This window comes from Mustela lutreola, chromosome 5 (assembly GCF_030435805.1).
Source record: "Mustela lutreola isolate mMusLut2 chromosome 5, mMusLut2.pri, whole genome shotgun sequence".
Classification (NCBI taxonomy): Eukaryota; Metazoa; Chordata; class Mammalia; order Carnivora; family Mustelidae; genus Mustela; species Mustela lutreola.
Window position 1 is genome coordinate 128,918,304 of NC_081294.1, and position 144,179 is coordinate 129,062,482.

Here is a 144,179-nt window from a genome sequence, read left to right on the forward strand (position 1 = left end):
ACTGAGCTTTAATGGGCTTCATTCTGGGTTCTAAAATTCCCCAAAATGACTTTGAGATCATTAGCTCTGTAAGCACTAATGCATGCTGCACTCATAAAAGAGTGTAATAAAGACAAACATGAGTAGCGAACCTTAAAACTGTCTTAATTCTAAGAAAAAAATGTGTACACATTTTTACCATCAAAGCAAGGAATAAAAAAAAAAAAAAAAAAAAAAACATGATTTTTTTTTTTTTTTTTTTTTTAATTTAGAAGTGTCATTTAGGGGTGCCTGGGTGGCTCAGTGGGTTAATCCTCTGCCTTTGGCTCAGGTCATGATCTTAGGGTCCTGGGATCCAGCCCCACATTGGGCTCTCTGCTCAGCAGAGAACCTGCTTTCCTTTCTCATTGCCTGCTGCTTTGCCGACTTGTGATCTCTCTGTCAAATAAATAAATAAAATCTTTAAATAAATAAAAATAAACAAATAAATAAATAAAATGTGATTTAAACAACAACAACAACAACATAATGGATGTGTAGTAAGCAGAATTTTGCCTGGGTAAGTTGAAGGGAATTCTCCTTGAGGCTTTTTGGGTAGAACTTCCTTATTTGGACCACAGCTTATATACCTATCCAGGATCATGGTGATCATATCTCTAGTGGCTGGACACTAACTCATCTTTTCTATAGCTACTTTTTACATTTTTTTATTCATAAAAATTAGTGTTGTGAAAAAGTTGCTCTTACTAGTTCATCAGTTACCAGTTTGATAATCTATCAAGTGCCCTCCTCTCTTTCCTAAGCAATATATTAGCCTTAGTGCATGGCATTATAGCAAAGGAAATAGATTATCTGCATAATGTATATAATGATTACATTCTGTAAAGCTTGCTAAAAGTGGAAAAGGAAGTGTTTTTAACATTAGATCCAGATCATATGCTAACTCTGCTTCCAGACATTACCATTCATAGCCTTGAAATGTTGCATAAAATGTAAGTAACTCAACAACTTACTAAGTATACAAGTCTCAATTAAGTGATGTTCTGTTTACAGAATAAAATGACCAAATTAAAACTACAGGTTATGTACTATTTTTATATTAGAATATGATTTTTACAGCTGAAATGGATAAATATGAAATTTCCAAATATGTCTGATAATGGAATATAAAATTATGATATTATGATCCTGATAATACAAAAGAAAATCGTAGCTTCACATTTAAATGCTGTGTACACCAAAACTCTAGAATTTTTATTTATAAGATATTAAATATTGTGAATTTGTTGGCAACTATATTCCATGTACACTTGTAGCATTATTAAAAGAAAAATAGGCATAAACTGTATTATAATCAAAGGTTAAATAATTGCATTAAAATATATCATCTGTTTAAAGTCTATCAGCATTTCATTAGTGTTTTTTCCATGCAGGTGAGTTCAAGTTTCTAAAATGTGTTCTTCCTCCTCTCCTCCACTGAAATAATCCCTCTCCTAATGACCAAAGGAGAACATACTTAGAATGTGCTTTGGTATTGAGAACCACTTGAAGAGTGTTACCAATATATACCAAGCCTTAGCATCTTTCTGCTAGATTGGTTAGATATTCAATAGTTTCAGTAGGACAGAAAGAACTAAATCATACATTATGTTCCTTAAAAAAATATTAGAATTAGGGTGCCTGGGTGGCTCAGTGGGTTAAAGTCTCTGCCTTCAGCTCAGGTCATGATCCTAGGGTCCTGGGATTGAGCCCTGCATCAGGCTCTCTGCTCAGCGGGGAGCCTGCTTCCTCTTCCCTCTCTCTCTGCCTGCCTCTCTGCCTACTTGTGATCTCTATCTGTCAAATAAAAATAAATTTAAAAAATATTAGAATTAAGTAAAAGAGGTATTAGTGGACTATTTCCATATACTCTAAATTAAAGATACCATGGTTGGAGATTCGGCTAGGTGATGAGAAAAATATAGTCTCCTATTACATTTTTTTCCCACAATTTAGAACAAGCTTCAATGAAAAGCCCAAGGACAAATAAATCTCACTCAAAACAGAAACCAATTAGGTTACATGGATTATTTCTCATGTATATTCTTCCTGAAGCAGTAGGTTAATTTTTTTTTTTGAAAGTGAGAAATAGAGGGTATGCCCAGGCACAAGCCACCAAGGGACCCCAGAAGTTTCTTTTTTATATTGTATGTAATCACTGTAAGAAGGTGGTGGAAAATGCCACAAGGGGAAACTAGAGTGATGACTCAACCATGTAAAGCAAAAGGAATCAAGATGTCCCTTTCTTTTAGTCCTCTCTAATCTTGAATATGTACAGCTAGAAGTAAAACAATTTTGTATAGAGAATATGACTGGTACTTTTGAGGCTTTGTTTTTGAGCCACACTAAAGGCAATATGCAATTCATCTTAACAGTCTTTAAAGTTCAACAAATTGTTCAGTCTAATTCATATAAAAGATGCATACTTCTGCATGCATGCTTCTGAAATTCAGTGCATAAAGGTCATTTTTAAAAGGGAAAACTAATGCTATACTTTTGAATATTGATCTATTTATTCTTCCTCTACTTTTAAATTCCATTTTGGTAATAGTTACAGAAAAATACTAAGAAAGGAAGTGTAATAGTTTTTTTCCCTTTCTTTTTCAGCTACTCAGACAAGCAAACTGGAACACTGATATTGTTATTTCATTAATATGAATGAAAACTCTCTTTTTAGAAGATAGTATGAAAAATGTGGTATAAATGCAGAGGTTAATGTTCATATCCTTCCCTACATAAAAATGTAACTCACTAGGCACCATTTTTGGAAAAGACTACCCTACCTCACTGCACTATTACATCACCTTGTTTGTAATTCAAGTAAGTTTGTATGTGCCTATGGGTTTGTTACTGGACTCTGTTCTGTTGCTATTTGTGTCTCAATCACCTTATCCTACCTTTTGAAGTGTAACAATTAAAATTTTTCATTGATGTTATGGTCAAAATGTCAAACTCAAGAAATTTTATTCCTGTGGAAACTGAAAATTAGTTATTTTATGTAAAAAATAAGATTACTTAAAATTTGGGGATGGTAGGGTTTTTTTCTTTATATTTTAACTAAGCATACAGAATGTACTTGGTTTTCATTAGGATTGCCTTGAATATTAGAAAATGGTTCTATTCATTTATATTATAAATTTTATACATATAGTATATACATTTAAATGTTATCAAAACTGTTATATACTTTGGAATATTTCACATATCATTTGTTAGCTTTATTCATAGTTTTTTAAATACCTTGATGTTACTGTAAATGACAAAATTTGTTAAATGTAATTTTCTAATTGTTTACTTCTGGTTCAAGGACTACAATTATTTTCTCTATATTTACCTTGTAACTAGTGACCCTAAATTTACTAATTGGAATGGGGAAATTTTGATTTTCAGATTTACCATATTATAGTATTAAAATATCCAGTGTTCAACAACCACAAAAAATGACAAGGAATTAAAACTATCAGGGCAGTGAAAAAGTATTATACAACATGACCAAGTGGGGCTTAGTTTATAAATATGATTAGTGAAATATGAAAAATCAGTGTAATGTGATGTGTTAACACTCAAAGACCTCCACTGTCAGCACTCTTATTCAACATTGTGCTGGAATTTCTCATCGGTCTAATAAGAGAAATAAAGGAGATACAAGACATATAGATTAGAAAAGATAAAATTGTCCCTATTTGCAGATGACATAATTGTGCAGAATATCTCAAAAATTTCATGTACATGCACAACAATTAGCAAGTTCATTCAGGTCACAAAAGACAAGATGGAAAATTTTAATTTTATATACTAGCAATGACCACAAGTACACCAAAATTACAAATATAATGCTATTTTCAGTTGCTTAAGAAATACATTGCTGTAAATCTAACAAAACATGTGCAGGACTTATGTGCTGAAAAATCACAACACTGATGAACAAGTCCAAAGATACAAATATGTCACTCTCTTTAGATAGGAAAACTCAATTAAAATGTCAATTCTCTACAAAAAGTTTTAACCTAATTGCTCTCAAAAATCACATTTTTATAGATCTAGACAAAATTATTTTAAAATTATACAGAGTAGAAAACAGAACTAGAATAGCTCATACAAGTGTATACAAATTCAAAACTTTCAGGACCACATAATCAATCCAGTATGATAATGGTGGAGGTATAGACACACAGATCAATGGATAAAAGCGCCCAGAAATACACTGAAAAAAATAGACCCAAATGAGTAAAAGTGAATCAATAGAGAAATAATCGCTTTTTTTTTTTTTTTTTTTTTAATGGTGAGCAACTGGACTCCCAGAGGTTAAATAGAAATAAACTTTGACTTAAGTTTCACATCTTACAAAAATTATTTAAAATTGATAAGAGAAAGATATTGAATATAGATTATACTTTTAGAAAAATATATAGGGGAAAACATTTTAAATCTTGAGATGGGCCAATTTTTTTAGACTTGGCACCAAAGTACAATAATACATAAAGGAGAAAATGAAATATTAGATTCCAAAAATTAAAAAGTATGGCTTACTACAAAACCCTATTAAGAAGATGAAGAAAAAAAAAAAAAAAAAAGACTCCCTAGTAAGAGAAAACATTTCAAACTGCATATTTGACAAAAACTAGTACCTAGATTAGGTCAATAATATTGTGACAAAACATAGTAATAAAAGAACAAAAAAACTTCAATTATAAAATGGGTAACATACATAAGAAACTTTTCAAAGATGGTATGCAGAGGACCAAGGCATGTAAAGATGTGCAACATCATAGTTATTAGGAAAATACAAATTGATACCACAATGAGAATATCAGTACACACCTATCTTAATGGCTGAAATTAAAAAAAAAAAAAAAAGTGGAGGAGAGAGGCAAGATGGTAGAGGAGGAGCAGACTGAAAGACATCAGATCAGATCAATATGCTGTCTACAAGACACTCCTTTTAAACCCGAAGACACCTCCAAACTTAAAGTGAGGGGTTGGAAAACAATTTACCATGCTAATGAACACCAAAAGAAACATGGGGTGCTATTCTTATATCAGATAATTAGATTTTAAGCCAAAGACTATCATAAGAGATGAGAAAGGACATTATATCATACTCAAAGGGCCTGTCCAACAAGAAGATCTAGCAATTTCAAATATCTATGCCCCTACCATGGGAGCAGCCAACTATATAAACCAATTAATAACAAAATCAAAGAAACACATTGACAATAATACAATAATATGAGGGGACTTTAACACCCTCCTCACTGAAATGGACACATCACCTAGCAAAAGATCAACCAGGAAATAAAGGCTTTAAATGACACACTAGACCAGATGGACATCACAGATATATTCAGAACATCCCATCCCAAAGCAACAGAATACACATTCTTCTCTAGTGCACATGGAATATTCTCCAGAATAGATCACATCCTGGATCACAAATCAGGTCTCAACTGGTACCAAAAGGTTGGGATCATTCCCTGCATACTGTCAGACCACAATGGTCTCAAGCTAGAACTCAATCACAAGAGGAAAGTTGGAAAGAACTCAAATACATGGAGGCTAAAGAGCATCTTACTAAAGAATGAATGGGACAACCAGGAAATTAAAGAAAAATTTTAAAAATTCATGGAAACAGATGAAAGTGAAGACAACTGTTCAAAATCTTTGGGACACAGCAAGGGCAGTCCTGAGAGAAAGTATATAGCAACACAAGACTTTCTCAAGAAACTAAAAAGGTCTCAAGCACAAAACTGAACCCTACACCTAAAGAAGCTGGAGAAAGAATAGCAAAGAAAGCCTAAACCCAACAGGAGAGGAGAAATAGTAAAGATCAGAACGGAAATCAAGGAAATAGAAACCAAAAGAACAGTAGAACAGATCAATGAAACTAGGAGCTGGTTCTTGGAAAGAACTAAGAAGAATGATAAATCCCTGGCCAGACTTATCAAAAAGAAAAGAGAAAGGACCCAAATTAATAACATCATGAATGAAAGAAGAGAGATCACCACCAATACCAAATAAATACAATTATAAGAACATATTATGAGCAATTATACACCAGCAAATTTGACAATCTGGAAGAAATGGATACATTCTTAGAGATGTATAAACTACCAAAACTGAACCAGGAAGAGACAGAAAACCTGAAAAGACCCATAACCACTAAGGAGATTGGAACAGTCATCAAATATCTCCCAACAAACAAGAGCCCAGGGCCAGACAGCTTCCCAGGGGAATTCTACCAAACTTTTTTTTTTTTTTTTTTTTTTATTTTTTATAAACATATATTTTTTATATACATATATTTTTATCCCCAGGTCTGTGAATCATTTAAGGAAGAATTAATACCTATTGTCCTGAAACTGTTCCAAAAAAAATAGAAATGGAAGGAAAACTTCCAAACTCATTTTATGAGGCCATTACCTTGATCCCCAAACCAGACAAAGACCCCCACCAAAAAGGAGAATTATAGACCAATATCCTTGATGAACACAGATGCAAAAATTCTCATCAAAATACTAGCCAAGGGATTCAACCGTACATTAAAAGGATTATTCATCACAACCAAGTGGGATGTATTCCTGGGCTGCAAGGTTGGTTTGACATCTACAAATCAATGTGATACAGTACATTAATAAAAGAAAGAACAAGAACCTTATGATACTCTTAATAGCTGCAGAAAAATTATTTGACAAAGTACAACATCCTTTCTTGATCAAAACTCTTCACAGTGTAGGGATACAGAGTACATACCTCAATATCAAAGCCATCTATGAAAAACCCACAGAGAATATTATTCTCAATGGGGAAAAACTGAGAGCTTTTCCCCTAAAGTTAGGAACATGGCAGGAATGTCCATTCTCACCACTGCTACTCAACATAGTACTGGAAGTCCTAGCCTCAGCAATCAGACAACAAAAAGAAATAAAAGGCACCCGAATCAGCAAAGAAGTTGTTAAACTCTCTCTTTGCAGATGGTATGGTACTTTATGTGGAAAACCCAAAAGACTGCACTCCAAAACTATAAGAACTCACACAGGAATTTGGTAAAATCCCAGGATATGAAAATCAATGCACAGAAATCAGTTGCATTTCTATACACCAACAGCAAGACAGATGAAAGAGAAATTAAGGAGTTGATTCCATTTACAATTGCATCCAAAACCATAAGATACCTAGGAATAAACCTAACCAAAGAGGAAAAGACTCTGTACTCAGAAAACTATAAAGAAATGAAATAAATGAGGAAGACACAAAGAAATGGAAAAATGTTCCATGCTAATGGATTGGAAGAACAAATACTGTGAAAATGTTTATGCTACCTTAAGCAATCTATACACATTTAATCCAATCCCTATCAAAATACCATCAACTTTTCTCAAAAAAGTGGAACAAATAATCCTAAAATTTATATGGAACCAGAAAAGACCCCAAATAGCCAGAGGAATATTGAGAAAAAGAAAACCAAAGTAGGCAGCATCACAACTCCAGACTTCAAGCTCTATTACAAAGCTGTCATCATCAAGACAGTATGGTATTGGCACAAAAGCAGACACAGTGATCAATGGAACAGAAGAGAGAGCCCAGAAATGGACCCTCAACACTATGGTCAACTAATCTTTAACAAAGCAGGAAAGAATATCGAATGGGAAGAAGACAGTCTCTTCAACAAATGGTGTTGGGAAAATTGGACAGCCACATGCAGTAGAATGAAAATGACCATTTCCTTATACCACACACAAAAAAATAGGCTTAAAATGGATGAAAGATCACAATGTGAGACAAGAACACAAAATCCATGAGGAGAACACAGGCAGCAACCTCTTCGACCTCAGCCACAGCAACTTCTTCCTAGAAACATCACCAAAGGCAAGGGAAGCAATGGCAAAAATGAACTATTAGGACTTCATCAAGATCAAAAGCTTTTTCACAGCAAAGGAAACAGTCGACAAAACCAAAAAGACAACTGACAGAATGGGAGAATACATATCAGCTAAAGGGTTAGTATCCAAATCTATAAAGATTTATAGGTCTATAAATCTATAAAGAACTTCTCAAACTCAACACCCAAAGAACAAGTAATCCAATCAAGAAATGGGCAGAAGACATGAACAGACATTTCTGCAATGAAGACATCCAGATGGCCAGCAGATACATGAAAAAGTTCTCCACATCACTCGGCATCAGGGAAACACAAAACAAAACCACAATGAGATACCACCTCACACCATTCAGAATGGCTAAAACTAATAAGTCAGGAAATGACAGGTGTTGGAGAGGATATTCAGAAAGGGAAACCCTCCTACACAATGTTGATGGGAATGCAAGCTGGTGTGGCCACTCTGGAAAACAGCATGGAGGTTCCTCAAAAAGTTGGAAATAGAACCCAAAAAATACGACCTAGCAATCACACTACTGATCTTACCCTAAAGATACAAATGTAGTGATCTGAAGGGGTACGTGCTCCCAAATGTTTGTAGCAGCAATGTCTATAATAGCCAAAGTATGGAAAAAACCTAGATGTCCATCAACAGATGAATGAATAAAGAAAATGTGGTGTGTGAGTGTGTGTATACACACACACACACACACACACACACACACACATACATACATATAACGGAATACTATGCAACCATCAAAAGAAATGAAATCTTCCCATTTGCAATGATGTGGATGGAACTAGAGGGTATTATGCTAAGCAAAATACGTCAATCAGAGAAAGACAATTATCATATGATCTCCTGGATAGTAGGAATTTGAGAGGCAGAATGGGGGGTTTAGGGGGTAGGGAAGGAAAAAATGAGACAAGATGGGATCAGAAGGGAGACAAACCATAAGAGACTCTTAATCTCATGAAACAAACTGAGGGTTGCTGGGGGGTGGGAGGGTATGGAGAAGGTGGCTGGGTTATGGACAATGGGGAGGGAATGTGATATAGTGAGTGCTGTCAAGTGTGTAAGCCTGATGATTCACAAACCTTACCCCTGGGGCAAATAATACATTATATGTTAATAAAAATTAAAAAAAAAATTTTTAAGTGACACCAAGTGCTGACAAGGGTGTAGAAAAGAACAGAACTCTCTACACTGCTATTGGAAAGGTAAAATGGTAGATTAGCTCTGGAAAAGGGTTTGACTGTTTCTTAAATATAAATATACAATGACTATACAAGTAGTGATTGCACTCTTGGGTATTTGTCCCAGAGAAATGAAGCATTATGTTAGCACTGAAACCTGGACCAAATGCTTTTTAACAGATTGATAATGTCCAAAAATGGGAAACACAGACACCTTTCAATAGATGAATGGGTAAGAACACTGGTACATCCATATCTTCAGAGAAAAAAAAAGGAATGGGTTGTTGGTATGTTTAACACATTGGGGATGAATCTCCAGAGAATTATAGAATTATGGAATATCTTGAAAGGTCATATAGCCTAAGATTTCACTTTTTAACCTTGTTAAAATGACTGAATTGTAGAGATGGAGAATCAATTAGTGGCAGCCTGATGTGTCTGTAAAAGAGCAACATGAGGAATCTTTGGAGGAGTGATGAAAATATATGAGATTCTAACTGATTAATGTCCATCTCCTGGTTGTGATATTATAGTTTTGTTAAATGTTGTCATTGGGATAAAGAATGCATGGGATGTCTATTATTTCTTAAAGTTTTATGTGAATCTATAATTATCTTAAATTTTTAAAAGAGAAAAACCAATTGTTTTTCAAGCATTGGTACAGATTAATCACACACAGAGTTCAAGCATTAACATCTGATTTAGTTTCCTGTCTCACGTGCAGTACCTCTACTTTCTTTTATTTGTAAGGAAGTAAACATTCAGCTGCCACTGCCTACTTTCACACCTAGAGTGTAACAAGTCTATGTTTTCACTATTGTTTATGCTTGAGTTTCTGTTCCTTTCCATACAAATATGGTTTTTAAAACTACCTATTTTATAGTTCTTAAAAATTAGTATCCTTTAGTATCTTTTTCTGTGTATGGGTAAGTGCTTCATAGTATTTGTTATACAATCTTGATGGGAAGTACCTCAGTGTGAAAATAAATGTTTAGAAAATTTGCTGGCCCTAAACCCTTGCTCAGTGTGGAATAAATAAACTTGTCATATCTAATAATATTCAGAATAGAAAATTTGTTTGGAATCTAGAGTTTGTAAGCTTAAAGTTTCATTGCTTAAAATAAATGGTGGCTGTTTGAGATAAGAAATTTTTCTTACCTGTTTTCAGTGTTTAATCAGTGTGGGGGAAGTATATTCAGAAAATATCCTCCCAGAAGGGCATAGACCAGGACAGGAGTTAGAGGAGTGTGATTTCAGCACAACACAGACGAGTAATATTCCAAAGATTGAGGAAGCAAGCCTTTGTCACCTATAGTCACACTGATAGTCGTGGCATAGATCATCTCTGTTGGCATTAGAAAAATGCCTAACATTTTACTTCTGATCAAATACAATTGACTCAAGGTGATAGAGTGGAATACCCCAGTCGAATGACTGGTCGGACTTGCTACATTCTTCCAGTTTTTATTCAATAATTAATATTGACTCAAAAATATTGATAGGATGACTACTTGATATTAGATATGGTTTTAGATAATGGAGATAGAAAAAAACATTCATTCCTCTACTATGGTGTTTATATATAATTTTATTTATCTTTTTATTAATATATAATGTATTATTTGTTTTAGGAGTACAGGTCTGTGATTCATCAGTCTTACAGGATTCACAGCGCTCACCAAAACATGTACCCTTCCCAATGTCCATCACCCAGCCATCCCATCTCTCTCACCCCCTCCACTCAAGCAACCCTCAGATTCCTGAGATTAAGAGTCTCTTATGATTGGTCTCTCTCTGGTTTCATCTGACTTCATTTATCCCTCCCTTCCCCTATGATCCTCTGTAATATTTCTGAAATTCTTCATATCAATGAGATATGATAATTGTATTTCTCTGATTGACTTATTTTCCTTAGCATAGTACCGTCTAGTTCCATCCACATCATCAAATAGCAAGATTTCGTGTTTTTGATGGCTGCATAATATTCCTCTGTGGGTGTGTGTTTACCACATCTTTTTTTATCCACTCATCTGTTGAGGGACATCTAGTTTCTTTCCATAATTGGTTATTGTGGACATTGCTGCTATAAACATTCAGGTGCACATGCCCTTTCAGATCACTATGTTTATATCTTGGGGTAAATACCCAGTAATCCAATTGCTGGGTCATAGAGAAACTCTATTTTCAACTTTTTGAGGAAGCTCCACACTGTTTTCCAAACCTATATGTCATTTTAAAGATAAACAACACTCAAGTAAACAAAGGTAATAGGAGACAACAGAACAGCTCTGACTTTAAGACAGGGATGTTTTACGTGGTATGTCAGGGGAAGAATTCTCTCTAGTGTTGATAATTTAGCTGAGATACATAAAAGAAGAATGGTCTATCAATGAAATCATATGTGGAAAGATATTTTTGTGGAGAAATAACAAGTAAAAAATTCTGAAAACAAAATGGTAATTATATTTATACTCAGAATGTGTTTTCATTAAACAAATAAAAAAATAGATTGTTGAATTTTAATGGTAATTATTAAGAAAGATGAAGTTATTTCTATATTAGTCCCTGAGATATATTTTTAAATGCAAGAATTCGTAAATTGTACCTGAGAAAGGTACAAAGTTGCACTCAGCTATCATCTCCTAACGCATAAATGTACAGTAAGCTATGTTTATTTCTGCTAATCTTGTGCCCTAAATGCTAAAAACATCTTATCTTAGTAAAGATGCAGATATTTTTAGGCCTATAAATGTCTATAAACATAATAAAAATATTTACATAAAAAATAAAACTTTTTATATTTTAAGGCAGATTAACACTACCATTTCCTCATTAAAATATGTATCTGTATGATAAATAAAGTTCTAAATTATTGGCAATTTTCTGGAAAAATAACAGCCAATCCACAAATGTAATAAGTAATCACATGAAAACTTTCCACAGGGCTTATGTATTGACCCCCTATTTACAGGTTAATATTTATAGGTTAATATTTACTGAATTATTTCCTACCATATTCTAAAGATAGAGCTCACATCTTGGAGTCAAATAACATCACTAATATGTCGAATGGGTAATAGTGGAAGACTTGTCTGAGACAAATTGAGTTATTCTTAAAAAACAAAAAACAGGAAGAGAGGTAAAGAAATTTAAGTTACCAAGTTGGTAAGTATTAAAAATTAAGTTCTGTCATTAAAAAAAAGAAAAAGAAAAAGAAATCTTGTCATTTACAACAATGTGGATGGAACTAGAGGGTATTATGCTAAGTGAAATACGTCAGAGAAAGACAAATATATGATCTCTCTGATATGAGAAATTTGAGAGTCAGGAAGGGGAGTCATGGGGGGTAGGGAGGGAAAAAAATGAAACAAGATGGGAACGTGAGGGAAATAAACCTTAAGAGACTCTTAATCTTGCAAAACAAACTGAGGGTTGCCGTGGGGTGGGGGGTAGGGATAGGGTGGCTGGGTTATGGACACTGGGAAGGGTACGTGCTATGGTGAGCACTGTGAATCGTGTAAGACTGATGAGTCACAGACTTGTACCCCTGAAACAAATAATACATTATATGGTAATAAAAAGATAAATAAAATTATATATAAACATCATAGTAGAAGAATGAACATCTTTTTCTATCTCCATTATCTAAAGCCATATCTAATATCAAGTAGTCATCCTATCAATATTTTTGAGTCAATATTAATTATTGAATAAAAACTGGAAAAATGTAGCAAGTCTGACCAGTCATTTGACTGGGGTATTCCACTTTATCACCTTGAGTCAATTGTATTTGATCAGAAGTAAAATGTTAGGCATTTTTCTAATGCCAAAAGAGATGATCTATGCCACGACTATCAGTGTGACTATAGGTGACAAAGGCTTGCTTCCTCAATCTTTGGAATATTACTTGTCTGTGTTGTGCTGAAATCACACTCATCTAACTCCTGTCCTAGTCTATGTCCTTCTGGGAGGATCTTTTCTGAATATATTTCCCCCACACTGATTAAACACTGAAAACAGGTAAGAAAAATTTCTTATCTCAAACAGCCACCATTTATTTAAGCAAAAATTAGGTGCTGTCAACATGAATACATTCTAAATATAAAGAAAATTAAACACAAAAGTAGCTCTAAGTATGCAATATGCCCTGATCACTATCCTTTTCATAGTTATCGTTTCTGTTAGTTTCTTAGACACTCATGTCATATTTTACATTTTTTAAACTCAGGAGGAATAGTTAAATATATTTTCAGTGTAAAAGTATTCAGAGAATAAAGATGAAAATAAAAAACCAGATACTATCGTTAAGTTAACCCTTGGTCTTAAATCCTTGAGTTAAGTAGGTTTTTTTTGTTTTTAAAGTATGGGAAGAACCCAGATGTCCACCAACAGAAGAACGGATCAAGAACATGTGGTGTACATATACATGGAGTATTTATTACTGAGTCATCCATTGGTAACCGTTTAGAAATGTTCTTTCCAAGCCTTTCCATTCAACCTGTTAGGGAATTTTGGATTCTCAGGATGGCTAATTCTATATCTTTGCTCTTTCCTCTAATACTTTGTTTCAGGAACCTCCTTTCCCCCTGGATTTATAATAATACTAATATAAATGTAAATTTTACTTTATCTGGTCTGTGAAAAAATTGGAAGTTGAGAGAATCTATTCAGCGTTCACTTCACTTTGCAATTCTTAGGAAGGAGAAAATAAGACCCACACTAATCTAGACATACACATACAGATAAATGAAATGTTAAACATTAACTTATTTAGGGAGCCATGAATGCCCAAGTCTTGCCTCTAGTAATACCTCCCATGCACTGACTTTAGGTTATTTATTTATTTATTTATTTATCAGAGAGAAAGACACGGCGAGAGAGGGAACATAAGTACTCACAGGATGAATGCATAAAACTGAATAAAACTTTTGGAACTATGCTGCGGCCTCACAGTCAACAGCTGACATCTCCACTGAAGCAGGATAGACATGTAAAAACCCATAAAGTCCCTAGCAAGACATCCATATTGCTTTCTCCCTTAAATTTAATACCCAACCTCGGATTCTTTTGTTTGTTTGTTTTGATTTGTTTAATACATCCTTCTAACTACCTGAGACCAACTGTTAAGAGGATAGCTGAGAGCTAAGAAAGTTGGTCTTTCCTAGGCCACTTTGAGCTTAATGGTTCAATCTATGAGTGATCCAAAAGAGGTCTTTTGTGAAAAAGAAGATGAGTTGCATAGTAGGAAAGATGTGCCTAAATTGCGGGCCAGCTATTTTCTAGGTATTTTTACTACAGTTTTAGAAACCTTCAGATAAAGACTTAGTCCCAATGTAGCTTCTAGAAACATATAAAATGGGTGCAAATAAGTCAAGTTGAACAGTTAAGTCTATAATTACTCTGATTTACTATCTGTCTCCAATTATAGATAATTACTGAATTAATAGAAGTTTATAAGGTAAATGTAACATTAGAAACTGAAAAAAAAATGACTGAAATTTTCAATAATAGCAAACTCATACCAGATATTAGAAGATGTAAACTAAAATACTCTTTTCATTCAGGTAATCAAAACTATAGATACTCTTTATCTAATTTCTTCTTTCTCTATTCAGTCATATTAGAACAATCTTCATCAAGGATATGGTTTTTCTCAATTGCACTGTGAATCACCTCCAAATGGAAATTATATGGTTCCTCCAATATCTTGTAGGGTTATCTTGATCTCACTATCTTGACATTGTTAGAAGTATAAAATAAAATATTTAATGGTATATTCTCTGAACAGTATCTAGATTTAGAGTATAGATATTTTAATAGTAATTTGACATCTAAGAATGAAATACACCTATGAAAGTATAAAAATCGAGCAAGTACTCACTTGTGCAAGGTTTAGAACTAATAAAGTATCCATGAGCAGGAGCATATTTATCAGAAAATTATATTGTGTTTCAAAATGCAGAAAAACACAAATATTTGTCAATGAGTATGGCTATATTTTTCTCAGAGAAAAATTTAGATTGACTAATGAATACATTTAAAAAAGAAAAAAAAATCACACCAACAAATATTAATGCATTCAAATAAACTATAACTTAAAGTTCTATAAACTACCAGTAAACTATCAAAGGCTCTATAATCACAAAGTACTTCTTTGCATAAGCAACTGAGTTGCTTGAGAGTTTTTAAAAAGTTTTTAACATTCAGCTTTCAAAGCTTTGAAAATAGATGGTTTAATGCCTTCCTGGTAATAATGAATGGCAGAACCAGTAGTCCATCAAGGATACTACTTTTTCATAACACTATGTAATTGGGCTCTTGGGTAGTGTATTTCTCTCCCTTCAAAGAAAATACAATGAATCTGTGATATAAAACTTGAAAACTTGAGTCAAGAACCATTTAAAGAAAAGTGTTTGGGTTAGCAAATCACTGGATTAACATTCTGAACATCATTGCTTAATCCAAAGGCCAGGACTTTTCATGGACTTGAACTGGCTATAATTTCCTAATATATATTTGCATCAACTTCTCTGGGACAAATGAGAGCCCAGTTTTCATGAAAGTAGGTTTTCAGTAGCTTAAGAGGAATAGAATAAGCTGGCTATTGATTCTTTCCAGTTGAAGCTCCAAACATTGTAAAAAGAAAAAAAAAAAAAAAGTGATGCTGTGTACCTTATGTAAATACAGAGCTTAAAAAATCCATGAGGGCAATAAAAAATTTTACAGCACCATAATTTTCTGTATAGCAACAGTATATGGAATAGAAATGATGTAAGCATGAAGGGGGAAAAAAGATAAATCCAGGGCTACAGTAAAAAACCAGGGAAAAACAGAAGGCAAGATTTATTTAACCGTCTCTATGTCTTCAAATTGATAAACTAAAAGGTGTATGATAATTGCGCATTTTTTTAATGTGTTACCTCCCAGACACTAAAGCCTTTGAATATTTTGAGCATCTTTCCTTCTTTAATGTAGAATTACCCAGATAATTAGAAATACATAGTTAAGGGTAAAACTTGGGAGTAGTATGCATTTCTGCCTCCTTTTATAGGTATTAAGGTTAGAATCAATTTCAATTTGACTTCTTTCATCTCCACACCAAGAAAGAAAAGCCTTAGTAAAGAGATGTTTTTAAAATGTTTTTCTGAAGGTTCACCAGGTCATTCAAACGAATTGTTCCACTGAGGACAATCAGAGAAGCTAGGGGACGTGCCTTTTAAGGAATCAGAAAGCTAACAATATAGTGAAGAACTACCATGCAAAGATACAGGGAGGAGATAGATATTTTGGTTACTGAGCTCATCATCTGGAGCCATTTGTGCCCCAGGGACTTTATCCTCTCCTGATTCTCATGAAGTTGGCAAACCACAAACTGTAGGATAAACTTCGTGTGCACAATCAGAAGAAATTAGAAAGGACCATACACTGAAGTAGGAGAAAATTCCTGAGAACTTTCAAGATCTGATGTAATATATAAATTAAGCTAGTATTTAACTACATAAAAATGTAATAATAGTATTCTAGGTTTGTTATGTCCTGAATTGTATCCCCCCCCCAAAGTCCTATGTTGAAGTTCAAATTCCCAATATGACCATATTAGGAGATGGGACTTTTATATACCTAATTAAGGTTAACTAAAGTCAGAAGAGTGGGTGCCTCCTAAGAGGAGAGATCAGAAGTAAATACAGAGAGAAAAAGCCATGCGAGAACAGAGTGAGGCACAGTCCTCACCAAAATTAAGACCACTGTCACCTTGATCTTAGACTTCCAGCCCAGAACTGGGAGAAAATAAATTTCTATTATTCATCTTCCCCCACCCTCTTTTTCCTGTGCATCATGATTTCATTATTCTGTCTTCTGGGTTGATAACTAGAGGAAGCAGAAGAAGAGATTAACTATTTGTTCCTGTTTGTGGATTTTAAATTTCAGTTATTTTCTTCTTCTCTGGTCTATTCTTTTTTGTATTTTCTCTTTTTCTTGAGAAAAGAGTAAATCATCTCAGTGAGACCCTCATGTCCAGTGATTATGAGCATTACTTTAAACACTTTCTCAGGGATATTACTTACCTGTTCTGTTTGGATCTCTTGCTGTGATTTTGTCTGATTCTTTCATTTGGGACTTCTCTCATTTTGTCTAACTCTTTGCGTCTGTTTTTATATGTTAGGGAAGTTAGAGACATCTGCTCTTACAAGTCGGGGCCTTATGAAAAAGAAATCCCTCCATGTCTCTGTTCACTTGGCACTTCAGGGGTATCTCCTACATGTGTTGTGTATGCCCTACTTTTGTGGCTGAGCTGTCTTTACTTTCACTCCAGTCATTCACAAGGATTCTCTTTGCCTTTTGTGAGCAGGGTTTGGCCCCTGTGTTGTTAATGGGTTAGCCTGGGGTTACCCTGGGCTAGAGTTGGGCTATTGCAACCAGTAGTCAGAGTTGAGATCACAAAGAACTCCAGGGCTCTCTCCCTGTGTTGATCCCTGAAGGCTTTTGTTAGTGGGCAGGGCCTGTAGTCAGCCAGGCTGTCTGCCCCTAGCCCACTACTGGGGCCACGGTAAAACTGATGTGTGTGGCTAAATGGTGCCACAGTTCTTTTGTTCTTAGAGAAGTCTCCCAAAGATCCCTGCCCTTTCAGCACACACTCTGAGATTAAGAAACAGATCTTCCTCCTGTATACTCCACATGTTTTTCAAACTGTTTCTTCTATGATTTATGTCAGTGAAGCAGTTGCTTGTTACAGCTCTCTTAGGGCAGGGACTCAGTGTCCTCTTGGCCTACTGCTCTCTGGTCCCCCATATCTGGTATGGGGTTTACTTCTCTCCCTTCTCTGTGCCTGCAATACCCCTCCCCCTCCCACAGACAGTTCTCACAGGTCAGCTGGTCACTAACTGCATCTCAACCCTCCTTACCATTTTCCATATGACCTCTTCTGTACATTTAGTTGTGGAGAGTCTGTTGTACTCATCTTCCAGTCATTTTCTGGTTTATTTACATGGATATGAGGATTATCTGTTATCTATAGTCATGGGAGGAGGGGAGTTAAGATCCTCCTACTCCACCATCTTCCCCAGCAATACCCACAATTTTTTCAAGCCAACTACTCTGTGGTATTTTGTTATGGCAGCCCAGGGAGACTGAAACAGTGCAGGAAATATATAGTGCAGTTTTCCCCAATGTAGGAGATTTACATTTCCAGCCATGAAGGAATGAAATGGGCCACTATTATCCTCCCACCGTAAACAAATAGAAATATGGACAAAATACAGGACTAACAAAATCATTATTTACTTCAATAAGAGGCAGCAAAAAGCAGATACTTGAGAAAAGGGAAACAAATTTGGTGAGGTCTAGCATTATATAGAATTTTTGGACGCAAAACTGTTCTCAGTAGAATCCTAAGAGGTTACAGACCTCTTTCTTGGAAGAAAATGGAGTCCACGGAAAACAAAACAGCTAGAACTCATAGGGCAAAGTAGCCAAGTTGCTAGAGCCACACAAAGGAAGAACTGTAGAAATCTGCATGGAGGTCCCACTGAGTCTTTGGCTGAATACCAGTCTGCAAGCATAGGGTGAAACAAACCAAGGGTAGATAAGACAAAGTTTAGAAAAAGAAGTCATCAGTACCTCATTAATTGTTAAGACTAACAACTACCTGTGTTAAAATAGGACTGGGGATTGTTAGTTTTTACCAGCCCAAGTGATGACTCAATCAACAATATAATGAGCAAAAAATGAAGTGTTCTGCCTTAGAATTAGAACTCACTTAATACTATAATAAAGGCAACCATAGAACCACACAAAAAGAGCATTAAAACAAGCTGAAATGATCAAGCTGCTTATTATACAACCTAACTACCTGCAAGAAAAAGTCAAACACTCCTTAAAGATATAAAACAAATTACAGCACTCATTATTTAAAATCTAGTAATTACTACACTTATAAATAATAAATAAAAATCAAAAGAAAAAAATATAGAGTAAGAAATGAAATAGATAATGAAATCAAAAGAAAGTGAAAGCAATTTTAGATGTGTTCCTTGTGTGTAAAAATCTAAGCCTTCATATAAATAAGAAAGTAACAAGATCCAAACTCAGATTATAAAGATTAAAAATACAATATAGCCCAAACCACCCCCATATCTCCAATAGATGGAATTATAGCTGACAGAAAAGAAGAGATGATTAGTGATCTTTAATCTAATAGTAATAGAAATCCCAAGAAGAAGTCAAATTATCACTCTTCGCAGATGATATGATACTATATGTGGAAAATCCAAAAGACTCCACTCCAAAACTGCTAGAACTTATACAGGAATTCAGTAAAGTGTCAGGATATAAAATCAATGCACAGAAATCAGTTGCATTTCTCTACACCAACAGCAAGACAGAAGAAAGGGAAATTAAGGAGTCAATCCCATTTACAATTGCACCCAAAACCATAAGATACCTAGGAATAAACCTAACCAAAGAGACACAGAATCTATACTCAGAAAACTATAAAGTACTCATGAAAGAAACTGAGGAAGACACAAAGAAATGGAAAAATGTTCCATGCTCCTGGATTGGAAGAATAAATATTGTGAAAATGTCTATGCTACCTAAAGCAATCTACACATTTAATGCAATTCCTATCAAAGTACCATCCATCTTTTTCAAAGAAATGGAACAAATAATTCTAAAATTTATATGGAACCAGAAAAGACCTCGAATAGCTAAAGGGATATTGAAAAAGAAAGCCAACGTTGGTGGCATCACAATCCCGGACCTCAAGCTCTATTACAAAGCTGTCATCATCAAAACAGCATGGTACTGGCACAAAAACAGACCCATAGATCAATGGAACAGAATAGAGAGCCCAGAAATAGACTCTCAACTCTATGGTCAACTAATCTTCGACAAAGCAGGAAAGAATGTCCAGTGGAAAAAAGACAGCCTCTTCAATAAATGGTGCTGGGAAAATTGGACAGCCACATGCAGAAAAATGAAATTGGACCATTTCCTTACACCACACACAAAAATAAACTCAAAATGGATGAAGGACCTCAATGTGAGAAAGGAATCCATCAAAATCCTTGAGGAGAACACAGGCAGCAACCTCTTTGACCTCAGCCGCAGCAACATCTTCCTAGGAACAACGCCAAAGGCAAGGGAAGCAAGGGCAAAAATGAACTATTGGGATTTCATCAAGATCAAAAGCTTTTGCACAGCAAAGGAAACAGTTAACAAAATCAAAAGACAACTGACAGAATGGGAGAAGATATTTGCAAATGACATATCAGATAAAGGACTAGTGTCCAGAATCTATAAAGAACTTAGCAAACTCAACACCCAAAGAACAAATAATCCAATCAAGAAATGGGCAGAGGACATGAGCAGACATTTCTGCAAAGAAGACATCCGGATGGCCAACAGACACATGAAAAAGTGCTCCATATCCCTCGGCATCAGGGAAATACAAGTCAAAACCACAATGCGATATCACCTCACACCAGTCAGAATGGCTAAAATCAACAAGTCAGGAAATGACAGATGCTGGCGAGGATGCGGAGAAAGGGGAACCCTCCTACACTGTTGGTGGGAATGCAAGCTGGTGCAACCTCTCTGGAAAACAGCATGGAGGTTCCTCAAAATGTTGAAAATAGAACTGCCCTATGACCCAGCAATTGCACTATTGGGCATTTACCCTAAAGATACAAACGTAGTGATCCAAAGGGGCACGTGTACTCGAATGTTTATAGCAGCAATGTCCACAATAGCCAAACTATGGAAAGAACCTAGATGTCCATCAACAGATGAATGGATCAAGAAGATGTGGTATATATACACAATGGAATACTATGCAGCCATCAAAAGAAATGAAATCTTGCCATTTGCGACAACATGGATGGAACTAGAGCGTATCATGCTTAGCGAAATAAGTCAGGCGGAGAAAGACAACTATCATATGATCTCCCTGATATGAGGAAGTGGTGATGCAACATGGGGGCTTAAGTGGGTACGAGAAGAATAAATGAAAGAAGATGGGATTGGGAGGGAGACAAACCATAAGTGACTCTTAATCTCACAAAACAAACTGAGGGTTGTTGGGGGGAGGGGGTTTGGGAGAAGGGGGTGGTATTATGGACATTGGGGAGGGTATGTGTTTTGGTGAGTGCTGTGAAGTGTGTAAACCTGGTGATTCACAGACCTGTACCCCTGGGGATAAAAATATATGTTTATAAAAAATAAAAAATTATATTAAAATTTAAAAAAAAAAAAAAAGAAATCCCAAATAAAGAAAACATTGAAAAATAAATGAACAGAGGATCAGTGGTATGAAGGAAAATTAAGAAATGAAGCTCTAAGCAGTATAATATATATTTAACTAAAGTCTCATGCACAGAGGATAAGGATGCTGGATTGAGGAGAAGGGGGCAATTTATAAGAACATAAATATAAGAATGTCATCTGAAGAAATAGGTTATAAAAACTATTAATACATACATCTTAGAAAAAATTTCTAGGCAGAATCAAATCCTAACCAGAATTATAAGAAAAATCCACTAATGCACATAATAAATGAATTGCTGAGAAACAGTATTAAAATTATCTTTTTAAGAGTAGGCAGAAAAAGTTGCATATAAAGGACTATGTATCATTACAACAGACTTCTCATCAAAAAGTATGTAATCCAGGAGACAATTAAAAAGCAGCTTTAAAGTGTTAAAATAAAAAAAAAAGTCAACCCAGAATTCTTGACAGAGGTGAAAATACAAAAATTAAAGAGAAATCAAGTCTTTTCCAAGCACAAAAAAAAGGCTGAGAGAATCACTGGCAACAAGATGAATTCCAGAAAATGATAAAGGCAGTTTTTCATAGAAAATAAATTATACTGTTAGTTGAATTAGGGTGAGAGACAGAGAGATGATACACAGATACAGGGAGTCAGACAAACAGGGATACGCACAGAGACAGAGACGTGCCCGGGCAGAGAGGCACGGACACAGGCAGAGAGGTGCCAACACTAGCACAGGAGACAGAGAGAGAGACATGTTCACAGAGACAGAAACACAGATACATGTACATGTGCAGAGATAGAAACACACATGGACGCACACACAGACGCATGCACACACAGACCAAGACAGGCACGTGTGCACAGATTCACGGGTCCACACAGAGACGCATGCACACAGAGACACAGAAACATGCAGAGACATATGCACAGACAGACACACACACAAGCATAGACACACACACACACACAGAGGCACATTCATACATGGACACACACAGATTCAATTATGTGATTCTTAAGTATTCGGAAGTGAAGGGAAAATATGGCAATTCTACAAAAATATGAATAAATGAATTAATGAATTATTTCATTGTAAGTTACTAACATATATATGATGTGGTATAGTATTTTGAGGTAGATTGTTATAGTTTTAAGATTTATCATGAAAACCCTAGAGCAACTGCATTTATGCACATACACATGAAGGTGCATTTCATAACTCAATAGTAGAGATAAAGAGATTTTTAAGAACACTAAATTAATAAAATGAATAAAAAATAAACAAAACCAGACACCAAATGGAACAAATAGAAAATAACCCACAATTGGGGCACCTGGGTGGCTCCGTGGGTTAAGCCTCTGCCTTCGGCTCAGGTCATGGTCTCAGGGTCCTGGGATCAAGCCCTGCATCAGGCTCTCTGCTAGCAGGGAGCCTGCTTCCCCTTCTCTCTCTGCCTGCCTCTCTTCATACTTGTGATCTCTGTCTGTCAAATAAGTGAAAAAAATCTTAAAAAAAAAAAGAAAGAAAAGAACCTGCAATATACTTAAACATACCTCTTTTATAAATTACGTGAGAACTAAATGGCATAAATATTTCATTTGAAGTCATGCTACTTAAATATAATTATAAAGTGATATCCAGTGTACACTGCGTATTATCAACCCTCATAAACAATAAAGTCATGGAAATGTACAAAGCATAAGAATGTGGGGGGGAAAGCACATTCCATGCCATTACTGATCAAAATATTGAGTGGAAAGAGAAATATTTTATGATAAAGTGGCAAAATTATCAATAATATGTAACAATCAGAATTATGTACAAAGCACCATGTTATATGTATGAAATCTAATAGGACTATAGGGGAAAGAGAATAATCCAATATAGTTCAAGATTTCAAAAATTTCTCTTGAATCTATCTAGCAGACCAAAAAAAAGAAAAAAAAAATCAAATACATAGAAACTTTGATCAATATTAACAGTCCTTAAGAGGATAGGGCACCATTATATAACAGGTTGACTTTTAATTGCTAAAGAAAGATATACTGATACAGTTAACAGTGTGGGTTTTATTAAAGTCTTCTTTAAAAAGTTTCAATAATTTTAAAGCAATTTGAATCACAAAGAGTAAATTTTCTGATCACAACTAAATTCTCAAACATCAGAAAGTTTAAGTTCATCAATTGATACCCACAGGTCAAAGAAGAAATCACAAGGAAATAATGTATTAAAATGAATCAAGAAGAAAATATAGTATATCTAAATGTGTTCAGTATAACTAAAGTGGTGCTTGGAGGGGATATTCATAGTATTAAACCTCATTATGAAAGTTTAAATGCCACCTTTTAAAAATCTGAACTTCCACCATAAGAAGATGGAGATCCAAATTAAGTAGAATAAAAAAAAAAAAAATAGATGAGCAGTAAAAAAAAAAAAAAAAAAAATCAATGAAACAAAAGTAGGTTCTTTAAAAAGATAATTAAGATTGATAAATGATTAAAAGTAAAGATTAAGAAAAATCAATGTAGGAGAAATTACCAATACTAATAAGGGACTAGAGCCAGTCTAAATATTGAAATACTAACTGTATTTTCCTGCCATTGGGAATTGGGAATGAAACAAAGGATTCAACTCCAATGAGTTCTATGTAGCATTGTCCGTAGAATCTAGAGAATGAAGTTTAAACAATAAATACAGAGGGAGGGAGGAAGGAAAAAAGAAAGATCAGAAAAGGTAAAAAAAATTATAAAGTCAGACCATTTTTATTTTCAGAGAACATGATTATTTATATAGAATCTTAATGAATTTTCAAAAGTTATCATGATTTAAGTATATTGACTTCAATATCAACCATAATATTACACATAATTGAAGAATACAGTTATAATTAAAAAGAAATTTGTATTCTTTAATCCTTGTCTTTTAAAAGAAGACAAAGGCTGAAAACAATGTCCTAATTTTCCCTCCCAGTATTTTAAATGCAGAATAACAGATTAAACCAAAGGTGATAAATGTAAATATAAGATTTTCAGTGCAGTTTTCTATATTTGAGACAAAAAGAGAAATTTGTTTCTTTGATTAAAAATTAATTAACTTTTGGCAAGTATTTCAGGAAATAAAATATTTCTTTCACTGCACTTCTCTTCAACACTTTATTGGAGGTCCTAACCAGTACAGGAAGATGAGAAATGAAAACAAAACATCAAAATTAGAAGTATTCATGATTTATATGCTTATGTGAATATAATCCATAAATAAATTATTCACATTAGTAAATTAGTATAGTCATATTTACAAGAAGGAGGTAGTTCAGCAAGTTTGCAGTCTATCCGTTGCATCTGCTTATGGCACAGAGATTGACCTCCCAGGAAATAGCGCAGCCTACTCAAATCTCCTTGTAAGAGTACTGACGGACCACTTAGCAAACAAGCAAATGTTATTTTCTAGTATGACAATGTTTGGGCAACATACATGTAGCATATTCATATTGCTTATGGAATCTGTAGATTATCACATAAGCCAGGACTCAAACTTCTTTCTTTAAAGGGGGTCAGATGATAAATATACTAGACTTTTTAGGCTACATGTGATCTCTTAAAAAAAAAAAAAAAAAGGATGAATTTTAAGAGTAATTTACAAATATAAATGGGATTTTTAGCTCATGGGCCATAGAAAAACATGCTGCAGGTGAAATTTGGGCAATGGGCCATAATTTGTAAACCCCTCATGTAAACCAGGGAATAGGTGCTTTATGTCCAAAACGACTCTACTATGAAAATTACGTAACTGTATACTTTATCCTGGACAAGGTTTAAGCTGTTCTCGCTGCAGCCCAAAATGAGCAATTTAGTTGTGTTGCTCTGCTGTCCCTCTTCTCCTGTATATTGCAATTACTTACGTCCTTGAAACAAACAGTAATGCCTGATTCAAGGTAAGATCCCTGGGTTGTTTGAATCTCACTGAAAATCTGAGTCTTCAAAATATCCCAAGGTCAGTATATAACAAATTATAATCTCCCTCATTTCCTGATGAAGTAACAGAAAACATACTTAGCCTACCTTAAGCAGCCAAAAGACCAGACAAATCAAGAAAACGTGCTTTTTAGGCATTGATCAATAGGAAGCATAGGATAACGATCCATGAACAAAGGAGAATAAATGAGTAGAACCCTAATTAAGGAAGCCCTTTGCCTAGAAAGAATTTCAGGCCAAGCAGAAGGGACTTCAGAGCTGGGCTAGCAACCTGATTTTAAGGTAAAATTGGGGGGCAGGGAGGGATCTAGGTTTTCAGAAATCCCAGAAAATAGAGTCTTCAAGAAAATCACTTTAAATATAACAAACTCAGGTTAAGTAACAGAAGATGGAAAAGTACATATATATACCATGCAAACACCAATAAAGATCAATGTGGACTAGTACATTAAGATAAAAAAATATATATTTGAGAGTATAAAATTTAACCAAATATGAAGAGGATAATTTCAAGTAATAAAGGGGTCAATTCACCAATAAAACCCAATAAAACTCAATGTGTAAATGTCTACACACCTAGATGAAGCAATAAAACAGTCACAATAAATTTAAAATAATTAAAATGCAAAACATTTCCATTGATAACATTAACAAATTAACTACAGAAAGTAACCCATGTCAAAATATTTGAAAATTAAACAATTTCTGAATCCTCTATGAGTCAAAGTATTACAAGGCAAATTACAAAATACTTTGAGCAAAATGAAAAGAAAATATGATAAGTTCAAAATAGTGGGATGCAGATACAGCATCTAAATACCCATATATTTTTTTAAAAGAACAATTTCAAATGTATGACCTACATTTACTACTAAGAGCAGTCCAAGCCCTATGCTAACAGAAAGACAATCATTTTTAAGACAAATAGAAAAAAGAATCACAACAGAACACCTAAAGCTCACTTTTGAAAAGATCAATACATTTGATAAGTCTTTTGTCAGAATTCTCAAAAAAGGAAAATTAGAGAAATAATAAGCAGATACTATCAAGAAGATAGAGTTATCACTACAAATCTTAAGGATATTTGAAGTATAACAAAGGATTATTATAAAGAATTTTGTAGAAATGCATTTCATAGTTAAATAAAATAGATAAATTACATAAAGACAAACCACCAAAATTCTTAAGAATAGGTAGCTTGAATAGTCATAAATATCTTACACAGATTCATAGTTTAAAACTTCCCATAAAGAATATCCCAGATCTAGATGGTTTCATGGGGAAATTCTACAAAACTTTTAGAGAAGGAAGTTCAAAACAAACTCTTTTCAGGAAATACAAGGAAGCCAACTTTCTCTAACACTTCTCTCCAACCAAAATTATCCTGATATGAAGACGAACAAAAACCGTTATACCTGAATTGTAGACCAATATCCATCAGCATACATAAAAATTCCTTAAAAATACTAAGTTGAATTTAAAAATATATAAATAGGTATATCATGACCATCTGGTTTTTATCCTGGATATATGAACTTGATGCAGCACATGTATTTTATATATCATGTCAACAAGTTTAAAAAAAAAAAGAAATCCACAGAATCATGTCAATAGGTACAGAAAAAGGTTTTAGCAAAATTTAACATCTTAACATATTATTTTTTTATAGAGGTTTATTGATTTATCTGAGAGAGAACAAGGGGAGAGGCAGAGAGAGAGCAGACTCCCCGCTGAGTGGCAGAGGCAGACACAGGGCTTGATCCCAGGGCCCTGAGATCATGACCTGACAACACTCGTACCCATAACGCCTGATTCATTAACAGTCTGTTAACATTATAGTATAATGTCCAAATAAACATATCCCCCTTAGTGATTATGGAAATCGTCATTCATTTAAAAATGAAACAGGTCCTGGGGATAAAAATATATGTATATAAAAAATATATGTTTATAAAAAATAAAAAAAAAAAAAAATTAAATAAAAAAAAAAAATAAAATAAAAATGAAACAGGTTCACATCTGTTAAGAACACTAAAATTCCAAAGTCTGATGATACTCAGTGCTGGCAAAGGAATAGAGCAACCGGCTAAACTATTGCTGTCCTAACATTTGTATTAACCATAACCTTGAAACAACCCAAATGGTCAACAGTATTATTGTGTATATTCTAAAAATGGAATGTCGTGCACTTAGGGAAGTTTTGAAGCCCCATGTTAAAGCAGCAGATTTCAAAAATGTAAATATAATAATTTTGAGTGAAAGAAGCTAGACACAAAGTAATACATGTCATGTGATTCCACTTATTCAAAGTTTACAAACACGTAAACTAGCTTATAGTCCTGAGGGATGTATACTTAGGACAGAAAAATAGAAATGATTAAAAAAAATAGAAGGGATTACCTTAAAAATAAAACAGACATTTTCTCCAAGTAGAAAGTAGTGGAGAAAGCAGATTGATGTACAAGATAACTAGTGTTATTAGATGTGGGCAATATTAAACATACTAAGTTGAGACTTAACAATCATCTATGTTAGGTACCTTGTTAGCACAGTAGGTAGCGCGTCAGTCTCATACAAGCATCTATGTTGTAATGAATGAGATACTGTGCATTTACACTGCAGTTGTTATATTTATATTGCAACATTTAGGCCTTTATCACACTGGTCTATTCTTTCTGGAAAAGCTGAGACTTTCTTCTGGATCATTTGAAAGGCTATGGCAATGCTTTGGATGGGCAGATAATACCTAGCAGACGACATTCTGAAATTCTGCCCTCAAACTCATGGACTTCCACCCTCCCATCAAGCAAAATGTTTAACATCAATTTTTTTTTTAAAGATTTTACTTATTTGACAGAGATCACAAGTAGGCAGAGAGGCAGGCAGAGAGAGAGAGAGAGGGAGGAGAAGCAGAATCCCTGCAGAGCAGAGAGCCGGATGCAGAGCTTGATCCCAGGACCCTGAGATCGTGACATAAGCTGAAGGCAGAGGCTTAACCCACTGAGCCACCCAGGCACCCCCAATTTATTTTTTCTTAACTCGATTAATTCTAGATTACCTTTGTACTTGCCAAACCAGCAAACTACTAGAGTAGCATCGGACTCTGTGTTTCCAAGTTGAAAGGAGGAATTAGTAAAAGAATCGCAAATACAAACACACTAAACACTGTAAGCTAGAACTAAAGGTATGATGGTTTTCTTTGAGCACTCTTAAAAACATGTCTACATAAATTTGCTTATTTGATAAAATCAAATTCCTGTAATTCCTCATGTTATCATTCTTTTCTTTCTCCTGATTCTGCATTTTGCCTTGCCTTTGTTATCATCAGAGAAAGAGTACATGCTTTGTTACAAGGGGATTTTTCCACTATCTCGAGGATAGAGACCTTCTTCAACTGGTAGACTGAGGTTGGTTTCAGAAGGTTCCACAAGGCATTCCAATTATTAATGTTGTCTGTCCTGATCAAAATGTTAATGTCACTTAAAAGATTCTAGATGGTTGTGATTTGTAGAGTTAATCTCTGGATTTTATCCTTTAGTATTATACAAGAATATTTAGTCCATGATAAAACTTCCTGAGATTTTTATTCATGATCTGAGGTGAAAAGGTGAGATATGTGCCAAAAACTCATCTGTCATCTTTACATTAATTTATTTTCCATCTGTTCATCCATTCATCCCTCATCTATCACAGTACTGACCTAAACAACCACCCTACCACCAGATTTGTTATTTCCCTTTAAAATGATTTCTAACCACTATTTCTTGGCCCCTAAAGTTAAATTCTCAGAAGCCTCATGTTTTAGGGTAAACTATGTATGATAAAACTTAGTTATTTCAGTACTAGTATGAAAGGATCGCAATTTCAATAGCTGTACTCATGAGACGTTTCTGCCTCACACTGTCGTAACATGATTAAGTGCTAATAGAATACTGTCCCAGTAAGTCAACACATAACTTTACAGTAAGTAAAATTTCCCCAAAGAAACGTACTTGACTGAGGACCTAGGTCAGAAGCCAGTTCTTCATAACTAAGGTTCTGAAATTGGTAGATAATCAGAAACATCTAATAGAACGGTGACAGTTCCTCAAGCAAATTGATTTAAGACTCAAGCATGAGATGCGTAGTCTGTTAGGGAATCAACATGGGTTCAAGTTCCAGTTTGGTCTGTAGTTGGTTGTTTTTGAGTAAACGACTGAGGAGGATAGTATCCAACCCACAATGCAAAGACAAGATTGTGCAAATTGACATTTAGGCCTCTTTCTGGCTCTAAGAGTTTGTTAGGTCTAGTGGTAGAAAATAGTCATTTACGTATGTTGATGGAACTAGTTTCCCTTTGTCGGGCCTAAAGCTGAGCAGATACTTCTTCTCCTTTTCATCTCCTTTTCTCCAATGAAAGTATATAATTCTGCAAAGAAACTAAACTGGAAAAAATGTGGATTTACTACTTCATAGTTCACAGTTGACCTCGTGACACGCTTAAAATTGCTTTCTCTGAAAGCATAGAGGCTGCATAGACTAGGAAGGGGGTCAGCTTTCGTAAATTTAGCTCTTTATGTGAAAATTTTAGTGCTTTAACAAACTTCTCCTTTAATTTTTAAGAGCTAAGTTTTACCAGAATCAGGCTTAGAGATAAGCTCATATATAATACATAAAATTTTATATAGATTGTTTGTTGTCATCTTTTTTCAGAGCAGTATTTAATCACAGCATTTGTAATCATAAGCCTAGAATTTCAAAAGCTCTAAGAGTACTTTAACATAGTAGATTTATATTCATGAATCTCAATCCTTACTAATTGGAGTGTAAAGAGATGTTTATGCATTTTCTAAACATTTTGAAGTACTTCAATCTACATTGTACCTTTTTGAAAAAATTAAGACAAAGTACTAAATTTAAACTGGTAACTTTTCATAAATCATGGCATCTTTTTTTAGATTTATTAGAGAGAGAGAGAATCTCAAACAGACTTCCCACTGAGGGCAGAGACCAATGTGGGGCTCAATCCCATGACCCTGGGATCATGACCCAACCCCAAATCAAGTCAGATGCTTAACTAGCTGAGCCACCCAGGTGCCCCCAAAATTCATGGAATCTTATCACAGGTCAGTATCTTCATTCTATTAATCTATTGGATACATTTGTTAGTACTATTCACCATCATGCATCCTAGTCCCTATTATGATTTTTTTGTTCGTTTCTTAGGTCTCTCAACATTAGACTCGTTTTCATTTTAGAGAAAATAAAGCTGTTCCTCCAAGCTCTACCCCAACAAGTGCCCAGCGACTGTGTATTATCGGTTTGTCTGGCCCACAGATACGGGTCTAGCCTGTATGGCTGCAGGTCCAGGACCCTTAGGGTTGTTCTGCAACACATGAAGCACAAGCATTTCCTAGGAGGTTCATACAGCCATCCACCACAGTATTTTTGTCGGGAATTTGGAACTGAGATTAAATTAGCTGCTTCAAGTTTTCAACCTGATAAATATTCTTCCAATTGCTGACTAGAGACATTATCTGAGGTTTTTTTTATTATAGCTTTGTCACTGGTTGAAATGCCAGAATAGTCAAATGGAACCCCGTGAAACATGAAACTGTTTCATTGGGAGAGTTTCCATTCCTCCTTTCTTTTTTTTTTTTTTTTAAGATTTTATTTATTTATTTGACAGACAGAGATCATGAGTAGTCAGAGAGGCAGGCAGAGAGAGAGAGAGAGAGAGAGGAAGAAGCAGGCTCCCCACTGAGCAGAGAGCTTGATGCGGGGCTTGATCCCAGGACCCTGAGATCATGACCTGAGCCGAAGGCAGAGGCTTAACCCACTGAGCCACCCAGGCACCCTCCCTTCTACTTTTAAAAGAAGTAGGTGTAAAGGGATGATTTTTTTTTTTTTTTAACCATACCCACAGCACAATTTAAAGAGATCTACCCATACAGTCATATCCTTTGGAACTTCCCAAGTGAAAAATTACAATTCCGCTTCAGCACAAGCCATTCCTTTGTTTTCATTATTTTTTATGCTGATACACCTGAAGACTAGTCCATTAGAAGGGCAATCAAAGAGCCAATGACTTCTGTCTGTTCCAAACAAGATACTTATCTGTTGTTCTGCAGTATGTTTACCCAGTTTCTCATAATCTTATGACAAAGAAAAATGTTGTTAAAATTTTCTCTCATGATTTATGTACAATATAAGAGTAGGTCAGCAAAACCCAACTTTACCCTCAACAAAAAGTGGCCCTTAGCTGGAAAAACAACTATACTTAAGTTTCTGATTGTCACCCACAGCTCTGCAGCCTTTAAAATAATTACCATCCAAAAAAAAAAAAAAAATTACCATCCATTAGCCCTGAAGTGCAAGACATTAATTTTAAATTCATTTCCAATAAGTTGTTTGTACACATGGTATAATACAAAATTTTTCAAAAATTTGTACTTTTGAAAGTAATTAACCTTCATGTCTCCATGCACCAATGTATCTTTGAAGTGATAGCTGTTTTAGTCTATAAAAGCAATACACTCACACAAACGCCAATGAACATAAAACTTTTATCTCTTGATTTATTTTGTTATTTCAAATATTTTAGTTTAAAAAATTTCTCAAATCCACATTTTTGTGCATATATCATTTTCTGTATGTGTAAAAGTAACTTTAGGATAAACTCCCAGAAATGGAATTATAGAGATCAAGGGCATTTTTTAACTTGTCAACAGTTGTTATCACATTGATTCAATTAAGGTATTTGTCAATTTACATTATGCAATAAATATCTATACAGATTTGTAAGATTTTAGTCATTTTCTTCAAGATACAAAAAATATGACGTATTTCAGTAGTTACCTCTGATATTTTGACAAATCTCCACACATTTAGTCAAACAAACAAACAAAATGTATCACACTTACAGTTACGTAGTTCAGAAATCCAACCGGGGTCTCACTGAACCAAAGGAAAGCCAGGGTGTCAGCAGTGCAGTTCTCCTTTTGGGGTCTTCAGGGAATAACATGTTTCCTTACCTTTTGTAGCTTCTAGATGATGCCCACATTCACAGAACCTTCCTATTACAGCAGGGTTATACCTCAGTATGCACTTCCCTAGTCACACCTTCTTTTAACTCGTGTTTTTGCCTCCCTCTCCTACTTATAGGTACTCTGGAATTTAAATTAGATTCATCTGGATTATCCTGGGTAATCTGCCTATTTTAAGGTCAGCTGAGTAGCGACTTCAATTCTATCTTTGATCTCCATTCCCCTTTGTCATAAAACTAAATATATTCACAGGTTCTGGGGACATCTTTGCGGTAAGGAGCATTATTCCACTTTCCACATATATAACTGCTTTAATTTCCATTTATCTGATTTTACCTTATTTTATTTTTTGAAACCTTATTTGTTATTCTTAGAGAGTCTCATTTTTGAGTGGATTCAGACTTAAAGGTAGAAATTCCCGGAGAGGGCAACTTCTATCTCTTGGCAATCTGTTCCTGGCATTTTTTTTTTTGGCCTCCTTCTTTCTCTTGGTCAAAAGTTCAGCATATTCTGCTGCCTCTTATTTTTCTTAATACGCTGTTTCTTCAGGGTAATATGCATTTGTTGCAAGACACGTGGAATAACAAGGCACTGAATCGTGGGCACTTTGGTCCTAGGTTTACCTATATTTATAGGCTTTTTCACAACATAGTGATGATCATCATCGTTAGAGAGATTTAAAAGCATATTAATTCTGCTAGCTCTTTTGGACCCCAGGAGGGAATTATCACAGGAGTATCAGTAGGTAGGTTTAGGAATATCGTTCTCTCCTTTTTGTACACTGACCAAGGTCAGAACCATTAGGTTGGCATCCACAATGCAAATCTAAATGCACTTGGGTTTTCTTCTCCAGCCCTTGATATGTAACAGGAATCACCCTTGCCTAGCAGTAGGCAGACAACCACGAGTCAAGACACCCTGCTTCATGGGAAAGCCTTGTCTGTCATTCCCACCACAGATTCCAACCACATAACCCACCTAGAATCTTCACCTAGAATATCAACAGTAACTTCTCTGGCTGCATACTTGTCATAAAAGTTACAAAGTTTGCCTTCATCATACACTTCAGTGAGTTTCTAGTGGCCAGTAGTTGAGAGGAGGATGTTCAGCTTCACTACTGACGCACCCGACCACCTCCAGGGCACCACAAAACAAACAGACAAACAAACAAAACAAAACAAACAAACCACCACCAAAAACAACAAAAAAAACCTCCAATTCTCTTATTTTGAACAGGATTGATCACCACATTTTAAAGAAATATTTTGACTCCTGAAAGTAAAAAACAGTGTCCCCTATATTTAATGTGTTTTATGGTAAGATTATTCTCTAAAAATGTAAAAATGAATCAAGAGGCTTGGAAGTATCTTTCATCTGATTTTTTAAAAGATTTAATCATTTATTTATTTGAGAGAGAGAGCATGAGCAGGGGGGAGAGGGAGAAGCAGGTTCCCCACTGAGCAGGCAGTCCAATGTGGGGCTTGATCCCGGGACCCTGGGATCATGACCTGAGCTGAAGGCAGATGCTTAACCGACTGAGCCACCCAGATGACCCTCTTTCATCTGATCGTAAAGTGAGATACTTGATAAAAGATTTTAATGAAAATGTCTTGACAATTTTATTTATTCAAATATCAGCTATGATGAGTCATTTGGGTACATTTTCTTTCATGTTTATCCAAAATAACCCATTTTACATCATCATTTATTAGCTTTTCAAAGCTGTCTTAAGCCCCTAAGTTTAAAGAAAAAAATTTTTTCTGCTGTTGTTTTCCAAAAGACTTGGCAAAGGAAAAGTCAGCTTCAGCTGGACTATGTTAGATTCAGCTTGTTTCTTCCATCCCAGCTTTCAGTGGGTGCAAGGAGGAATGAGGAGCAGCTGAAGATAACAGCCATCTTCTCAGTGAACTTGAACATTTGCTTTTAAATAAGCCCCCTGAGAATGAATTCAAATGCAAAAATGAAATATTGTGAAGATAACACATTAAGATTTACTATTTGTATTATCAGTATTTTAGTAATATTATCAGAATGTTAAAATACTAACAACTGGTAATGTGGTTTATGTTAGATTCATATGAAAGGCTCATTTGTAAATTACATATGTATATATGTGTATATATATGTATATAGATATATATATCTATATACACACACAGACATACACACATTAAAATTCATCTAGGTTTTCTAAAAACTACAAGTCCACAACTGGTGTCATAAAAACATTATTTTCTGTGAGGAAATTTTTAGGGGAAAAAGATGTGTATTAGCATCAATCTAGAGAATACAAATGTATGACCATTTCATATCTTGTTATGAAAGCAAAATAAAATAAACAAAAATATGGTGTGGAAAATAGTAATAAGGCCACAGTTGCTCTTTGTGAGTATTTCCATACTTTATATTCTGTGCAGTCTTTTTTTTCTATTCCTTATTGTAAAACTGAAAAATGAATACACATTTTTGTTATGTATAATGTCCTGGTTAATGTAACAGTTTTAAATAAAGATAAAACATCTCCTTAGGTATTGGACTGATAACTTTCTTCTCCCTCTATTTTGATGGCATTTCTAATAAAACATCACATCTTTGGTAGATAGCAAATTGAGAAGAGTCTTTTACAAGCCAAACAAATCTGTTTTTCTTTTTGTGCTATAGGCAAAACATTTCCCTTTGATTTATAATTCTCATATAAAATTGCAATGCTCTATTATTATAATAAGTAGAATCTAAAGTCACATTATTGAATATAGTCATAAAAAGGGACTAGCAGTGTTATTTTTTTATTAAGTATGAGTAATTTTACACACTTTAGTTTATCAATTTTGTCTAGTTTCAGTTTCTCTGACTAAAAACATTATAGCTTAGATTTATTTTCTTTATTTTTTTCTGACAGAAAGGTATAAAAACAAAAATGATAATAAACATGATTGTTTGACTATTTAAGTGAATCTCTAGTTCATGTGAAGTTGCATTAATTCAAGCAATCAGAAACTAGAGTATATATTGTAAGATTAACAAGGTGAATAGTGTCAGAAAGAAAGAGCTAATATCTGTCAACTTTTTTGCTAATGCCTTTATCAATTTTCATAATAAACTAATTCTATATTCACTTACAATTAATTATTTTTATAATACAAAGAAGCAAATTTCCAAACATTTGAGCTACAATGCTAGGTACAAAGATCACAAAGGCATTATCTTGCTATTAGAGTGTCCCTGCAAGATGTATTTAAAATGCTGGCAGAAGTTTAAAAAAGTGAGATGACAGACAGTACACATGTAGCACATGGCATTTTCAATTAGGATTTTAATTACGCTTTGTGAAATCTAGTGATACTTTTTTATTTCTTAAAATAAATGAGGTAAATCTCATCAGAATTATTTACTCCTATGGATACCAATTTATATGATAAACCACTTTGTTCTACAACTGCATTACCAAAACCCAATTGTCTCATGCTGTTCATGGAAGTCAGTAATAGGACACAGACTGTGATGCTATTAAAGCAATTCAATAACAGAATATTAGAATGTCTACTAAAATATCACAAATGAGTATCAGAATTTTACATAATGCTGCATTGCAGTGTTTCCTTTTGTTTTATAATTTAGGCAGTAATATTACTGATGTAATTATGTTTCCTATCCGTATAACCCAAGTTTAGACCTAAACCATAGTATTGCTTTCATCATACTGAAATGCATTTTTTCTTATTCTAGAAATGGCTTGAAAATTCTGCATGATTTTCAAACTGTAAAAACTTCAAATTTGCATTTATTACATCATGACAATCTAAGGACTAGGTATTAAATCTTAGAAAATTTTCTTAAATGATTTCAAAATATGTCAAAACTCAGAGCACCAGTTTTGTTTTTATTGTTAAAAATTTAAGCAGAGAAATATTGTCGGAAAGTGATGCTATTATTGTCCATGGCCATGAAAATTTTCTTTAAAAATAAGATATTTACCATCTTGCTTACCAGAAAATTTTCGTTTGATTTCATCCAGTTCAACACCAGTTAAAGATATTTACCCACAATAAAAATTTTTCTGCTTTTATCTGTGAAGAAACTGGTCCATTAATATTGAATAATTTTTCAAAAATCAAACTCAGTTATTGAACCTATATTAAAGAATATATTCTAAACTGTTTCTTAGCCATTAAGACAAAACCACTATTTCTTTTTGATGATGCAGAAATATTTTTGTGATGCTTAGACTATGAGATATTATCAGTTATAAGGATTTTGGTGTTGGTCAAACTCACGGTCAGAAACATGGATTATGGAGAGAGTATGGGAAACTTAATAATTGTGGGGGAGCCTTGGGGGTGAGAGTATCCTAAGAACAATAAAAATAATTTTGAAAAATACATAAATATAGGTAAATGAGGTACAATGTATTGTAGAGCACACTGCATTCCACTGGAAGAAGATAATGATATTTAACTCAATAAGCGTGGTAGGAAACCGTCACTTTTAGTTCCCACAATCTTCTCCATAACAATATCCTTTGGTAATTTTGAACACTATCAGCGCTCTTCCCCTGATGAAATTTATGGGCAACTGGACAGACAAGCTTCTGAACATAGACTGGGATTGTTATCATAATACTAATAGAAGCTGAATGAAAGTATCTCATAAGCCCAGATGGACTAAGGTTATATTAGAATACTTGGTGTTTCTGTGGTAGCTCAGACTATGCTGCTAGTTTCCACAGAAACAGTATGTCAGGGTGACATGCCTTGAGGCAATGTAAGGTTTCTGTGGAAGAGTGTTTACCAATGAATCTTTTGGACTTCTCAAAAATAAATATGGGGAGTTATCTAATGTGATTTTTATCACTCATAAAATACTCAAGAAATTTCTCTTCACGTGGCAGTATCTACAGCAGTTTGCCTCCTTCTCCCCTGGACAAAACATGTTTCCAATGCTTGCAACAACTAATGTTTCTACTAGCTTTTGACCACAGACCAGAACAATCTAAACCACAATCATACAGCTTACTGGGATTTTTCTTTTTTTTTTTTTCTTTTTTCAATGCAGGAATATATCTTAAAAAGCTTGGCTAAGTTTTCCATTCTATATGCATAATGATCACGATGTATCTGCACTCCTGCTGGGGGCCATTTTCACAGCTTCCTCTCCAATAATTAAATGACCACCGGTAAGCATATTGCCCATCGAATTTAGAGAATCAAAACGTTTTTCTTAATATCCCTTTCAGCAAAAGTGATTTTATCGTCTTCCTTCCATTTTCTTAACATTTTAAATAAATTTACCACTGATTAAGGCAAAGGTTATTTCTTAGCACTTTAATCCTCTTTACATAGTTAATTAGCATCAAGTGTTTCTATTTTCTGGAGTATAAAGCTCTGGGTGTGTGTCTTAAATGTATATGATGAGGTTTTGGTCATGAAATATAAAGCATTCATAAAATAAGTGTCTTTCCTGTAAATCATTTTTGAATATGAAAAAGGATCTGAATCATTTTACCAATCTGAAATATATACATTTTAAGAATTAAATGATTATATTGTGTATTTTTTATTGTAATCCAATGTGATGAAACCACAACTTTCAACAAAATGGAAATTATATTTTCCATGTTCTCTTGTTGAAAAGTTACTCTCTATATATTCAGAGATCTTGTACACAATCCTATATGATGAAGTGAAGGAATATTGTGAGAAACCTATTGAACAAGGGGAAACCTTTGTCTCAAACACTTTAGGAGGAAGAAGATATTTAAAACAATTTTAAACTAAAAATTAAATTGAGAAATTATACGAGAAAATTACTAGCTACTAAAAATATGATGCGTCCTAAGGAAATTTTATAAACATTTTTATGAGAAAATCACTCAAGATTTAGAGAAAGTTGGGGCACCTGGGTGGCTCAGTGGGTTAAGCCACTGCCTTCGGCTCAGGTCATGATCTCAGGGTCCTGGGATCGAGTCCCGCATCGGGCTCTCTGCTCAGCAGGGAGCCTACTTCCCCCTCTCTCTCTGCCTACCTCTCTGCCTACTTGTGATCTCTCTCTGTCAAATAAATAAATAAAATCCTTAAAAAAAAAAAGATTTAGAGAAAGTTAGGTACTTGATGTGGTAAATATTTACTTGGTGTTGTGCTTAATTGCAAACATAATGGATTCTTCCAAGGGAATCAAATAAATGCTGTGCATCATCCAGAACAAGAAAGACCAATAAAAAATAGACTTGGTTAAAGAAACCTCACTTCTCAGGAAGGAGGCAAGGTTGACTTAAGGAAGGACTACTAGGTTCTAAGAACATACTTTATATTTAACTTATTAATGTCTGCATAATGTCCCTGTGTTATATCTTTTAAAAAAGTATTTTTCAAATCAGTATAACTCTTCGTATACCGTAATGCCAGTTAATTGCATCAGAGCCGTAAAAATAGGACAATAAAGATCTCATTAGACCATAAAGAAGAAATCATTTTCTTTAGATTTAGAATAGAAGCAGTAGAGGGATCAGGGCAAAACATGGGCCTTCTCTGAAGTTATCATGGGTATTTTATCGCTTAAAACACAACATAACAGAGTCCTACTCAATAATTTTATACTCTTATCATTGCAATCTAAGAAATTAATTTCTAAGAAAGCATATGATTTTAACTTCCCAAATTCAAATCTGTGATTTCTGTTATGACTTTATCATTATGTAGATCTAATTTTTTTTTTAAAGATTTTATTTATTTACTTGAGAGAGAGATAGGGAGAGAGAGCATGAACGAGGAGAAGGTCAGAGGGAGAAGCAGACTCCGCATGGAGCTGGGAGTCCGATGCGGGACTCCATCCCGGGACTCCAGGATCATGACCTGAGCCGAAGGCAGTCGTCCAACCAACTGAGCCACCCAGGCGTCCCAGATCTAATTTTTTTTTTAAGATTTTATTTATTTGACCGAGACCGTGAGAGAGGGATCACAAACAGGGGGAGTGGGAGAGGGAGAAGCAGGCTTCCCGCCCAGCAGGAAGCCCGACAGGAGGCTTCATCCCAGAACCCTGGGATCACAACGTGAGCCAAAGGCAGACGCTTAATGACTGAGCCACCCAGGTGCCCCTAAGTAGATCTGATTTTTAAAAACCCTAGAAAAAAAAATGTACTACAATAATCCCCATTTCTAGAAACGAAGCTTAGAGCATCTTAGTTTACTTTATTAAGAGAGTCTAGTGAATAATGATAAAAGACTTGGATAAACTTTTCTTTTTCTTCTGTAGAACTTTTATATATAAAGACTTTTTATTTTTAAACACTTAAATTTTGAGACTTGTGTGTTGTATATATTTTTCTCTTCTATTCCCAGTATTATTTCTTAAATGTGATTTTTTCAATTATTTTCTACACAATTTAACATGTTTGCAACCCAACTGCCATATTTTAATAGGGTTCATCAAGCCTGAGTTCAAGCTTTGTTGGGCAATTGCAAAGTACATACCATAAAGTAAAGATGAGGCCATCTTCAAATACATTTTTATATATCTCAAAGAGCAATATTCTAGACACAGCTGGGAAGGAAAATCTATGCATACTTGCACAGTTCCATTTTCTTAAGATCATTTTAAAATCACCCCAGCAATATCTTTTTTCCTAGAAATCTTATAAAATGTTTTTATTAGGAGAATCTATGGGTTCTCTGCTATCTTTATGAAGCAAAGGAGAAATGCTTCTCACTTTTTTCTTTTTTTAAATGTGGCATTCTACTCACCTCTTAAAAGAAAAAGAAAGAAAAGTGTTCATTTTGAGTGTGACTTTTTAGTTGCTACTCTACTTTCTTCACTTTCTCCTAAATCACTAAAAGGTTGGAAAATAGTAGGAAATTTCAGAGTTGCACGGGCACATGAATCAAGTCTTCAAACTTAATGGTGAAATAGTATTGTGTATGAATCTAGGAGCTCTGATGAAGGGTTATTTTCAGTAAATGTTGAAAGGTTGACAGTAGTTGCTTTGTAGATGTGGAAAAAAACATGTTGATACCAATCATACAAAATTGCTCTTTAATGGTAAGAATTTTTTAAAAAGAGTTTCTTTGAGTACTGATTTTAAGCCAGGGAATACAGTTACTGGAAACTTCCTATGAAGTTATAATTGACTCAAATTAAAAATGTCAGGAAAGAGAATAAAGTAATACAAAATTTTCTCTTCTTCTGTTCATTATTATATATTATTCTCTTTTCTTCTATTTAACTCTTATGATAAAAATACTAGTTGGAGAATTACATACCCGAGCATCAGTCTATGTTTATACACTTTAAGCATGTTGCGTCTAAAGTAGTTAGATTGACAAATCAATCTTAGGGCATAAATTTGCTAAGACGAGGATGTCAACTAATGCCATTTTCAGAAAAGACAGTTTTAAAAGCTTTATTATTTTAAGGAAAAAAATAGATGGCTTTTTAGCTGAATTCTATATTCTCTAAGAGATTAGAATGAATTAGTTGACTGGAAGAAGTAACACTGGCTTATTTGAGAATGATCTGTTAGTGATTCCAACACTGTATGGTCTGAGTGTTCCTATTTTCTTTCCACCTTCACTCAGAACAAGGCTCTGGGGAATCATATGAAGAAGTCCAAGATGGAAATAGAAAGAGAAAAAGCAGAACATGAAAAGTGAAGAAGGAGTGATGTGGAATCCAAAAGTATTGTCTCCAAGGCCCACTCTAATGTCTACTACATAAGATGTTTGAAATAAACCAGTTAGAACCCATATCCATACTTTTTCCTTTACTTTCATCATATATTTATTCATTTCTCAAACTTTTATTATACTTACTTTAAAAAATTTTTAATACATCTTTCCTTTTCAGACAATGTTTGCTGAAGCACATTATATTCTATTGTTTTTAAAAAATATATTGAATTAAACATAAAGCTTAATTCATTTACATTTTAACATTTTAAAAATTATTCTATTTTAAAAAATTATCCCAGAGGAAGGTATAGCTAATAATTCTGCATTTTTCTTTCTTTAAACATCTAGCATAATATAAATACAGGTAATTTAGGTTTGATGTTTACAAAATCAACTGAATTAAGCAGTGATATAGGAAATTTACATTACAGAGCAACTTCCTATCTAATCATATACTAGCATTCTGAGTATTACTGTTGTAATTAACAGAGTTAACAAAGAAGGCCTTTTTTTTTATTAAAGATTTTATTTATTTTATTTGACAGAGAGCGAGATCACAAGTAGGCAGAGAGGCAGGCAGAGACAGAGGGGGAAGCAGGCTCCCTGCTGAGCAGAGAGCCTGATGCAGGGCTCAATCCTGGGACCCTGAGATCATGACCTGAGCCGAAGGCAATGGCTTAATCCACTGAGCCACCCAGACGCCCCACAAAGCAGGACTTCTAAATAACATAATATGTTTAAGAAAGTAAAGAAGTGTAAAGAAGTATTATATATAACTGGAATAATCAAAGCCCTCACATTGCATGGACACGGTACTAACTAAAACAGGTGCATGTTGATACCATGTTCTTGCTCTGCATGGTTCCCTTGACTAGAGGGAAAGATAGAGTTCTGATATGCAAGAGTTTTAGTTATCAATACTGTCTAAAATGAGTAATGTCTGAATATAAAGAAATTCAAATGGAAATTATAGAAGTGAACAATGTAATATGTAAGATTCAGAGCTCAATAAATGGATATGAAAATAGAACAGACTGTCAATAATAGGATTCCTAAAATGGAAATCAAGTTAACAGAAAAAAATACAAGCTGAAACAGACAGAAAAGCATAGAATATGTAGAAAACAGGAGACATGCAGGTCAGAATTAAATGGCTAACATACATACGTTTAACAGGAATCACAGAAAAAGATGAAAGGGAACTATGCAGAATAGTATCAGAGTAAAGTCTGAGGTGTTTCCAAAATAAATGAGCAATAGCAAGAAGCTCAATGGATCCCAACATTCAAAAATTATGGGTCCTAACTGACATAAATACAAAGACTACATGTAGGCACATCTAAAAGAATATTTCTTACAGGAGGATTCTATATTCTTAAAATATTTAAGTCCTCAAAATACTTTCTTTGTGAATTTTTAAAAAAATATTTTATTTATTTATTTGACACACAGAAGGAGGTCACAAGTAGGCAGAGAGGGAGGCAGAGAGAGGGGAAAGCAGGCTTCCTGCTGAGCAAGGAGCCAGATGCAGGACCCAGGACTCTGGGATCATGACCTAAGCCGAAGGCAGATGCTTAACCGACTGAGCCACCCAGAGGTCACTTTGTGAATGTTTAATGATTTAGAAAATAAGACAAATTTTCAAAATATGCATTTAATTCATTTCTAAAATACCAGGAATATATCCATTTTGTTAATGTAACATAACATATATTTACAAAACCTAACTATCTTTTCCAAAACAAAATATGATTAATGCTTTCAGTAATTGCTTCATGTGTTTGTAAATACTTTTCATATCTCATTTACTAGAAGATAACTAGATTTTCACATCTGTTTCCCATGTCAATCTGTTATATGTTTTGTTAGAAGTGTATAAAGAAAATTCAGGCTTGAAAGATTTTATAGTAAGAAAATGGAGAACAATTGGAGAGGATAATCCTTTTGGATAGCTGGGGATATTTTTCTTTGATGAAAAAACTGACAAGCAGTAGTTTATAAAGATAGTCATCATATGGGATATGAAAGAATATCACCAAACTTTTTGTATTCTGTTACATTCAAATCCATTGACTCTGTTTCCACTTTGTTTTTTTTTCAACTTTTCCTCTGAATCTATCTTATATCCATGTATTCATTTTGTAACATCGAGCATTGGTCCCTTTGGAATAATTGTCAAGAACCAAAGACAAACAGAAATCTTGAAAACAGAAAAAAACCTTCGTTGTAGAAACACTGTGGAAGAAGCCTGAAGAAAACAATGGATTGGTATCTTTAAAGTGTTGAAAGAAAATATCAGGCACATTTTTCAGCAGATAAAAATATGGAAGTGCAAGACTGATTTGAAGGACATTATAAGGCTTGAATATATGGAAAAATTTAAACAAATGCTGACTTTGTAAAATGTTAATAGTAATGTTCTTTGTGGTCTCAATTATATGAAAATTAAAATGCATTATAGAAAAGAAACAAAAAGAATTAATAGAGTCCATAGAGGGAAGATGTTTTAAATTTCTAGCATTGTTGGAGAGAGGCAAAATAAATTCTTCCATAACATTTTCATTACTCAAAATTTGTATTACTGTCATAACATGAGAATGCATATATAATCTCTAAGTTAACCACTCAAACAAAGTGGAAAAGATAGAGGGAAACAAATAAAATTTAATTGATTGATTCCAAAAAAAGGAAAAAAAAACTAAGGACACATATGTCAAATGAAAAGTCTATTATAAGATGATCAATGTAAACACGAATATCAATGGATTGAATAGACCAATGTTTTACATATGAATTTGAACCAATAGGTATTCTATCAAATAATGATGACATTTATTTTGAGTCTTATTCTTTTTCCTCCAAAAGCAGTAATATATTCATTAGTTCACTTTCCTATTTACACATTTTTATGCGTATCAGGAGAATATAAAATATTTGGAACATAACAAGCAATATAGTTAAAATGCTGTGTTTGGTAGTTGGAGAAATAACACATACAGAAAAAAAGAAAACTATGACAATACAAGACAGAATGTTCTAGGTGCAGTAAAAATTTTCAATGTATAGTTGGAGACCAATGGCATCCTACACAAAAAACGCTGGTAAAGTTAGAGGTACAATCTTGCCTTGAGCCAGAGTTCTCTTTTTTGCAAAAAATGTTTAGGTCAGTTGGGAAACTGAAATTTTTACTGCTAAAAATACCTTCAAGTTAACCAAGTGAACTAATGAAATTAGTGTTCATTTCAGGAGAGGTTAAATCTTGCTGCAAAGCTAATCATGCACTTTAATGCAGCTCCTTCCCTTTGTTACATTTTCACATTTGTTTATTGTCATTTCAGTAGCCAAGCCCTTATTCATCCTGATTATCTTATCGTCCTCTGGAACTAAATCTGAAATGACATATGGTCAGTCGAGTTTTCAATTTCAGTTGCAAAGTTGCTCACAGGAACTTTAAAAAGCCACATGAATCTTTCAGAGCAAATTAGAGTCAAGAAAAGCTTCACCGAAACTGCTGCTGGTGAAAAGTCACTTATAAAGATATCTCACTGCCATCGTGGCATATACACAAGCCAAAGGAGATCCTTTATTTTCCCAGGACTAAATAATACTTTATGAAATTGCCTCACATCTGACAGTATAGATAAACATTCAGTTAACTAATTTTGAAATGTCTTTATTTTGGTAATCATTTACTAATAAAAAGTCAGAATTTACTAAAAATTGTAAGTCAGACATAACCAAAAAACAATTTCTGGCATTATAGTATTTATTTTATGCCACTTTAAGGAAGGCATTATTATTGTCGTTTTATAGATGACATAACTAGGGCCTTAAACGTGGTTAGCAGATAATGTAAGTTTCCTGATATGGAGCTAGAGTAAAAATTCAAACTTAAACAATTTGAGTCAATGGTGGAAGTGATTTCCCCTGTCATCTAATTAAATTATGAAGAATAACATATATGTGAGCCAGAAAATAGTATTAGAAGTTAACAAATTGTCACGTTTTAATGACGTAAAACATGTGATGTAGCTAAAAGAAAAACCAAATTGTTGCTCAGTAAGTGTTACAGAATTCAGTTAAAATAGAAAAACTAACAAGACTGAAAACACAAAAAATTTAAAAAACTAATGATGTATTGTATGGTGACTAACATAACATAATAATAATAATATTAAATAAAAGATAAATTCATTTCTCAATAAAAAACAAGGAAACAAACATATGACTATCTTTTACATAAGTAGTTATTTTCAGGATCACTAGTATTGAAGGGTGATAAGCCCCTATTGAGCAGACAATACATTTGCCATATTCAGGATAAAAGGAAATAAAAATAGAAACTCCAGGGAATAAGTTAAAGGACAAAAAGAATGCCTTTTTGCAGTTCAATCAATGAAAATCCTAGTGTAAAGTAAGAGACACAGGCATGGAGATAGGTAGGGAAGGGGTCTAAGAGTTAGAGACTATAGCAGAGATTCAAGTACAACCGTAGGCATTTCTGGCATATCTAATACTCATCAAGATCATGAAAATGATAAAAGTAATTCCTCTCACAATGGATATCTATCACTGAAACCAATTTAACACACTATTGAGAATATAGGTTCTTTCTTTAGGAAGGCATAGGTTTGAATAGACCTCTGACATTATTTCTGCAACACTGTCTGAGTCACTTCACTTTTTTTGCCTCATCTTTGTAATACTTGAAAACATCATCCCAGCCAAAGTACGCAGGTGACTTTTTAGCTTTATGGGGAACAGCAAGACTGTAGATATTTGCAACAAGTTAACCATCTTCAAGACCTCAGCCTAAATTAAAAGGAAAAAAGCTTGTTTAATTATTTTTTTTTAATTTAGCCGGTAAAATTATCTTTGTATTAATGAATAGCATTAGTATACTGCAGAAGTGTATACTAACAAATAGGTAACAGAAAGTCAGAGGCCCATTTTCTACTCTAGACTTCTAGTCAATTTCTCTGAATCACTGAAGAAAATATCCTGCTTGAATTGGTAACATAGCCTTTACTTCTTCCTCTTCCAGAATCCCTGCTTTTCTCTTTTTTCTTCTTTCCTACTTCAGAGGGCAGAAAGAAAATCATATTTTATCTACACTTTGTGATTTTTGTGTCTGCAAACAACTGCAGGGGTGGCAGACATTGACTTGGTTCCATCTTGAAACTAGAGAATGTACCCCTTTATATGATCAAATACACTAAAAAGAGGAAGATACAGTGATTCCTGCTATCTCCTCTCTTCCTTCTTCAGTGGATCTGCTGGCTCTGACTGCAAATGATTCATGTGGACAAAAACTGTCATAAAGTTCAGATAATTTGGAGATTACTAAATCTAAATTTTTATATTTTAAATGAGAAATAAATGTAGCCCTCAAGGAATTAGCAACTGAAGCATCTGTATGTTAAGTAAGAAGTTAGGGTCACAGCTACTGAGTGAGAAGTCTAGAGATGAGTCTCCTGAGTCTTAGGTAGTAATTGTTCCATTTCCCCTAGTCTATCTTAGTTACTGGTAATATAAACAAAATGCAATAGACTAATTTTCATAATAAATCAAATTACTATATAAGTGTGTATATTGTATAAGGACAGCATAAATTTTAAATTAGACATTTTTTAATTCTAGAGATCCACAATTATTTAAATTCACAGAATTGAAAAGATATAGCACTATGTACAATAAATCTACCTAATAAATATTTATTAAGTGAATGAAGGCATTATAAAACACACACTCTTACATGCATATTCTGGGATTCTAAAACACTATCACCTTCCAGAAAGCAATCAGACACGGTGTATCAAGAATCTTGAACTAGGCTGGGGCACCTGGGTGGCTCAGTGGGTTAAGCCTCTGCCTTCGGCTCAGGTCATGATCTCAGGGCCCTGGGATCAAGCCCCACATCGGGCTCTCTGCTCAGAGGCGAGCCTGCTTTCCTTCCTCTCTCTCTGCCTACTTGTGATCTTTGTCAAGTAAATAAATAAAATCTTTAAAAAAAAAAAAAGAATCTTGAATACATTTTTTGGTTCAATAACTTCCAATGTGGAAAAAGAAGGAAGGGAGAAAACAGTAGTTCAGTTTGGATACAAAATTCTTTAAAATGCAAACTTTTGAATAAAATATTTAACCATGAGAATGATACTGCTCAAAAACAGTATGGTATTGGCATTAAAACAGAAACACAGATCAACAGAACAGAATAGACAGCTCAGAAATAAACCCATTTCATATATGGTCAAATTATTTATCTCAAAGGGCCCAAGAAGAGGGAAACAATATTCTTTTTAATAAAATATTTTGCAAAAACTAGACAGCTACATGCAAAATAAGGAAACTGGACCACTGTCTTACAGTATACACAAAAGTGAATTCAAATAACAAAACAAAATAAAACAAACCACCTTAGGTGGTAATCTCCTTGACATCAGTCTTGGTAATGGTTTTTTGAATCTGACACCAAAAGTAAAGGCAGCAAAAGCAAAATTAAACAGGTGGGACTACATCAAACTAAAATGCTTAAACCATTAACAAAATGAGAAGGCAATGTACGAAGGGAAGAAAATATTTGCAAATCATACATCTGATAAGGGTTTAATATGTATTAAAAATACATAAAGAACTCAAAACAATCTGATTAAACACAGACAGAAGATCTGAATAGATATTTTTCCAAAGAAGACATACAAATGGTCAACAGATATAAGAAAGGATGCTGAGTATCACTAATTACCAAGGAAACACAAATCAAAACCACAAATCTAACCACCTATTAGAATGACTATTATTAAAAAGATAAGAAGGAAAAAGTGTAGCAGATGTGGAGAAGAGGAACCCTTATGCATTATTGGTGGGAATGTAAATTGGTATAACCACTATAGAAAACAGTATATATAAAGTTTACTCAAAAAATTAAAAATAGGATTACAATATGATCCAACATTTGCTCTTCTGGGTATTTGTCCAAAGAAAACAAAAATACTATTTTGAAAATAATCCCCCATGTTCACTGCAGTATTATTCATAATTACCAAGATATGGAAATAACCTGTGTCCAGTGATGGAAGGATGGAAAAAGAATGTGTGTGTGTGTGTTTGTGTGTGTGTGTGTGTAATGGAATATTATTTAGCCATAGAGAGGAATAAAGTCTTGTCACCTGTGACAACATGGTTGGACCTTGAGAACATTATGCTGTCATAGCGTAAGTCAGACAAAGAAAGACAAATCCCGTATGATCTCACCTACATGTGGAAACTGAAAAACAAAATAAACTCATAGATACACATAAAAGAGTCCTGGTTGCCAGAGGCAGAGTAGGGATTGGATGAAATGGATGAAAGGGGTCAAAAGATATAAACTTCCCATTATAAAATGAATAAGTCATATGACTATAATGTGCAGCTTAGTGATTATAGTTAATAAGACTGTAATGTATACATGTAAATTGCTGATGTTGAAAGTGCTCATCACATGAACCAACTTGCAACTGTACAAGGTAATGCATGTTAATAAAGTAAATAAAACAGTGCCTGACAGTAAGCTCTCAAAAATATGATAACACATCTAGTGAAAACACTGTAATTTTAATTTATAGGCAGTTTTATTTTGACATTTATTAAGTTTACTTAAACAAGTATTTATATAGTTTAGTATAAAAAGTTAATGAAAGTAATGATATAACAGTTACAGAAACAGTGAAATAGACATGAATATTGAAGCCTATTAATTATAATAAAGTCTAAAAATGTGTTTTGTAAATATAATTACAAAAGGAATATACTAAAATAATTTTAGTGATAATAAATTATTTATCTTAGTTAATGATATAAATAAAACTGAGAAACTTACTAGATAAGATTTGTAGGAATTAAAATATAATAGTGCCTTTGCATACTTGTAGCTTGGCACACTTTTACTCTTGCCAATGAAAACTAAAGACATATTAAAGGCATTATATCACCCCCCCCAAAATCCACAAGATTCATACTTCCTAATCCCTTATAAAGATGAAAACAAACATACGAAAGGAAGAGACACAGAGAGAAACAATGGAAGTATGAAGAGAAATCATAAGACAAGGTATCAGAAATTATAATGTATCAATCAATACAAAAATATATATTTAAAAGCACTTTAAATGAAATCTTGCCATTTGCAACAACATGGATGGAACTAGAGCGTATCATGCTTAGCGAAATAAGTCAAGCAGAGAAAGACAACTATCATATGATCTCCCTGATATGAGGAAGTGGTGATGCAACATGGAGGCTTAAGTGGGTAGAAGAAGAATAAATGAAACAAGATGGGATTGGGAGGGAGACAAACCATAAGTGACTCTTAATCTCACAAAACAAACTGAGGGTTGCCGGGGGGAGGGGGTTGGGGAGAAGGGGGTGGGATTATGGACATTGGGGAGGGTATGTGATTTAGTGAGTGCTGTGAAGTGTGTAAACCTGGTGATTCACAGACCTGTACCCCTGGGGATAAAAATATATGTTTATAAAAAATAAAAAATTAAAAAAAAAATAAATTTAAAAAAAAAAAAGCACTTTACATTGAAAAGCCAACTAATTGCTTATAAGTCAGTATCCTTGTTCTACTCATAACTAAAATATCAAAGAAAAGAGACATATAAAGTCATACCAATAATCAAAATAAGGACTCACAAAAATTAAATGGCAGATATGGGAGTATGCTGAATAACTAATCACGTGTCTTATTGGGGCACAACTGGGAATTACGACTAGGTATTAATAAAAACACTTGACTACTTGCAAGAAAGTAACACACCAGTCTATTTTTCTATTGTCATTCTGGTCTTAATTTGGGGGCTTTCCACATTTTTAGTAAAAAACATTTGCCGCTTTTTAAATCAGAACAAAACAGTTTATCAAAACCACAATGAGAAATCACCCCACACCTGTCAGAATAATTAAAACTAACAACACAGGAAACAACACATGTGGTGAGGATGTGGAGAAAGGGGAAATCTCTTACACTGTTTGTGGGAATGCAAACTGGTATAGCTACAGTAGAAAACAGTATGGAGGTTCCTCAAAAAGTTAAAGATAGAACTACCTACAATGCAGCAATTGCACTACTAGGTATTTACCCAAAGGATACAAAACATTGATTCAAAGGGGCATGTGCACCCCAATGTTTATAGCAATATTACCAATAATAGCCAAATTATGGAAAGAGTCCAAATGTCCACGGACTAATGAATAGTTAAAGAAGAGGTGGTAAATGCATGCATATGTGCACACAGAGGCGTGTATGTGCATGCGTACGCACACATACACACACACACAGGAATATTACTCAGCCATCAGAAAGAATGAAATCTTGCAATTTGCAGCAACATGGATGGAGCTAGAGTTTATGATGCTAAGTGAAATAGGTCAGTCAGAGAGATTATGATATGATTTCATTCATAGGTGGAATTTGAGGAACAAAACAGATGAACAAAGGGGAAGGGGAAAAAAAGAGAAAAAGAAGCAAACCATAAGAGAGTCTTAACTATAGAGAACAAATAGAGGGTTGATGGAGGGGAGATGGTTGGGGGATGAGATAAATGCATAATAGGTGTGAAGGAGGGCACTCGTGTTGGCCCTGGGTGTTATATGTAAGTGACGAATCACTAAATTCTACTCCTGAAACCAATATTACACTACATGTTAACTAACTAGAATTAAAATAAAATTTTAAAAAGAAAACAAAAATAAACAAACAATAAAATTTTACCATAAGAGAACAAAATAGGGATGTCTGGGTGGTTCAGTCATTTAAGCATTTGCCTTTGGCTCAGGTCATGATCCCAATGTCCTGAGATTGAGTCTTGCATTGGGTTCCTTGTTCAGTGGAGAGCCTGCTTCTCCCTCTGCCGGCTGCTCCCCCTGCCTGTGCTCTCTTTCTCTCTCTCTGACAAAAAGATAAATAAAATCTTTTTTAAAAATCTAGTAAGTATAAATTTGTCCAAAAGCGCTTGATATAGAAAAATGGATATGTTCCAAATCAAATTAAATCTACCCAATTTCTCATTCACACAGTGGAAATATGTTCAATATCAGCTAATATTTGGACTCTGAAGACTAGCAAAAACTGGGAAAAAATTAAGGAAGGTCACTCTGGTATTTGGTTTTTCTTGTTAATCACTGAGATTCTTTGTCCAAAATTCTGTGTTCCCTTTTGAAGAAGGGTAGTTCCACTCTCTCATTCCAAACTTGGACTGGGAAACATTTTCCCATATATCTAGTCGTCTTAAACAAAACACCCAGTTGTACCATGAGAATAAGGCTCAAATTTCCCAAATCCAAAGCTTTTCATCTTAGTCTTAGAGAAGATAAACTTTTATTTCTCAACCAGGGATTCACTTTGCCCCTTTTCAACACACAATATCAGTTTCCGTTTAGTCCCCAATCTCACAGTGGGGGATTTTCATAATAATAGGACAGGGAGATGGACCAGAGTGATGAGGAACACAATACTGAATATTATCTTACAAGTCCACAGTATCAGAGCCCTCTATGACCCCTCTATCTGATGGATAATGGGGAGCTCCAAGGGGTCTTGGAAAAACTGGGCAGGGGAGAGACACTCAGGGCATTTAGAGTAGTGACTATTAACAATACCCCTGGAAATACTTCCAGAATATAATACCCACTATCCCCAGTAGTTGTTGAAAATCAATTTTGTCCATCTATCTATCTTGGACTAAGAAACTTAATTCCTCCTAATGAGTCTGAAAAACACAATCAACCACTGAAATAAAAAACAAACTATGACACCAATTAGTTTTTTTTTTTTTAAGAATCATATTATCCTACTCTAATATACATTTGTTCTACAAATAATAATTTTAAAAACTTTAACTTAGATGTCATATATAGTAACTTCTTAACTTACTTCTTAAAACTTGATGTAATCCACATGGTGATATGATTACAACATCTCATTTTTCTGTCACATATTGGGTAAAATTTGAACTCTCATGTAGAAAGTCTATGTTTGTTTAAAAAAATGTTTCCACTCACAGTTTTTTCTGGATTTCTCTACTGAATTGCAGGGATAGTCTAAAATACAAACACAAAATTATTTCTAAAACATGTATTTCTTAATATTCATTTCATGTCATAATATCAAGTTTTTAAAAATTGTATGTTTTATGACATTACTTGATTGTTTATACCTCAGTGTTTGTGTTGTTTAGAATAGTGATGAAAACCTTTGTGGGTATTTCTGCCTTTCTTAAGTGCAAAATGGAATGATTTCAAATGAATGGATAAAATATCCATTGATCTATAGAGAATCTAGAGAGTCAGGTATGATATAGGATCCTAGAACAGGATATGAAAAGGTGAGTTTTACTAATATTTTTACCTTGGTTTTGAGTTATCAATTTAACCTTACTGTTTCTCTTTGTCTGTCTGTTTTATCACACAATTTTATTTTATTTTTTAAGATTTTTAAAATTTAAATTCAATTTAGTTAACATATATTGTATTAGTTTCAGGGCTAGAATTTAGTGTTTCATCAGTTGCATGTAATACCCAATGCTCATTACATCAAGTACCCTCCTTAATGGCCATCACCCAATTACTCCATTCCCTCACCTCCTCTCCAGCAACCCTGTTTGTGCCCTATAGTTAGGAGTCTCTTTTCCTTCCTTTCCCCTGTGTTCATTTGTTTTGTTTCTTAAATTCCACCTATGAGTGAAATCACATAGTATTTGCCTTTCTCTGGCTGACTTATTTCACATAGCGTAGTATCTTCTGGTTCCATCCACATCATTGCGAATGACATTCTTTCTGTTGCTGGAGTAATATTTCATTGTGTGTTTGTGTGTGTGTGTGTGTGCATGTACCACCTCTTTTTTATGCATTCATCTGTCAATAAACTACCATTTTTTACTTTGGCAACAGTATGATGAATAATACAAGAGTTAATATTATCTAGATATATCAACAAATATATAATGCAATTAATATCAGAATTTCATAGGAAAAAATGATCTTAAAATAAATATAAATTGCAGTTACCCACCTAGGTCAAAATTGGGAAAAGCATAGAGACTCTATATTTGAATCTAAAATAAATGATTAGAATTTTAATAAACCATTCTCCTGTTCGAATGTTTTGCTTCTCTTTTCTTTTGGTGTTCTAAATATATTCACTGAATTTTATTTTGTTGCTGATAACCAGTAACACAAATAACTACTGGTCTTATGACCACTGACTAAGGCAAACTCTAGGGAACTTGACCCTCTGTCTCATTTTCATTAAAAAATCATTTGGGAGAGCAAATCAAGCTAAAATTAATAGCATAGGCATATCATTTTCTTGAATATTCTATATATCTAATGCTTATAAATAGGTTGCTTTCAAAATGTATATAAAAATAATGTGGTTCAAAATGACATAACTTCAGTAGTCATGGCAATGATCTAATAGCCTTAATGAGAAAAAAAATATTTTATGTAATCTTTGTTTCTTTTTAATGTTTCATTTTGCCTCAAAGCATCAGAAGCACACACAACAAAATAAATCCTAGTTATATCTGAGAGTTGTTGGACTGTGCATGTGTCTAGGAAACTAAACATAAATAAGTCAGCATCCTCTGGTAATTTGTTCTAGTCTGTGTCTAAAGGCTGGTCTGAACATCTTAGCCTAAAGCACAGAAATCTAGAGGAGAATTTTTCAAATCTGCTGTAAAAGAGGGCACTTTGCTATCGGGGGTACAGTGTCCATTTTTAAATTTTTTTTTTAATTCCATTTCCTGGTTTCAACAATAATGGTTTTGCTTCAGTAGCTGTGAATGTGGCCTACAAACAGCATTTTTAATAAACGAATCGGTGATTCCGGTGTAACATGAAGCCACCAGTATAGATTACCTTGCTCTGTGTCCTTTGCCTTTGGAGGCCTGATGGTCTTTGAGATGCAAGTTCTCCTGAGAATAAACTACCAAAGACTTCCTGTCAGTTAAACTCGGCATAGCTCTTAAGTTTGTTACCTTTGGCCACTGCCCAAGATGTAAACCCCTCTAGCCTGAATCCCCTGCTCTAGTTTCATTTCCACTCACTTCTAAGTTCCTGCTTTATATCCTGAGCCTCATGTTCCATTTCTCTCTCCACCTTAACTTGGGTCAAGAAAGAACCGAAGATAGAAAGGGGCTGACAGAAACAACAAGTAACATGCCTTCCCTCAGATGTAGTCAAGATTTCTCACTCTGCATGTTCATTAGTCCATCAACTCTCCCACAGGAACCCCAAATGCACTTCCCCACTTACCTTATTGAACCCTCTTGTCCACCTCCACTCACTCCACCATCTGCTCCCTCTTTGGTTCTTTCGATCACTTTCCATCATGCTCAAATTCCTCTTCTTTGCCTTTTAACATGCATTCTCTTCCTCTTTTTCTCCTTGTGCCCCTTATAGGATAAAGTTCTAGCTTGGTTGTGCTTGGAAGAGCAATTTTGTCTAAAAGTGATCAGGAAAGCTGCTTTTTAATACCTGGACAAAGAGATGGCTTTTTTTTTTTTTTTTTTTTTTTTTTTTTTTAATTTTTTATTTTTTATAAACATATATTTTTATCCCCAGGGGTACAGCAAAGAGATGGCTTTTGCTGGGGATTCTCCTTCTCCCAACATGAAGGGCTAAGTCCACATTTAGTTTCTCTCTCTGTATTTTTTTCATTATTTTCAATTTCTTTTTTTTTTTTTTTTTTTTTTTTTTTTTTTTTTTTTTAAAGATTTTATTAATTTATTTGACAGAGAGAAAGATCACAAGTAGGCGGAGAGTCAGGCAGAGAGAGAGGAGGAAGCAGGCTCCCGCTGAGCAAAGAGCCCGATGCGGGGCTCGATCCCAGGACACTGAGATCATGACCTGAGCCGAAGGCAGCGGCTTAATCCACTGAGCCACCCAGGCGCCCCTTATTTTCAATTTCTTAATGGGTTTTCTCACTGGCTATAGGCAGAGCATGATGGTGCTGCAACACCTCCCAAAAATGCCTGCCAGCTCTTTTTTCAGCCTCTCTTGCCCATGGGGTTGAAAGGCAATGGATCTTGCGTATGTGACCAAAAACAACCAGGCCTGTTGCAGGACTTGCGCATCATGGCCTACGCCAGGCCAGCCAAACCCGTGTCTATCATAAACCCAATTTGCTCATTCCCCACAAACAAGGTTATTTTCATGCTCTAACTATAGTGATCAATGACTTGCCTCCTCTTTCTTTGGCTTATAAACACGTGCATCATGCAGATACAGACACACGAATACACAGCTTATTAAACAATATACTGTGTCTCGGCCACTCTGGATCTTGGATCCAGTGTTTAGCCACAGAAGAGCAGAAATCATGCCTTCTTTCACCATCGGGACCCAGGGAAACATTTCTCCCATCTCCTTTTTGGTATCTTCAGAAAAAAGTAAACAGTGTCTAGTTGTGGCTGTGATGCTGCTAATGTTCGAGGCTCTTTCAGGGTTCTGTTCTTGGGTATAGGGATGATTTGTGAAGCAGAACTGCTTGGTTGAGATAAAGATATGTCAATTATGTTGTCAAATCCTACTTTCAGATAGCTACAGCCATCCCTCAGAACAATGTACTGCTTAAAATATAACCCATGCGAAATTTATACTAGTTACCAAGCATGCTTAGATGTTGCCTTAAGAAAAACATGTACTAGCAACAGGCCTCTGGGGGAGAGGATGATATTCGTCTTTAAAGCCAAGCAGCTGGGAACGCCTGCTCAGGGCAGAACGCCGCCTGCTTCACTTTTTCATTAACTCCCCTTCCCCGGAAAACACCTGCAATTTAGTCAGACAATCCTTTTGTTGGGGCTTGCCCACTATAGCTCATGTACTACATGACATATTTTGCCTTTCTTCTTTCTTATCTACAAGACTCATGGTCAATGTGTAACCGACTCTGGCTTCTTTGTTGGTTGTTACCTACTTTCCAAAAAGTAGGAGACTGAGGGGTTGCTCAGGGTGATAGTCTCTTCTACTGTCAACTCCTGCTCCCTTTCTCTTATAGCTAACTTGTACGTCCGTGCCTCATTCTTCTCCTGTGCACCATCAGGAAGTGGCAGATAGCCTGAAAATAAGAGAGATGCTCTTGCATAGTAAGATATTATTTTCCAGTAGAATTGAATATCCATTTGCTTGCTTCTCTTGATTCCAGTTTCTTATGAACAGTATTTGCAACACTTGCACATAACAGTTGATTTATTAAATATTTTGCAATATTAAGCAATTCATAATTTTCCTAAAATTTGCTTATGTGTAGATCTAGTCAAACATACACAAAGCATGATACTGATTCTTTATATTGTCAACTAGAATAAAACATCATATATTGTGAGCCATTATATTTTAATAAAAATATTTGATAAAATATAATTTGATTTCCTAAAATTAAATATTTTATATTTGTTAATAAAACTTATGTTTCACTTTTTAGCAAAATAATTTTGAATTTAGAAAAAGAACTACATGAAAATATATGAAAGTAATTTTATCTTTACATTACATAATTTGTGTTATCAATAAAAATATAGTCAAAGATTGTGCACACTTAATTGGGTTACATTTTATTTTCTAATCCTTATGATCAATGAAAACAATTACATATTGAGATGATAGAAATAAATATGTAGAAAAATAATATAGAAATAAATACAAATAAAATATGGAAACATGGAGCTCTGGATGAAAACTGAAAAAAATAGAGTTAACCATGGAGTTAGTCTGCTTACAATTTACAAACTGGAAATAATCTCAGATGACTGTGAAAGATTTTCCCAGTCAATTTTGTTAATATGTTTCAAAAATAATTTAAGGCAAGGAGTAACTACGGATAACCTGATCCTTTTGAGTTATGGATTTTATCAGAAAATATATTTGTTCATATTCATTGTTTTCATCAGACAGCTTTGACATTTTGCTAACTTGAGTCACAAGCACTATACTTTGCACATACTTTTCAATATGCTATTACAAGGGTATTTTGGCACAGTAAAAGAATAGCATGTATTTCATTTAAAAATTTTAGATTGCTTGTAAGTTTTAAATATCTGAATATATATGTGTGTGTGTGTGTGTATTCCTCCATAAGTACCAGCAAATGTTAGGGTCTGGCCTGCTTATGGTAAAATCATTAAGAAAACAATGATTTGGGGAGTGACAGACGCTCACTACTCTGACATGCAAATCAGTTGTGTTTGTCTAGTCAATGGGTTGATGGAACCCATCAGAACACTTTACTTGGGTTGATGGAAAGTTCAGAAGACATATGCCTTATTTCTTCTTCTCTTTTTCTTCCACTTTTAACTTGAAATTCTGAGGCTTCCCCCAATTGTATCTATTTCTAAACCAGACCAAGTGACATTGGAGAATTTATCCCAGTTCTGGCTGCATGATAATAGATTAATCCAACTCTGTGCCATACCCAGGCCTATAATCAAGTTGCAGAAAACTAATGAAAGAATCATAGAAGAAAGTATCTCAACATTTTTATGAATCCAGGGTCCCTGACTTCACTTGATTCCTCAGTGGTTCTAATTAAGTTGTCTTTATTTTCATGGTTTGTCCTTGTTCACGGTCTGTCAGTATATTTCAATTCTACTGCCTCATTCCTTAATCTTAATGATGGGTTTCCTTCTCAACACTTCTTTCTAATACTGAGGAAAAAAGTGTCAGAGGACCTTACACAAATATGAAAATATAACCTACATTTCCATCCAATAGTTCTCTTTCCTTGTTGTTATAAAGGAAGTAGTGTTTGTTTTGTTTTGTTTTGTTTTGTTTTGACTTTGCTGTAGATACTATTCTTTTACATATTGGAAAGGCATTGTCAAACTATTAAGACTTCAATTCTTCTTTCTCTTCTCTTTCATAGACTTTTTGTCATTAGTTTCTGGCATATAAAAAATTCTGAGGCGCCTGGGTGGCTCAGTGTGTTAAAGCCTCTGCCTTTGGCTCAGGTCATGATCCCAGGGTCCTGGGATCGAGCCCTGAATCAGGCTCTCTGCTCAGCAGGGAGCCTGATTCCCTTCCTCTCTCTCTGACTGCTTCTCTGCCTACTTGTGATCTCTCTCTCTGTCAAATAAATAAATAAAATCTTTAAAAAAAAATTCTACAAAAACTTTCTTTTATCTTACATAATCCTCAGCTAAAGATACTTTCACAGACTTTCTCTTTTTGTTTCCCAACCTTTTATTTTTCATACACTAATTTCTTGTTACTTTCTTAATCCATAGAAACTGCTCTTCTCCAAGACACCAGGCACTTTTTACTAGATCTCAGTACACCTCATTTGAATTTTGGCAGTGTTTGGCAGTTTTGACTACTCTTCCTCCATAAGTCACTAAAGATCTTTGCCTTCTATAAAACCATGTGCTCCTATTTTTCTTACTGGATATCTGACCCCTTTTTTATTCTATCTCTGGTGTCCTTTTTCCTTTGCCACTAAATTGGTAACAATTTTTTTTTTTAAGATTTTATTTATTTATTTGACAAGACAGATATCACAAGTAGGTAGAGAGGCAGGCAGAGAGAGAGAGAGGAAGGGAAGAAGGTTCACCCAGAGCAGAAAGCCCGATGTAGGGCTCGATGTGGGGCTCGATCCCAGGACCCTAGGATCATGATCTGAGCCCAGGCAGAGATTTTAACCCATTAAACCACCCAGGCGCCCCGACTGGTAACACTTTTGAGAACAATTCTAAGTGTTCTTCAGATCTCACATATTCTCCCTATATAATTTCATCAATTATATATATGGCAGTTATTAAATATAGTAAGAGTCAACAAACATCTTGTGTAAAGAGCCAGGTAGTAAACATTTGGCATTTGTGAGCCATCTGATCTTGACTCCCTTATTCAGCTCTGCTCTTGTCGGTGAAAGCAGCCATAGATGATACAGAAACAAATGGCTATGCTGTGTTCCTATGAAAATTTATTTTCAAAACAATTGTCAAAATTCAATGAATTTTGGAACACTGAAAAAAAAATTAAATTAAAAATAAAATTGCCAGACCAAATTTTCCTTATAGATAGTAGTTTGAACACCAGTGCAGTATAATATTTTAATTCACAAAATTGCTTAGCTTCAGAACTGGATTGGTGAAATAACTGAATACATGATCAATGTGGCTCAAGTTACCACCTTCTATTTCATTCACTGTGCTGATGGCAGTGATTTTATAAGTTCCTCCCTGCTTAAAAGCCTTCCAGAGCTCCCAATCTGCTCAAACATTGAACATAGCTCATAAGGCCCACTTCCCTTAGAACTAGCCTGTTACCATTTTTATTTTTTAATCTGCTCTAGAATAGTAGTGGGAATCTTTCTGGGCCACAGACTGTTTATATGAATTTCTGTCTTCATTGAAGAAGCATCTTTATTTTTTAAAAATTTTGATTCTTTTTTTGTTTATTTTTCACTCTTAGTTTTTTTTTGTTTTTGCTTTAATTCCTAATACCTACCTTGTCATCTAATGACAACTTAACAATTCATTTGCAAATGAATATATTTTAGTTAAATCTTTTATAAAATGATGAAGTTTTAGAAGTCCATAAGATCTAATAAACTTAGATAAGACACATTAGGACTAAGCTGCAATACTTGCAATTAATTAAGGATGACACTGGAAGGTGGAGTTCCTAAAGACACTTATGCAATTTTTCATTTCTCTGTATTAATCATAGTAAACCTCTTTATGCAAAAATATGTTCAGTCATAATATTTAAAATCATCAGTAATTCAGCCATACTATCTAAAACCATTTGTAATACTTCTGAAATTTTTACTGGGAAAGATGTTCGAAAGAAGTTTGGCAGGATATAAATTATATATCATATAATATAATTATATAAGTATAATTACATATATATGAATATTTCCATTTCATATGACCAAACTGGAAAACCAATATAACATTTTCGTGAAATATTTTTCTTTTTTATTACTGTTGAGGATATCTTAGTCTTGTGTAACAACAATTGCTTAAATATTCAATAAAATAAAATGTTTTTTTTTAACTACATAATCATTTTAAACTAATTATTTGGAAGTTCCAATATGTGTTATTATTATAAATCTAAGAATTTATAATTTTTCATATATGCTGATACAATAAATAATTACTATGAATTTAGAATATCCTAAATTCCTACTTTTACTTTATCCTAGTACTTTGTTTTAAAATGTATTTCAAAAGTGTCTGAAGCTAAGGAGGCCTAAAAAATCTTGATATTCCTAGTTTTCTAGCTGGACAGTAGTTTCCCATAAAGTGGAATTTATTTTGATCACTTATTAGTCATTTAGGCCTTAATAATTTACACAATTTACACAAATTTAATTTTGTCATTATTACAGATTTGATTAGAATTGAGTATGTTAACATATGCTATCAATGTCACAAGGGACTAATGTTTAAAACCAATTTAGCCACCTATTAATTTACAATGAGAATCATAACTGCTAAGTAAACAGTTTTATCTGGTTATCTATCTCTCTTGAAAAGAAACTTCATGAAAATAATACTTGACGAGATTGAAAACAAAATATGGAGAATTCTCTTTATGAGCTAAATGCTCAATAGCATTAGTCCATTAGGTACTTATATATTAATACTTACAGGCAGGAAGCTAGGTTCCAGAAAAGAATATATTATATTCTTAGATACATATCTCTTTTTTAACATTTGTTACATTATATTAAGAGTCTCCCATTAGGCAATATGTTCTTCCTACTTGCCTGGAACTCCTCAGAAACTTTTTAAACTATGTCTGTCAAATTGAAAAATATAAATGATTTTACAATAGTAGCCAAACAATAAATGTTAAGCAAAGATTGGTGGCTCTAAAATGGGATCACAAATGTTAGCCTCCTGAATTCTTCTATGTATCTTATTCTCTTATAGGATTCACAAGTCCATTTAAATATTATAAAGTCAGGAGTCTTCGAGCAAAGAAATTATTTTTACATTATTTATGCTAAAATTTCCAAAGTGTATTTAATTATGAGATCACTATTTGGTTGGGTATTTAATAAATAGAGCTCACAAAGTGATAATCAGCTGGTTGGATCTACCACAGAGATGTGCTTTTTAATCATATATTTGCTAATATTTGAGATTTAGGATAATCCACACACATTTTAAAATATTCATTTTCTCTTAAAAAAATGTTGACTGGCGATATTGAGTTCAAACCTAGCATGACAAAAATCACATAGGGCTGGATATTAATCACTTATTTTAGTGAGAGGATAAGAATAAACTTTCATGTCCACTAGAGTTCTCGGCAATCCTGATGATAGTATTTGTCTAGACTCACTCACTTTTGATATTGTCTGGCAATATCCTTGTGAGTCATATAATTTAACAATATCAGATAATAAAGTTTTTCATAGCACATGACTTGTAAAACAATGAAGCAGATAACCCTCACTGTTTCTTAAAGCACTAAAGATCTGTGACTACAGATCTTCTCTTTGAAAATACTGCAAAATAATTTTTTATTAGAAAATTCAAAAAGGATGGACTGTGGTAGGGAAGCCGACATAAAACATGCTGTACAGTGAGGATCCCAGAGTAGCTGCTCAAGACTACTCTGCCTTCTTTTGTTGAGGAGGTTCTGCCAGTTTCAGACAAGTACTTTGCTCTTGGCTTCAGTGGAAAATCATGAAGATGGACTTGGGTACCCGGAGTCATCTCTGTTACTTAAGTCTGACACTAGGTCTCCAGTGTGGAGGGTGGATCCTTAACTTTCTGCTTTATTCTTGTTTATGATCCAGTCATGGAGGACTTGGAGAATCTCAGGAATGTTAATTAAAACAAATGTCCTATCTAAGATCATAAAGAAAAATGAAAAATATAATGAGTGTAAGCACGTAAAAGAACTGAATAGATAATAATCGCTTTTTAAATCAAAATATAGTGAGGTGAGTGAAATTGATTTGGTTATTATCCTCTCTTCTTACCTCTGACTAAACTTCCTTAAAAATCAGATAAGTGTTACAGGATTAATTTGTTCTCTGTTGCTGAAAGCACTTCCCTAATTATGGAAATATTTTTCATAGTTCAGCAGCGGAGGTATGAGAGAAGACAGACTAAAAGATGACAAAAGACCAGTCCGAAACTCCGGGAGTAAATCTAATAGACTGGTCTGACAGTTCTCATCCTCCCTGTCTTTGTCCTTTCTGTCTTCTCCCTCTGTCCTCCCTTTTTGATCCTCCTTCGTTTCCCTCCTTCTTTCCCATCCTTCGTTCCTTTGCACTAGTTAAGACTAGATGTTTCCGATATGCCAGAACTGGTTTGGGGCGCTGACAGTGAGATTGTGCCTTGCAGGCGTTCAAGAAAGTATTAGAAATGGCACATTCAAGACAGAACAACTGCCGCCCATCTCATCTGGGATTTAGCACATACAGAAAGGCCTCTGGTTAGAATCCAGGGACTGTGTCTCCTGATTTTATCTTTGGCTGTTATGAATGAACCAGATATGTTTTTGAAGACTGAAATTTCCCACAAGAATGTCCAGAGCCCATCTATGACCCAGAAACTTGAAGCTTTCTACAATGTTAATCTGTTGATTACAATCTCCTCATAATTTTGAATTAATGTTCTGGGCAAAGATTGAAATTTGCCATATCTTCAATATTTCTAGGAATGGAACAATAATAGTTTATTTCATTAGTGCTATTAATCAACTCAGCAACTTAGTTTGAATTGTCACTTTTAGAATTTATCACTTTAGCACCAGAAAAAGATACTGACTTACACAGAAAGAATATTAGCTCTATTTTACCTTTGAGTTACATAAGTATTCAAATATAGATAGACAGGTCAAGATGGCGGAGAAGTAGCAAGCTGAGACTGCTTCAGCTAGCCGGAGATCAGCTAGATAGCTTATCTAAAGATTGCAAACACCTGAAAATCCATCGGCAGATCGAAGAGAAGAAGAACAGCAATTCTGGAAACAGAAAAACAACCACTTTCTGAAAGGTAGGACCGGCGGAGAAGTGAATCCAAAGCGACGGGAAGATAGACCCCGGGGGGAGGGGCCGGCTCCCGGCAAGCGGCGGAGCAACCGCGCACAAAATCAGGACTTTTAAAAGTCTGTTCCGCGGAGGGACATCGCTCCAGAGGCTAAACCGGGGCGAAGCCCACGCGGGGTCAGCGTGGCCTCAGGTCCCGCAGGGTCACAGAAGGATCGGGGGTGTCTGAGTGTCGCAGAGCTTGCGGGTATTGGAACGGGAAAGCCGGCTACAGAGGCAGAGCCGACAGTAAGCTCGCAGCTCCGTGTTACCTTGAACCGGTCGCAGGCTCGGTGAGCTCGGGGCACGGCCGGAGGTCAGGCAGACGGGAGTAACTGGGCGCTGTTCTCTGAGGGTGCACTGGGGAGTGCGGCCCTGGGCTCTCGGCTCCTCCGGGCCGGAGACCAGGAGGCCGCCATTTGTATTCCCGTCCTCTGGAACTCTACGGAAAGCGCTCAGGGAACAAAAGCTCCTGAAAGCAAACCCGAGCGGATTACTCACCCCGGCCCCGGGTAAGGGCGGTGTAATTCCGCCTGGGGCAAAGACACTTGAGAATCACTACACCAGGCCCCTCCCCCAGAAGATCAACAAGAAATCCAGCCGAGACCAAGTTCACCTACCAAGGAGTGCGGTTTCAATACCAAGGAGAGCAGCAGAATTCCAGAGGAGGAGAAAGCCAAGCACGGAACTCATGGCTTTTTTCCTGTGATTTTTTTTAGTCTTGCAGTTAATTTAATTTTTTCTTCTTCATTTTTTTTTTTTTTTCTCGCCTTCAGGTAAAATTTTATTTTTTATTTTATTTTTTTTTATTTATTTTTTATTTTTTATTTTTTTTAACTGTTACCTTTTTCTTTTTTAACGATTTTTTAATAGTTTATCTAATATATATATATATTTTTTTACATTTTTCTTAGGTGTTTTCTTTTTTAAAAAAAAATTCTTTTCTTTTCTTTTCTTTTTTTTTTTTTTTTCTTTTTTCTTTCTTCCTTTTTGAACCTCTTTTTATCCCCTTTCTCCCCACTCACGATTTTGGATCTCTTCTAATTTGGCTAAAGCATATATTCCTGGGGTTGTTGCCACCCTTTTAGTATTTTACTTGCCCCTTCATTTACTCTTATCTGGACAAAATGACAAGACGTAAAAATTCACCACAAAAAAAAGAACAAGAGGCAGTACCGAAGGCTAGGGACCTAATCAATACAGACATCGGTAATATGTCAGATCTAGAGTTCAGAATGACAATTCTCAAGGTTCTAGCCGGGCTCGAAAAAGGCATGGAAGATATTAGAGAAACCCTCTCGAGAGATATAAAAGCCCTTTCTGGAGAAATAAAAGAACTAAAATCTAACCAAGTTGAAATCAAAAAAGCTATTAATGAGGTGCAATCAAAAATGGAGGCTCTCACTGCTAGGATAAATGAGGCAGAAGAAAGAATTAGTGATATAGAAGACCAAATGACAGAGAATAAAGAAGCTGATCAAAAGAGGGACAAACAGCTACTGGACCACGAGGGGAGAATTCGAGAAATAAGTGACACCATAAGACGAAACAACATTAGAATAATTGGGATTCCAGAAGAAGAAGAAAGTGAGAGGGGAGCAGAAGGTATACTGGAGAGAATTATTGGGGAGAATTTCCCCAATATGGCAAAGGGAACGAGCATCAAAATTCAGGAGGTTCAGAGAATGCCCCTCAAAATAAATAAGAATAGGCCCACACCCCGTCACATAATAGTAAAATTTACAAGTCTCAATGACAAAGAGAAAATCCTGAAAGCAGCCCGGGAAAAGAAGTCTGTAACATACAATGGTAAAAATATTAGATTGGCAGCTGACTTATCCACAGAGACCTGGCAGGCCAGAAAGAGCTGGCATGATATTTTCAGAGCACTAAACGAGAAAAACATGCAGCCAAGAATACTATATCCAGCTAGGCTATCATTGAAAATAGAAGGAGAGATTAAAAGCTTCCAGGACAAACAACAACTGAAAGAATTTGCAAATACCAAACCAGCTCTACAGGAAATATTGAAAGGGGTCCTCTAAGCAAAGAGAGAGCCTACAAGTGGTAGATCAGAAAGGAACAGAGACCATATACAGTAACAGTCACCTTACAGGCAATACAATGGCACTAAATTCATATCTCTCAATAGTTACCCTGAATGTGAATGGGCTAAATGCCCCTGTCAAAAGACACAGGGTATCAGAATGGATAAAAAAACAAAACCCATCTATATGTTGCCTCCAAGAAACACATTTTAAGCCCGAAGACACCTCCAGATTTAAAGTGAGGGGGTGGAAAAGAATTTACCATGCTAATGGACATCAGAAGAAAGCAGGAGTGGCAATCCTTATATCAGATCAATTAGATTTTAAGCCAAAGACTGTAATAAGAGATGAGGAAGGACACTATATCATACTCAAAGGGTCTGTCCAACAAGAAGATTTAACAATTTTAAATATCTATGCCCCCAACGTGGGAGCAGCCAACTATATAAACCAATTAATAACAAAATCAAAGAAACACATAAACAACAATACAATAATAGTAGGGGACTTTAATATTCCCCTCACTGAAATGGACAGGTCATCCAAGCAAAAGATCAGCAAGGAAATAAAGGCCTTAAATGACACACTGGACCAGATGGACATCACAGATATATTCAGAATATTTCATCCCAAAGCAACAGAATACACATTCTTCTCTAGTGCACATGGAACATTCTCCAGAATAGATCACATCCTCGGTCCTAAATCAGGACTCAACCGGTATCAAAAGATTGGGATCATTCCCTGCATATTTTCAGACCACAATGCTCTAAAGCTAGAACTCAACCACAAAAGGAAGTTTGGAAAGAACCCAAATACATGGAGACTAAACAGTATCCTTCTAAAGAATGAATGGGTCAACCGGGAAATTAAAGAAGAATTGAAAAAAATCATGGAAACAAATGATAATGAAAATACAACGGTTCAAAATCTGTGGGACACAACAAAGGCAGTCCTGAGAGGAAAATATATAGCGGTACAAGCCTTTCTCAAGAAACAAGAAAGGTCTCAGGTACACAACCTAACCCTACACCTAAAGGAGCTGGAGAAAGAACAAGAAAGAAACGCTAAGCCCAGCAGGAGAAGAGAAATCATAAAGATCAGAGCAGAAATCAATGAAATAGAAACCAAAAAAACAATAGAACAAATCAACGAAACTAGGAGCTGGTTCTTTGAAAGAATTAATAAAATTGATAAACCCCTGGCCCGACTTATCAAAAAGAAAAGAGAAAGGACCCAAATAAATAAAATCATGAATGAAAGAGGAGAGATCACAACTAACACCAAGGAAATACAAACTATTATAAGAACATACTATGAGCAACTCTACGGCAATAAATTTGACAATCTGGAAGAAATGGATGCATTCCTAGAAACATATAAACTACCACAACTGAACCATGAAGAAATAGAAAGCCTGAACAGACCCATAACCAGTAAGGAGATTGAAACAGTCATTAAAAATCTCCAAACAAACAAAAGCCCAGGGCCAGACGGCTTCCCGGGGGAATTCTACCAAACATTTAAAGAAGAACTAATTCCTATTCTCCTGAAACTGTTCCAAAAAATAGAAATGGAAGGAAAACTTCCAAACTCATTTTATGAGGCCAGCATCACCTTGATCCCAAAACCAGACAAGGATCCCACCAAAAAAGAGAGCTATAGACCGATATCCTTGATGAACACAGATGCGAAAATACTCAACAAAATACTAGCCAATCGGATTCAACAGTACATTAAAAAGATTATTCACCACGACCAAGTGGGATTTATTCCAGGGCTGCAAGGTTGGTTCAACATCCGCAAATCAGTCAATGTGATACAACACATCAATAAAAGTAAGAACAAGAACCATATGATACTCTCAATAGATGCTGAAAAAGCATTTGACAAAGTACAACATCCCTTCCTGATCAAAACTCTTCAAAGTGTAGGGATAGAGGGCACATACCTCAATATCATCAAAGCCATCTATGAAAAACCCACCGCAAATATCATTCTCAATGGAGAAAAACTGAAAGCTTTTCCGCTAAGGTCAGGAACACGGCAGGGATGTCCATTATCACCACTGCTATTCAACATCGTACTAGAGGTCCTAGCCTCAGCAATCAGACAACAAAAGGAAATTAAAGGCATCCAAATCGGCAAAGAAGAAGTCAAATTATCACTCTTCGCAGATGATATGATACTCTATGTGGAAAACCCAAAAGACTCCACTCCAAAACTGCTAGAACTTATACAGGAATTCAGTAAAGTGTCAGGATATAAAATCAATGCACAGAAATCAGTTGCATTTCTCTACACCAACAGCAAGACAGAAGAAAGAGATATTAAGGAGTCAATCCCATTTACAATTGCATCCAAAACCATAAGATACCTAGGAATAAACCTAACCAAAGAGACACAGAATCTATACTCAGAAAACTATAAAGTACTCATGAAAGAAATTGAGGAAGACACAAAGAAATGGAAAAATGTTCCATGCTCCTGGATTGGAAGAATAAATATTGTGAAAATGTCTATGCTACCTAAAGCAATCTACACATTTAATGCAATTCCTATCAAAGTACCATCCATCTTTTTCAAAGAAATGGAACAAATAATGCTAAAATTTATATGGAACCAGAAAAGACCTCGAATAGCCAAAGGGATATTGAAAAAGAAAGCCAACGTTGGTGGCATCACAATTCCGGACTTCAAGCTCTATTACAAAGCTGTCATCATCAAGACAGCATGGTACTGGCACAAAAACAGACACATAGATCAATGGAACAGAATAGAGAGCCCAGAAATAGACCCTCAACTCTATGGTCAACTAATCTTCGACAAAGCAGGAAAGAATGTCCAATGGAAAAAAGACAGCCTTTTCAATAAATGGTGCTGGGAAAATTGGACAGCCACATGCAGAAAAATGAAATTGGACCATTTCCTTACACCACACACAAAAATAGACTCAAAATGGATGAAGGACCTCAATGTACGAAAGGAGTCCATCAAAATCCTTGAGGAGAACACGGGCAGCAACCTCTTCGACCTCTGCCGCAGCAACATCTTCCTAGGAACAACGCAAAAGGCAAGGGAAGCAAGGGAAAAAATGAACTACTGGGATTTCATCAAGATCAAAAGCTTTTGCACAGCAAAGGAAACAGTTAACAAAATCAAAAGACAACTGACAGAATGGGAGAAGATATTTGCAAACGACATATCAGATAAAGGACTAGTGTCCAGAATCTATAAAGAACTTAGCAAACTCAACACCCAAAGAACAAATAATCCAATCAAGAAATGGGCAGAAGACATGAACAGACATTTCTGCAAAGAAGACATCCAGATGGCCAACAGACACATGAAAAAGTGCTCCATATCACTCGGCATCAGGGAAATACAAATCAAAACCACAATGAGATATCACCTCACACCAGACAGAATGGCTAAAATCAACAAGTCAGGAAATGACAGATGCTGGCGAGGATGCGGAGAAAGGGGAACCCTCCTACACTGTTGGTGGGAATGCAAGCTGGTGCAGCCACTCTGGAAAACAGCATGGAGGTTCCTCAAAATGTTGAAAATAGAACTGCCCTATGACCCAGCAATTGCACTATTGGGTATTTACCCTAAAGATACAAATGTAGTGATCCAAAGGGACACATGCACCCGAATGTTTATAGCAGCAATGTCCACAATAGCCAAACTATGGAAAGAACCTAGATGTCCATCAACAGATGAATGGATCAAGAAGATGTGGTATATATACACAATGGAATACTATGCAGCCATCAAAAGAAATGAAATCTTGCCATTTGCAACAACATGGATGGAACTAGAGCGTATCATGCTTAGCGAAATAAGTCAAGCAGAGAAAGACAACTATCATATGATCTCCCTGATATGAGGAAGTGGTGATGCAACATGGAGGCTTAAGTGGGTAGAAGAATAAATGAAACAAGATGGGATTGGGAGGGAGACAAACCATAAGTGACTCTTAATCTCACAAAACAAACTGAGGGATGCCGGGGGGAGGGGGTTGGGGAGAAGGGGGTGGGATTATGGACATTGGGGAGGGTATGTGATTTGGTGAGTGCTGTGAAGTGTGTAAACCTGGTGATTCACAGACCTGGGGATAAAAATATATGTATATAAAAAATATATGTTTATAAAAAATAAAAAATTAAAAAAAAAAAAAAAATGGAAAGGAATTCAAATACTGAAGAAAAAAAAAATATATGTTTATAAAATATATGTTGATAAAAAATAAAAAATTTATTAAAAAAAATGTTAAGTAAATTGAAAAAAAAAAAAATACTCTATAGACAAAGAATAAAAGCTACCTGAATGAATAAAGAAAAAAAAAAAAAAAAAAAAAAAAACAAATATAATGGGGTAGTTACCACCAGTAGCTATATATGCAATGCATTATATATACATATATATAATAAGAGATGGTAGAGAGAACACTTCTGAATGATACAGGTGGTTACTTACATTCCATGATATCAATTACATTTATCACTCCTCTCTTAATAATAGTTAAAAGCTCAGTACAAAATTATTTTTATTTAAAATTGTTCTCATTTTACAATACTGATCCTAAACTTCACCAAATATTAAGAGACAACCAGCAACCTGGACTGTGTGAAATTTTGTAACTGACCCTCCTTTAACAGAAACAATTGATACATACTTAAATACAAATAATTGTTGAAATCAAGGTGGTAATGGTGATATGGTGATTCGTCACATATATAGTTAGGATCCAACTAATTTCAAATAATTAAAACTGTAGTTTTATTAAATTTTTTAAAATATTAGATTTAGCATTTACATCAGTATTTTGAGGTTAAACTTCCTTATAGTCCATAAAGTGAAATCTCATATGATACAATAAATTCAGTTTACATGTTGTTATTAAATACTTTAAGGAAAAAATTCATTATATTTATTTTAATGAAGTTGAAGTTATACAAGAAAACCCTTGTTATACTTGAACTTCATTTGTGAATACAGTTATATATAACGAATGGAAGAGGATATGATGTAAATGTGCTTTTTAAATTTTTATTGAGATGAAATTCATATAAAATTTAACCATTTTAAAGTGGACAACAAAGTGGTATTTGGTATATTCATAATGTGTGCAACTACCATCTCTATCTAGTTCTGCTGTGGATTAAACTGCCTCCCCCAAATCCATATGTTGAAGCTCATTATGACTATGTTTGGAAATGGAGTGTTTAAGGAAGGAATGAAGATTAAAGGAGGTCCTAAGGGTATAGTTATAATCCAGTAGGAGTGGTGTGCATTTTATCCACATTGTTCACAATTCTGTGTGCATTCCCAGAAAGAAAGGCTATCTAAGGACCTTCCTACAAGGTAGCCAAATACAAGTCACGGAGAAAGGTCTCACCAGAAACCAACTCTGTGGACAAACTGATCTTGAATATAGTTCTGTTGTTTAAGCCACCCAGGGGGTGGCATTTTGCTACAACAGCCGGAGCTGACTAATACAAGTTCCAAAATATTTTCAACACTCTGAAAAGAAACATTCATTCCCAGTAAGCAGTCACTCCTCATATCCAGTCTGTGCCAACCTCCAATCTCCATTCTATCTCTATGGGTTTATCTATTCTGGATATTTAACACGATATAAAATATATATGAATTTTTTTCTGGTTTCTTTCATTTAATATAATTTTTTGAAGCTCATCCATGTTGTTACATGTGTCAGTACTTGGGAATACAGGTTTCACTGTATTCCCAAACAAGATATGTTGGAGACTTAATCTCCAGTACATCAGAAGATTGTTATTTGAAATTGGGTCATTGCAGATGTAGTTAAAATAAGGTTATACTGGAGTAGGATGACCCCTTAGCCCAATATGATTGATGGTCTTTAGAAAGACAATGTGAAGTCACAGAGATAATGCCATGTGACAGCAGAGACAGAGATCAAAGTTACACAATTACAAGCTAAGTGATGTCAAGGACTTATGGCAACACCAGAAGCTAAAAGAAAGACATATCAGAGATTTTTTTTTTCCCCCTAGAAACCTCAGGAGAGCATGGCCTTGACAATTCCCTGATTATCTTCTAGCCTCTAAAATTGAGTTAAAAAGTATACTTCTGTTTAATTAGGCTGCTCTGTTTATGGTACTTTTTTATGGCATCCCTATGAAACCAATACAGATTTTGGTACTGGGAAGTAGGGTACTACTATAACAAATACCTAGAAATGTGGAAGTGGCATTGAATTTAGGTAATGGCAGTGACTAGAAGAGTTTTGAGATGTATCACAGAAAAAGCCTACACTGCCTTGAAAAGACTGTTTATAGAAATATGGATGTTAATGATGATTCTAGCAGTCCCAACAAAAAAAAAAAGGAAGCTTCTATCGTCTTAGAAAACAGACACATCATAATGATTATAAGTTTGTTAGAAGTATAAACATTAAAAGTGCTGCTAGTGGGATCTCAGACAGAACTGAAGAACATTTGATTAGAACCTGAAGGAAAGATGATTTTTGTTACAGGTGACAGAGGACTTGGGTGATGCCAAAGATAAAACTGCCCCATGTATTTTGTCCATTTTTTTTACAGCTGTTTCCAATGGGAGGGAAGATTTAATATCATTTTCTTTAACATGGTCAGAGGTAGAGACCCAATTTCTAAATTATGACAATAACATATGGTTATTGTAAAATATATAAACCACTCAGAATTCTATACAGTGAAAAAGTATATCAAATATTTTTAAATTATAATTAGTAAAATAGTTGTACATGAACAGGTAAATTATCCATTACACTTATTCTCAAATATTTATATTTAACTTCATGAAATTTCATGTCAAGTATCTTCTTGACAATCCTTTTATTCTATTTTTGTCTGCTTTCTTGTATATGTATGCACCTATGTGAGTGTGTGCTTTTATGAATGTTTGGTTTCCATTTTTTGTACATGGCAAGTATATGTGTGTTTGTTGACATTCCCTTATGTATAATTTGTTTGCATATATATAAATGGATACATAATTAATAGTGTTACAGTATATTTTTAGTTATCTAGTCTCTAAGGCTTTGGAGACTATATTTTGCTTTTGGTGAGGCACTGGACAATGTTTTATTATGATAAAAGGTTTTTTAAAAGTACATTTGTAATGTTAACTATCTTCCACTTTTTACCTTCTCATATTTTTTAGTTATTATTTTTGTACCATACAGAGTGGACAATATGTCCAGACCCATTTAGTGTTATATTTATAATTAATATTTAACAAATTTGACACTCATTAAAAATCATTCCAGGGACTCCTGAGTGGCTCAGTTGGTTAAATGTCAGCCTTCAGCACAGGTCATGATCCCAGAGTCCCCGGATCAAGTCCCACGTTGGGTTTCTTGCTCAGCAGAGAGCCTGCTTCTCCCTCTGCCTTCCAGTCTCCCTGCTTGTGCTCTTTCTGATAAATAAATAAAAAAATCTTCAAAAAAATCATTCCAAATCAAATTTCTCCATTTCTGAATCTTTAATGTGAATTAATTTTGTATGTTGAAACAATAATTGTGTTGGTTGGTGTATTAATTTCCTATAGCTGCTAGAGCAAACTTCCACAAACTCTGTAGCTCTTTTAGGATACTCCAGAGAAAAATAACCAACAGAATGTGAATACATATGTAAGAGCTGATGTCACAAATCCAGTCTGAAGACAGTCCTAAGACAGAATTCCCTCTTCCTTAGAGAACCTCAGTCTGTTTTTCTCTTATGGCCTTCAGGTGATTGGATAAAGTCCACCTACATTATAGAGGGCAATTTTGTACCCAAAGTCTGCTGATTTAAATGTTAATTGTATTTTAAAAATACCTTTACAGCAACATCCAGATGACTGATACATGAGAACTAATAAAATGAACAATTTGACTATAAAGTAATTTTCTACAGGAATTTAATTTTCCAGAGATATTTAAAGCTGTCCTGAAGAAAGAAAACTTACTTCTGCAGGATTTATTTCTATACTCAAAGAGAACTGCCATATAATTTATGTGATATTTTATATTTCTAATATCTGTGCCTTAAAAAACCTTTTATTTCTTGGCTTTCAGTTTTTCTCAGCAAAAGTCATGCAAAAGGATGACTGTTTAAAAAGTGGTGTGTATTCCTGATGAAGTTATTTTAGTTCTGTGTAATTATAATTTATTTCGAGAGACTACACAGTGCTAGAGTTGCTTTTATTTTTGTATTAGGCTTCAGAAAATCCAAGGTATCTGAGGACAATAGCAAAAGTGTAATTCAGAAGAACATACACATTTTTGTAATACTTTAGGTAATTTCTTTCACAAGTCAGTTTGTTCCAACATTATTTGCACAAGTAAAATACTAACAACATCCTGAAAATCCATTAAAAAATGACAAAACCAAGATTCCTAAACTATGTGAAATTAAAAAAAGTAGATTTATACATGCTGACTTAAAAAGTTACCCATGATAGGTGCTCCTGGGTGGCTCAGTTGGTTAACCATCTGCCCTTGGCTCAGGTCCCGGTCCCAGGTTCCTGGGATCGAGCTCCACCTTGGGTTCCCTGCTCAGCAGGGAGCCATCTTCTCCCTCTCCTTATGCCCCCCCCCACCGCTACTTGAGCTCTTTCTCTTGCACACTCTCTCTCAAATAAATATATACAATCTTGAAAAAAAAAAGTTATTCATGATGGAGTACTGAAAAAAGGCAGCAGAGTAATCTCGATTTTTATGAAAATTTAAAGAGAGAAAGAAAAAAAAGATAAATTAACTGGTACATTCATATAAACATTAGAAAAAGAGAAAAATCATATTCTTTAAAGCATTGTTTAAATTTTAAGGCTGGGAAAATTAATGAGGAAGGGAAAAATATTTTTCTTCATATACAACTACGCTGTTTGAAATTGCTGCAAACAGCACATATTATTGGGTGAGTTTTGAACATATAAAAATTATTATATGAATTAAAAGTAAAGGTAATTTAAGAAAAACAACCAAACATTTTGTAATGTCTGACTTAGTGTGTTTGTTAAATTACAAACAGAAAGACAACAATATTAATTGAAGCAACTACAAGTAATGATGAATTTTGAATTTACACTGAGAAATTTACATTTTGCTGTATATGCACATGTATATTCAAGAAGACCAACTAATATTTAGACTCATAAGTATAGAGTAAGACATGATATCTAAGGATAGTTGTTTGCTTCCCATCATCATTGTGATCAGGAAAATAATAATTTATAATAATAAACAACACTGATTTTTTCCTTCTTTCCCTTCGTACAAGTTTTGAAATCATAGAAGATATGGTATTGCTATAATCAAATATATCTAAGGGTGCTCAGAACAAACAAGATGCTTTATAGAATATAAGGACCCTCAGAATATTCTAGAAACTCCTATCATTTTAATAAAACAAATTTAACCTAATTAGAATATTTACTATTGCTTTAAATAGTTTAGTCAGAATAGTAATTCAAATCAGGACTCCAAAATAATGTAAGCAGATCACTACTGTCATTAATAACATTTTATGAGAATGGGGAAAAGATCTCATGATGTCCTACCAGCACCATGCTTTGTCTTGGAATAGCATCACCTTGGACACCTGAGGATGCTCTAATCACATAATGAATATTAAGAGTATGTGATGCAAAGTTAGCAAAGATACAGTTTTAGAGAAATATTCACTTTGTAGTTTAATTAGCATTCTGAAAAAAATTATAAGGAAAAAACATCTTGAGGACCTCTATTACACAGCAAAAGGGTATTTCTTTAATGTGTCTTCAGTTAGTGGCCTATCTCATTAAAAACCAAGAATGAGAAGAATAAATGAAACAAGATGGGATTGGGAGGGAGACAAATATAAGTGACTCTTAATCTCACAAAACAAACTGAGGGTTGCTGGGGGGAGGGGGTTTGAGAGAAGGGGGTGGGATTATGGACACTGGGGAGGGTATGTGCTTTGGTGAGTGCTGTGAAGTGTGTAAACCTGGTGATTCACAGACCTGTACCCCTGGAGATAAAAATATATGTTTATAAAAAATAAAAAATTAAACATGCAAAAAAAAAAAAACCCAAGAATGAATAAAGCATAGTGAGAAGGTATAGAAGAAGGTCTTTCAGATCTTAATACTTGGCTTTTCTCAACTGGATAGTCAAGGATAGGAAATGACAAGCACCTCTCAGAAAATTTAGACTCAGGATTATAATCTCCCCAAATATTAGCCACATGAACACTATTCCAGAATAAACTAGATGTCAGGACATTCCTTCAACAATCATCCCTGACTTCTCATTTGATCCTTTCATATTTCTGTTTGCTCCAGGAACACTAACCAGCCTACTCATCTTTTGCTTAGGTCAGTGTTTAGTCTTAGGAGATCTCTAAATAATGAAGTGAAGAAAATTTGGATCAGAATCTGATTCATATTTTAGTGGCATTATTGCTGATCTTTATGTGTCCTGACTTTTGTATTCATATCAATCTTTGCTAGTTTAAACTGTGATATTGCTCCCAGTCTCATCTATTACACAAGTACCCATTACTGGTGCTAATGATAACCTCATCCTCTAAGGTGATCACTGATAATAGAAAATTAAATTATAGTAAAATCGAGTCAGGATTAATGGTGTATAGAATTATCAAAATGCACTTATTCATTTGTAGATTTGTTCAACAACTATTTATGAATGATCACTTTATCCCACTCCTGAGTTTAGGAAGAGGGGAATAAAAAGGCATTGAATTTAAACAAAAGCCATGCTACCCGGAAAGCTTTCATTCTATAGTCAGTGATAGCAGACCAATAAAAAAATCCAGGCAAAGAAAAGTATAAGGGAAAGACTCCAATGTAGAAAATTACTATTAAGATGAATAGCATGGAAGATGATATTGATGAAATATAATGATCAAGAGAGAATGTCCTACAAAATGAGAGATGAGAATCACACAGGGGCCAGACCATGAAGGACATTCATTACAGGCTACATAAAAAGACTATTTGGCTTAATGACCCCAATGGGAAACTACTGAAAAGTTTTCATCAGGAAAATGTCAATATCTGTACAGTGTTTTATTTTTTTTTATTTTTTTTTAATTTTTTTATTTTTTATAAACATATATTTTTTATAAACATATATTTTTATCCCCAGGTCTGTGAATCACCAGGTTTACACACTTCACAGCACTCACCAAATCACATACCCTCCCCAATGTCCATAATCCCACAGTGTTTTTAAAGATGCTAGATAAAGTGGGGGGTAAAAGCTAGAAGCATAGATTTGAGAGATTATTGTGATTATAAAGAAAAGAGATGAGAGCTGCTCGGAGAAGGATAGTACTTATCCAATGTAAAGAGTGGACATTTTTAAGATAAATTTGGAAGGAGAACTATTAGAGTAATCAAGAATATTGCCTCAGACTTTATTAATATTTAAAATGTCTGCTTTTCAACAGACATTATTAAAAAAATGAAAAGATGAACCACTTGCAAACAATATGCTTGAGGAACTCACACTGAAATACTTATAACAATCAAAAGTCAATAAGAAAAGAAGCAACTCAACAAAACTGGATATAATTGAATTCACTTGTTAATTAATTTAATAACTTTAGCAAAGCATCTGTATGGATTTCAAATCTGTACATAAAAATGGTATACATCATTAGTCATTATAAAAATATAAAATAAAACCATGATGATGTATCACTATAAACTTATAAATTGGCTTATATTAAAAAGCCTGACCATATCTAGTGCTGGTGAGTATGTTGAGGAAGAAGATCTTTCATAGGATTGCTGGTGAGAACATAAAATGTTAGAACCACTGTGGAAAACAGTTTGAAACTGAAACTGAAAACAGTTTCTTAAAAGTTAAAAAAAAAATACAGCTCCCATATGATCCAACTTTCTCACTCTCAGATATTTACCCAAGAAAATGAAAGAGTAAAAGTATGTGTTCATACAAAGACGTATACACAAGTGTTCACAGCTTCTTCTTCTTCTTCTTCTTCTTCTTCTTCTTCTTCTTCTTTTTGGTAATAATCCAAAACTTTAAACATCTCAAATGTTCATCAATAGGTGAATGGATAAACAAATTATGCTATGTTCACATACTGTACAAAGACTCATTAAAGCAAAATATGAACCACTGAGGTGTGCAGTGTAGATGGATTTTTAAATAATGTTGTGTGAAAGGAGTCTGACATGTAAGAGTTTATACTGTATGATTACATCCAAATAAAATTCTAGAAAATGCAAAGCAGTTTGTAGTGACAGAGCAGATCAGTGATTACCCTGAGACAGGGATGAGAGTTGAGAGAGATGGTGAGGAAGGGGCAGGAGAGAAAGATTATGAAGGCAGGCAGCGAGGAGACTTCTGAGTGATGTATGTGTTTATTATTTTGGTTGGGATGATGGTTTTGAAGGTAGAATCATATATGAAAACCTGTCAGATGTACACTTACATAGGCCCATTTATTGTATATTAAGTATGTTTTTAAGAAAAAGAAACAATGCCTATTTTTTGCCTTGAGCAAATGAGTAGATTATGGTGGCAGTTCCTAAACTGAGACATAAACATTTTTGGTGGTGAGAATCATGAGTTACTTTACTAGGCACAGAAACAAGACTTCATGGCATGATTCACCTAAGTCCATAACCTTTCACTTGAAATCAAACTTTGGAAATTATTTTCCTTTGCTCTTGTTTTAACTGATGGATTCTTGACATCTTGACCTTTAATATCTACTATCTCCCATATCTCAGTATATAAGATTTAAAGATTCTTTTGATGAAAGGACACAACACAATGACATTCAGATAGATGAAAGGTAAAGCTCCAAAATACAGATGGCTGCCAGGCAGGACCACACAAAGGGTTGCACCTAAGGACAGAATAACAGCAAGCTGGTGCTGTAGGGGTCAGTGTATGTATGGCAAACTGGGTGGGATTCGTGGGTTTTGGCAAGCTCCCTGTGGAATGGCTAGTTTGAATGGGGATTCAGAAGGGGCTTTCCCACCTTGTTTGATACTTGGCCTTTAGGGTGATTATGGTTGAGACATAGTGATTCCAGAGTATGAGTCTGATAAGGGAAGTTGTTGGGGTGCAGATTTAGTTGCTCAAGAAAGGGAACTTAGGAGCACCTGGGTGGCCCAGTGGGTTGAGCCTCTGCCTTCAGCTCAGGTCATGATCTCAGAATCCTGGGATCAGGTCCCACATCAGGCTCTCTGCTCAGCAGGAAGCCTGCTTCCCCCCTCCCCTCTCTCTGCCTGCCTCTCTGCCTACTTGTGATCTTCTGTGTCAAATAAACAAATAAAATCTTTAAAAAAAAAAAAAGGGGGGGGGGGAAGGGAACTTACCAGGCTCTAGCCAGGGTCAAAAATTGGGTCACGATAGCATTTTCCCCCCAAAATGTATTTCATCCCTATTCCTACAGCTTGTTCTGTGACTCACCTTTTCCAAATGTTCATGATTTTGACTTCTTAATTTCAATTTTAACCAACTTCCATCCCTCAGACACAGTTCCCTGATCCCCATTCTTTTTCAAAGTTTACCCATCCACTGTGCATGCTTTGTTTCTAAAACCTAAAAACGGACATTTGGAGGCCAGGTTAAAATGACTTATAAATCAAATATAAAGAAAACTCAAGTTTATGCAAATTAATTATAGTTTTTAACTTAGATATCTTATCTAATAAATACGCAACTTTGAAAAGCTAAAATGGATTATAACTCAAGACACGCCATTTCTCCTTTGTGTCATCAAATAATCTTTATGTAAAATTCTTTAAGCATTAATTTGACATATATCATCTCCCCTTTTATTTTACTGTAGACCATGACCTAACTGAATTTAGTAGAAACAAAATGAAAATGGGGAATTTATTGGAGCTGTATTTATTACAGCATATTTATTGTCAAAACCACTAGGCACTGGTTGATTGGCAAGCACTAAGCACTAGTACCCAGTAAAATTTTGGAAAAGGTGTATCAGCAGCCTGTTATACTAAGTCATTCTCAGAATAACAGACAGGATTGGCAAATCTATCCCAGTTTCCCACCCATCTCTCTACTATACCTCCAAACTTTCTATGCCTACAATATAGTTGATTGATTTATTATAATAAGGCTTATAAAGAAACAATTCATTTGAAAGCCAGGCATCTAAAACCAGAAATACTAAAAAGCAATCAGATTTGAATCACCCACAATTCCTTTGCTCAGTGACCAAAGAAGCTCTTAAAGGTAAACAATGAATATTGGTTAGCTTAGGTTCAAGTAAGACATTTGATACCTAGAGAAAAATAAGCAGGGGAGTGAATAAAGCAGTAGTCACATTTCTGAAGAATGAAATCAGTAGATTGCAAGTGACAGGTTCAATTACTGGTCCATGGACCACTGACACATCTGCCTTAAACTCTGAGGAATGGGCAGTGGGAAAAGGATGAATAACTCTTAAGATTTAGAGAAAATATGTAACCACTCAGGCAGAAAATTAGCAATTACATTTTGTGCCATCAGTAATAACTATTTCAACAGAGATCTTAGGTTAACGTCAGACTGTGTGACAGTATATCAACCATTACACCTGTGTTCAATCAGCAACCGCATCCCTCCATGCGATAGTGAGCTGTTTAGTTCAAATGTGGCTTGTTCAGTGATAAGCAAGATGGCTGACATCTGGTACAGAAGTATTCAAAAGCAATTTACTTTACAGTTTTGATGCTGACTGTTGAAAAGAGAAAAATGCTGTAGATTTTGGACAGTTATGATTTGTCTTTAGGTTTTCTTTTGATTTTTTTCTTTTTAGCAATGAATAAAATTACAATTTTTGCTGAAGATTAAAGCTCCAAATTACAACAGCAAGAACTTTTTATAGTGAAATCCTTCAGATTCACAGTTAAATGAAATACCATCTTTAATAAAAAGTGTAAATCATGCTATTGTTTGTGTTCCTGAATAAGTAAAACAATAGATGATAAATTTAAATAGAAACAAAAGAATATTAACTTAAAGTTAGCATATTCTTTTTCTATTTTCTCAGTTTAAATTGGGTCTGACATTGTAAGGATAACCAATAATTTTTTTTTTAATTTACTTGCTTATTGAAAAATGTAACATGAGGATAATAAGTGATATTTCACCAACAGATAAATGTAATTAATTTGTCCACAAGCTCTATAATATATTTTATACTTTTTCTTATACTTTTACCCTAAGAATAAGCTAAATAAATAAACAATAAAACAAAAAGTCAAAAAGAAAATGAAATGTAAATGTAATATAAAATGGAAATAAATAATAAGACAGAATATCATAACATAAAAACATCTTATTTATTTATTTATTTATTTGCCAGACAGAGATCACAAGTAGGCAGAGAGTCAGGCAGAAAGAGAGAAGAGGAAGCAGGTTCCCCACCAAGCAGAGAGCCCGATGCGGGGCTCGATCCCAGGACCCTGGGATCATGACCTGAGCCGAAGGCAGAGGCTTTACCCAGGCGCCCACATAAAAACATCTTTAAGAATATTGCACAGTTGAGGGGGCACCTGGGTGGCTCAGTGGGTTGAGCCTCTGCCTTCGGCTCGGGTCATGGTCTCAGGGTCCTGGGGTTGAGCCCGGCGTCGGGCTCTCTGCTCAGTGGGGAGCCTGCTTTCCCCCACCCTCGCTCTCTGCCTGCCTTTCTGCATACTTGTGTTCTCTCTTTGTGTCAAAGAAATAAATAAAATCTTAAAAAAAAGAATATTGCATAGTTTAGTTAATAAATGGCCATATTTAGTCCAAGAACATATTTGAAAATAGCCTTAATAACAGATATAAGATCTTACTCCTGAATGTTCAGGTACAGAAGCCAAATATTATACATTGTGGTCCTGATAGTCATACTAGTTATAAATTTTTTAAACTATTTGTGAATGAAAACAAATTGAATTCCCTCAAATTAAATCATTAGATGAATTTTATTATGAACTTTTTTATTATAACATTAAATTCATGTTACTGAAGACTCAAACCTAAGAAAGATTTCTTAACAACTAAACTATTCTCATAAAACACATACTCATTTTATAATTTATTATAGCTAGTATCAATTCAATAATATATGTGTTCAAGTAAAATATCTATTATATAATTTCATATATAATAATATAATATATAAAATGTATACTATTTGATACTATGAATCATATATATGTGTGTATATATATATATATAGTTAATATATATAATCATCTTTGTCTTTCAACCAATTATTATGAAAGAGGAGAAATAATTCTCCTAAAGGAACCTTAAGGATTATCTATGAAGCCAGAAAACACTTACTTGCCCATGTGTGACTCTCATGTTTAACTGGGCAAATACACACACACACACACACACACACACACACACATATACACATACACATGCTCCTATCCAAAGCTGGTGATGAAGATGACAATGATAGATTAGTGAATTATATTAATTGCTTATTATCTTATTCTATTTGCACAAGAAAGAGTATCAGTGCAAAAGAATTGGAAAGCATTTTGCCTAACAAATCAAAGTTTTCAAAAAGTTATGTATAGAATAGATACTTGTTAAGCATAAACATTTTACATTATGTAAAAAATCTTTCTTCTTTTTTTTTTTTTTTTGACGAGTTTATTTATTTATTTGACAGAGAGAGAGAGTGAGAGAGAAAATACAAGCAGAGGGAGTTAGAGAAGGAGAAGCAGGCTTCCTGCTGAGGACTCGATTCCAGGACCCCGGGATCATGACCTGAGCTGAAGGCAGATGCTTGACCACTGAGGCACCCAGGTGACCCTAAAAAAACTTTCTATGTAACTTATATACAGGACAATTTTTTAAAGTGAAGACCATTTTAATTTATTGTCTCCTGTGTTATTCTGATAATTGCAGAATACATGTATTTATATTTGAGTTCTTAAATCAACTACACCCAAACTGACTGACAATACAAATCCTTATCCATATTGGGGTGATAGGGCACCTGGGTGGTTCAGTCTGTTAAGCAGCTGTCTTCACCTCAGATCATGATCCTTTGGTCCTGGGATGGAGTCCTGCATTGAGCTTCCAGCTCAGTGGGGAGCCTGCATCTCCCTCTCCCTCTGTCCCCCCCATGCTCTCTCTCATGCTCTCTCTCTCAAATAAATAAAATCTTTAAAAAAAAAACATATTGGGGTGATATATCAGGAAAGATAGAACAGAAAGGAAAGGAAAGGAAGAGAACAGTGAGAATAAATTTTTGCCCATTATACACATGTGTCACTGGAAGGCTTTACAATAACCCTCTCTTTGTGAGCTCAGCACACTACCTCCAATAATTTTCACTGGTGATTTGAACTATTTATAACATTGTAAATAGTGTCGTTATTCTCAGCACTCTTTTGTTTTCCTTCCTCCCTACTCCTGATTCCTAAAGTGCCTATGTCTCACCTCCATCCTATCAATGTTCAATTTCAGATAACTATGATGTTGGGAGAGTTTGAGTGACTACTTCTTATTAAGGTATAAATGATTGATTGATTCTTGTACTGTCGTTTCCGGGGCATTTACATTTTAATAGGGGATAATTCTTTCATTCATGGTGAATGAGTTCTGTAATAGTTATCATTTCAAACTAGAGTAATAGGACACTGTGAGGGGAACTGGAATTGGAAAATTTTCCTTGTTCATTTTCATCAAGGTCATATCCAATTGCCCATTACTTTTTAAAACTTCAAAACTTTACCCTGTTTCTGATGGGTTCTGGTGTCTCCAAAGCTAGGTTTCATCTCTCCAAAGCTGAAGTTATTTTCTGGAAGCAATTTAAACATGGAAGCAATCACATTAACTCTTTCATATCACTAAGGTAACCTTGAGTTCACAGTGGTCATATTATGGAAAGCCTCCGAAGTAGACGGAATCAAAAGCCAAAATAAAGCAAGTAAAAAATAGCAACAAACACAAATACATAGAAGCGAGAAAGTGCACTGAGACAACTTAATCAGCCATACTAGCAGTAATATTTATATACCTTCTACCACTGTAGTAAATACTGTTTTATGCACATACATTATTCCTTCAGCTTCAAGGAGAGATGAGATTTCTAAGTACCTTCTTACTATACAGGCCTAGTAAATAAAATGTACAGTACTCCTATAACTATCACAGAGAGACATGGAGATCACATCGTAGGCGTTCTTATTCCCCCTTGAAACAATTTTTATGAATTGTAAATCACACATAATTCTGGGGAAGGGAAGTACACATGAAACTTACTGACAACTTGTCTGTCTCTACAGTGCAAATGACTAAACTTTAAGTCACCTTGTCTTACATGTTACTACATTTTCAACATTTCATTTACTGTAAAACCACAAGAGTCCTAGGGTAATTTTTTTTTAATTAAACAAATGTTATAAGTTGGCTAAGTCTATGTCTATTTTCAGATTGAATTGAGGTACAAAATTCTAGTCAGCCAAAAAAGATATCCTCATATGTAAGGGGACACTCCAGAAGTTAATGCAGGTCCACCAAGTTTGAGAAGGCTTTGGTTAAAAGCTAACAACTACAGTTCTTCTTCATATTGCTCAATGGGGCACTGAAAAGTCTACTCATGTCACCAAATTCCGTAAAAATGAGATGAACTTGCAAACATTAGGAAGTATGCCTCAAAAACATAGAGATATTTTAGTTATCTGACATCATCTTGAAAAAAAAAACTGATTTTCTGGATAATGGGCATTTATATTTTACATGACTTTTTGGTAAACATTTCTTATTAATGTTTAGTATTCTAGACATAATTTAAATTTACATGGTTGACTAGAGTTTAGATTTATAAACAAGAGTTTTCGATTTCTTTAAGTACACTTTACTAATGTGGATTTACCAATGGATGGAGAATGTCAAATGTCTATAAAGTAGCTGTCCTGACCTGTCAAAAAATAAAATAAATGAATAAATAAAATTAAATAGCTATTCCATTTTACATAGGTTTCCTAAAGAAACCTAAAGGTAAATTTGCTTCACTGAGAGTTTATGTGTATTTCTGGCTACTATCTTAAAACAATATCAAATATGATACCTAAAAACAAAAACTATATTTGAAAATATTTTAGTTGCTGAAAATCTTCCCCTTGAATAATGGGGATATTACTTTGCTTGACAGACAGATTTTTAAAAATTTTCAGTTACAGTAATTCATAGGCTCACTTGAATTATGACTTTTTATTTAGATAAAGTCTTTACTTTTAGAATAAATAAATAAACTTCTATATAATTCCTGGGAAATAAAATATTTAAATCTTTAGGAAAAACATAGAACCAGTTATACCTATGGACATAACAAAAGATCAGAATTTTCTTACCTAATTATAAAATACAGTTTTTGCAATTTCATTTAAAGAAATGTCTCAGGAAACTCTCTGAAGCATGATTATGGGAGGTGAGGGAGAAAGAGAAATGAGAAAGAGAGAAGAGTGATTAAAAACATTCTCCCTTTTCCTGGAGAAAATGTTAAGAGGATATCAGAGAAAAGCTCTTTTTTCTGTCCATAATGTACAATATGTTTTCAGTAGTGTATTCAATTCAAATTTCATTTGAATTAAAATGTCATTAATGAGACAAATAGCTGACCTGCTAACTAAAAGAAACTGTTACACAGAGGTTAATCAAGGTATACTCGCCTCAATTCAGTTTAACAATAGGCAAAAACAAGTATTCTCTTTTAAGTATTCACTTACATTTTTCAGAAAATTTAAGAATGTGGTCATTGCACAAAATTTCAAATAAATATAAAAAAGAGGCTGCCCTTAATACTCACCAAAATGTTCATAATCTACTCAAGATAACATTCTGGTAGCTTTTGAAATACAAAAATTTTTCGCTTTGAAAAAAATTTTTTTTACGTTGTTTTTTTTTTCTTTAATTTAATTTCTTTTTAGTGTAACAGAATTCATTGTATATGCACCACACCCAGTTCTCCATGCAATATATGCCCTCCATAATATCCACCACCCGGCTCCCCCAACCTCCCACCCCCTGCCCCTTCAAAACCCTCAGACTGTTTTTCAGAGTCCGTAGTCTCTCACGGTCCATCTCCCCTTTCAAATTCCCTCAACTCCCTTCTCCCCTCCATTTCCCTATGTCCTCCATGTTATTTGTTATGCTCCATAAATAAGTGAAACCATATGATAATTGACTCTCTCTGCTTGACTTATTTCACTCAGCATAATCTCTTCCAGTCCCGTCCATGTTGATACAAAAGTTGGGTATTCATCCTTTCTGATGGAGGCATAATACTCCATAGTGTATATGGACCACACCTTCCTTAGCCATTTGTCCGTTGAAGGGCATCTTGGTTCTTTCCACAGTTTGGCGACCGTGGCCATTGCTGCTATGAACATTGGGATACAGGTGGCCCTTCTTTTCACTACATCTGTATCTTTGGGGTAAATGCCCAGTAGTGCAATGGCAGGGTCATAGGAAAGCTCTATTTTTAATTTCTCAAGGAATCTCCACACTGTTCTCCAAATTGGCTGCACCAACTTGCATTCCCACCAACAGTGTGAGAGGGTTCCCCTTTCTCCACATCCTCTCCAACACATGTTGTTTCCTGTCTTGCTAATTTTGGCCATTCTAACTGGTGTAAGGTGGTATCTCAATGTGGTTTTAATTTGAATCTCCCTGATGGGTAGTGATGATGAACATTTTTTTCATGTGTCTGGTAGCCATTTGTATGTATTCATTGCAGAAGTGTCTGTTCATGTTTTCTACCTATTTTTTGACATGGTTATCTGTTTTGTGTGTGTTGAGTTTGAGAAGTTCTTTATAGATCTTGGATATCAGGCTTTTGAAAATTAAGTTTTAAAAGCAACCTAAAAACTTTTATTTAGAAGAATTTCTTGTCAAACTTTCATTATTCTCAACTGTGAAATTAGTGTCCTAAAATTAAACAAAATAAATATGACTATTAAACTTTTTAAAAAATGTTTGCTTAATGAAAATTTGCTTTAATTAATAATGCATTAAAATATTTCCAGATATCTCTCACCTTAAGATGATTGCTAGAGCAAAAACAAAAATGCAAAGGGACTCAGGTGCCTGGGTGCCTCAGTCGGTTAAGTGCTGACTTTCATTTTGGCTTGGGTCACCATCTCAGGATCATGAGATTGAACCCTGCATCAAGATCCTCACTCAATGAGGAGTCTGCTTGACATTCTCTCAGATCATCTCTCCCTCAGCTCCTCCCCCTGTTTGTGCTCTGTCTCTAGTTCATAGATAAATAAAATCTTTTGAAATTTTTTTTAAAAATGCAAGAGGACTATAGATGCTAATTAGAATTTAAATTTAAATATCCAATACATTTTTAAAACTCAGTAGTTTTGATTGGGGTGATCAATGTTTATTTTATTAAATCTATAACATGTAAACTTATTTTGTTTTCCTTTTTAGCTCTGTCTTGGAAAAAAAGTCTGAGGAGAAAAATGAGACAATCATTTCTCACTTACTGTCTTTTTCCTTTGCCTTTGAAATTACAACAGAACTTCAATCAGAGGTTTCCCAAATGAAAAAAACAATGATATAGCATAAAGATAATGGTTAGGTTTTGGGCTTTGTACTCAAGTAACCTCTGCTCAGAATTTTTTTTTTTTTTAAGTATAGTTGACATATAGTTTCAGGTGTACAGCATAGTGAATTGACGATTCTATACATAATGCAAGGCTCACCACAATAAATGTAGTTACTATCTATCACCGCATGTTGTCAGAATATCATTGTTCATACTCTCTATGTGGTATTTTAAACCCTTGTGACTTAATTATTTTATAACAGGAATTTTGGTTCTTTTTTGTAACAGCTATCTTTATGGTTTTAGAGTAGTATATCAAGGTTTCAAAAACAAACAAACAAACAAACAAAAACCTTCAGGTTTTTCAACTGCACAATGGTGATAAAAGACTCCCTACCATACAGGGTTCCAGTGAAAATGAAATGACCAAAATGATATGAAGGGCTTAGAGGGCCTGGCATGTTTTATAAGCACTCAGTAAATTTTCATTTTCTGTCTTTATTCAAGGTAATGAAGAATAATATTAAACTATAAATAATTGCATTATTTTTTATTATACTCAGAGGTAGTGAAGAGTCACTCATCCCCCTATCTAGTTTCTTCTAACTTCTTTTTATTATAATTTTTATGATTATATAACTTATTTATCCATCTATATCATTGTCTCCACTGATGACAGACATATGAGCCTACTAATAGTCTGGTTATCTCAGAGAAATCCTGAGGTCTCTGTGCTCAAATATTACCTCAAATATCACCACAAAGGTCTTACCTGTATCTCCTCTTATCCTCTCAACACCCTCATCCTGCTTTATTTTTATTTTTTCACTTATCACCACCTACCCAATTCCACATTTTTTTTATCACCTCTTTTAGGATATTTACTATATGAAAACAAAGATTTCTCTCACGTTCATGGGTGGCTAGGACAGATGGTACATAGGAGGTCCACAACAGTTACTCATTAATTAATTAATTCATTAATTAACTCATACTTGGAGATCAATGACTGGAAAATTTTAGAAACTTATTAACATGTATATTTTCAATACCTACATAACATCTCATAAAGAAAAATACATTTGAAAGCTTTGGTAGCAAAGTCTGTTTATTACTTACCATGCCTTTTCCAACATCTACAAATAAGAAAGACATTCTTAAAATTGGAAGAATTATTTTATCTGTTTAAAGCTTTCTAATACCTCATATACTTTTTATACATAGGAGCTGCTAGGGTCTACAATTTGTCCCCTATTATGTTTGATCAGAAATCGTACCTCCATATTTTTTTTATTCTGCCTCTCATAACCCTATCTTAGTTTAAGTTTCTTATACAGTAGAAAACAGCCTGAGGAAATGTTTATGTCATTACAATTATTAGGTAGTACATTTCCGGGGAAGCAGAATATACAGGAAAAAAAGTAAGGATGGAGGGAGGTAGAATAAGCATAAGGAAGTATATTACCAAGCTGGCTAGAGCATCATGGCAGGCTGATTGTTAAGGTCAATGGAAGCATGTATGGAGATTTTGTGAAGTTCTTACAGAATATATAAAATAATAGAGGAGGTAACATGAGGGAAAATAATTTATTCACAGAATTTCATTCCCATTGGCCACAGTTTTGCCTCAAAAACTTCAAATCGTTCTACCTTCCTGATTATACATGGTCAGGGTCAGAGCAGATCTTGTATTCTAAGAATATAATGGCAACCAGGAAGCCTGGTGAGGACAAGAGTGTCCTGCACACTGAACTGAAGCAAGGTATGGTCAGTTTAGGCTTATATGTGAGGTAATGGCTAGAAACTGTCATCACAGGTAATCCCTGTGCTGGTAGCAGAGCCTGTCGTAGTGATCTGGCTTCATGACCACAATGGGAACATATGCAAGATGTTGCTAGGGCAGTCCCAGTTAGAAAGCCAGCAAGAGCCCTGCTCTGTAGTAATGAATAGAGTCCCACACATGCCCTCATCCTCCAATGCCTATTTGCTGGAAAAATGTTCTGGGTCTGTAGCACCAACCTTCTTAGACTCAGGCATGTAAGTCCCCAGACTTTAAATATAAATTCAAAAACACATAACTTTTCAAAGTATGCTACCCTTTTTTTAAATGAAATACAAAATAAAACTTAAATAACCTTTGTGTTTAAAGTCTCATTTAAGGGGTGCCTGGGTGGCTCAGGCATTAAGCCTCTGCCTTTGGTTCAGGTCGTGATCTCAGCGTCCTGGGATCAAGCCCTACATCGGGCTCCCTGCTCAGTTGGAAGCCTGCTTCTCCCTCTCTCACTCCCCCGGCTTGTCATTACAATTATTAGGTAGTACTAATAATTAGCAAGAGAGTTCCCTCTCTTGCTGTGTTTCTGTCAAATAAAAGAATAAATAAAATCTTTTTTAAAAAGTCTCATTTAAACTAAGAGTTTTTGTGATGTAAGATAGGAACTTCCATAAAATATAATTCATAATAATGCTGTAATTTATGAACATTGCAGATTATCAGCTAACAATATCAATGCTTACTATTGCATTTTAGTAAGGAATTATAACAGTGGAAACATTCAATCAAGCGTGAACTAAAAGACAGTGCTATATGTAGCTCTGCTGCTCACACTTAGATACATATAACAGTGCCTCCTCCTCAATGGCCTGATAAGAACCTAAGATTTTAAGCATAATGAAGGCATAGGAAAAATATAGTGTTTTTTCGGCATTGCGATTTGACTTAAAGACTTAAGAAATATATTGTTTTGATCTTTTGTGCCAGATAATCTATTGTGAGAAATCTCTTTCTGTATGACTATAGTATTTAAAAATGTTTTCCCTCTGTGTAAGCAGGAGAACCTATAAGAGTATGACATTCTCATCATAGAGAATGAACTACCTGCTGAGGAGAAAGTTAATTATTCTAATATCACTGACCTGTATAACTTTTTTTAGCACCGGTTAAATCCAGAAAATGACAAAAACAGCAATTAATCTAAAAGTTGTTAAGTACACTTATATGGATTTTAAATATGAATTTTAGAGTTGTAGATACATAAGCCTAAACATAATTATTTGTTTTTAAATTAACTTAAGCAATAAATATCCCTCTGGAAGTAACTAACCAAAATTTTATATTTTATGTGTCTTAAAAAGAGAAGTCTAGGCTGAGAACAATATAATAAAAAGTATAATTAGAAACTATATATATAGTTATATATATTTGTAACATAACTTTATATAGACTACATATATATGTCACTTATGTAAGTTACACAAAAACATATTAGATACATAACTTACATATATAAGTTACATATAACTGTAATCATATATAGAGTTATCTAACTCAAATACATTTTGGTTCCAAGAGAAGCAAATAATCTGAACAAAAAAATACCTTTTTTAGACATGTAAACAATTTTAAAATGTTCAAAGGATACTCAGAAAACCAAGAGAAAGACTGAGGCACAGAAAATTGTTTAACTTAGAGTTGGATAAAATCATAGACATTATTTCCTTAGCCATTTGGTTATTTTTTTGATATTTTTACACTGAAAATATTTGATGAAAACAATGATTTTCAAATCGCTAAAAGCCAAAATGAACAGTGAAGAAATTCTCAACCAGTGTTTAAATGCAACACAATACAAAACAACAACAACATAAAAAGCAGTGTGGTTGTATGCATGTGTGGGCCAGCTCAAAGATAAGCTGCTTCAGAAAAGACTGTTTTGTACAATGCACACAGCAGTAGCCAATGTCAACAAGGACATTCAAAGTTTAGTTTGTGGTTTTCTCAGTGTATTAAACTGGTAAAATGTTAAGTTGTATTTGAAAAAATATTTGATTTGAAACTTCATCCAATGCAATATGTATCAAATTCCCAAAGTGTTTATATTCTTTGAGCAAGTATGTCCTTCTCTAGGAATCTATCTTAAGATAAGGTAAAAAAAATTATACTTAAAAAATTATACTTAGGGGATTACAGTAAGAAATTTTTAAATACAGAAAATTCAGGACCATTGTATAAATATAGTATTAGATAAATAATATTAAAATATATCTATAAGATTAAATAGCATAAAACTAATTAACTTATGTTTAACAATATATTGTATAACCTGATGTCTTAATTTGCTTCAGGATGCTGTAACAAAATACCACAGAGTAGGTGGCTTCCATAATAAAAAGCTATTTTTCACTATTCTCAAGTCTGCGAAGTACAAAATCAAGGTGCTGGCAAGACAGGTTTGATTCTGAGACCTCCTCTCTTGGCTTGTAAAGGTAGTTACAATCTTGCTATGTGTTCACATGATTTCTTCTTTGTTCATTTGTGTATATACGTAGAGAGAGAGAGTTCCCTGCCCCCACCAGTATCTCTTCTGACAATGATACTATTCCTGTCGGATCAGAGTCCCATCCTTATGACCTCATTTAACCTAAATTACTTAGAGATCCCATCTCTAAGTAGAACTACATTGGTACATTGTGGGGGTGAAGGCTTCAAAATAGGAATTTGGGGAGAACACAAACATTCATTCCACAAAGTGCAAAAAATACTTCCTATGTAACATTATGGGGCAAATCATTATAACACTTTAAATACTGTATTATCTTACTTTTATAAATTTTTTTTTTTATGTTAAGAATAAAAGCTGGTAGAAAGTCCACAAATCATGAGGAGTAGTTGCCCATGGACAGTGTTATTAATTGTGGTTTTTACTTTCTATTTCCTAGTTCATAACTGTCCTTATGTGTTGATTTTAAAATAGTTTATAATGTCAGAAATTAAATGAGGATCATATGGAATTAAAAGAAATAAAATATATGAAAGCATCTATGGCAGCACTTCAAGTACTCAACTAATTCCCTTTGACTTATAATTTACTTTTAATATATTTGTATAATATGATATTATGTATAAAGTTCCATAAGGTGATTTTATTTTCATTATTTCAGCCAAAAACATGGGAGGGGAGAATATATATCATTCAAATTCAGTTATTGTGAAATAATGGTGATATCAAAATAAACTATATGTTTGGTTTACATGAGTATGTGTTAAAAGGCAGAAAAATTATGCAAATTTATTATTTTAGAAGGATCTTAAAGAATTCTCATCTAATAGCTCATCATAAGTGATAACCTACGGTTTTAGGTAGCAGAGTAATAATCAGTATAACTTCCATCACATGATCAATTTTTCAAGTATTTGTGGATTGATTCCTATATCCCAGAAAGTGTACACACATCTGTCAATGCAAAAATGTAATATACCACCCTCTTAAGAATTGATCATACATAAGTAAAAGAAATCATATGGCAGTGTGATGATTTCAGGAAGAGAGGAAGGAATTAGCAAAAACATAACATAAAGTCAGGGGTCAGTGGTCTTAAGAGAAGAGATATATTAATCTAGGTTTTAAAGAGTAACTGCAACAGCACTCACAAACACAAAAACAATAAAACAAGAGCAGAAGAGAACAACATCATATTATTTGACACAAGAACCAAAAAGAAGTTAGAGTAAGAATGCAGCACATTTATATGCAGAGGACTCTGGAAAAATTCATGATGGCCTTGATGAAACATACAAATTCATGATGGCCATGATGAAACATACAAATTCAGAGGGACAGTAAGGCAATGCCAAATGTGAGAGCAGGTAGAGGTGATTTTCTCAAAATGGTAATTTGGATAGGAGCAACTTCAGGTGCTGTTTGGAAATTATTGGTAATTTATCCTTTTAATTGTCTTAAAATCCTTTTTTTACTTTTCAAAATTTTAATTTTGAAAATTTTTGTTCATAAATGGTCAGATCATGGATGCTAATATTGATTTGTTTATTACTGTGTTATAAGGCTTCTCCTTTTTTTCCTGATTCTCAATGAGCATTCATTGATGAAATAATAGTGAAAGCTCTCCAAAAATAAGCAAAATCTTCAATACTGAAAAAGAGGGCTTTTCACACACTATGAAAAAGTAGAAAGATCAATATTGGCTTTACTATACAAAAACTTTTTAACTAAGGTGATATGGGGAAATAGATCTTAAAGAACCTAATTGATGCTATTTCTGTATAAAAGCTACAAATTTATTGTCTGTATGGCTGCAGAACATAAGGGAAATTTCAACATAAATGCCTACAAAAGTAGAGAAATCTGTTTAAAAGAATAACTTAATAAACTAGATTTAAAAATCAAAAATTGTATGTGCACCTGGGTGCCTCAGTTGGTTAAACATACAACTCTTGATTTTGGCTCAGGTCATCATCTTGGGGTCATGAGATTGAGTCCCACCTTGGGCTCCATGCTGACTATGGAGCCTGCTTAAGATTTTCTCTCTCCCTTTCCTCCTCCCCACATTTCACTTGTACATGTGCACTCTCTTTCTCTCTTTAAAAAAGAGAAAAAAAGAAAAAAGTTTTTCAGAAAATATGGAAACTGAAAAGATTGATGAGGTGATTCACTTTAAGTTTCTTCCATATGTATGTAAATAGGAGAATGCAGATTCCATTATTTATTAAACACACTACTAAAATTAAATATAAGACTATTCATTACATGAATAAACCACTAGAGCATGCTTGCCTGTTTGAACAAAGCAGAAGAACATAATTTCCTTGCAGAAATCAATCATGAACAACAAGGAGAATGAGAAACATACAAACCATGTCTTCAACAGAACTCTTAAAAAAATAAATAAATAAAACACCAAAAATTAATGTATGAGGAAAAGGCTTTCAAAAGTATGAGAATGGAGCAGAAAGGCTTTGTGGGAAAACAGAGAGCAGGTAATGTCACTGGTGATCTCAAGAAAGAATCAACCAATTTCATTTCTCCAAGATAAAAGGCACACTCTAGGAAGCAAAACCAAAATAGTTTACTTACAAGAGTAGTAATGGGATGCACCAACAGGCAGCAGGAGCTTCTCGGGGCTTCCACTGGAAATCAACAGAAAAGTCTGTAGTTGAAGAGGAATCCCACAGTTCAGGGTTCTCAGAAAGCAGTATGTCTTTTTCTATGTCTGCAACTGAAAAAAAGTTTTTGATTTGACCATAGCTGCCTATTCCCATTTACTGGTTAAAAAGTGAAAGCTAACTAAATTCACAAACAAAACCCTTCATCTGAAAGTCTCTAACAGGGCCTGGATTTTCCTTTATATTAATCTAACAAGAGATTTTACAAGAGAACATAACTCAAAGGAACCATACAGGACATATGCTAAGATCCCATAAGAATACATGAAAAAAGGCAGAGAAAAATCAAATGACAAGTAAAAATACTCACCGAAACTGTCCCAACAGTATAGATGAAAATTGCCTTATTATTCCAATTGAATTTTAGTATATGTGCTGCTGAAGTGAGCACTCCAATTGAATTTTAAAAATCTTATTCAAGTAATGATTTCTACCAATAAAATCAGAGACATAATTAGAGACAGCAGAGCTCAGGAAGGAGATGCTAAGAAAACATAAGAAGAACAACTCTGAATTAGCAAAGCTCAATTTAGAAAATGGAAAACAAAATCATATAACATAATAGCAGAATTTAAAGAAACACAACAGAGAAAAACAGAAAGAAACACAGAGGCCATAAATGATAAAGTGAATAACATGAAATACACACAATAATTTTAAATGATCATGGATAAAATAGTAAATCTGTAGAAATAAAGTAGAACCCAAAGTATGGTATATTGTTGAAAGCAATATCATGGTAATTGACAAGAATTGAGGTTATACATGTTTCTCTGAGTAACAAGTTAATTGTATAAAGTAGATTATAATATAGAAGATGCTAATGGCCATTACCTTACATTTGTGATTGGATCTGTTCTTTTAAACTTAGTAATTAATGAAATACTGATACCACCTTCCATGTGGTAGAACCTTTATTGTAAGAGTTTCTTATACATTTCTGGTTGAGGGCAGTGTGATCAGAAAATTGATATTTAATTTTAAAAAAAGAAAATTTATATATAATTTTTATGTTCTATATTGGAAAAGTTATTGAGGTTTAAGATTAATGTATATTTAGATTTTGTGAATGTTACTTGTGTAGTTTAAAATAAAGAGAATCTATTTTAAAACTCATTATCTATTAACATACTTTATTCTGTAATGTATTACTTAAATATGTTATATTTTCACTAATATTCTTTAACTTCATCTGTCATGGATAATGAGAATAAATTAAAATCTACTACTGATATGTTTTTGTTTGCTTCACCATGTAATTTTTAATGGATGCTATTTTTGTGTTTTTAAGACTAAAGGATCTAATTCACAATGTATGCATGAATAAACACATTACTTTTTAAAGCTCCATTTTTCTAAATTATTGTTTTGTACTGAATTCCAGCATGATTGAGTAACTATCGTTCAGGTAGTGCTCTTATAATAAGCAACAAAACTGAACAATATATATTAGGTAACGGATTTCAGGATTTGGATATCAAGCAATGCCAAGACCATAATCCCTGAGAAAAGGGAAATTCATGACGTAGTTCCATAATTGCTCAATTCTCTGCCTTAGGACAATCTTCCAAACATAAAGAACTGTGCTGGGCACAACTACAGCACAGATGCCCAGTGAAGGGAGCTGTGCAGTGTGTGTGTGTGTGTGTGTGTGTGTGTGTGTGTGGTGGGTGTGTGTATGGGAAAGCAACAGCTGTGGGAAGACCCTTAGTAGTCTCTAGATAAAGTATAGGCTACACATTCCTAGGGCAATACTATATGGGGCATACCTGAGAGTAGCTTCTGTGGGTTTGAGAACAAAACAGAGATACCAGAAATGAAGCAGTCGAGACACTGGAGAAATAGTGCAGTTATTGTGTGGTGTCCATGTTAATTCCTTGTCAACACCTAGGTAGAAAGAAAAGAAGAGTCATACCTTAGGAGTAATAGTATTATTAGTAATAGTAACAGTATTATGACTAATAGTGGTACTATTCTACACCTCTCCAAACAAAGCCTAAAACCAATGTTTGCAGTTTGAATCCCACCAAGTTAGAGGGGCTTAGAAAACTATACAAACTAATAAGACTTACTGTACAAACGCATAAAACCAAGACTACACACATTCAACTGGCAGTCAAACTGCAATAAATCTGCTGAAACAAAAATTAATTCTTTAGAGGAACACGACAAAATCAAGATTCTCTACAATATATTATTCATGATGTCCTATTATGAGACATGAAAACAAACAGGTAAATATTGACACATAGATAAATAAAAGCCATTCAAAGAAGCTGAGTATAAGACCCAAATTTTAGATTCAGCAGGCAAAAATTCAAAAGTAGATATTATGGATATCTACCAGGTATTAAAAGGATGTATGTACAGGAGTGCCTGGGTAGCTCAGTAGGTTAAGCATCTATCTTCAGCTCAGGTCATGATCTTGAGGTCCTGGGATAAAGCCCCACATCTGGCTCCCTGCTCAGCAAGGAACCTGCTTCTCTCTCTCCCTTTGGTTCTCCCACTACTTGTGCTCTTTGTCTTGTCAAATAAATATATAAAATCTTTAAAACAAGTTAAAGGATATATGTACAAAGATTTAAAAGAAATCATAATTGTAAGGAATAATCAGAGAAACTCAGCAGAGACATGGAAACTATAAGGGAATAAAGTTAGAATTTATAGAAAAGTAAGATGTCTGAATTTTAAAATGTCATTGGATGACCTGAAAAGCAGATTGGAAATAACAGAAAAAAAAGAAAAAAATCAGTAGACCATTAAAAAGTACTAATTTGAAGAAGAGCAAGTTTAAAAAAGTATAGATGAAAATGAAGGAGACTCAGGGAGTCCCACAAAGATTACATAAAACCCAAGTTAAAGAGAAAAAAAAAAGATTACATTATTAGTCTAGGGAAGAAAAAATGGATTTTTTTTTCCAAATACAATTTTAAAAGATTATGAACACATAATTGCCAAAAGCACAATGAATTCAAAGGACAATAAACACAAAAAAGGTCATATTTAAGTACAATAGATTTTAACTGCTGAAAACTGAAGACAAAAATTGGAAAATTTGAATGTAGTCAGAGATTAAAAACACTTTATATAAAGAGGAGCCGCAAAACAAAGAGGGCAGACTTCTCACTAGAAACAATGAAGAACAGAACAACAACAAAGAAACAATAAGGAACAAAAGATAATAAAATAGCATTTTTGAAATTCAAATGTAAGTCTATCAATATACAGTAAAAATTTTCTTTACAAATAGAAGTGAAATAATGACATCTGCAGATAAAGAAAAGTTACAAAACTTGTCTTTAGCAAACCTGCTACACAGGAAATACCAAAAGATTTCCTTCTGGTTGAAGGAAAATAACACTAGCATTTCCCAACTTATCTGTTCCCAACAGATAAGTTGGGAAATGGGAAAACACAACAAATGTTTGCTGCTGGTCACCTGGGTGACTCAGTTGTTTAAGTGGCTGTCTTCAGCTCAGGTCATGATCCCAGAGTCCTGGGATGGAGTACCCAGTGGGGCTCCCTGCTCAGCGGGAGCCTGCCTCTCCCTCTCCCTCTGCCTGCCCCTCTGCCTGCCTCTGCCTACCTCTGCCTACTTGTGCTCTTTCTCTCTTTGTCAAATAAATAAATAAAATCCTAAAAAAAAAAAAAAAAGAAAAAGAAATGTTTTCTGGGTGTATATGCAAAATACAATAATAATTTGAAGAATGTCAGGGAAAAGTAATACAATTTTATTTCTTTGGAATTGCATCATTGGAATTTGTAAGATTGCATCATTGGAATTTGTAAGAGTAAACTGATTTCTTGGTGTGAAGTAAGAAGTATAAAATGTGAAGGGAGATGCATGAGTGTCATCTGTGATTTGTGAAATATGCCATGTGAGGTTACCATATTGGATTTTAAAATAGACTTAGATACATTAAGCATATTACTGTGAGCCTTAGGAAAATAAGTTATTGTAAAGAAGCCAACAAACCGGTATACTTTGGTAGCAGAATACTAAGTTTGAAAATTCGACAGAGGGCAATTAGTATAAATATAAGCAATAAATACATATTTGTATTTTCTTTGATTTACTAATTTAATGTAAAATATATTCACACATAGTCAAAACAACTTGTGTGCAAAATTGCTCATCAAGTATTACTTGTTTGAGTAAATGTTCAAAAGTGATCTAAGTGTTCTTCAGAAAAGGAGTGATGTAACATGTTGCTGTTCTTCTGTAAAGATCTGTGCAGCCACTGAAAATAAGGTAATTAGTTAAGTACTGATATAGACCAATATCAAAGATACATTGTGAAAAGAAAAAAGTAGGTTTTGGAATAGTGTTTATAACAGGATATCAGTTGTGTATAAGGAGAAACAGTATTTGTATATACTTCATGTAAATGGTCATTCTGTAAGCATATTTAATACCTTAAATATGTTTAAACACATTAGTTTTTGCTGAAGATGTGAATTTCCTTAGAATTTATAAAAAATAAAAGAGTAAGATATGAAATATTTAAATCTTTTTGAAAATATGACTTTTTATATTCTTTTACTTGGGCTATGCATTTTTCCTTACTTATTGAGTAATAATGTACATACTGTCTTTTGTGGTATTCTATTAGTTTTAGGTGAAAAAAGAGTAATATTGAAGATTTTACAAGTTTTTATAATATTATTAAACCACATTGAATAATGAATAATATGAATTTTAATTATAATATAATTTATGAGTAAATCTTTAATCATTGTCATGGATGGGAAGACCACATAAATAAACATTTTCACGGCTAAAATGAGCATAGGAGAAAAAAAATAAGAAAAACGCCAGTGACAAATAGTGTCTAAATAAAAATCAAAAGTAAAATGTAATTATAAAGTTGGCAATTAAAATATAAAATCTGAACTACTCTTCACAATCTAAGGAGATTGACTCCAAATTAACTCCCACTTAGAAGAAATTGGATGAGGTTAGAAGAAGGAGAAGAATAAGAAAAAGGAGAAGAATAAGGAGGAGGAGGAGGAGGAGGAGAAGGAGAAGAAGAAGAGAAAAGAAAAAAGAAAGAAAGAAAATTCTCAATAGGTGACTGACAACTATGCAAGTCCATTGGAGAGATGGCAAAAAAGGGATGTTTAGCAATATAATAAATTAGCTTAGTTTTTAATTACCTATCAAGTAATGTATCAAGTATCTCTAGAGTAAAACATATAAAGGAGAAAGTAAAAACTGAGCTCACAAAATGGTCTTTGAGTATCATTCAAAAGTAACAAAGAATTGAGAAAAGCTATACACCCTTTTCAAATGTTTTGAAATAAGTGGTCAAAAGAGTAAGAAGAGGGATGTGTGGGTGGCTGAGTGGGTTAAGTAGCCAACTCTTGATCTCAGCTCAGGTTATGATCTCAGGGTCATGGGCTCAGGGTCTGTGCTGGGCATGAAGTTTGCTTAAGACTCTCTCTTACCCTCTCCCTTTGCCCCTCGCCCCCCAAAAAGTAACAACAGCAGAAGCAATAAAAAAGTACACACCCCAAATCTCTCTCTCTCTCTCTCTCTCTCTCTCACACACACACACACACAAACACACAGAATAATATTTTTAAAATGGTAACCCTGATAATCTACTTCAAAATAAATCCCAGGGGCTAACCAAGAGTTTTAAAACATTTCAAGGTAAAACTGTACCATATGCATAGCATGTCATTAAAATAATGCTATTAGGCTGGAGGCCTAAAAGGTCCCCAGTGTAATTCTCAGCTGTAGGAATAATTTGAGAAAAGAGGTTAGCAGATCTATTCATTCTTTTCTCTCGTTATGTTGGTGCAGTATGGAATACAATAAATGACCTTTTAATTAGACCTAAGCCACTGGTAGAAAAATGTTATTATAAAACAACAGTTCCTTTATAAATTTGTTTCCCAAAGTCATTTTTCTGTAGTCGCATCCACAGAAAAATGACTTTGGGAAACAAATTTATTTATATATATATAAATCAATCCCCACACTGAAGGTATTACCTGGTGACAGCCTCTCCTTTAAATTGTAGTTATAGTAGGTAATCCAGAGTTTCCCTGGATCAGCAGGAAAAAAAATAAAACATAGAACTTTAAAAGTAAATTATTTGAATATAAAAATATAATTCTGAATAGAATTATTATGTTGGTGAAAACATATTATAAAAAAAATAAAACATAGAAACTTTAAAAGTAAATTATTTGAATATAAAAATATAATTCTGAATAGAATTATTATGTTGGTGAAAACATATTATAAAAATACTATTTTCGGTATCTAAAAGATTTGAAACAACTCTCATTCTACTGTCTATTAGTATGTAGGTTTGGATATATACTTAACTAGATTTAGACCATCTAAGAGTCATTTTCATCTTCTCTAAAATGAAGATGATAGATATTACATGATTGTGATAGGAAATAAATGAAATACCTATAGCAGAACTTAAGTAACTTTAACAAAGCTCTGTATTAAAATTTCAAATTTTGTATCATGATCCTGATTTTAAATAAAAGATCAGGTAATAGTGTTAATAATTCCTGATTTCTGAAACAAAAGGAAACATACAGATTTCAAAAAATTATTCCAGAAAGACATCAAAAGCATGGTGGGTAGATTAAATTTAAAACTTCCGTACCTGAGAGAGGAAAAACATTTTCTGTTCTTCATTATTTATTTAATGTGTTCTGAAATCACTTGGTAAAATCCACAACTGCAGTGCTTTGATCATCTGAGGTGCAGGAAGATGTATCATATATTTGATATATTTGTTAGCAGAAAGATACCTTAAAATATCTTGACACATTATTGGTATTGGCTTGAACCCATAACAATATATTTGAAAGAGAAAAATGTAAAGATCCAGTTCTTGCAGGGGAAAAAAAAGTAAATTTAGAGAAAAACTTTAGTGTATGAGAACTCGATACAATATATGTAAAATAATATATTAAGATAGAGTAAGTCAATGGTATTTAAATATTTTTCTTCTTTCATAAAACTATCAGAATATATCAAGCTGTAATAGTACAAGTATAGTTACCAAGAACTACATAGCTCTTAGTATAGAGTCCTTTGAAACCAAACAATGAGACAAAAACTTGAACAGAATGGGCAACTAGAGGACCTTTATTACTCTTCTGTCAGAACAAGTGGAGAATGAGATATTGATCCATCCACAACCATTACCACTGGTTATCTCCTCTGAACTTCTGGGTTACAATAGTATGCAGCTAGATGGCCTTAAGCTTGTGAGAAAGCAGATCGAAGAGACCCTCCTACGTTCACTTAGTTTTGGGTATTGAAAAGGGGGCCAGGGATTTCTGAACACAATTCCACCAAATCAAGAGGCTGAGGAAATATGGCTGCTGCATCACTAGTGTCTACTCCACTTTGAAGAATTGAGAAAGGCCTTAAACAAGAAGCCTGAGACCTTAGGGAATCCATGAAGTCAATCCATTAGAAAAGCAGTTCAATTCTAGGGACAAAATATCCCCTAATTCAAGGGTTAGCACTTTAAGACTCTCTATTGTCATACATTTTCCTTGTCAACATACCTATCACCCAATCATGAAACTCTGACAAATTACTAATGGCCTATACTTTACATTCCAATATGAAACTGTACAGAGAGCTTATATTTAATAGCAGTAAGAATTTTTTTGCATAAAATATAATGTATGGTTTAAAGTAGTAAAATGGTCTTATGAAAGATTTTAGATATTCTCAAGGAAAATGATATATTTTTATTTAAATAGTCTTTTGAAATATCATTAAATTTACAAGTACTAATAAGTATCCTTAGAACTAAACAATAGAAAAACAAACACTTTAAGAATAAGTTCTCCTGGAGCACCTGGGTGACTCAGTTGATTAAGTAACTACCTTTGGCTCTGGTCATAATTCCAGAGTCCTGGTATTGAGTTCTGCATTGGGCTCCCGGGATCAGCCAGAAGCCTGGTTCTCTCTCTGACCCTCTCACCTCTCATGCTGTTTCTCACTCTCTCTCTCTGTTTCTCAAATAAATAGATAAATAAAATCTTTAAAAATAAAATAAAAATAAGTTCTGAGGAGTTATTTGTACCATTAGTGTAATATATTTATTCATTCGTTTTAGTTTCCCATGTTATTTTCCTGTACTAATACAAGATTAAAAAGACTTACTGAGAAGCTTGTGTTACCAGATTAACCTTTGGTCTTGGCAATTAGAATTTTTCCACATAGTGTGTGCAAAAAATGAGTGTATATTTTGAGGTAAAAAATTAGTCCACAAAAGCTAATTTTGTAAAATAATATTTTCAAAATATACATATGATCCACCTAGGACAAAATATGTATTAGTAGGAAATAATCTTACAGCATGACAAAACTGATAATTTTCTAATAATGTATAATTTAAGAAGGTACAAATTACCTCAGGAAGTAATCAAGCTCATTATTAGCATATACTTTGAATGTGTCACATATTCATTTACCTTGTTTGGGATAAAAATTCCCTAATTTTTATCATACTTGCACATGAACGTATAACCATTTTATGGAAAGGCGGAGTTATTGCTTATGAAAGTATATAAAGATATTTAAGAGCTTACGATTTGGTATGGCAGGATATATTTTTCTCATTCTAATGAGAATTGGGAAAGCTGAATGGTTCACTCAATAGGCAAAGCAATTCTATTTTTTTTTTCCAATGGCATAACAACCATATATTTAAATAAACTTTTGGTTTTCTTTGCAAAAATGTTTGTCTCGAATTATGAATCACTTTTCTTTCAATTCTTAACTTACCGCCTAGTAATTACTAATGTAAGAGCTCTAGATGATTTCCTATGAACATTTTACTATGAAATAAATTATGCTATAGAAAAATATGTATTAGGTATTGTGAGAAGTTTCCATTTTTAGAACTATCAAATTAGGCACAAAATTTTATTTATGGACTAATACTATAAGAATTATCAAATAGCATAAATTGAGTTCTGAAAAATATTTTTAGACAAGGTTATCTCTATTTTCTCAAACACTCTTGTAATCTTCTGTTCATTTTAATCCTTCAGAGTATTTTCTCCATACCTCCTTATCGACAGCAAAGTCCATGCCAACCACAATATTTCTCTAGTCAGATTTCTAAAACTCTATGCTCATTTTTCTATTAGTTCCTAGGAAGTTTCTATTACTAGGATACTATTCACATACTAAATAAATTTAAAACAAGTTTCAAATTCCTCTTCTTTATAAGACCTTACCAGATCACACCTAAAATTGTTAACTATGTAGTTGTTTCCATGTCCTTTGTTTTCATTATTAATGTATCTCATTTCAAACATCCAGAGGGATCCTTTTTACTTGCACACTATTTTCAATTTATTGGGACTGAAATCTGAAATCACTGAAATCAACTTCCGTTTTCCCATATATAAAATGGGAAAGGTTGAAGATTATATTTGAATATACTAAAAAATATGCACATGTTATACACCCTTCTATTAGGGAAGTAAATGCTAATACTTGTCTTGATAAAACTTAGTTATATAATTTATCCCAATTGTTTCATTAAACCAAAACTAGACAGACAATATATTACAAAGTAATGGAAAGTAATGGAAGGTGTCATATAAATGCCAGTCTTGTGAACTCCCTTAAGGGACACACTTCCATAGGAAGAACACAAGAACAGAACTTAAATCCTTCTGGGGGCTGTATTCAAGGGGAAAATTTCAAGTGTGGAAGCTACGATTGTGTTTAGAAAGAAAATCAAGGTAAACATATTTATGTATTTTCCATATTACGCTTTCTTTAAAGCTTCTATATCTATAGGCTCCTTAAACGTGTCTGAATGTTTTTTGTGTATATTTATTTACACTACAGATACACTAAGGTAAAGTTAGTATTGCTTGTGACTCTGAAAACAAATCATTCCTCATTTTGACAAGGTGGATGATTGCAAAGTTGAATAATTAACCTCTTCAATTGTCAGAAAATCATTTTATTGGCAAAATATAAGATTTCATTTATATCTAATTTTATAAAGATTTATCAAATATTAAAACAATACTATGTAAAATTAAATTAAATCAAATTATATCTCTTAGAAGACTCTGCCATTAGCCTCATCTTGAAAAATAGCAAAGATGTGGAATACCCATTTAATCCTTTTAGAAAAGCTTCATTTGTGTACATTTTCATAATTTTATTTCAGTGGTCCACAGGTATGTCCCTGAATCATGATATTTGAAACTGTGAAAAATTCCAGATGCTATATTATGTACTCCATTTTTTCAGTCTCCCAAGATATTTAAAAGAAATAAATCAAATTTTCAGTTTTAGTTTCACTGATGAATTAGAAACATGTAATGCACGAGCACTTTTTCTCTTGGGACTATTTAGCTTTTTATGATTCATTGTAAGATCTGCTTTAAAAGCCTTTTGACACAAGCATGATAAAAATATGAAGTTGAAATTACCATCTGTTGAAAGCCACTCATGGTCTTCTAACTATAAAGGAAGTTGATAATTTAACTGATTTTTTTTCCCCTGACATCATTATTGTCTGGTTCAACAAACAGTGGGCATATATTTATTGATTTAGATATATTATGGCATCAGTAATTCAGCTTTCCCAAATACAAATGCAATGCTGGGACTGAACCCAATCAAACCAGTGAATATAAAGGCAGAATGATCTACAAAAATTAACTTACCAGTATTTATTCACAATTTCACATATTTTTAATAAAAATTCAGTAATATTTTGGAGCAGCATGAAAGGAGGAAATTGATAATTTATAAGAGTAGGATTAAACTACTTCATCAAGATAAAAAGCTTTTGCACAGCAAAGGAAACAGTCGATAAAACCAAAAGACAACTGATAGAGTGGGAAAAGATATTCACAAATGACATATTAGATAAAGGGCTAGTATCCAAAACTATAAAGAACTTGTCAAACTCAACACCCAAAGAACAAATAATCTAATCAAGAAATGGTCAGAAGACATGAACAGGCATTTCTGCAAAGAAGACATCCAAATAGCCAACAGACACATAAAAATGTGCTCAACATCGCTCGGCATCAGGGAAATACAAATCAAAACCACAGTGAGATACCACCTCACACCAGTCAGAATGCCCAAAATTAACAATTACAGATCTTGGCAAGGATGCAAAGAAAGGGGAATCCTCCTACCTTGTTAGTGGGAATGTAAGCTGGTGTAGCCACTCTGGAAAACAATATGGAGTTTCCTCAACAAGTTGAAAATAGAGCTACCCTACAACCCAACAATCACACTACTGGGTATTTACCCTGAAAATACAAATGTAATGATCCAAAGGGGCATGTGCACCCAAATGTTTTTAGCAGAAATGTCCACAATAGCCAAACTATGGAAAGAACCTAGATGTCCATCAACAGATGAATGGATAAGGAAGAAGTGGTATATATATACAATGGAATACTATGCAGCCATCAAAAGAAACAAAAGCTTGCCGTTTGCAATGACATGGATAGAACTACAGGCTAAGTGAAATAAGTCAATCAGAGAGACAATTATCATAAGCTCTCTCTGATATGAGGAATTTGAAAGGCAGTTCCAGGGGTTATGGGGACAGAGGGAAAAAATGAAACAAGATGGGATCAGGAGGGAGACAAACCATAAGAGACTCTTAATCTCATGAAACAAACTGAGGGTTGCTGGAGGGTGGGGGGTAGGAATACGGTGGCTGGGTTATGGACATTGGGGAGGGTATATGCTATGGTGAGTGCTATGAAATGTATAACCTTAATGAATCACAGACCTGTATCCCTGGGGCAAATAATACATTATATGTTAATAAAAATTAATTAATTAATTAATTAAAAATTAAAAACACTTCAGAATTATAAAACACAAATACATGCATACATATTCTTTACATGTAATACATAGGAATCCACTTAAGTCTTGTCTCGCTTGTACTAATTCACCTTTTAGTTTGATTCTTATTTATTTTTAATTTGTTTCTAAAAAGGTATCTTAAGGATCTGCCTTTCTTTGAAAAAAAATAAATAAACCTCTATGTCTTACTTTGCAATCAACCGTTATCTTACCTGCATGTAGTACAGACTTAAATGCTTTTTTTTAAAGATTTTATTTATTTATTAGACAGACAGAGATTACAAGTAGGTGGAGAGGCAGGCAGAGAGAGAGAGGAGGAAACAGGCTCCCTACTGAGCAGAGAGTCTGATGCGGATTGGATCCCAGGATCCTGAGATCATGACCTGAGCCAAAGGCAGAGACTTTAACCCACTGAGCCACCCAGGCACCCCTTAAATGCTGTAGAAGGTCTTCGTATCAGTTTATATTGTTTATAGTTTTGAATTTAAACTTTATATACCCCCACAGTTACGTTTAATGTTAATTTCAATAGAATCTTCACATTTTAATTTAAAATGAATATAAGTTTTAATTTTGTTTTTGTTTAGACATAGATTAATCACTTCCATTACGTATGTATTTTTTTTTTAAGATTTTATTTATTCTTCAGAGAGAGAGGGAGAGAGAGCGAGCACAGGCAGACAGAATGGCAGGCAGAGGCTGAGGGAGAAGCGGGCTCCCTGCTGAGCAAGGAGCCCGATGTGGGACTCGATCCCAGGACGCTGGGATCATGACCTGAGCCATATGTATTTTTAAAAAAGGATTGGGACTTTAAATATATTTATGCTAATTTTGCTTTTTTTTATATTTAAAAAATACAAAAAAAATTTAAGAGTAACAATGAGAAATATTCCAAGTTCTAGAAGTTGATTTATTTCAGTTTTTATTTATGTGTTTATTTCTCTTTTTACCAATTTATAATTTCAAAAAACTACCTAATTAATAACTGATTATCCAATAACTACCACTATAAAAATACAGTTGAATTCTCCTCTAATCATTCCATTTCACTCCTAAGATACAAAAAAAATAATTTTCTGGTATATATATTTTTAGCTTATTTTATTCTTTTGTACAAATCTATTTTATGAAGATCTTTTTTGGTGATTTACAAATTTATTTAATTGGCATCATGCAGAAGAAAAGAATTCTATAACATTTTACTCAAAATCACATTATATACTCCTTGAATTCATATATACTCCTTGAATATTATATACTCCTTGAATACATAATAAGATAGATGTATACATATTATATACTCCTTGAATATATACTCCTTGAATAAGATAGATAATACATATTATATACTCCTTGAATACATAATAAGATAGATGTATCTAATTTATCCCAAATTATTATCTCAATCTTTGATGTCTTTTTACTCTTCTTTTCAAAATGATTTTAAAATAACAGAAAAAATATGTATTACTTCTTTGTAGGTTATAAAATCTTGCCCATTTTATGTGTCATTTTTGTATGAAATAGAAACAATGCTGTTATTCATCTCAAGAAGACTGATCAGGAATGATCTACTTTTACATCAGAAATTAATATACATATTTATAAGAAAATGTATAGGATTTCTCTTTTTTAAAAAATTAATATGGGGTTTAAAACAATGTGTATATTATACAAATGGCCACATTGAAAGAAATTATTAAGAAAAATATTGATGAAAATTAACACTTATTTGACAAAATCAAATATTACTTGGGACTTTTTCTCTCTATGAGAAAAAGAAAGTCAGAGAAATACACATAAGTTTCCCTAAAATACAGATTTGCAAACAGTTTTCAATAGGCTATAAGTGAGGCCATCTCAAGCACTTCATATATTTACACAAAAGGAAAGCATAGGTCACTTTTTATAACTAAAATAAAAAATTTTTAAAAAAGGGTGGTCTTTAAGAAATCTGACAAAAGGGATTCAAAGGCCTTCAAAAATGATCATAGAAAGTGTAAAAATACTTTTGGACTACAGGAAGAATTTCATATACAAACTATATTCAGTTAGACAAAAGAAATAATATTTGTAAAGACTGTTTTATATAGCAACCTTCCTAAAATATGAAGAATAACTGACCAATGCAAAAATAAAGTAAGAGAAAAGCACCTCAGAACATAGGGATAAACAGTAGTTCCCGTAACTCAGTCTTTCTCTGAAGGAGACCTATTAGCTAGCTATTCATCATGACTGTGGCCTAAGGAAAAGATTTCTCATTAAACACACATCTAGGGGCTGAATGTACATAATACTTTCTAGAGACCTCAGAGGGTGGGTGCTAACTTTGTGCTCATCATCTGTCATGTTCTGGAGGGAAGCTCTGCATTTGTCTGGTGCCTGGATTTTGCATCTGATGACTAGGGGATATCCCTTGATTGCTCAGCTCTGGTTGCAGAGGGGCTTGTGTTACTGGGCCCTACAGGGCTGAACCAATCATAGGGACAGTTCTTGGCAGGATACTACCCTGGGTAATCCACAAATACAGGATTCCCTTAGTTTTTCTGTGATGAAGTTCACTTTGCTTGTCCTGGAGCTTTGGTCTTAGAGGCAGGCTTCAGGTTTGGCACATATTTAGGGGAATGGAATTGCTCTAAAAAAATATAGGCAGTGGGCACCACATTGGCTCTTTTCCTCTGCCTTGCTTCACCTTGCCAGTATTTCTGATAAAGGAGCTTATACACTTGTTTAGAGCCATGATTTTTCTAATTACCACCCAGGGGACACCTCCAGATCACCTGACTGTGGTGCCCAATGGTGTTTATGCACGTGGTTCCTCAAGACTGTATATATATTTGCATACTCTTAAAAATTGTTGCCTGAGAACCTGTCTATAGTCAGCCTAAATCTAGATGCCAAAACCCTTTCTTTGGGGACACTGACAGATGTTGGCACATCTTCAAATACTGAGAACTACTGAAAATATAAAAGGCTGCTGAACAAACACAAAGGTTTGAGAGACAAGAGCTGGGGCAGAGCTGAATGAAAAGGTCATCTACACAAGGCCACTCCTTCAAGACTGGGGGAAGTTGTTGTTTCACCTGTTATATAGAAACCAACACAGAGTCAAGCAAAATGTAGAGACAGAGGAATCTATTCCAAATGAAAAAAAAAAAAAAGAAAACAAGATAAAATATCAGGAAAAGACCCTTCATGAAACAGAGAATAGTAGCTTACCTGATAAAGAATTCAAAGTAATGGTCATAAAGACTCTCACTAAGCTGGGGAGAAGAACAGATGTATACAATGAACACTTCAATAAGAAATGAAAAATATAAGAAAGTGCCAAATAAAACTCACGGAGCTGAAGAATGCTATAAGTGAACTGAAAAAATGCACTAGAAGGATTCAGTAAGTGACTAGATAAAGAAGAAAAAAGTATCCATCAACTCAAAGACAAGACAGTGGAAGTCACCCAATCAGAAAAGCAAAAAGAGAAAGGAAGAAAGAAATAAAAAGGAAAAGAAAAGAAAAGAGAGGAAGGAAGGTACCTTAAGGGATTTTTAAGACTACATCAAGACAGAGAGACAGGGGCAGGAATCTTATTTGAAGAAATAATGGTAGAAGACTTCCCTAACTTGGGGAAGGAAACAGACATCTACAACCAGGAATCAAAGAAACATCCAAAAAAGATGAAACCAAAGAGACCCATATCAAGATAAATTATTATTAAAGTATCAAAAGTTAAAGTTAATAAGAAAATATTAAAAGTAGCAAGATAAGAACAACTTGTTATGTAGTTTTTCAGACCAAAATCTGTAGCTAGAAGGGAAAGGCAAAATATAGTCAGGGCTGAAAGAAAAAATTCTGATCAAGAATACTTTACCTGGAAAAGTTATCATTCAGAATTAAAGGAGATATAAAGAGTTTTCCAGATAAGCAAAATCTAAAGGAGTTTATTGCCACTAAACTGGCCTTACAAGGAATATTAAGGGGACTTCCTTAAGCTGAAAAGAAAGGATGCTAATTAGGAACAAGAACACATAAAATAAATCTCACTAGAAAAGTAAATATATAGTAAACATAGTAGACAGATGACACACAGCTAGTATCAACTTAAAATAGAATAAACTTAAAAATGTTACAAACTGTTATATATATATAAGTCTCATGGCAACCATAAAGCAAAACCTATAGTAAATACATAAAAGATAAACAGAAAGGAATATAAGCATACCACTAAAGGAAGTCATCAAACCGCAAAGGAAGAGAATAAGAAAAGAAGAAAGAAACATAGAGGAACTACAAAAGCAGTTAGCAAACAATCAGCAAAATGTCAATAAGCACATACCTATCATTAATTACTTTAAATGTATTTGGGCTAAATTGGGCTAAAATTACTTTTTTTATATATATAATTTTTTTATTTTTTATAAACATATATTTTTATCCCCAGGCTAAAATTACTTTAAATGTATTTGGGCTAAATTCTCTGATGAAAAGACAGAGTGGTTGAATGGATAAAAAAACAAGACTAATTTATGTGCTGCCTTTAAACCACACACTTTAGATGCAAGGATATACACAGACTGAAAATGAAGGGATGGAAAAAGAGATTTCATAAAAATGGAAACCAAATGAAAGCTGAAATGGCTATACCTATATTAGACAAAACAAGCTTTAAAAGAAAACTGAAATAAAAAACTAACATGGGTATTACATGATGATAAAGGGTTAATCCAACAAGAGGATATAACATTAGTTATATAAACATATGAGTACCCAAATAAAGCAAATATTAAAAGACCTAATAAAGAAATGGACACCAATATAATAATAGGGGACTTTAGTAACTACTTACATCAATGAACAGATCATCCAGACAGAAATTCAGTAAGAAAACATCAGCCTTAAATGATATGTTAGACCATATGAACTTAACAGATATTTATGGAACATTCCATCCAAAAACACATAATACATATTCTTCTCAAGTGTTCATGAAACCTTCTCCAAGACAGATCATATATTGGGCCACAAAACAAGCTGTAATCAATTTAGGAGGATTGAAATTATATCAAGCATCTTTTCTAAGTACAATGATGTAAAACTAGGAATTAATTATAAGAAGAAAACCGGACAATTCACAAATATGTGGAGATTAAACAACACTACTGAATAACCAATGGGTCAAAGTAGAAATCAAAAGAGAAACAAAAATTACCTTGAGACAAGCAAAAACAGAAATATAACATACCAAAACTAACAGGATACAGCAAAAACTGTTCTAAAAAGTTTATAGTGATAAATGCCTATCTCAAGAAACAACAAAAATCTCAAACAACCTAACTTTATACCTCAAGGAGCTAGAAAAACAGGAGCAAATGAAGCTTGAACTTTGTAGAAATTGAAATATATATATATATATATATGCATGCAGAAATACATGAAATCGAGATTAAAAAGATAAGAGAAAAGATAAATGAAACTAAGAACTGTTCCTTTTTTTTTTTTTTTTTAATATTTGGGGGTGGGGGGCAGAGGGAGAGGGAGAAAGAATCCTAAGCCGCTATGCAGAGCACAGAGCCCAACACAGGACTTGCTCCCAGGTTGAGCCAAAATCAAGAGCTGGATGCTTAACCAACTGTGCCACCCACACACATCCTTGCTGGTTCTTTGAAAACACAAACAAAACTGACAAATTTTTAGCTGGACTCACCAAGAAAAGAGAGACTGGATGGCATCACAAATGGAAGAGGAGATGTTACAAGTGATACCACAGAAATACAAAGAATCCTAAGAGACTACTATGAATAGTATATGCAAATGAATTAGACAACCAGAAGAAATGGATAAATTCTAGAAACATACAAGCTATCTCTTAAAAAAAAAAAAAAGACTAAATCATGATGAAATCTGAACAGACTGATTACTAGCAAGGAGACTTGAATCAGTCATCAAAAATTTTCCATCAAAAAAAAAAAAAAAGTCAAAAGCCAGATGACTTCATGAGTGAATTTTATCAAACGTTCCAAGAAGAATTAATATGACTCCTTCTCAAACTCCTCTAAAATAAGGGGGAAGACAGGGAAACTCTTCAAAACACATTTTATAAGTCCTGCATTACCCTGATACAAATCAGACAAGGATACTACACACACAAAAACATTACAGGACAATACTCCTGATGAATATAAATGCAAAAATCCTCAGCAAAAGATCAGCAAACCAAATTCAACAATACTTCAAAATGATCACATACCATGATCAAGTGTGATTTTTCCAGTGACTGAATACCTGCAAATTAATATGATATACCGCATTTTTAAAATAAGATCATATGGTCATTTCAAGAGATGCAGAAAAAAAAATTTTTGAGAAAATTCAACATCCATTTATTATCGAAACTCTCAACAAAGCAGGTATAGTGGAAACTTAACGTAACAGAGGCCATATATGACAAGCCCACAGCTAATATCATACTCGATGGTAAAAGGCATGAAGCTTTAAGATCAGGAACAAAACAATGATGTCCACTTTTACCACTTTTATTCAACATGATATTGGAAGTCTAAACAGAACAGCTAAGCAAGAAAATGAAATACAAGTTTTATAAATTGGAAAGAAAGAATTAAAACTATTTGTGGTGACATAATATTGTATAGAAAACTGTAAAGACTCTGTCCAAAAACTAATAGAACTAAAAAAAGAATTCAGTAAAGTTGCAGGATACGGAATCAATACGTAAAAATATGTTGCATTTCTTTACAGTAATAGTGAAATATCAGGAAAAGAAATCAGGAAAACAATCCCATTTACAATTGCATCCAAAAAAAAAAAAAAGTAAAATACCTAATAATAAATTTAACCAAGGAGGTAAGAGATCTGTATATTGAAAACTAAAAACAAAGCAAAACAAAAAATACATTAGTAAAAGAAATTGAAGACAGAAATAAATAAAAATATACTTTGTTCATGGACTGGAAAAATTAATATTGTTAAAATGTCTGTACTACGCAAAACAGAATAAAGATTCAACTAAATTCTTATCAAAACTCCAATGGCGTTTTTCAAAGAAATAGAACAATTTTAAAATATATATGGAACCACAAAAGACCCCTAATAGCCAAAGCAATCTTGAAAAAGAACAAAGCCAGAAACATCACGCTCCCTGATTTCAAACTATATTATAAAGCTATAGTAATGAAAACAGTATGGTACTGGCATAAAAACAGACACAGATCAAAGTAACAGAATAGACAGTACAGCAACAAATCTAAATATATATAATCAATTACTTCATGACAAAAGAGTAAAAAATAAACAATGGAGAAAGAGCAGTCTTTTCAATAAATGGAACTGGGAAAACTGGACAATCACAGACAAAACAAAACAAAACAAAAAACTCTGGTCCCCTATCTAACATCACACATAAAAATGAACTCAAAATGGATTAAAGACTTGAACCTAAGACCTTAACCATAAAACTCCCAAAAGAAAGCATAGGTGGTAAGTGATAGTATCCTTGATTGGTCTTGGCAATGATCTGACACCAAAAGCAAAAATAAACACACAATATTACATCCATCTGACAAGCTTCTGTACAGCAAAGGAAACCATCAACAAAGTGAAAAGGCAACTTACTGAATGGGAGAAAATAATTTCAAATCATTTATCTGATGAAAGCTAGTATATAGCTAAAATATACAAAGAAGTCATACGACTCAGTAGTAAATAAAACAATCTGATTTAAAAATGGGCAGATGATCTAAATACACATTCTTCCAAAGAAGACATACAAATCACCAATGGTATGAGAAAAGGAACTGAACATAACTAATCATCAGGGTAATGCAAAACAAAACCAAAATGAGGTATCATCTCGCTTAGAATGACTACTATCAAAGATAAAAACATGCCAGCAAGGATGTGAAGAAAAGGGAACCCTTTTGCATTTTGGTGGGAGTATAAATTGGTGCAGCCATTATAGAAAACAGTATGGAATATCCTTAAAAATTTTAAATGGGAATGAAGTGGTGGGGGGTGGGAGGTTGGGGTACCAGGTGGTGGGTATTATAGAGGGCACAGATTGCATGGAGCACTGGGTGTGGTGCAAAAATAATGAATACTGTTGTGCTGAAAATAAATAAATTTAAATTAAAAAAAATAGAACAAAATCTTGAAAAAAAATTTTAAATGGAATTACCATATGATACAGCAATTACATTACTGGATATTTATCTGATGGAAAGCAAAAACACTAATTTGAAATAATATGTGCATCCCTATGTTCATTTCAGTATTATTTATAATAGCCAAGATATGGAAACCATGCAAGTGTCCATTGATGGGTGAGTGGATAAAGAAAACACAATAGAATGTTATTTGTCATAATAAAGAATGAAATCTTATCATTTATTACAACTTGGGTGTATCTTGAGGGTATTAGGCTAAGAGGTGTAAATCAGAGAAAGACAAATAGCATATGATCTCTCTTATATGTGGAATCTCAGACAAAAATAAGAAAAAAAAAATTCCAAGCTCATAAAAATGGAGAACATATTGGTGGTTGCCTGAGGTTGGCCATAGGGGGTGGAAGAAATGGGTGAAATGTTTTTGTTTTGTTTTGTTTTAGTTTCAATAAATTGAATAAAGAAAATACGGGAAGGGCAAACCACCTGATCATGATGTCAATATTACTTAAACAGTGTATTAATAACTTCAGATATGGCTTAAAAAGAAACACAATTCCTGTTGTGGTAGAATTAAGCAAAGGTCCTTAATGTGAACAGTCACATTCCAGTTCATGATGTGGCCTGAAGAGAAAGAGTGTAAAACACTAATAAAACAGTTTTCAGAGCTTGCAAACATCAAGTGCAGATAAGAGGAAAAACTGAACTGTAGTATCAGAGAGCACACTTAGGTGTAATTATTGAGGTTATTGTTGAAACATAAAACAAAAACAACAATCAAAGCAAAACAAAACATCCAGCTGGAAACCTGATCACTTCCTCGTAATTTCATTTTCCCATATGGGGAAGAGTAGAATTAAAAAATAAAACCATAATAAAACTATGCTGCAAAATGATTTCCCTCATTATTGTTATATTACATCAGTAAAGAGCATAGGGCATATTAGTATTTAAAAAAAAAATACAGACCAAATGACATAGGGAAGGATAACCCCTGTCATTTCTCATGCCCCACCCTCTGTCCATTCACCCTGGAGAATGTGTGGTTAGGAAAGTGAAAGGAGTGATTAATACCAATATTGTTGGACATCAAATTAATTAAAGAAGATTTAAGGATATAGTCCAAAATAGGGAAGAATTTAAATTCTCCTTTAGAGTAAATAAAGACAAGTAATTCAGGGCCAGATGGAGTGGTCTTGTGTGAACCAGATCTCATATATAGACCATATGGGAATCCTCGGTAATTTGGCCACAAAGGTCTTATACTTTCATAGGACATTGAAGAGCAAAGTTAGCTAAATTGGGAAATGTAAAGCCTATTGGATGTGTGAGTGTGAGCCTTTGTGTGAGTCTGTGTGTAAATGGGTCAGTATATCTTTCTTTCAACTTTTCTTCTCCCATATGGTCTAGATAAAATTATCAAACTCTTTACATAAAGAGCTTCATTTTAGGTTTTCATGTATGTTTCATGCATAGGAAATGCTAGTCAAGGCAGGAACCAGAAGAGGGAAAAGTAGAGCTGCTTCTGATTAAAGGCAGACATGAGGATGGGTGACAGGTAGCTTGTTGAGGATATAAAAATGCAGAGATATTAAGATGGATTCTCTTCACTTCTTCTTCTTTTTTTTTTTTTTTTTTTTTTTTTTTTAACATCCTGCCATCACCATACAGCTCAGAGTTACTGCAGATATAGGAACCAAGCTGGTCAAACTGCAGATAACAATAGCAGTACTTTTTTACTAGTTACTCAAAAGATGATACATATATAGAGGATACTTCATCTTCAGTAACTATATTAATTTTCTTGGGAATATGAAAGAAATTTAAGTTGAGTGGTTGTAAGTAAGCTGAATCATTAATAAAATATATGTTTTTGGAAACAGTACAATTTAGTACATGCTGTGACCTCAATCAGACAACTTAAAGTAGTAAACTATGAAAAGGCTGACGGCTTACCTATATAGGGACCCTAAGCAATCCATGTCAATGAGATACAAAGACTTGAATTCTATGGTGTTTTTATCTTTTAAAGCACTCAAAAGTGTTGTTATTCAATATATAAAAACAGATTGCTAGCATACCTTTAACAATATGTAAATGACCTCAAGTCAAAGAGTACACAGAAAATTTAAGAAATTGACATTAAAAAAATCTACTAGTGATTTGCAGATCTACTAGAATTTAAACACCATAGATCTTTTGGGAAAACTTCACTTTCAATAGTTCTCGAATCAAACTCTGTTCCTATTGTGATGGCAAACGAACTCTCTAACAATAAAGAGAGATGCCAGGTTATGAGGTATATATCAGGAAACTGAACAAATCTTTCCAAACGTGTGAAAGATCCTGCCAATCTGACATGATTTTAAACCAGATAATCCTTCCCATTTTTTAATGCTCCACTTTGGAGATTTTCTTCTGAATTTTCAAAATATTTTGGCTAGTTGTAAGTGGATAATTTTTTTCATCCTTTGAATATGAATCCTTAAAATAGATATATTTTATTTAAAACAATGTTTAGTAAATAAATAGATCAACTTAATAGTTATTGAGGTAAAATTAAGACAAGTTCATGAAGTGTTGAGAACAGTTTCCTCCTTGAGTTCATAAATGTTCTGAAAACCATTCTGCAAAATGTTTGGAAAATATTTTGAAAAATGGTAACATAAATGGGGCAAAGTAAATAGTCTTCCACCTCTTCAAAGGAAAACACTTAGTATGTTTTTATCACTCTAATGTTTCTTTCCTCAGAGGCTAGGGAATGAAAATACCTCATGAAAGAGAATTCTGTTTTTTGTTTATTATTTTCCCTCCTCTTTTTAGTTATGGGCTTCAAGGGCCATTAGGCCTTTAAAACAGCTATACATTTGAAGGTGGTTCCATTTTTTATTTTTAGTCTGTATCTAAGTCAGGCTCTATGTTACCTATTCTTAACTCCTTCCTTCCTCATGATGGTTCCCCCATCCACTCCAGGCAGTTTTTATCATAGTCTTCTCCCTAATTTTGGTGAATGTACCGGTTACAGGACATCACATGGTTTTACAATGTTTTACGTATCTCTTTTCTTTATGAATGAGATTACTCTAGGGACATAAGGAATAACTTATTCAACTTTTTATTCCAAGATCTTCCCTTATGATGAGTAGAGAGTAGATATTCTTACTTTGGGGAGAGGTTTTGAATTTACTTCAATTATAATGGAACAGACGGAAATGAGATTATCAAGCATATGGTAAAAGGAAAAGCAGGGAGGATTTTCTTCACAGAAAATTCTCTTCACAGAAAAATAAATTTAAAATAACAAAGTCTTTATAGCTTAAAGTCACAAAGTAAAAAAAAAGAAGAAAATCTAAAAATCTCTCTATGAAATGATTGAAAAATATCTTCTTGATAAATGAAGAAAACAGGAAATCAAAAGGAAAAAAATGCCCTGAAAACCAATGTCAGTTTATAAATCATTCAATCAATCTGTCAAACTACTTTGACATTTGTAAATTTGAGCACAATAGCACAGTTGGAAATGAGAGAAGCAAATTATGTAGAAATGTGTACACTGTGAGGAAAATATCAGTGAGTTGAAACTAAGAGGTTTATTTCAAAGAAGTTGGTCATGTAGCCGGTGTAGTTTAGAAAAGAGACTCAATTGTTACCTTGCCAAATAGGCTCAAAGAACTTCTATTATTTGCAAAAATAAAAGTGTTTTTCTAAACTGGATATCAATTGTGTGCTAGACAAGCGTGGATGAATGTTTGAAGTTTTTGATTGGGGAAAGAATGAAAGAAGAGATGGAAAGTAGCTTGTGTTTTATTACTGTGATTTGTAGATGGTAAAGAAACATAAAAATGTGAAGTATCATTTCAGAAGGTTTATTCTAAAGGATTTTTAAATTCACGTTGTCGAGAACAGAGACAGCAATGGAAGTGGTGGAGTTTGGGTGAGTTCAATCTGGAATTCTGCTTGCTCTTTTCAATAAAGTGATTGGTTTATCAAAATCAGGATAAAAAGTAGCTCATTGATGACAAATGTCCAGGGAATCTCTATAGTATTTATGGGACATACTGGAAATTTAATGAATGCAAGGGGTTTGATTATTATATATTTATATTGCATAAAAATGTAAAAATACTGTTAAGTACATGAAGAAAAAAATGCCAGAGAAGAGAATAAGGAATCAATACCGACAAAAAGAAGGCACATAAATAAACTAAAGAAGATATAAACTAAATAAAATAAAAAATGCAAATATTTAAAAAAAAATTCCAAGAAGATAACAACTTTGTTACACCTGGTTTATTTTCACTTCCAAATCCTGGGTTATCTCTCCAAAGGCAATTAGAGTCTGAGTCCGACACACAAGTGAAATCTCTAATTCTGCTGGAAACCTGAAGAAGAAAGATGGTGCATATTATTTTCCTCTGGCACATGAGAGCTTGTGATCCCATGGCTGACAATCCTGTGTTGAGCATCAGAATAAAGTGGACCTTGGCTCAAATCTGGCCGAGATTCATATACTCCCCAGGAGAAGGGTGCAATGATTGTTCATGAAGGTTCCTGAACACCCTCAGCTGAAGTAGAATCAGAGATGGGTTGAACCCTTTCCAAACATCTAACTACAAAAATATGAGCACAGCAGACTTTTGCTCTGAAAGGAAACTGCCATCCCACCAAATACAAGAATGGATTCCTCTTTGAGATGTCTGCAGTGATAGTGCTCATAGTCCCACATGGGATGATGACATTGTGTGGAAGATTAAAATAATCTATGACTTGGAGTTAAAAGTATTCACAGCAATTGACTTAGAAAATGAAGAATTTATAGTTATACCTGAAACTATATTGCAAAAATTGTTATATATAAAAGAGTGATAGTTGGTAATATCTTTATATACAGTTATAAAAATGTTCTTTTAGTGTTTATAAAATTAAAACAAATCTAGTGAATGGGAGCATCATGTTGTAATTTTATGAGTAGTGTTTTATTCTTTTCTAGAGTACTTAAAATCATGGTGGGTCTTACAATTGATAATACAATAAAATGTAACAAACTGTTAGATAATGAGATAGTATGGGGATGCATTGCCTAAGTGATTCATAAAGATTTTTGAAACAGAAAAATAATAATGTGAGGAAAATTCTAATAATGTGTTGGAAGTAAAGTTCTTATTTATATTAGAAACTGCAGGAAATTATATGTATAAAGGAAAAGAAAAGAATTCCAAACACATCATTTTCTAATCGTGGGACAGAAAATAGTCTGGGATTTTAAGTATCCAAGTGTCTTATTATATTTGAGGGAGGGGGTGATAAAAGAGGTAGACCAGAGCAACTTAAGTGAGATAAAATATTTCTATTTTTTTTTTTTAAGATTTTATTTGACAGAGAGAGAGAAATCACAAGTAAGCAGAGAGGCAGGCAGAGAGAAGGGGGGGGGGGGGAGGAAGCAGGCTCCCTGTGGAGCAGAGAGCCTGATGCGGGGCCGATCCCAGGACCCTGGGATCATGACCTGAGCCGAAGGCAGAGGCTTTAACCCACTGAGCCACCCAGGTGCCCAATATTTCTCATTTTTATACATTTTTTTTTCTCATGAGTTCTGAAGAAAGGGAGACAATCATTAAGTAAATGTATAAATACAATAAGTGACCCAAGGTAAGTTTAGGATTAAGGTACAAAAATGGAATTTTGTTCACACTAACAAAAGTAAACAATGAGAAGTGATGAAATAACATTAAATAAGTAATAAGTGGGAAGAAACAGTGCAAGAATGAAGTCAATCATTTTAATTGCTGTAACACATAAGAGTAGTATGCATTCTTTAAAGACAGCATGAGTCAGGTTAGACTAAAAACATGCATTCCCACAAGTATGTAAAAGTCCCAAATCTCACTCTCCCATTTGTCTAGAAATACCAATATAATTGACTTGATATTTGTTCCTCCAGAAACTATTTATATATATTCAAGTATAAGTATAGATATTTTAGAAGGAATATTTTTGTTCAAAGTGGAGAGCATTCTGGATTCTTTCCCAAATTTGTTTCTCTCAAAAATAAATACATTATTTTTTTATAATACATGTAGATTCACCCAATTTTTATATTACTACATTACATGGATTATAGATCAATTATTTAATCAATACCCTATTTTTTTAATACCGTATTTTTTAACGTTTACTATGAAGATGCCTCTCAGCTCTCCTACCGCAGGAAGCATAAGTGACTCAAGGTCCTGGCTACTGCACTCAGAAATCCATGCTTATTTTTACCAAGATTATGCTCCTCATGGACCGCTCCCAAACAGTAATTTTGTGTGGTAAGAAGACTAAGGCAGGCTCATTTCTGGAGGACACAGGAATCTTCTGATGTGCAACTTGAATGGCTTGAGTTCTCCTTGACAGTCTTGCTGCACGTTTCTCAGATTTGCATTACAGTCTACAGTGGTTCCACACGAACCTTCCTTTCTTCCTTTTCCTTCCACTCTAAGTCAAACTTAGCATCTGACAACTCTCTCAGCCTCAAATGACTTCTTCCATTTTTCCTCATGAGAAGTTTTCCTAATAAATTTCTTGAACATTTATTCTCATTGCGGTGTCCACTCCCCAGAAGACTCAAACCAATACATTTAATATTTTTCAGCTACTTGTTAATATACACAAAGCACATGTGCATGGAAAAAATCTGCATATTTTTAAGAAATTGCGTCTTAAGGTTTACCATGTTTTCATCAATTATGTTCAGATCTCTTACACCCAGGTAGAGTTGGATTAGATGTGACAGAAAGTTTGATTGCCCTTATTCAACACGGCTCATTAAAACTATGTTTGTTTTTAAGAGTTGTTTGTTTTCCATCTCCCAAAGCTATGCCGGCTAACATGATTTATTGATACAGAGAACAAGACTATTCTTTATTAATTATATTCTAAACAATAACACTTCCTCAGCAGTTTACTTAGTGGTAGTACTAGCCTAATGGGAAAAAAAATACTAGATCTAACTAATTGTCTTCTTTTCATTTCAATCATTTTCTCCTTCCTTAATCACAAATCACAAAACTTTGTTGATATTTTGCTTTGAATCTCAAATATTTTCACATTTTCCCTATGTGAATTTATGAAAGAATTAAAGTGCTATTCAACTAGTAAAATATTACTTAGTATAAAATCTCATTTTTTGTCATACTTAGAACAAAATCAAAGTCTTATATAAAGGTCATTTGAGTAAATGAGCTTCATGAAATGATTTACAGCTCATACTAAAAGGTCTATAGGATGTCATTACAAGTCAGACTAGTGATTGTCACAGATATTAAAAGAAAACTTGAACACTGTAAAGCCAAGCTGTCACATTGTAGTATCTGAGATTGCTATGGAAAGAATTAACAGAATGAAAAATTGTTGCCAATTATACTTCATTTATGTGAATATTAGTCTTCATTTAACCCAAGGATCTCCCTGTTGACTTTTCATTCTGACAAAGACAAGGTATCAGTGTTCTTTAAGCAATTACAATTTATTTAAATATGTAGTGAATAAGATTTTTATAACATACTATGTAATTTAGCATTTAATGAACCAGTTTTTAGCAAGTAAAATTTTTATTAATCAAACTAAGCAAAATTTCTTAATAGTCAAATGATTAAATGAATAAATATGTAAACAGATTTAGTCTAGACTAGAAAAGAAAATATCATGATCTGTTTTCAAGCTGCCCTGGGGCATAGGTAGGAAAATGAAATCTAGCTTACAAGACACAACATGCCAAGTAAACATCATATGAGTGAGCCAGATAGATAGGAAAAGTGATCCTTGTTTATTCTTTTGTTATTCACCAGTTTACTAAACAAATTCATGATTTGTATCTAATGGTCCCAGCTTACTTTTAGCTTGATTTTTGGATAATATATTCTTCTTTAAATTAGTTGCTATATCTATAACACAAAACCTCTAATGGAATCAGTCTTTTCTTTTAAATTGCTAGCAAGAATCATAACATACTAAGTCTGGTGCTCCTATACTTGAATAAGTAAAAATTCCTATGACTTAGCTTAATAAAAATACGTAAAATTGGACTACATTAAAATTGAAAACTTCTGTCCATTAAGGGACAAAATCAAGAGTGAAAGGCAATCCATGGAATGGGAAACTTCTTGGGAAGTTCTTCCAAATCAGGTATCTGACAAAATTAATATAAAGACTATAAAAAGAACACCCACAATTCAAGAACAACAGCAAACAAAAAAACAAGACAAACAAAAAAGAACAACAGCAAACAACCTGGCTGAAAAATGGGCAAAAGACTTGAATAGACATTTCTTCAAAGAAAATAAAAATAGGGTTAAAATGCACACTAAAAGCTTCAGCATCACTAATCATTAGAAAATGCAAAAGGATGTTACCTCATCCCATTATGATAGTTAGTAGGCAAAACAAAACAAAACACCAGAAACAACAACAACAAAAAAATGAAAATCACAAGAATTGATTAAGAGGTGAAAAAATTAGAACTCTATGCACTGTTGGTGGGTATGTAAAATCGGGCAGCTATATGGAAAACAGTATGATTCTACCTCAAAATGACTAAACGATAATTATCATATGATCCAGGAATTCCACTTCTGAATAGATAACCCCCAAAACTGAAAGCAGCAATTGCTAGCAATTATTTACAATAGTCAAAAGGTAGAAGCTACTTAAGTATCCATTCATGGATTAATGGATAAGCAAAGTGTGATCCAAACACACAATGGAATATTATTCAGATTCAAAAAGAAAGCAAATTTTGCCATAGGCTTTCTGACACATGGTACAACATAGATGAGCCTTGGGAACATTATGCGAAATGAGAACAAGCCAGTTGCCCTACACAAAGATTCTACTTGGTATCTTTGATGCCTAGATGCAGGTACTAAGAGTAGTCAAATTCATAGAGACAGAAAGGTGAATTTGGATTAGTGGCTGGGGAGAAAGGGGAAATGGAGAGTTGTTTAATGAGGGTAAAGTTTTAGTTTTATAAGATGAATAGCATTCTGGAGATAGATTATACAACACAGGAATATACCTTGCACTGCTGAACAGTAACTTAATAATTAAGATGGTAAATTTTATGTTATGTGTATTTTATTACAATCACAACTTTCAAATTTTCACTGAATATTTTCTATGTAGTCAATAAAAAAAGTGGCAAATAAGCAGGGAAAGATTCTTTTCTTAATTGTAATAGCTATACAAAAACATTCAATATATTTCTTAACATGTAGAAAGGACTAAAAATAGTAACTGGTCTTATTTTTTCAGTAGACATGAAAATGTATACATGTATTAAGTTTCTCTTCAGTTAATGACTTAAAATGAACAGGTGTTAATTTTTCAGCAGGAACACAAAAATGGTATTTTAAAAGGCTTTTTATTTTATAATACAATAAAATTTTACTTAGGATGGCAACTGTTAAAAGGGATTTAGATCATAAGAGCTTCCTCAAAGCTCAGTTATTTCTACTTTCTTCTCCCTCAGTGTCTGGGGCTTAACTCCTTCAATTGTTTACATTAGCCCAGACAGTCTCCTTCCTCACAGAATGGTATACCTAAATTCCTTCAACTGTACAGAATACATGAATGATGCAGCTAAAGATAGGGACAAGTAAACAAAGTGAAGAGTAAATGAAATTCATGACCTCATGAATGTGATTTGCCTCAAACAGCACAACTAATTGGAAGGAAATCAGGTAGAAGAACTAGGAATTTCAGTTTCCTTCTTTTACCATAATAAAGTCAATTCACATGCACCCTAATTCAGGTAATTATACTCTAACTCCTAATTCTAACTACATACATGAAGCTGGAAATCCAAGATAATTTTATCTTTCACTTCTACGTGTTAGATATTTGGATCTTCCCAGTGTGGCTTTAAGGTCATTTTGCTTCCCATTGATAGTAAAAGTATTTTAACATGAATTTTTAGTTTATTTAGAAAGCATTTTCTCAGTTAAGTCAAATTAAATCTCTTTAATTTGTAGACACATAAACAGCACAGAAAAAACAATTCCCTTTTTTTTTCTCAATTTTCCGTTTCTTATTACTGTCTTTACTTAATAAGGACAATTTTTATTTAAATTTTACAATAAAATTTTTATTATAAATTTTACAGTGAAGATCTCTCACTGTTCAGAGAAAACTATTTCAAATTTCAGTAATTAGAATTACTGACAAGAATCATGGTCTTTTTTTTTTTAAAGATTTTATTTATTTATTTGTCTGAGAGAGAGAGAGAGAGAGAGAGAGAGAAAGCACAAGCAGGCAGACTGGCAGGCAGAGGCAGAGAGAGAAGCTGGCTCCCCACTGAGCAAGGAGTCCAATTCAAGACTCGATTCCAGGACCCTGGGGATCATGACCTGAGCTGAAGGCAGCAGCTTAACTGACTGAGCCACCCAGGCGTCCCCATGGTCATTATTTCTGCCAATATTTCCATTTCAAATTTTGCAGCTTTTAAAGTTACCAAAAAAACATGATCTTTTTTGTAATTTGGACAGCTGTTTCTGGGCGGGCCTCGATTACCAGTACAAAATCATGCAAACTGGGATTCCTGGGAGATTCAATCTGTTAAGGGTACCACTCTTGGCTTTGGCTTGGGCCCTGACCTCAGGGTTGTGGCATCAAGCCCTATGTTAGGTCCGTGTTTGGCTCTGAGTCTGCTTGGGTTTCTCTTCTTTCCCTCTCCCTCTGCCCCTCCTCCCACTCCCACTATCTTTCCCTAAAATAAATAGATCTCTTAAAAAAAAATCTGTGAATTAAGTAAAATATGAATGCAATGCATGCATTGCTTTCCTAATTTGCAAAAAGTGTGAACAATTTTTCCTAGAACCCTAGACTTGCTCTAATGAACAAAATACTTCCAAATACTCTGCCTCTAAATAATAATAAAGAGAAAATTACCTGGTCACACAAACAGGTTCAAAATTTCCTGCTTTCATCCACAACTCAAGAATTCTCTTTCAGGGGATATTTTACCAACATCTGAGTACCACCTAAGGCAAGATGTGTAGCGAGGATATTGCCTGTTAATAGTTAAGACTACATGTGAGGGGTGTTTGATGCTCCTTTTATAAAGATTCCAGGCTGATCACGTGGCCAAGTTCTCTACCTCATTTCAGTGAAATTGCAAACACTTGGAGAGCAGGAAGCCTGCAGAAGCAATGACCCAGAAAGGTGGTTTAATAGGATATACTGTTTTTTGGTGGAGCTGCTTTGACCTGAAACTGAGAAGTAGTAGTGCCTATAACTTTGAATGAGCTATGGAGGTGGAAAGTGATAAAGAAAAAAAGATATCGGGTCAGCCCTCACTGTAAAAAATGACTTCCACTGGGGAAAAACACTGTCATCAGTACTGACAACAGAAAAATATTTATTAAATCCACTGGTTTAAGTTTAAGTGTAATTCTAAAGTCAGTAGAATGATTTTGAACAACTCTGTTTCCTGGAAAGAAAAAAAGTAAGTATCAGTTCACTCCCTTTGGAGAAATTTGAAAGAGATAGTAGCTACTCCATCATGTCCAATCATAGCAAATATCTAGATGGCAAAATTGAAGTCAACTAATATTTGATATTAATTGCAGCATAAGTAACTAATGTGTAAAGATTTTAATGCAATAAAGTTATATTTTAAATGGGATATCTAGCTTATTTCTGGTTGAATTCTACAAGATGCTCCCTACTTCTACCATTTTAAAATACAAGCATAATTGTTATGGTTTGAATGGTCTGTGCTCCGCCCCCACCTCCCCACCCCCATTCATGTGGTGAAATCCTAATCTCTAAAATGATGGTATGAAGAGGTGGGGATCTTTGGGAGGAGCTTAGTCCCTAAGGGTAGAGCCCTCATGCCCTTATAACGGAAGTTCCACAGAGCTCCCCAGCCCCTTCCACCACCTGAGTATAAAGCAAGAAAGAGCCAGCTATGTGAACCAGGAGGAGAATCCTCACCAAAACACAACCATGTTGGCTCCTTCATCTTAGACTTCCCTGTTTCCAGGGGATGAGAAAAAAACTTTCGTTATATATAATCTATCCAGTCTGTGGTATTTTGTTGTAACAGCTTCAAGAGTCTAAAGAGACTAAGACTAATTAAATGAAGAAAGCCTTAAAGGTAGAAATCAATAAAGTAATGAAATGAGATTTCAATGTGAAACTTAAGAAATTTAAGACAAAAGAGAGAGAGAACATGCGCATGAGAGAGAATAGAGGACTCCACCCTGGCTACACATTTAATTCTGAGAAGAGCTGCATCTCTGAATATTAAAACTGATATGCTGGAATTTAAACATAAGCATGCACAATGGAAGAGTTGGCAGGCCAAGAAAGATTAAAAAAATCTTTTGTATTAGATGTTCCTGTGACAGGATATGAGCATTTTATCAAAAGCAAGAAAAAAAAAATCATTTTTTCATTCCTCCATAGTGAATTGAGCTGAATTTCTAAACCACAAGACTGTACACATTCACAGGGAGATAATTTAGCCAGTGTGATTGACTAAACAATCCACCAGATATCTCATATATGTAACCTCCGAAGAGAAACCAGAAAGCATTTGTATTAGTTTGCTGAGCTGCCAAAACAAAGTACCACAGCCTGGTGGCTTCAACTTTGGAAATTTTTCTTAAAATTCTGGAGTCTAAAAGTCTGAGATGCAGGTGTACCCGGCTTTGTTTCTTCCAAGCCCTCTCTCTTTGGCTTTGTAGATGGTGGCCTTCTCTGTCTTCACATAGTCTTTCTTCTCTTTGTGCTTGTATCATAGTCTCTTCTTATAAGGACAAGAGTCATTTTGGATTAGAGTATACCATAGTGAATTCATTTTTACCTAGTTTTTTCTTTAAGGACCTTATCTCCACATATAGCCACATTCTGAGCAACAGAGTTCTCCTAACTCTCCAATGAGAATTTGGGAGGGGCATAATTCAGCCCACTATATCATTATTCAGCTCTGCTAGAAAGGACTGCACACAAGACCTGCTGATCTTTTCCTCTCTTTTTACCCTTGCTTCTTCACAGTGGCATACAACATGTAACACAACACCCAATATCCAAATTGTTACTTAGGGAGTCAGGAGTTCTCAGTTACACTGGGAAGCATATCATGTGGTATATACACACATTATATCAGAGTAATTTGAAGATCTGAACAAAGCTTACCATGTTAATCTTGAAAATATTAAAAAGGAAGTGTGTGGCTTAATGCATATATAAGAATTAATATCTTTAGCGTGCCTGGGTGGCTCAGTGAGTTAAGCCTCTGCCTTTAGCTCATGTCATGAGCCCAGGGTCCTGGGATTGAGCCCCACATCAGGCTCTCTGTTCAGCAGGGAGCTGCTTCCTCCTCTCTGTCTGCCTGTCTCTCTGCCTGTTGTGATCTCTCTCTGTGTCAGATGAATAAAATCTTTAAAAAAAAAAAAAAAGAATATCTTTAAAGGTAAAAATAAATTTTCAAATTGGGCAATTTATGTTTTAAAATTACAAAAGATTTCATAAAGAGACCAAATTCAAAAGAAAATATGCAATGGTGGAGGAAAAAAAAAAGGAAAAAAAAGTAAATTTCCACGGATGAAACTCTTAAAAGAAAACTAGTAAGAAAGCAGTGCCTGGGTGGCTTAGTCAGTTAAGCGTCTGCCTTCAGCTCAAGTCATGACCCCTGGGTTCTAGGATCAAGCCCCGTATTGGGCTCCTTGCTCAGTGGGGAGCCTGCTTCTCCCTCTCCCCCTGCCTGCTGCTTCCCCTACTTGTGCTCTCTCGCGCGGTCAAAGAAATAAAATAAAATTAAAAAAAAAAAAAAAAAGAAGTTCACTAAACCTAGAGGTCTAAGTAAGATGATAAAACAACAAAATGAGATGAAAAGGTGAGTTTGGAGTAAGAAAAAAAATGAAATCCCAAAGGAACAAATTAGAGAATTATGAAAAATATTAGACCAAATTATAGAGTTGCTATTTCCCAAATACCATCATATTGGCCATTAAGATTTAACATACGACTTTGTGAAGAACACAAACATTCCACTTAACGGCACTGTCATTAAAGAAAACTTCAACATATTCCCTGTGAAGTCAGAAATAAGAGATGGCATGACTTAGTTAATTAGAAAGAATATAATAGAGAGGACACACAAAATGATCCTAGTTTAGGACAACTGGCATCCACAAACTAGAGAAGGTAACAAACATAAACCCTTTTAAGATCCTTAAACACACTCTGAAGGCTACTGAAATTTAGGAGAAACTGTGTTACTAAGACCCTAATCACTCCATGATTCATTCTTCCTTCTTGCAACAGAACAATTTGGATTTTCGTGCGTGGTGTTCCCAGCTGGAGAATGACCTTCTCAGGCTCCATTATAGCTATGTATGACCACTGATTAAGTTTGTGCCAAATGATGCAAGCAGATGTGAAAAGTACAACTTTCAGGTCACATTTTTATAAATGATATTCTTAACCTTTCCTTTTTGAAAGCTCATTAGATGGTAGTAAACTAATTGCAACTAAAGTATTAACCCACAACCATGGAGAGAATATAAGTTGATCTATCAATACAAAAGAGTTTTCCATTAGATACTGCAACCTGAAAGAAAGAAAAACTATAGTAACCAATAAATGGAGCACAATTTAAAAAGCTATTCTCTAGAACACAGCCTGAATTTGGTACTGTAAAAAGACAGTAAATTTTCCACAAAGGACTAAGAAATTCTCCAAACTTGAAGACTTTTATAAAAGACAGTAGTGACAAATCTGACAGAATACCTGAGAAATAATGACCTTATAAAGAACTGTCATATCTCTAAAAGTGAGCCTAATAACAAGGAGCAAAAATGAAAGGTTCCTCTCTAAACTAATTTACTGAATGGTTTGTGGAAAATTGGGCAAACTAGTGCATGCACTGTTATCTCAGAATGAAGATCCACATGTTCTGGTATTTTGGAAGCTTGCCTTATTCAAAAGAACACAGGGGCACAATGTAAACATCACTGTGAGGAAACATTCAAAAATACTCGCTTGAATATTTCAAAAATCAATCCCATAAAAGGGGAATGGGTTAGATTAGATTAACAGAACCTAAATAGGCATAATAAAAAAATGCAGTGAGTGAATATTGGTTGTATACTGATATTAAAAATATAGCTGGAGGGGGGGGGGCGCCTGAGTGGCTCAGTGGGTTAAGCCTCTGCCTTCAGCTCAGTTTATGATCTCAGGGTCCTGGGATCGAGCCCCGCATCGGGCACTCTGCTCAGCAGGGAGCCTGCTTCCCCCTCTCTCTCTGCCTGTCTTCTGCCTACTTGTGATCTCTCTGTCAAATAAATAAAATCTTAAATATATATATATATATATATATATATATATATATATATATATAGAGCTGGGAAAGATATAAATATATATATATATATGGCTGGGAAAGATATTCTAAGAGATATGCATTTAGGTCAGAGATCTCCTTTGCTGTGATATTGATACTGTAGTTGTGCAGAAGAAGGTCTTGCTCTTTTAGAGATGCCTGCTGAGGAATCATGATGTCTTCTTTATCTCATGTTCCCCATAAAACAGCTGTCTAGGAGCTGAGACAAATATAGATGGGGTAATGTTTCATTGAGAGCAAGGTGGAAAGCATGAGAGGAAATGAAAGTGAGGCGGGGAAGACAAGCTAATTAAAGGGAGTGAATTAAATATTTGAGACATACCTTGCAGAAAACAAAAGCTGTTTGAACTGTCTTAGAGGGTATCTCCAGAAAGACTGTATGAAGCTACAACACATGTAGAAACGAGATGGCAGGCTATTCATCCATTAGTTCTTCCCATCTCTTACGAGTTATTGGTCACTGTCCACTCAGCAGAAAGAAACAAACCACACTCATACCTTTGTAGTTATAATTGCATTAGACCAGACCATCACTGTAGCAACCACTGATCTCCCACACGTGTTTCTGACCTTTGCATCATCCTGACGTCACTGCTTCATGATGTTACCATTCCTTCACCAACATCAATGTGGCTTCTGTTGCCTTCAGAATGAAAAACAGCCCAACTTCAAATCCATCCCTGAGCTCCTACTTTACAGTGCCATTCCTGGCACCAATTATACCATTTCCTAGAAAACAGAGCTTGAGAAAAAAATTGTATGTGCTAAGACTGAATGGGGGGGGGGATGCTTTCAGAGACGCAGCCATGAGAGCAATGGAGGAGTGAGGCAAGGAAAGAGGGGCAGCAATTTGAGGTGCTGCATTCCTGAGCTGGCCTCAGTTCCACAGCTTGGTGGTTCGGCTGCACAGGCCACCTCCGGAGATGCTGTACAAATCTACTGCATCTCAAACTAGCTTGTGAGGTGGAAATAGGGAAAAGAAAATAAATTCATCAGCTGCTGCTTCCTCTTTGCTCCCATGTCTCATTATCAAAATCATTTCCATGAAACTTAACTCTGCCTCATTCCCAGGTTGTATCACCTGACCACCAGGCAGGTTATAGTGAAGCCAGAATCCCTGCAGTCCAATCCAGCCAGGGAGCAGGTACAGTGGTCCCTCCTCACAGGCACCGAGGCATGGGACTCTTAGGTCTATGGTAGCATCAGTGTCACAACTTTGACAACTGTGAAAATGGCATGAACCTTAGCCAAAGCTGTTTTGGTAAGGAAGCCCAGCAAGAGTTGAGGCCTGAGAAAGGGGATGAGAAGTTCTGGAATGTTCTAAATCTGGGTCTGGTACAGACCTGCAACATACTTTCAAATGGTTTGGAAGAAAATGATGGATAAAGGGAGTAAAAATAATAATGTTTGACTAGAGGACACACATGCATGTGAACACATTATATTTAGATTTTCTATATTTGGAAACTTTCAAAGTTGAAAAAAATCAAAGTCATAAAAATAATAAGCATGATTTCTGAAGATGAAAAAAATATAACTGACATTTTAAGAAATTTCACAAAAGGAAGGACTAAAAAAGGAGTTGTTGAAAATACAGGAAATACACAGAATCAATGTGTAAGTATAATATTTCTTTTCCTTTTTAACTTTTAAATGATGCTTTTTAAATGTTTTATTAGACACTGCACTCTATTTAAAAAAAAAAAATCCTGTAATTCTAACTGTATACATGCATGTAACAATTTAACTTGTTATATATCTGCTGCAGTTGATGGACACAGTATTCTGAGGTGTGAACACATTTAAGCAAACTAAAAGAGGAAGATTGGCTAAAGCATTGGGGTAGCATGAAAGGAGAGGCTTCTTTAGAATATGGCTGCACAGCTTTCTGCTGATGTGACAAGTCTGTGCGAAACAAGACATGGAACCCGTGCAAGGACTTTTGACCTTTAAAATTGCAGTGATTCTGACCAAGAAGCGTCTGCAAGAGAGATTTCAGCAAATATTAGCTTCCTCTGGAAAAGACAAGATAACTTAATGTGAAATTAGTTTCAAATTTTGATTATTACATGATACCAGGCATTTTTATTGAATTGGAACAATTTTGCCTCTTTAAGTGACCAGAGAAACTTAAATTATTTTAGAGCAAGTATAAGAATCAAGAGGCTCACACATGTTATCACATAAGATGAAGGATACTTTTAGCATTTGGTATTTTAAAGGGCACTGTGAGACTCAAAATTTTCATTGTTGCATCTTATGATTCTTGTTTCATTCAACAAGTCTTTTTCATAAACATATGATAAAGATGACAATTTTTATGCAAATGTTTTTGCTTCTCTGAATTTTGTGTAATTTTCTATATTTGTAGGACAATTTTTTAAAAACACATTTAAAAATAAATAAGCAATTTTAAATATTTAATTTTGGATACACACACGCATACACACACATATGCCTAATGTGTATATATGCTTATTTTTTTGAACTTGAATCACTAACATTTACCAATGTTATGGACACTTACCATTTCTTTTATGACATTTTATCAAAGTCTTTAGGAAAATTATTCTATGTGTAACAATTTTCCTCTGGAAAAGTATAATCTACTTTTGAGATGTTACTTTATGACTCTAGTAATGAAAGGAAGGGGCTGCCTGACACTTGTTTTTCTAGAAAAGCTAGAGAAATTGACAAGTGTCAGGTCAGAAGGAAGCAAAGGGAGAAAAGGAAGTACTTCGGGGTTGCAAGGTAAGGAGTGTCTGATGCTCACTCGAATATATAGATATATATATGTTGTTGAAAATACATATATATATATATACATATATATATATAAAGCTTTTATACAATGTGTGTATGTGTTAAAATTAAAGCTTTGCAGTAAAGCAGACATGCAAACTCCTGGTTTATCTCTACAGCTTGAAAAACACTACCATTTGGAAGAATCAGCTATAGCTACAGTACTACTTAGCAGACAGGTTTCTCTTTGTTCTTTACAGAAAATCCTAAGCCCTTCAGAGTAGAGACAGATTCTACATTTGTTTTTTCATTTCCCCCAAGGGACAATGATTTCTATTTGGAATAAAATGTTCACAGACAAATATCACAGGACTGAGTTCAAGTCTTAAGGAAGTCTTTCTCTCATCTCTCCTATTAGACACACACACACACAAAGACACATACTTACTAATCATGTTTTATATATTTGGGCAAGGCTTTTAATGTTGTTAGCCTCAATTTCCTTATCTACACACTAGGAGTAACTATACTGTCTCTAAAATCTCTAAAATACATACAGCATGTGAGGTATTTTGGTGAGTACATTTAAGTAATTAGGGGATTTCTATATAAGATTTTACTAATAGTTATACTACAAATATTAAAAGGCAGGAGCTTATCACTATAGCTTTCAATTACGTTAATTTAGGACATTATCGTAAATGGACTAAATTTTGGCCAAGTGTAACTATTTTTTTTTTAATGGTGGTTAGATCCAGTTTTGTGCACATAGGAGATTTTATAGTACATTGTTTCAAAATTTCTGCAGTAAAAGGAATGTAACAAAGTGCAACACTAAAAGCACTATGGTAAAAGCATTTTAGGTGAATTAAGCTTTCTATGAGTATAAAGGAACACAAAAAATGTTATTTAAAATCAAATAACATCTACCTATTTGAAGTCATAATGACTTCAGACCATTGGACTATCACAACATTATACAACCCTTCACAGCAAAGGACTGATGAGTCCACAATACACACTAAACATTCAGAGAAAATCGACCGATTTTTATCTCTACTTTTATAAATTTTGACCTCAGAAAGCCTGTGATAAAAGGCTACTGTACCTTCAGATTTTTTTGCTGTTCATTTTTGAAATGTAATTAAGCTTCAGCCCTATTATTCCTTGACAATGGAAAAGCCATCGATTGTGCTGCTTTTGAAATCCTGTATCACATTAGGCACTTTCTAATAATGATGCCCTTGGCTTAAGAAGAAGAGAAAATTGACTTGACCTAATTAAAAACTCTGAAGATCCTGTCTATTATTTTTTCATAGAACTTATTTGGGCCATATGCCAATTATAGAATGAACATGTAAAAAATCTTCTGTCAAATGGAGATAAAATAAAATGATATATGGTAAAGTAAATCAGATTGTAAGAAGTGAGATTTGTCAGACTATAAAATTTCTAACTTCACATCAGTGAAGTTTCAAAATGGGAGCACATTCATCTCTGTTAGTCTCGAGTGCCTTAGGTCCAAAAAAAAGAATAGGGCTTTGCCAAGAAAGGTGAGTTTGTAGTATAAAAGCACCTCTCTTCAAGCATAATTACTACAAACTTCAGTGAATAATGAAGAAGCTCTTATTATCTTGGTACCATCTTTCCACCTCCTTCCACTTTATTTTCTCTTACAATGAAATAGTCCACATTATTATTTCTGAGTGAATCCAAAGCCAGGAAGCCACAGACAGCTTGGAAGGTTTTCAACTTGCAGTCTTCATTCTAAGTCAGAACTACTTGAATTCACCAATAAGCAAGTCAAAATAAGAAATGAAGTTCGGTCTCCTGTTACACCTCAAAAACCTAACTACAGTCACTATTGTTTAACACATCAAAATCTATTTCATGAAATCTCTGACATCTATCTTTCTTTTTATCTTTTATGTATTTAGAATTGTCTATTGCTTCCCTGTGCTCTGTGCTTCCTCACCACATTGTATAAAATGGTCAAACAGCTGCAGTTTTCCTGGTTGTGTGCATAATATTTTATGACAATTCATTTTTTTCTTTTGCTATTAATTCTTGGCCATACACATACATACTTATTATTTCTGTCATTTGTTTTATCTCAGAATACTGCTTTATGTTTATTTAGATATGACTTCATACATGTAATTATGTATTAAATAACTGGTATTTTATCTCATTTTTTGAAATCATATTTTTAATATAAAATTACAAAATACATGTCATTGTATGATGTTTTATTAATGGGATTTAAAATTTGAATTGGCTTCCAATCAACCAGATAAAAATTTAAAATCTTGCTATCCTTACATAAAAGGTTTTCTACAATATGCCCCAAACTAACCTTCTAGCTGGTTTTCAATGGAAAATTTGTTCTTAATCAATACTCCCGCCAAAATGAATTTTCCCCATACCTGAGAGCCCTACTCTGCATGTCTGCTTCAATCTTTGTGGTATTCTCTTTTATCTACTAGTCAACCTTCAAATTCCATTGTTAATAGTGCTCTCTAATTTAATTTTTCATATCTGTTTCCACTAGGGAAAAGTATGATTTTTTTTTTATCTTCTAAAACCCAATAACAATTTATTGGTGCTCCCTTTCTGATTCAGCACCAGCTTCCATAATTCTTTTCATATATTAGGCCTTTGATTATTAGCTGTCCCTTGAATTTGTATACTTTAAGTGACACAGAAAGTCTGTTTTAGATAAGCCATTCATATGTTATAGCAATGATCTACGCATCTGAAGGAAAGTTGGTTTCTGGAAAGGGAAATATGACTAACTAATCTACTAGGTTCCAGAGGGCTCATGGAGAAAAACTTCTACAGAAAGCTTAATTAAGTAGTAACAACTAAATCACCAGGTTGAGGTGGGTGAGGTGGGGGAATGGAGAGGCAAGTATTATGAAGAGAAGACTGGCATAATAGGACATCACCATCATCACCATCATCATCATAGAGCAAAGGCTGTATGCATAAGAAACAAAGAAAACGTCTCAAATATTAAAGTGGTGTACACCACCACCCCCCGCACTGGGGAAGATTATACAATTGAATACAAATACCACACTCACAGACAGAAGTGTATACACATGATATTGAAAAAGAACAGCACAGATGAAACTTTTTAAAAGATTTTATTTATTTATTTGAAGAGGGAGAGATCACAAGTAGACAGAGAAGCAGGCAGAGAGAGGGGGTGAAACAGGCTCCCCGCTGAGCAGAGAGTCCAATGCGGGGCTCAATCCCAGGACCCTGAGCTCATGACCAGAGCCAAAGGCAGAGACTCAATCCACTGAGCCACCCAGGCACCCCCAGATGAAATTTTGAAGTTGCTGATGATCCTCAGGTCCTTTAGATCAGTGCGATACCACAAGAACTTGAGTTAGCCCATAAATACAAGTAAATGAAGCAAATCAACTTCAAAACAAACAGTTGGGGGTGCCTGGGTGGCTCAGTGAGTTAAAGCCTCTGCCTTCGGTTCAGGTCATGATCCCAGGGTCCTGGAATCGAGCCCCCGCATGGGGCTCTCTGCTCAGTGGGGAGCCTGCTTCCTGTCGCCGCCCCTGCCTGCCTCTCTGCCTACTTGTGAGCTCTCTCTGTCAAATAAATAAATAAAATCTTTAATTAAAAAAAACAGTTAACAATAATGCATTGAAATAAACTAGAATTATTATCGTTATGATACCCAAAAAAGAATCGATACAATAAATTACTTAAACCTTGAACTGTATGTGAACTTGTTTAAATAATGAATAGTAAATATAATACAAATAAAAGGAAGAGATACTTCACAAAATAGGCAGTTAAATTATGGAAATCATTAAACTGCAAAGGAATTATGTAACTTGAAAATGCAATGGGTCACTCAAAGTTTGAGGTTACATTAGTGCTGGAAAAAAAAAACATAACATGCTAAAAGAGCACTGTGTGTATCTTATAATATATAATTGCATTTAACAAACTCATTTATGCCTGCCTCTCTCTTCTACTAGTCTGCACGTATCCAGTGTAATAGCTGCTCGTTTGAAGTTTGATAGATCAAGGAATACAAGAATGAATCACTCAACCATTATATGACATGCACCATATTCTTCAAGATAACCCAAAACCTAGGTGTAATAACCTTGAAACAAATGTCAATTGAAATACTTTTTGTGGGGTACCTGGGTGGCTCAGTGGGTTAAAGCCTCTGCCTTCGGCACAGGTCATGATCTCAGGGTCCCGGGTTAGAGCCCAGCAATGGGCTCTCTGCTCAGCAGGAAGCCTGCTTCCTCCTCTCTCTCTTCCTGTCTCTCTGCCTACTTGTGATCTCTCTCTGTGTCAAATAAATAAATAAATAAAATCTTTAAAAAAAAAAGACTAAAAATACATCACATAATCATTCTGACTTTTCAGAAAATAAAAGTATGAAAACTGTATTTTTATAAAAATTGTATTAATGTATATAACACACATGAACAATATATGAAGGCAGCAACATTGCTTAAGTAACGTGTTCACTGCTTTGGGTAAAACTGATATAAAGAAAACACTGTTACATATTATACAACTTATGTTAAATAAAAATTAGAAAACCAATAAAAATATCTCAAAATGAATTTTTCTTTAAATATCGAGATCTATAGAAATGCATATGCATATCAAATTCTGTATTAAAATTAAAGGCAACAAGTATTATATCTTGTTCTAATTATGATAAATTATTAATGTACTTTGCCAAGGTATGCTAAATGACAAAATATATACACATATAGCTTTAAAAGTGAATTCGGCTGTTAAATTCACAATTTGAGGAGTATCATATATAAAAAAATGCATTATAAGGTGTATCTGTTTTTAGAATACTTAATATAACAAGGCTTGGCATGTCATATTAAGTATAATAGCTAAAGTAGATATAATTTTCTTACCTATGAAAATCAACTGTATGTTTGATTATTGTGTTTTTTTCTTCATTTTTTTTTACATGTAAGTTTTTGTGTAAATGAACTAGAATTTCTTGCAGAATCTCCCTACATTTCCATTCATGGTGCAGGCTTTTGAACAGAGGCAGAGTGTAGTGAGTCAGTGATCTGAATCTTTACTAAAATAATTAAGTCCTAACTGAGGGTGTTAAAAACTTTAAAAATGACTTCAGAAGACAATAAGTTAGTCAGACTCTGAAACATATTAAATAGATTCAACCCTGCAATTTTGCTTAGCATGCACATTCAGAAACCAGAATCAGAGGCGAATTTCACACATGCAGATGAGCACTTGTGAACAACTCACAAAATAAATGCTATTTAGTCTGAAAAGCCTTGTGATTTGGGAACCAATCTACTAGATAGATGCCAAATTAGCTGATAATTGCCCTAGGCTGAAACTAGCCATACTGTCTGGTACTGATAAGTACTTGAAAAATAACATTTTCATAATTGCATGAATCTCTATTAAATGAAATAAACCTGTAAAAATCATAGAAACACCAAAAACCAAACATATTGCTAATGCAAATTACTCCTTTGTTAGAGAATAATATCTTTTTTTAACATTGCTTAAAGCAATTCAATTGAAAAGCTAAATCCACAATTATACTGCATGTTATGCTTGGATAATATCTCCATTCACATAGCCCATGCTTTACCCACACATGGATGCTAAATTATGGCAGTGTGTGTGGGTAAGGAGTTTATAAGATAAATTATTGTTAATCCTTGGCATCCGGAAAAATAATTGGTTTTCCTAAGCAACAGACTAAAATCATTTGTAGTGGCTTTTGCCTACCCTACTACTGAAGATTATGTCTTCCTCAGAATACTTGTAAAGTCAAATTCCACACAATCTGTCTATCATGTATTTTGTTCTTATTGCTATGACAATGTGCATAGACACAATTGTATTGCCTTCTGTTTCTGGGAAATTTCTTAGCAATATAACCTTGTCACCTTAGGCAATTATTAGTCACCTAGAAAACATTATTGACTATATATTTGAAAGTTACAGAAGCAAAAATAAATCATAAGTTTTTACAATTTAGAAAGATGTTTGCTCATAATTTCTACTACCATATTGCCATATTTTTCTTATGCAGCTTCGTTGTACAATGCCAGCACCTAACCTGTATAAATTTCTCTTGAGTCAAATAATTGATTTTTTTTCTTTTTTTAAATTTTTATTTATTCTTTAAATTTCCTTTCATTATTCCAGAATTCATTGATTTTAACTTAAAAGAATACATGCGTGCTAACTTATTTAAATATAATACCGTCTAGATATCAGCATATAGATTAACTGTTACTTATAGAAGGTATGATTTTTTAAATGTCCATGAACATATAATTGGGGGACAGGGAAACAAAGCAACTTCCTTTGCTTGGGAGGAGCCAAAGATCCTTACCCAGTATGTTTCATTACATAAGAAATCAAATTGGTTTGAAAGTTTAACTTCGATAGCCAAAAAAAAAATTCATAATTTACATAATCTCTGTGGCTATAAAATAAATATATCAGGATGTAACACAGATGGAATTATATACAATCTAATGGTGAATTCGAGATTTGAGTTCAGTTATTATCATAGTAAAAAGAATGGTGTACCCTGATGAGGTTCTTTGATCTTACAAAATGAAAACAATTTTCAATACTTACAATTCTGTAAAGATTGATAGTATTAGAAAACCCTTCTTTCTCCACTTCCCTATTCTTACTTTTCTATAAAGAAATCCTATTATATCACATTTAATAACCCAATCTATGACACTGACTCACTTCTCTCAGTAAATCTTTAAAAGTGAAAAACATCCATTAACCGAATTATATTCCTATATTCAATTGTACTTCAGTTCCCAAGTTGTCTAGAAGTTACCCTCTGATTGTTTTCCAGTGCTATTATCTGCTGCTAGCTGTGAAAAAGATATTGATAGAAAAGATGGGGTATGAGGAAGATGGAGTGGAAACTTAGTTTTTCAATTCTTTGTGAGGCTAAGAGATAAGAGACTAAGGCATTTTGTTATCACTTAATAACTAATAAGCTTTTTACTCCAGTGATTCCTCCTTGGTGGTAATTCTACCGTAGGTATTAAAAAAGGAAAGGACAAATATAGAATCACATATCAAGCTTTTAACATATTCATGCCTACGTTTCTGCCAGATTACTAAATCCAGATCCCCTGAGTCCAAGAGAGCATGCACTCTTATCTCCTTTCATGATTTTGCATCAAGCCTCTTTAATCTTTTTTTAAGTTCTGTCAATTTCTGCTTTTTATATTTTGAAGCTATATTATTAGACAAACACATACTTATTAAAATACTTCCAGATAATTACTCATTTATCATTCAGTATATCCTTCTTTATTTCTTGCATTAAAATGTATTTTCTCTGATATGAGTGCATTTACACCAGTTTCCTTTTGCTTAGAATTTGTATGATGCATGTATTTCCAAAGTTACAACTTCTTATTTTTTTTTTTATAAACATATACTTTTATCCCCAGGGGTACAGGTCTGTGAATCACCAGGTTTACACACTTCACAGCACTCACCAAAGCACATACCCTCCCCAGTGTCCATAATCCCACCCCCTTCTCCCAAACCCCCTCCCCCCAGCAACCCTCAGTTTGTTTTGTGAGATTAAGAGTCACTTATGGTTTGTCTCCCTCCCAATCCCATCTTGTTTCATTGATTCTTCTCCTACCCACTTAAGCCCCCATGTTGCATCACCACTTCCTCATATCAGGGAGATCATATGATAGTTGTCTTTCTCTGCTTGACTTATTTCACTAAGCATGATATGCTCTAGTTCCATCCATGTTGTCACAAATGGCAAGATTTCATTTCTTTTGATGGCTGCATAGTATTCCATTGTATATATATACCACATCTTCTTGATCCATTCATCTGTTGATGGACATCTAGGTTCTTTCCATAGTTTGGCTATTGTGGACATTGCTGCTATAAACATTCGGGTGCACGTGCCCCTTTGGATCACTATGTTTGTATCTTTAGGGTAAATACCCAATAGTGCAATTGCTGGGTCATAGGGCAGTTCTATTTTCAACATTTCGAGGAATCTCCATGCTGTTTTCCAGAGTGGCTGCACCAGCTTGCATTCCCACCAACAGTGTAGGAAGGTTCCCCTTTCTCTGCATCCTCGCCAGCATCTGTCATTTCCTGACTTGTTGATTTTAGCCATTCTGATTGGTGTGAGGTGATATCTCATTGTGGTTTTGATTTGTATTTCCCTGATGCCGAGTGATATGGAGCACTTTTTCATGTGTCTGTTGGCCATCTGGATGTCTTCTTTGCAGAAATGTCTGTTCATGTCCTCTGCCCATTTCTTGATTGGATTATTTGTTCTTTGGGTGTTGAGTTTGCTAAGTTCTTTATAGATTCTGGACACTAGTCCTTTATCTGATATGTCGTTTGCAAATATTTTCTCCCATTCTGTCAGTTGTCTTTTGATTTTGTTAACTGTTTCCTTTGCTGTGCAAAAGCTTTTGATCTTGATAAAATCCCAATAGTTCATTTTTGCCCTTGCTTCCCTTGCCTTTGGCGTTGTTCCTAGGAAGATGTTGCTGCGGCTGAGGTCAAAGAGGTTGCTGCCTGTGTTCTCCTCAAGGATTTTGATGGATTCCTTTCGCACATTGAGGTCCTTCATCCATTTTGAGTCTATTTTTGTGTGTGGTGTAAGGAAATGGTCCAATTTCATTTTTCTGCATGTGGCTGTCCAATTTTCCCATCACCATTTATTGAAGAGGCTGTCTTTTTTCCATTGGACATTCTTTCCTGCTTTGTCGAAGATGGATGCATTCCTAGAAACATATAAACTACCACAACTGAACCAGGAAGAAATAGAAAGCTTGAACAGACCCATAACCAGTAAGGAGATTGAAACAGTCATTAAAAATCTCCAAACAAACAAAAGCCCAGGGCCAGATGGCTTCCTGGGGGAATTCTACCAAACATTTAAAGAAGAACTAATTCCTATTCTCCTGAAACTGTTCCAAAAAATAGAAACGAAAGGAAAACTTCCAAACTCATTTTATGAGGCCAGCATCACCTTGATCCCAAAACCAGACAAGGATCCCATCAAAAAAGAGAGCTATAGACCAATATCCTTGATGAACACAGATGCAAAAATACTCAACAAAATACTAGCCAATAGGATTCAACAGTACATTAAAAGGATTATTCACCACAACCAAGTGGGATTTATTCCAGGGCTGCAAGGTTGGTTCAACATCCGCAAATCAGTCAATGTGATACAACACATCAATAAAAGAAAGAACAAGAACCATATGATACTCTCAATAGATGCTGAAAAAGCATTTGACAAAGTACAGCATCCCTTCCTGATCAAAACTCTTCAAAGTGTAGGGATAGAGGGCACATACCTCAATATCATCAAAGCCATCTATGAAAAACCCACTGCAAATATCATTCTTAACAGAGAAAAACTGAAAGCTTTTCCACTAAGGTCAGGAACACGGCAGGGATGTCCATTATCACCACTGCTATTCAACATAGTACTAGAGGTCCTAGCCTCAGCAATCAGACAATAAAAGGAAATTAAAGGCATCCAAATCGGCAAAGAAGAAGTCAAATTATCACTCTTCGCAGATGATATGATACTGTATGTGGAAAACCCAAAAGACTCCACTCCAAAACTGCTAGAACTTATACAGGAATTCAGTAAAGTGTCAGGATATAAAATTAATGCACAGAAATCAGTTGCATTTCTCTACACCAACGGCAAGACAGAAGAAAGAGAAATTAAGGAGTCAATCCCATTTACAATTGCACCCAAAACCATAAGATACCTAGGAATAAACCTAACCAAAGAGGCACAGAATCTATACTCAGAAAACTATAAAGTACTCATGAAAGAAATTGAGGAAGACACAAAGAAATGGAAAAATGTTCCATGCTCCTGGATTGGAAGAATAAATATTGTGAAAATGTCTATGCTACCTAAAGCAATCTACACATTTAATACAATTCCTATCAAAATACCATCCATCTTTTTCAAAGAAATGGAACAAATAATTCTAAAATTTATATGGAACCAGAAAAGACCTCGAATAGCCAAAGGGATATTGAAAAAGAAAGCCAACGTTGGTGGCATCACAATTCCGGACTTCAAGCTCTATTACAAAGCTGTCATCATCAAGACAGCATGGTACTGGCACAAAAACAGACACATAGATCAATGGAACAGAATAGAGAGCCCAGAAATAGACCCTCAACTCTACAGTCTACAACTTCTTATTTTTAACAGTTCTTGGCTCCTATATTTCAGATGTTTCTTTTATAAGCCACACACAGAAATTTAAAGAAAAAAAATGTCTTTCAATTCAACCTGAAAAATCTTTGTCTTGCAAATGGAATATTTAGCTCACTTACATTTAAATTAATTACTTATATTTGGGTTTATAACAACCACCTCACAACCTGTTTCCTATTTTATCGAACTATTATCTATACTTTTGTTCTATTTTGTCTTTTTTAAAAAAAGACAATGAATGTTTTTCATTATTACCTTTATCTTCATTAGTTTTACATTCTTTTATTATTTTAATATATACCCTTGAACTTACAAGAAGCATATTTGAATTATTATAGATGAATATATATTAGTACTTTTAACAACTAATAGAAAGTATTAACATATTAGGACATTCTAACTCTATTTACCCTTTTTTGTATACTGTTGTCATACTTACTATACATAGAAGTATACCATGTAAACTTAAGACCCAATTAGATTTACCTATATACACTTTTTAGTACTCTTTATTCTTATTTAATTATTGTTATGTTATTGGAAATAATTTTCCTTTTTCCAAAAAAAAAAAATCCTTTTTTTTTTTAACTGAGATACTGCTAACAAATTGGTAGAGGGAAAAAAAATAAATAAATATCTTTGTATCACCTTCACTTCTGAATTCTAGTTTGGCAGTTGCCTCACCCAGAAAGGGAGGGTTGTATTTTCCTGAAAGTACTTTGCTTATAAGACATTTGCTAGGGAGTCTTCTCAGGAAGAACACTTAAGAGAGCAAATTTAAAAAGACACAAAAAGAAAAGCTCAACTGCGTTACATTTCTAAGAACTGCCTCAGTAAATCCAATAGGGGATCTCATTCTCAAATGGTGATTATAGTCATCTCTAATTAAAGCAAGTGAAATGAAAGTTTACTTGCTCTTACCAACCAGCTACTTGATACAAACTGTTTCTGATGAGGTAGTATAAGCTTTGATAAGGTTATCCATCTGGACAGGAGGAGTTCCTCTTACTTCTGACAGAGAGTTAGAATATAGCTAGTTCATTTCAATTCAGTTAGGGACAGAAGTGATATAGAGTTGAGTTTCCTTACTTTACACTGTTTATTTCTGATTCACCTCATTTCTGAGATAGAGGCTATACAGAGATCAGAGATCTGAACAAAGAATTTGCATTAGAGTCTTCCTAGGCCCTTCCCTCTTCTCGTATGGCAAACTGCCTCTTACATATAATCCTAAATTGCTTGCCAACTAATTGGAGCACAACTAATTGGAGCACAGTCCTTGGATTTAAATTACTGAGTGATTCTTGTAATTCTTCATTTCAAGCCAAAGGCATAGCCAGGTTTTAACAACAAAATGCATGAATCTGAGATGTTTTGAAGTCAGGAGGGTTGTCCTCTGTCTTGTTACCTGGGACAAATTCATATACAAATATTACTCTTTGAGAACCTTCCCCATATGCGTCTGCCACTATAATCATTGACATTTTAATCATTTCTCACAATACCTTTGTAGAAATTTTTTAATTAAATTTTATTTTCAGTGTTCCAAAATTCATTGTTTATGCATCATACCCAGTGCTCCATGCAATATGTGCCCTCCACAATACCCACCACCATGCTCACCCAACCCCCAATCCCTCTCCCCTCCAAAACCCTCAGTTTGTTTCTCAGAGTCCAGAGTCTCTCATGGATTATCTCCCCCTCTGATTTCCCCCAACTCACTTCTCCCCTCCATCTCCCAACGTCTTCCGTGTTATTCCTTATGCTCCACAAATAAGTGAAACCATTTGATAATTGACTTCCTCTGCTTGACTTATTTCACTCAGGATAACCTCTTCCAGTCCTGTCCATTTGTTATGAAAGTTGGGTATTCATCCTTTCTGATGGAGGCATAATACTCCATAGTGTATATGGACCACATCTTCCTTATCCTTTCGTCCGTTGAAGGGCATCTTGGTTCTTTCCACAGTTTGGCAACCGTGGCCATTGCTGCTATAAACATTGGGGTACAGATGGCCCTTCTTTTCACTGCATCTGTATCTTTGGGGTAAATACCCAGAAGTGCAATGGCAGGGTCATAGGGAAGCT